Genomic DNA, 127113 nt, shown 5'->3' with positions numbered 1-127113 from the left:
TGGAGGTCCAGTGAGACTTGGCGATCCAGGTATACAGATCATTAAAATGTGAAAACATGTACAGAATAATCAAAGTGTCGAATGGAATGCTGGCCTTAATATCAAGAGGACTAGAAAACAAGGAGGTATAAAGTCGTACTTCAGCTATACAAAGCTCTGGTTGGACTGCACCTGCAGCACTGTGAGCAGTTCTGGGCACCACGCCATGAAACCATTGTTGATTGTTGTAAAAACCCATCCGGTTCACTCATGTCCTTTAGGCAAGGAAATCTGCTGTCCTTACCTGGTCTGGCCTACAGGTTACTCCAGACACAAAGCAATGTGGTTGACTCTTAACTGCCCTGTGAAATGGCCTAGCAAGCCACTCAGTTCAAGGGACATTAAGGATGGACAGTAAATGCTGGCCAGATCAGTGATGCCCACATCCCACGAATGAATACAAAAAGTAAAAAAAAACCTCACCTCTGGGTCAGAGGTTGCTCAGTGCTCCACTGTGGTGCAATACTGAGGGAGATAGTTCCTGAGGAGGAAAACAACATCCTAAATTACCCTGGAGCATCAAGTTGTGCAAAGTTGGCAACATAGTGTGGGACTGGAGTCGTGTGTTGGTCATTCTGGGTAAGGACCACCGATTCCCTTCCCTGGAGGATATCAGTGGCCCTTTGCCTCGTGGCTTCTTGCACCTTAAATCGCCTGACCACCATGAATGGTCAGAGCTGTGTTTATACTGTGGCTTTGGGAAATGCTGAGGTTTTGTAAAATGGAGTTTGTACCCACTCTGACTGCCAACACAAAGCAGAGTGAATTTCAGCACCAGTAAGAAGCCAAGCCGCTTTATATGGGGGCTGAAAGGGGAATGGAATTTTGGATGTGTGAGATTTAAAAGGATTGAAGACTTCAGAGAAGGGTTAGATTTTGGTTTTCCTACATACAGCCTCTGGGCTGGAATCTGGACCTCCAAGGGTTTCAATCCAGCTGTGGGTGTAAACTGTCAGACACCTTGGCGGGCAGCTATAGTTTGGTTAGGACCCCGCTCCCACACAACACGGCTGTGCCCAGGGGAGAGGTGAATTCACAGCCTGCCTCCAATATCCGCATTAATGGTGAGAGCACAGACAGGGAGCAGGAAGCGGGAGACACACAGAAGGGGAGAGGGCGGAGCGAGGAGGAGGGGGGAGAGGGCGGAGCGAGGAGGAGGGGGGAGAGGGCGGAGCGAGGAGGAGGGGGGAGAGGGCGGAGCGAGGAGGAGGGGGGAGAGGGCGGAGCGAGGAGGAGGGGGGAGAGGGCGGAGCGAGGAGGAGGGGGGAGAGGGCGGAGCGAGGAGGAGGGGGGAGAGGGCGGAGCGAGGAGGAGGGGGGAGAGGGCGGAGCGAGGAGGAGGGGGGAGAGGGCGGAGCGAGGAGGAGGGGGGAGAGGGCGGAGCGAGGAGGAGGGGGGAGAGGGCGGAGCGAGGAGGAGGGGGGAGAGGGCGGAGCGAGGAGGAGGGGGGGAGAGGGCGGAGCGAGGAGGAGGGGGGGAGAGGGCGGAGCGAGGAGGAGGGGGGAGAGGGCGGAGCGAGGAGGAGGGGGGAGAGGGCGGAGCGAGGAGGAGGGGGGAGAGGGCGGAGCGAGGAGGAGGGGGGAGAGGGCGGAGCGAGGAGGAGGGGGGAGAGGGCGGAGCGAGGAGGGAGGGGGGAGAGGGCGGAGCGAGGAGGAGGGGGGAGAGGGCGGAGCGAGGAGGAGGGGGGAGAGGGCGGAGCGAGGAGGAGGGGGGAGAGGGCGGAGCGAGGAGGAGGGGGGAGAGGGCGGAGCGAGGAGGAGGGGGGAGAGGGCGGAGCGAGGAGGAGGGGGGAGAGGGCGGAGCGAGGAGGAGGGGGAGAGGGCGGAGCGAGGAGGAGGGGGGAGAGGGCGGAGCGAGGAGGAGGGGGGAGAGGGCGGAGCGAGGAGGAGGGGGGAGAGGGCGGAGCGAGGAGGAGGGGGGAGAGGGCGGAGCGAGGAGGAGGGGGGAGAGGGCGGAGCGAGGAGGAGGGGGGAGAGGGCGGAGCGAGGAGGAGGGGGGAGAGGGCGGAGCGAGGAGGAGGGGGGAGAGGGCGGAGCGAGGAGGAGGGGGGAGAGGGCGGAGCGAGGAGGAGGGGGGAGAGGGCGGAGCGAGGAGGAGGGGGAGAGGGCGGAGCGAGGAGGAGGGGGGAGAGGGCGGAGCGAGGAGGAGGGGGGAGAGGGCGGAGCGAGGAGGAGGGGGGAGAGGGCGGAGCGAGGAGGAGGGGGGAGAGGGGAGGAGGGCGGAGGAGGGGGGAGAGGGGAGGAGGGCGGAGAGAGGAGGTGGGGGGGAGAGGGCGGAGAGAGGAGATGGGGGGGAGAGGGCGGAGAGAGGAGGAGGGGGGGAGAGGGCGGAGAGAGGAGGAGGGGGGGAGAGGGCGGAGAGAGGAGGAGGGCGGAGAGAGGAGGAGGGCGGAGAGAGGAGGAGAGGGCGGAGAGAGGAGGAGAGGGCGGAGAGAGGAGGAGAGGGCGGAGAGAGGAGGAGAGGGCGGAGAGAGGAGGAGAGGGCGGAGAGAGGAGGAGAGGGCGGAGAGAGGAGGAGGGGGAGAGGGCGGAGAGAGGAGGAGGGGGAGAGGGCGGAGAGAGGAGGAGGGGGAGAGGGCGGAGAGAGGAGGAGGGGGGAGAGGGCGGAGAGAGGAGGGGCGGAGAGAGGAGGAGGGGGAAGAGGGCGGAGAGAGGAGGAGGGGGAGAGGGCGGAGAGAGGAGGAGGGGGAGAGGGCGGAGAGAGGAGGAGGGGGAGTGGGCGGCGAGAGGAGGTGGGGCAGGGGGCGGCGAGAGGAGGTGGGGCAGGGGGCGGCGAGAGGAGGAGGGGGCGGCGAGAAAGGAGGGGGCGGCGAGAGGGGGTGGGGGAGAGGGCGGAGAGTGGAGGAGTGGGGGAGAGGGCGGAGAGTGGAGGAGTGGGGGAGAGGGCGGAGAGTGGAGGAGTGGGGAGAGGGCGGAGAGTGGAGGAGTGGGGGAGAGGGCGGGGAGTGGGGGAGAGGGCGGAGGAGTGGGGGAGAGGGCGGAGAGTGGAGGAGTGGGGGAGAGGGCGGAGAGTGGGGGAGAGGGCGGAGAGTGGGGGAGAGGCGGAGAGTGGGGGAGAGGGCGGAGAGTGGGGGAGAGGGCGGAGAGTGGGGGAGAGGGCGGAGAGTGGGGGAGAGGGCGGAGAGTGGGGGAGAGGGCGGAGAGTGGGGGAGAGGGCGAGAGTGGAGGAGAGAGGGGGAGGGCGGAGAGAGGGGGAGGGGGGAGAGAGGGGGAGGGGGGAGAGAGGGGGAGGGGGGAGAGAGGGGGAGGGGGGAGAGAGGGGGAGGGGGGAGAGAGGCGGAGGGGGGAGAGAGGCGGAGGGGGGGAGAGAGGCGGAGGGGGGAGAGTGGGGGAGAGTGGAGGAGAGTGGGGGAGGGTGGGGAGAGTGGGGGGAGGGTGGGGGAGGGTGGGGGAGGGTGGGGAGGGTGGGGGAGAGGGCGGAGAGTGGGGGGAGAGGGCGGAGAGGGCGGAGGAGTGGGCGGAGAGGGCGGAGGAGTGGGCGGAGAGGGCGGAGGAGTGGGCGGAGGAGTGGGCGGAGAGGGCGGAGGAGTGGGGCGGAGAGGGCGGAGGAGTGGGCGGAGTGGGCGGAGAGGGCGGAGGAGTGGGCGGGAGTAAGGGCGGAGGAGTGGGCGGAGAGGGCGGAGGAGTGGGCGGAGAGGGCGGAGGAGTGGGGGGAGAGGGCGGAGAGTGGAGGAGGGGGGGAGAGGGCGGAGAGTGGAGGAGGGGGGGAGAGGGCGGAGAGTGGAGGAGGGGGGGAGAGGGCGGAGAGTGGAGGAGGGGGGGAGAGGGCGGAGAGTGGAGGAGGGGGGGAGAGGGCGGAGAGTGGAGGAGGGGGGGAGAGGGCGGAGAGTGGAGGAGGGGGGAGAGGGCGGAGAGTGGAGGAGGTGGGGGAGAGGGCGGAGAGAGGAGGTGGGGGAGAGGGCGGAGAGAGGAGGTGGGGGGAGAGGGCGGAGAGAGGAGGAGAGGGCGGAGAGAGGAGGAGGGGGAGAGGGCGGAGAGAGGGGGAGTGAGGGGGAGAGGGCGGAATGAGATGGAGCGAGAGAGAGAGAGTGAGACGGACAGCAGGGGGAGGGAGAGAGTGAGACGGACAGCAGGGGGAGAGAGAGAGAGAGACGGACAGCAGGGGAGGGGGAGAGAGAGAGAGAGAGACGGACAGCAGGGGAGGGAGAGAGAGACGGACAGCAGGGGAGGGAGAGAGAGAGACGGACAGCAGGGGAGGGAGAGAGAGAGACGGACAGCAGGGAGGGAGAGAGAGAGACGGACAGCAGGGGAGGGAGAGAGAGAGACGGACAGCAGGGAGGGAGAGAGAGAGAGACAGACAGCAGGCGGAGGGAGGGAGAGAGAGAGAGACGGACAGCAGGGGGAGGGAGGGAGAGAGAGAGAGACGGACAGCAGGGGGAGGGAGAGAGAGAGACGGACAGCAGGGGGAGGGAGGGAGAGAGAGAGAGACGGACAGCAGGGGGAGGGAGAGAGAGAGACGGACAGCAGGGGGAGGGAGAGAGAGAGACGGACAGCAAGGAGAGGGGGGAGGGAGAGCGATGGACAGACAGCAGGGGAAGGGAAAGAGAGAGAGAGACGGACAGTGGTGAGGGGGAGAGACGGACAGACAGTGGAGAGAGAAAGAGAGAGATGGACAGACAGCAGAGAGAGGGAGGGAGAAAGAGAGACGGACCGCGGAGCGAGAGAGAGACGAACAGCGGTGCGAGAGAGAGAGATACAGACAGTGGGGAGAGAGAGAGAGAGAGAGAGAGAGAGGGAGCCTAGAGAGCGGAGAGCGGCGGAGAGAGAGACGGACAGCGGAGAGAAGGCGAGAGAGATGGACAAGGGAGAGAGGGCGAGAGGCAGCGGCGGGAGGGAGGGATTGAGACGGACAGCGGAGAGAAGGGGAGAAGGACGGCGGAGGGCGAGACGGTTGGAGAGAGAGAGAGAGAGCCGGAGAGAGGGAGACGGGGCGCTAGTCGGGAGAGGCTGATGGGGGGGGAGAGGGAGAGGCGGAGAGAGGAGGGGAGAGGGGGAGAGGGATGGACGGGGGAGGGAAGTGGAGGGGAGGGGGGGGAGACAGAGGGAGAGAGCGAGGGGGTTGAGGGGGACGGTGGGGGGAGAGGGAGGGAGGGACGGTGGGGGGAGAGGGAAAGACGGATGGAGGGAGGGGGTGGCGAGGGTGGGAGGGATGGGCGGAAGGAAGGGGAGAGGGACGGACGGAGGGCCGGGATGGGAGGGGGAGGGGGAGAGGGAGAGGCGGAGGGAGGGACGGACGGAGTGGGAGAGGGAGAAATGGACAGAGGGGGAGGGAGAGGGAGGGATGGATGGACGGGGTAGGGAGAGAGATAGGGATGGATGGAGGGAGAGGGAGGGACGGATGGGGGGAGGGGTGAAGGAGGGAGGGGGAAGGGGAGACTGAAAGTGGGGGATGGAGTGACGGAGAGAGAGCGGGGGAGACGGAGGGGGAGAGTGGGAGAGACGGAGGGGGGGAGGGAGAGATCAAGATCACTCGTGACAGATGGACATCTATCTGGAATACTCCGCATCACTACATCAAGTATGCGGCCAAGTTTGACTACTTATGCAAGCAAAAATAATGCCAGGTATCTCACTAAATCAGTGTCCAACACAGTAACGAGAAAGTAAGTCAATAAATTAGTCTTTACATTTAGAGCTTCGTCACAAAAATGCATGTGTGTTGTTTTCATTAATACTATGATCAATTTTTAATGCCTTTTTCTGAAATTTTCTTGCCAGCTCCCTATGTAGGACAAAAATTGTACTGTGGCCCCCCCATGTGAAAAGGTTGGACAGTCCTGGGATAGATGAAGTAGGGTGCGAGGAGGCTCGTGTGGAGCATAAACGCCAGCATTGACCAGTTGGGCTGATTGGCCTGTTTCTGTGCTGTACATTCTATGTAAAATTGTGTCGGGGTGAAATGTGTAGCTCTGTAATTGTGCTGTCTCAATCATTCCCCAAATTGTTGAGTTGCACTGTTGAGTTATTCTGCTTTAATTTTGAGCCCCCTGTTTTTATATTTCTGCCAGGCAAACAGTGGAAAACAGCGAGACTCCCACCCCAGCAGAACCACAACAGACGCCCAATCCAAGCACCCAACCCGAATGCTCCGCACCAGCCAATCAGATGAGCAAAGGTTCAGCAGCATCATTTCCACTCCCTGAACCTCGAGTGCCTTATCCCCGCTTCTCCTCTCTCAGTGAGAGGGACCAAAGGAACTATGTGCAGTTCATGGAAAAGTACAAGAATGTGCAGCGGACAGGACAGATATCGGGCAAGATGTTTGGATATCTCGCACAGTATTCCGTGAGTAAACTGAATAACACTTGGAATGTAGTTCTGAATTATAAAATGTTGACTTTTTTTTTGAATGTCATCAGAATTCTGAGAGTTGTGGGTTTATTTACAACTATTTTTGGTCCATCAGTCCAGAGATTGTGATGTTCTATCATGGACTCCCTCCCACATGCTTTAGGGGGCTTTGATTTAATTTGACAGCCCCCTCAAAATATAATCGAGCAGTATTGCGAAATAACTGTTACTAATAATTGTAGCTGTTAATGCTTCACATGAGCCTTCTTCCACCCATCATCTCACCCTATCAGCATATCCGTCTATTCCTTTCTCCCTCATGAGCTTATCTAGCTTCCTGTTAAATGCCATGATACATATGAACATAAGAAATAGGACAGGAGACGACCATTTGGCCCTTCGAGCCTGCTCACTGTTAAGTAAGATCATGGCTGATCTACCTCAACTCCTCCTTCCTGTCTGCTGCCAACATTCCCTGGTTCCCTTAATGGCCAAAAGTCTGTCGATGTCTCTTGAATATGCATAATGATGGAGCATCCACAGCTCTCTGGGGTGGGGAATTCCAAAGATTCACAACGCTTTGAGTGAAGAAATTTCTCCTCATCTCAGTCCGAAATGATTGGCCCCTTATCCTGAGACTGCGCCCCCGTGTTCTAGATTCCTCAGCCAGGGGAAACATTTTCTCAGTATTCCACAACAGAGGAAGCTGAGGGGAGATCTAATTGAAGTGTATAAAATTATGGGGGGTTTAGATAGAGTGGATAGGAAGGCACTATTCCCCTTGGCTGAGGGGTTCATAACCAGGGGGCATAGACTTCGGGTAAGAGGTAGGAGGTTTAGAAGGGATTCCAGGGAATTTTTTTCACCCAGGTGGTGGGGATCTGGAACTCACTGCCTGAAAGGGTGATCGAAACGCAAACCCTCATAACGTTTAAAAAGTATGTGGATATGCACTTTTCTTTAAAATTCTTTCATGGGATGTGGGTGTTGCTGGCAAGGCCAGCATTTGTTGCTCATCCCTAATTTCCCTTGACAACTGAGCAGCTCCACTCTCAGCCTCGCCCTCTCTGACCATTCCACTCTGCTCTCGGCCTCGCCCTCTCTGACCATTCCACTCTGCTCTCGGCCTCGCCCTCTCTGACCGCTACCCTCCGCTCTCGGCCTCACCCTCTCTGACCATTCCACTCTGCTCTCGGCCTCGCCCTCTCTGACCGCTACCCTCCGCTCTGCCTCACCCTCTCTGACCTCTACCCTCCGCTCTCGGCCTCACCCTCTCTGACCGCTACCCTCCACTCTCAGCCTCGCCCTCTCTGACCATTCCACTCCGCTCTCGGCTTCGCCCTCTCTGACCGCTACCCTCCGCTCTCGGCTTCGCCCTCTCTGACCGCTACCCTCCGCTCTTGGCCTCACCCTCTCTGACCGCTACCCTCCGCTCTCGGCTTCGCCCTCTCTGACCGCTACCCTCCACTCTCAGCCTCGCCCTCTCTGACCATTCCACTCCGCTCTCGGCTTCGCCCTCTCTGACCGCTACCCTCCGCTCTCGGCTTCGCCCTCTCTGACCGCTACCCTCTGCTCTCGGCCTCGCCCTCTCTGACCGCTACCCTCCGCTCTCAGCCTCACCCTCTCTGACCGCTACCCTCTGCTCTCGGCCTCGCCCTCTCTGACCATTCCACTCTGCTCTCGGCCTCGCCCTCTCTGACCGCTACCCTCTGCTCTCGGCCTCCCCCTCTCTGACCGCTACCCTCCGCTCTCGGCTTCGCCCTCTCTGACCGCTACCCTCCGCTCTCGGCTTCGCCCTCTCTGACCGCTACCCTCCGCTCTCGGCTTCGCCCTCTCTGACCGCTACCCTCCGCTCTCGGCTTCGCCCTCTCTGACTGCTACCCTCCGCTCTCGGCTTCGCCCTCTCTGACTGCTACCCTCCGCTCTCGGCTTCGCCCTCTCTGACTGCTACCCTCCGCTCTCGGCTTCGCCCTCTCTGACTGCTACCCTCCGCTCTCGGCTTCGCCCTCTCTGACCGCTCCATTCAGCTCTCGGCCTGTCTCACCATCTCAGGATATTAAATGCGTGGCCATTACTGGCACCGCAAAATCCAGCCCCATGTATTCTTGATTGAAAAGTAAAATTTACGTTTGGACGTGATTTCCGAATGAGGGAATCATCTGAGTACACTTTGCTACGTCTTATGCAGTGATCAATGAGCCAAAGGCATTCAAAACTAAACCAACAATACCAAGCCTTACTAACTCAGGTGCCTCAGGGATATGGCAGATATGATTGAAGGTGTCTTTTAAACAAGCTTTGCCAACATATTGTTTTGTAATTATATTGACCAGCAATAGACAATGGAAGTAAGTTGATTCTCACGTCATAAAGGAAAATCGCTAATCTGGATAACTACCTTTAACCCCTTCCTTTAACTGTCTTGTAGCCAGCTTGCTGACCATTTTACTACCTGACCTCTGACTTCACACGTTTAGTCATGCGTCTTCTATCTGGTATCTTATCTTTTTGAAAGTCCATTATTTCAAATCCATCTGTTGGGCCAAATGGCTTGTTTCTGTACTGTAAATCCTATGTCGTTCTATGTAATGTCTCACTGCTGTTTTGTCTCTTTGCCAATATTTTTTTCAATTTACCTTTCGAGTTCCATCCTCATCCCCTCATAATTAACTTCTTTTCCAATCTTGCTCTCCTCCCAGTTCATCGTTCACATTATTTACTGAGTCTCCGGTTAGTAATATTTGATATTGTAACTGTGTGGGAATCTGTTACAGACGCTGAAGAACGCGGTCTGGAATGAAATTCCGGACTTCATGAAATATCTACAGAATGTGGCGAGAATATGCGCTGAGGATTACAATGTTATCTGTCCTGATGCTCTCCGCTACACTGAGGTAACGTGTCCGGGTTAACAAACTGGGAGATACTGAACTATCCATCCAGGTTTGTGTATGAGAATGCCTAATATTTGCTTTTTTCTATGTTATAACCCATAGTCCTGGATTAATGTGTGGACTGGAGAATGTGTTTGAATCCAGTCCCTCTGTATGCTGGCTGTGAAGGGTCCTGTGTAAAATCAGTCCAGTAATGATTTGTCATGACAATAATCTCTTTATTTTCTTTGTTTTACTAAACTCTACTCCCTCTATCTGTGGTATTGAAAACTAAAGCAAATTCTTCATTTAGCAGTTCTGCCATGCTTTTACCCTCTATCATTGTCATGCCATGATCTGTTAAAATCCACCTTCTTTTCTAACTCTTGATGTACTGAGGAAACCTTTTGCTATTAACCTTTTGACGCCACCTACAGATTTTTTTCATGCTCGCTCTTTGCCATATCAGTTTCTTGGCCTCCTTTTGTTTTTGATAATGTTCTCACTGCTTATTTTTGTCACTTTTCCTTCATCCTTGGATAACTCTGTCCTCCTTTAGTTTAATATTGGCCATAACTACTCTGATTGTTACATTGTACCAGAAATACCCCTGTTGCCTTTCAGGGCTTTCAAGTGGGTAGCACTTTCACCTTTCAGTCAGAAGGTTGTGAGTTCAAGTCCCACTCCGGGACTCGGCACGTAAATCCAGGCTGACACTCCAGGCGCAGTACCGAAGGAGTGCTGCGCTGTCGGAGGTGCCATCTTTTGGATGATGCATGAAATTAACGTCTGCCTGTTGAGCTGAATGCACTTTTCGGAGAAGCCGTACATTTTCCTGCTGTCCCGGCCACAATTTCTCCATTTACCAGCACCGAAAGCATTTTGATGATTCATTCATTTCCTGATGTTGGGACTTTGCTGTATCCAAATCGGCTGCAGCATTTGCCCACACAACAACAATGAGTGCACTTCAGATGTAATTCATTAGGGGAGTTAGTTAAGGTAAATTGAAATTTAATGTACCTTGTCAATCAGAAGTTGCCAGGCGGTTGGCAGAGCCTCGATGCCAATGACTGGGCCCAACTAACCCCGCCAGTTCCTGGGACTAGGAGCAGCACTGGCCCACAGTGTCTTGCAGCCAGTGTGGGGGGCTGGGTGTGGGAGCAGCCGCAGGCAGGGCCGCCAACTCTGAGTGTGTTCCTGGAGGTTTCATCGCATGTCCTCCAACCGCCCCACCCAGTCAAACAGCCTTCATTATCCTTCTCCAATAGTTTTATAACAAATAAAAATTAAAAATGCACTCATAATTTTTAACGCCCCAGTGATATTTCTCTCGGGTTTGCTCACTTGCAGCAGGGTCCTGGTGATGAATCTTCAATTCCTGGGGGGTTGGTAACCTTAGCCAAGATGGGTGGGAATAGGCAGTGCAGGGACCCTGATTGGGAACTCTGTGTTACTCACGCTAGTCGGAACATGGAGATGGGCAACGACAGTTCAGTGGAGTAGAGGGGAACGGCATCTTAGAGTAAAAATTTTAACATTGTTATTTCTTAATTCTAACAAATTAAAATAAAAACCCAAAATATGCAGATGCTGGAAATCTGAAATGAAAACAGAAAATGCTGGAAATGCTCAGCAGGTCTGGCAGCATCTGTGGAGAGAGAAGCAGAGTTAATGTTAGCTGTGGCTCAGTTGGCAGCATCTCTTGCTTTTGAGTCACAAGGTTTTGGGCTCAAGTCCCACTCCAGGACTCGAGCACAACAATCAAAGCTGACCCTGCAGTGTCGGAGGTGCCGTGTTTCGGATGAGATGTTAAACCAGGCCCTACCTGCCTGCTCAGGGGGGATGTAAAAGATCCCGTGGCAGTATTTTGAAGAAGAGCAGGGGAGTTATTCTCTGTGTCCTGGCCAATATTTATCATTCAGCCATCACGTTTGTGGGATCTTGCTGTGTGCAACTTGGTTGCTGCATTTCCTACATTACAACAGTGACAACACTTCAAAAGTACGTAATTGGCTGAAACGTCCGGTGTGCGTGAAAAGGGCTATATAAATGCAAGTCTTTTCTTATTTCTTTCAGGTCGATGACCTTTCATCAGAACTGGGAAAAGTTAGAGGTTTAATGGATTAACGGCACAGTGGCGCAGTGGTTCGCACCGCAGCCTCACAGCTCCAGGGACCCGGGTTCGATTCCGGGTACTGCCTGTGTGGAGTTTGCAAGTTCTCCCTGTGTCTGCGTGGGTTTTCTCTGGGTGCTCCGGTTTCCTCTCACAAGCCAAAAGACTTGCAGGTTGATAGGTAAATTGGCCATTATAAATTGTCACTAGTATAGGTAGGTGGTAGGGAAATATAGGGACAGGTGGGGATGTTTGGTAGGAATATGGGATTAGTGTAGGATTAGTATAAATGGGTGGTTGATGTTCGGCACAGACTCGGTGGGCCGAAGGGCCTGTTTCAGTGCTGTATCTCTAATCTAATCTAATCTAAACAGCTACAGGGTCAGGGGGAGGGGAGAAAGATCGAAAGGTCTGTGATAGGGTGGAAGGCAGGAGAGATTACATGGCAAAGTAGATAATGCTGCAAGGCAAATGACGATGGTAGTGGCACAAGTGAAGAAACAAAAGATGCGTCTAGAGGAGGTGTAAATGGGAATAGCAGAATCATTCCCGGCTACTGCTGTCTGGGAAAATGGGAGTGGAGGTTATGATCTGAAATGGTTGAATTTAATGTTGAGTGCGGAAGGCTCTAAAGTGCCTCATCAATGGATGAGATGCTGTTCCTTGACCTTGCATTGAGCCTCATTGTCCTCAGCCTCCTACACTTTTCCAGAGAGGTCAGAGTAGGAGTAGGGCAGTGAATCAAAATGACAGGTGACTGGAAGTTCAGGGTCATGCTTGTGGACTGAACGGAGATGTCCTGCAAGGCACTCACCCAATCTGCGTTTGGTCTTGCCAGTGTCGAGCAGACCGCAGAAAAAACCAGGACGAAGTTCCCAACCCAGTGTTGGAGCTCCTGGACTCCACCCAGTGGCCAGAGACTGAAACAGCATGTGGAGTGATCTGTCCCAATCTTGACGGGGCTGGTTTTGGTGGTTGTGGTGATTGTTGCTGCAGCTTTGGCTCGGAAACCTGAATATGGTTTCTGCCCTCACTGTGGTGTTGTAATTGCGCGGCGTACAACATTTTTCTTTGCCAGGATCCCCACCCAGAAGTAAGCCTGAGTGAGAGGCTTGGCTTCCAGAGGAGTGGGGAGGACTCAGGTAGGTAAGGACCCTACAGCTGCTACTGGGGGCGTAGAGGGGGTGGGTGGTTCAATTCCCCCACCTCCAAGGGGTTCTTTGTATGTGTTTGGGAGGTGGGGGGGTGATGGTGGGGGTCCAATCCAAGGGAAGAATGTAAGCTTGGGAGGTCTGGGGGGAAGCACTCCTCCTCTTTGCCCACAAGCAGTGCTGTAAAGACACTCCCCTTCTCCTCGAAGCTGTCCTCACCTCTCTTGAACTGCCATATTTCCTGAGGCCTGGGAAACTTGGTCGGCCAGGGTTAAACCTGCATTGAAATATTTAAATCACCAACCCACTCCCTGGAAGTGTGTTGGTGATTGCCCCTCATCCCGCCTCTATTAGACCCAGAAGTGGGTAGCTTGGCGCTGGATTGGGGTCAGGTTTGAGATTTTTAAAATTTTAACATTTCACCTGACCCTAGCCCACCTTTTTATTGGGATTAAAATTCACCCCAGCGCGTGTTTGTTTAATCATATGCATTGAGCTACAAACTAGCAGCGATTATACCACATGATGTTATAGAATCGTACACAACAGACGGAGGTCAATAAGTTCCACATCTTCGCTTTCTCTCCATAACTCTGCAAATGCATTCTTTTCCAGTTGCCCTTTTAAAGTTGCTGACTTCACGTTTTCCGGTGGCACATTTCAGACCTAGTGAAGAAATTTCTAATTTTTCCTCTAGTTCTCTTTCCAGTTATTTTATGTCAGTGGCCTTTGGTTACCAACCTGTTTTCCTGAGGAAATGGTTTCGCCCTGCTTGCTCTATCGAAATGCTTCCTAATTTTGAACACTTCTCTTAAGTCTCTCCTTCACCTTCTCAGCTCCAGGGAGAACAACCCCGGCTTTTCCGGTCTCTCCACAGAACTGAAATCCCTCATCCCTGGTACCATTGTAGTAAATCTTGTCTGCACCCTCTCCAAGACCTTGACGTCCTTCCTAAAGTGTGGATCCCAGTATTGGACACCATATTCCAGCTGGGGACGAACCGATGATTTATATCGCTTTAGCATTCCTTCCTTGTTTTTGTACTCAGTGTCGCTCTTTACAAAACCAAGTATCCTGTACATTACGTATGGGCAGAGCTGTGACACCATTAACATTGAAAACACAAATCACAGTGCCAGCTACACGCATAACAGGTATTGCAGATAAATGAGAGCACTTTGCAATCAGAGTTTAACAGGGGTTTTCAATGTACGTCCAATGTAGTGAATTTGTATGCCGATGTTGTAGATGTGCGTACGCGTGTTTGTATCAATGTGCCTTTGTGTGTGTATATGTGAAGAGTAGACTCATACAATGGTGTTCAGTGTCCACTTGGATTTGTGGACAGTATAACTAACATTCCTTACACTTTCTTTACAGGAGCTTTTAGTGGCATGGAACGAAAGTGTGAAGAAATATCCAGAACTTTACACAGTCAGTGAAATTACAAGTATCATGGGAGGGAAATTCATCCCAGATCTCACCTTCCAGTTGGAAAAGAAGCTTCTGTGTCTGGTAATCGATATGCTGAATGTCTGATAATGTTCAATATTCTGCACTCGTTCGTTTTTTTTTATTCGTTTTTTTGTGGGATGTGGGTGTCACTGGCTAGACCAGCATTTATTGCCCATCCCTAATTGCCCTTGAACTGAGTGGCTTGCTTGGCCATTTCAGAGGGTATTTTAAGTGTCAATCACATTGCTGTGGGTCTGGAGTCACATATAGGCCAGACCAGGTGAGGATGGCAGATTTCCCTAAAGGACATTAGTGAACCAGATGGGTTTTTACTACAATCGACAATGGTTTGATGGTCACCATTAGACTAGCTTTTAATTCCAGATTTATTAATTGAATTCAAATTTCACCATCTGCCATGGTGGGATTCGAACCATGTCCCCAGAGCCCTGGGTTCTGGATTACTAGTCCAGTGACATTACCATGATGCCACTTCTCCCATCAGTCCCAGCACTGGGGAATCTATAGAAATTGAAAAACAAATTCCTCAATAACATTCTTCCATTCAGATGGGTTGCAGCATAGAACAAGGCAGTCAGTCTACCATACCTCTGCCAGATCTTCAACTGAACCTGGGCTAATCTGATTCCATTTTATGGTAAAGCCCCACCTGTAAACAGACATCCCGCCATCCCCTCAATCTGAGTTGCAGTGTACTGACCTCTGATTCCACTTGTACCTGGAATTGAAAAGGTTGCATTTATTATCTATCCCTACTTGCCTAGAGAGGCTGGAGGTTGGGCTCTTCGCAGTCGTGGCTTGTTGGCCACTTCAATGCAGCATTCAGAGTCAAGCAGATATTTTAAATAGGATTATAATCGCCCCCTAAGTTTCATCTATCCTCAGAAGACTTTCTAGTCAGTTATATTTGCCTGTCTGTGTGCATAGTTTCCAAAGTTCTGCTGGGAAACCCTCCCACATAGTTTTCACTTTTCTACTGACTGAAAGTCCCTAAATACTTTGCACAAATGACTGAATACAAGATTTTTATATCAAGTCAAGGGTATTGGACGATTCTCTTGAGTGATGGAATGGTGGGTGGGTACTTAAATGGATAACAGTAACTCAAGAGGAGGTAGGTGAGTAGATAGTGGAGACCCAATAATTAATTTTCCGAAAAAAGCTCGGAAATTACAAACTTGATAATCTACTTCCATTACTTGTAAACGTCCTAATATGGGATGAATGTTTGTAGCTGTACAGTCTGATTGGGGACAGTCAGGTGGATTTGTAGAGGACAGGTTATACTTTGCTGATTTAGGGAATCACAGGGAATGGCGTATTTGGATTTGATAAGATGGCACATGACAGAATCATTGGAAAAGGAAATGCACATTGTATTATAAGATGTAGCTGCTTGGATAGAGAGATGGTGATTGGGCAAAATCGACATGGGAAAACAGTTTTTTACGTAGCGCGTTGCTGTGGTCTGCAGGCACTGGTTGAAAGGGTGGTGGCAGCTGATTCGATAGTAACTTTCAAAGGATAATTGGATAAATGCTTGAAGGGAAAATATTTACAGGGCTGTGGGGAAAGAGTGGGGGAGGGGAACTAGTTGGATAGCTCTACCAAAGAGCTGGCACAGGCACGATGGGCTGAATGGTTCCCTCTGCTCGATGATTGTATGGACTAAGGTGTTTCCGAACAGTGAGATGTGGGTAGTAGTGTGGCTCACAGATGTGTGCAGGACCTCTCTTCCAAGCTCTGCATGTGAATTGCAGGCACAACAGCAATGTTGCCAATGTTTACTGATGCTGCAAGTAAAAACTGTGGCCCTGTATACATACAGAAAGACTTGTTTTACATAATTCACAACGGACTTTGCCAAGATAGAACATTAACAAATTCGTAGAAACTTTATACAAATTCTAGGTCAATATTGATGAAAAATGCCTGTTGACTCCACTTTCTGGCCCTGTTTCTCTTCCAGGGCAGGGCGTTATTTCTGCGGGTACCGACTTCAGCTTCCTCAAACCAGTTAACAACAGATTATAAAAGCATGGCTGCATTTACTCCACCTACAGTGAAGGCATCTGCCTTTCATTCCGTAAGTTTTCTATACTGGGTGAATGTGCTTTCAGCGTTTTGCAGCTTGAGAACAATTCCACAGATTGGGCCGAGATTTTTAAATGTCATTTAGATACTTGTGCGTCTACGCTGGTGTTGCACAGGGATTAGAAGCAGTTCAGAGAAGGTTCACTTGACTGATTCCTGGGATGAAGAGGTTGTCTTAAAAGGAAAGGTTGAACAGGTTGGGCATATACCCGTTGGGGCTTCGAAGAACAAAGTGATTCCTGACAACGCAGCTGGCAGCGGACATCATCAGACTGCGCCAACCTGCGCGCGTACGCAAAGGGGCTCCTGCTCTCTGCGTGTGCACGGCGTTTCACATTACCAGGACTGGTTGGCACATGCACAGATGACATCATCACGTAATGCGGGGAGAGAGTGGGGTGGGGGAGAGAGTGGGGTGGGGGGGTGCAGAGCGAGACCGGGGTGGGGGAGAGAGTGGGTTGGGGGGTGCGGAGAGAGAGCAGGGTGGGGAGCGTGCGGAGCGAGAGCGGGGTGGGGGAGAGAGTGGGGATTTAGATTAGATTAGAGATACAGCACTGAAACAGGCCCTTCGGCCCACCGAGTCTGTGCCGAACATCAACCACCCATTTATACTAATCCTACACTAATCCCATATTCCTACCAAACATCCCCACCTATTCCTATATTTCCCTACCACCTACCTATACTAGTGACAATTTATAATGGCCAATTTACCTATCAACCTGCAAGTCTTTTGGCTTGTGGGAGGAAACCGGAGCACCCGGAGAAAACCCACGCAGACACAGGGAGAACTTGCAAACTCCACACAGGCAGTACCCAGATTTGAACCCGGGTCGCTGGAGCTGTGAGGCTGCGGTGCTAACCACTGTGGTTAGCACCACATGGGACGGGGTGGGGGAGAGGGTGGGGTGGGGAGGGTGCGGAGCGAGGGGGGGGTGCGGAGCGAGAGCGGGATGGGGGAGAGAGTGGGGTGGGGAGGGTGCAGAGCGAGAGTGGGGTGGGGGAGAGAGTGGGGTGGGGAGGGTGCAGAGCGAGAGTGGGGTGGGGGAGAGAGTGGGATGGGGAGGGTGCGGAACGAGAGCGGGGTGGGGGAGAGAGTGGGGTGGGGAGGGTGCGGAGCGAGAGCGGGGTGGGGGGGAGAGTGGGGATGGGACGGGGTGGGGGAGAGAGTGGGGTGGGGTGGGGAGGGTGCGGAGCGAGAGCGGGGTGGGGGGGAGAGTGGGGATGGGACGGGGTGGGGGAGAGAGTGGGGTGGGGTGGGGAGGGTGCGGAGCGAGGGGGGGTGCGGAGCGAGAGCGGGATGGGGGAGAGAGTGGGGTGGGGAGGGTGCGGAGCGAGAGTGGGGTGGGGGAGAGAGTGGGATGGGAAGGGTGCGGAGCGAGAGCGGGGTGGGGGAGAGAGTGGGGTGGGGAGGGTGCGGAGCGAGAGCGGGGTGGGGAGTGGGGTGGGGAGGGTGCGGAGCGAGAGCGGGGTGGGGAGTGGGGAGAGAGTGGGGTGGGGGGGTGCGGAGCAAGAGCGAGGTGGGGGAGAGAGTGGGGTGGGGAGGGTGCGGAGCGAGAGTGGGGTGGGGGGGAGTGGGGAGAGAGCGGGGTGGGGGGTTGCGGAGCGAGAGCGAGGTGGGGGGGTGCGGAGCGAGAGTGGGGTGGACGGGGAGTGGGGAGAGAGCAACCCTCCCCTCCGGTCATTGACTGCAGGCCCTCCCCCCTCTCCGGCCTCTCGCTCCCCGCTCCCCCGCCCGCTGTCATAGAATCATAGAGTTATGCAGCACAGAAACAGGCCCTTTGGCCCATTGTGTCTGTGCCAGCCATCAAGCACCTAACTATTCTAATCCCATTTTCCAGCACTTGACATCTTGCCAGCCCATCTATATCGTCCTGTAATCTAAGGCTTTCCTCCTCACTATTTATGACATCGTCAATTTTTGTGTCATCTGCGGACTTACTGATCATACCTCCTATATTCACATCTAAATCATTAATCTTAATCATAAAACTCTTCCCTGCTTCCCCCGCCCGCTCTCTTCGGCTGTTGTGTGCTGCAATGGGTTTACGTTGCCTTGCTGTGATTATTTGAGCAGCGACATCTTTAGTCCTGGCAGCTGCCTGAACATCACAGACTGTGACGTTTTGGAGGAACAGGCTACATTTGCGCATGTGCCAGTACAGCGCCACCTAGTGGTTGCATTGTCAGCAAATGCAGCCTTTGAAGAATGAGAGGTGATCTTATTGGAACATCCAAGGTCCTGAAAGATTAGATGATGGAAGGATGTTTCCACTTATGGATGAGAGTAGAACTAGGGGACACAGTTTAAATGTAATTATTTCTATGATATAATGGGTCTGCCATTTAAGATGAAGATGGGAAATTCTTTCTCTCTGAGGGTCGTTAGTCTGTGGAATTTGCTTCCTCAGAGAGCAGTCGAGGCTGGGTCATTGAATATATTCAAGGCTGAGTTAGGTTCTTGACAGGCGAGGGAGCCAAGTGTTATGGGGGACACAGGAAAGTGGAGCTGAGCCCACATTCAGCTGAGCCGTGATCTTATCAAATGGCGGAGCAGGCTCGAAGGGCCGAATGGCCTACCCCTAATTCGTCTGTATGCTTAAGACGAGCAGGTATTGCCTTCAGGTGAAGTAAGGTTAGCGGGCAGGGGGTTATTGACTCGGTGCACAAGTGTAATTCAGTCGCCATTTTCAAGTCATACATTCTGTCCTTATTTTTATCTAATGGTTTGGTTTTACGTTATTTATAGTAAAATAAGAAAACTGACAGCATCAGAGTTGGTTGGAGCGGAGGAGTTTCTCTGAAGTGTAGGCTAGGTAACACTCTCCAGCCAAGTCTGTGACAGGCCAAGCTACAAAGCATTCCTGGGGATAGGGTGGAATTATACTGTGCCAAGTCGGAATTTACAATGGGAAAAGTGAGTACAAAAATGTGGCACCAGGTAGTAAGAGTTTATAAAGAGAATGGACTGACGCATGGTGCTGGCTCGATTTTGAAGAGAATCATACACTTTCTTGTTTCACCTCTTTGAACGTTTGTTAGCAGAAATGCAACTAAAAGCTCTTTGTTGTTCACTTTTTATGTAGACTAGTTGGCCTGTATCGTATAGTAGAATTGATGGTTAAAATTTGCAAACATTTGTTCCCTTTCCTTCAACCCTCCAAGATCTCTGCACTCCTCCAGTTCTGGTCTTTTGTGCATTCCTGATTTCCATCACCTTTCATTGGTGACCCCATGCCTTCAGATATTGAGACTCTAAGCTCTGAAATTCCCTCCCTACCTGCCTGTCTATCTCTCTCCTCCTTTAAGACGCACCTTAAAACCTACCTCTTTGACCAAGCTTTTGGTCACCTTTCCTAATATCTCAAATTTTGTTTGATAACACTCCTGTGAAGTACCTTGGGATGGTTTACTACAATAAGGGTGCTATACAAATGCAAGTTATTGTTCTAACATATGAAATATTTATCTTTTGTGTCTCAGGAAATTAGCAGTGATGTGAATGCGGAGAAACTGAGTGCAAAGTATGGAGCGAAGGTGTCCCTGACCAGCCAGGCATTATTTGCTCTGTTAAATAATTGTGGGCCAAACTATACAGAACCATGGGAGATTCCAGTACATGTGAAAACCATCTGTGGCGAAGGTAAACCTTTTTAATATTTCCTAATTGGACTATGATCTAATTGCATGTTCATTCCTTATGTGAGTGTTTTGTTTTTAACAACTGACATCAGGTAACGTTCAGATACATAAGTTACTAGTGATGTAAGATTGTTGTCCTTGTTTTGAAGCTGTGCATTGGCCATTAACCCTTAGATTACACGAAAATTTAACCTGATGAGCAAAGCACAACAGTGATTGTGCTAGAATTGCTTATGAGCCTTCAGTGTTTGTTTGCTGAAGCTGGTTCTGCCTTTGTCTCAGTCTGTGACTGTTACTTACATTGGGATAAATAACCTTTGTATGTTAATGTGCTTGCAGTTTAGAGTGTACCAATAACAACTTTCATTACGTTAAAAGGTTCTATATAAATATAATGTCCCAAGGCACTTCACAGGAGCATTATAAAACAAAATATGACAGAGCCAGATAGAGGTATTCGGTCAGATGACCAAAAAGTTGGTCAAAGAGGTAGGTTTTAAGGAGTGTCTTAAAGGAGGAAAGTGAGGTGGGGAGGTACAGGGAGAGAACTCCAGAGCGTAGGACCTTGACAGCTGAAGGCATAGCCACCAATGGTGGAGCGATTTAAAATTGGCAATGTTCAAGAGGCCGGAATTAGAGGAGTGCAGTGATCTTGGAGGGTTGTGGGGTTAGAAGAGATTATAGAGGTGGGGAGGGGCAAGGCCGTAAACGGGTTTGAAAATAACGCTGAGAACTTTAAAATTAAGTTTTTGCTTGACCGCAAGCCAGTGTAGGTCAGCGAGCACAGGGTGATAGGTGAAAGGGACTTGATGCAAGTTAAGACATGGACAGCAGAGTACCCCCGTATACTAGATTAGAGGAAGTACACATAAGTAGTTGCTTCATGCAATGAGTGGTGAAATTGCGTGTTTCATCTCTTTGCATTTGCCCACAAGTTGTCCGGGAAAGGGCCTGCGGGAAGTGTGAACCAGCGTATCGTCCATGGAGCGTATCGTCCCTCTGGGAGGTAGATCAGAGAGGGAGGGAGGGGGAAAGACCGGTTCGGTGTTGGAATCGTGTTGCAGAATGGAAATGGCTGAAAACGATCTGGTGAATGCTGTGACTGATGGGGTGGAAGGTGAACTCAAGGGGATCTGGCTACAATTGAGAGGCGTGCTGAGAGCAGAACTCCAAGGAATGGCTAGACCCAGTGCCAAGAACCCGGTGGAAAGATCCTGCTTTCTATTTCTGGATTCATATTACTTTAAAAGGCATTTGACAAAGTGCCATGTGATGAACATTTGAGCAAAATTAAAGCCCATTGGATTAAAGTGGCAGTAACAGCTTGGGTACAAAATCAGTTAAGGGGCAGAAAGCGAAGAGTAGTTAATGGTTGTTTTTCAGACTGGAGGGAAGTGTACAGTGGTGTCCTTCAGGGGTTGGTATTAGGACCCTTGCTCTTTTTGACATATATTAATGACCTTGACTTGTATATACAGAGCATAATTTTAAATTCTGCAGTTGACAGAGACTTGGAAATGTAGTAAAAAGAATGAGAAGGATAGTAACAGACTTCAGGAGACTGGTGAAATGGGCTGACTCAATTTTAAAGGGGTGACAAACAAAGAGACCTGGGGTGTATGTGCACAAACATTGGCAGGACAAGTTGAGAAGGCTTTTAAAAAAGCGGATGGGAGCCTGGGCTTTATAATTAGAGGCATAGAGTACAAAAGCAAGCAAGTTCTCCTAAATCTTGAAAAAGTACGCGTTAGACCCCAACTGGAGTATTGTGTGCTATTCTGGGCACGACACACTTTAGGAAGGAAGTCAAGGCCTTGGAGAGCATACAGAAGAGATTTATTAGAATGGTACCAGGGATGAGGGACTTCAGTTATGTGGAGAGACTAGAGAAGCTGGAATTGTTCTCCTTCGAGCTGAGAGTTACGCGATTTAATACACGTGTTCAAAATTATATGGGGTTTTGCTGGAGTAAATAAGGAGAAACTGCTATCAGTGGCAGAAGAGTCACCAACCAGAGGAAGCAGATTTAACATGAATCAGCAGAGGTGACGTGAGAAATATTTTTACACAGTGAGTTGTTGTGATCTGGAATTCAATAATAACTTTCAAAAGGGAATTGGATAAATACATGAAGGGGAAAAAAAATTACAGGATTATGGGGAAAGAGTGGGAAAGTGGGACTATTGGGTTAAATGTGGCGCAGTGGTTAGCACCGCAGCCTCACAGCTCCAGGGACCTGGGTTCGATTCTGGGCACTGCCTGTGCAGAGTTTGCAAGTTCTCCCTGTGACCGCATGGGTTTTCGCCGGATGCTCCGGTTTCCTCCCACTGCCAAAGACTTGCAGGTGATAGGTAAATTGGCCATTGTAAATTGCCCCTAGTGGCGGTAGGTGGTAGAGAATATGGGATTACTGTAGGGTTAGTATAAATGGGTGGCTGTTGGTTGGCACAGACTCGGTGGGCCGAAGGGCCTGTTTCAGTGCTGTATCTCTAAAAAAAATTTAAAAAAATAGATCAGAGAGCGAGCACAAACACAATGGGCCAAATGGCTTTCTTCTGAGCTGTACGATTCTATTCTATGCTGTTGGCCCCTCTTTGTAATTTCAAGTTTATTTACACAGGTGTACATAGACAAACCCATAAACTGAATTGTTTATTGTGAAGTGGGCATTGAAACTTCATAAAATCATTGGTTACAACACAGAAATTGAAAACTTTTGTGTCATCGTATCTGGAAATCTAAATTAAAGAGGAAAATTTGTAGTTTCTATGTAGTTACACGCAGGAGCAATGCAATATGGCCTAAAAATAGTCAGATCTTCAATTTAGAAAGACCAAAATATTGAGCAAGATCGCTGACTTGTGAGTCAGGTGTCCAACAAAATGTTGTAAGTTTATTTCTGTGATTCACTGTCTACTGGTGCGCATCACACTGAACCCATAAAAATACTGTGCTTGGTATGTCTCTGTGTTTGTATTTGTGTGTGTGTGTGTTCCTCTGTCTCTGTCGATATTTTGGTCTCTATCTCTGTGTATGTGCATCTGTGTGTGTATGTGCCTCTCGCTTGTGTATATGTTTCTGTGCGTCTCTCTATATCTGTGTGTCTCTGTCTCTCTTGCGAATGTATGCTTTTTTCTGTGTGTATATGTACTTGTGTGCATAACTAGTTCCATATTTGTAAAATGTAATTTTAATCGAATTCCAGCTGCCCATGGTGGCGTGACAAGGATTTGTTGTAGCTTTAGGGTGTAGAATAAATAATGGTGCTGCAGCCCTGTGTTTGTGGAGTGTACTGAAATCGCAGGCTCTTGTGCTCATTGTATTAATTTGAGTTCTGTTCCTGAGCTTTCCAAAAAATAAGCCGTAAACTTGGAATCGAAAACCTGAGTGATTGGGAGTTAAAAAAGTAATGATTTTATTGGTTGCTTATAGCCTGCTGGCAGCCCTAACAGTGATTATTCCAATAATAAATTAAAAGCAAAATACTGCGGATGCTGGGAATCTGAAATAAAAACAAGAAACGCTGGAAATACTCAGCAGGTCTGGCAGCATCTGTGGAGAGAGAAGCAAAGTTAACGTTTCAGGTCAGTGACCCTTCTTCAGAACTGGCAGATATAAGAAATGTAAAAGATTTGAAGCAAGTAAAGCGGGGGTGGGGCAAGAGATAACAAAAAAGAAGGTATTGATAGGACAAGGTCACAGAATAGCTGACCAGAAGGTCATGGAGCAAAGGCAAACAATATGTTAATGATGTGCTGAAAGACAAAGCATTAGTACAGATTGGGTGTTAATGGACTGAAAACTGAACAGCCACAAGCACAAACATGAAAAAAAAAAGTGGGTAGGCACAGTAGAAACAAACTGAACAAACTAAAATAAAATAAACACCAAAAAAAAACTAAAAATAAAAGTAAAATGGGGGGCCCGTCATGCTCTGAAATTATTGAACTCAATGTTCATGTTATTATATAGTCATTATTCCCATATGCGCCGAATGGATTCTGGTTACCCCAGAGTGGGTCAGTGGGGCCCCTGAAGACACTGAGTCTGGCCCCTGGAGGCGCCGCAGTGTCCCTCAGACACGGTGAATGGACCCTGGATCCAGTGATGTCTCAGTGCTGGGCGGTTGCAACTGTTATTTCCAGTTGTGTTTCCTACATGTGAAAGATGCTGCTGTTTATTTGGGTTTGTTTATAGTGCCACAAGAGAAACACTTGATACTCATGAAGACATCAAACATTGAGCCAAAGGCTTCAGCTGATTGTCACTTTGTCTGGAATCTCATTCTTCCTGGTGACTTCCTGGTGCGACATCCATCTCCTGTGGGGTTCACTCTCCAATGCAGAAATGTTCTGTAGCAAATGGAAATAAACATGACAAGGCCTTCACTGTGAAATGTTCACAAGTTGAGCTATCACCCATTGGCCATTGAGTGGTGCTGGGTCTGTTTCTCAGCCCTGTGTAATGCTGAGGTTTTTATATTCTCAATATACGGGCTCAGAATGTGTTGTAATCCAGCAGTATCTACTGTCTGTTAGACTCCCCTTTCCATGCTCAAGGGGGGTTTTAAATATTTTATGTGGCAAGTTGTTGAAAGTGCGAGCTGATAATGTTGCACTGGGGGGGGAGCAGGTTGGAAGGAGTGAGCGAGGGGGAGCGGGTTAGAGGGAGTGAGCGAGGGGGAGCGGGTTAGAGGGAGTGAGCGAGGGGGAGCGGGTTAGAGGGAGAGAGCGAGTTGGAGCAGGTTAGAGGGAGTGAGCGAGTTGGAGCAGGTTAGAGGGAGTGAGCGAGGGGGAGCGGGTTAGAGGGAGTGAGCGAGTTGGAGCAGGTTAGAGGGAGTGAGTGAGGGGGAGCGGGTAAGAGGGAGTGAGCGAGTTGGAGCGGGTTAGAGGGAGTGAGCGAGGGGGAGCGGGTTAGAGGGAGTGAGCGAGGGGGAGCGGGTTAGAGGGAGTGAGCGAGGGGGAGCGGGTTAGAGGGAGTGAGCGAGGGGGAGCGGGTTAGAGGGAGTGAGCGAGGGGGAGCGGGTTAGAGGGAGTGAGCGAGGGGGAGCGGGTTAGAGGGAGTGAGCGAGGGGGAGCGGGTTAGAGGGAGTGAGCGAGGGGGAGCGGGTTAGAGGGAGTGAGCGAGGGGGAGCGGGTTAGAGGGAGTGAGCGAGGGGGAGCGGGTTAGAGGGAGTGAGCGAGGGGGAGCGGGTTAGAGGGAGTGAGCGAGGGGGAGCGGGTTAGAGGGAGTGAGCGAGGGGGAGCGGGTTAGAGGGAGTGAGCGAGGGGGAGCGGGTTAGAGGGAGTGAGCGAGGGGGAGCGGGTTAGAGGGAGTGAGCGAATTGGAGCGGGTTGGAGGGAGAGAGCGAGAGGGAGCGGGTTGGAGGGAGTGAGCGAATTGGAGCGGGTTAGAGGGGTAGAGGGAGTGAGCGAGGGGGAGCGGGGTAGAGGGAGAGAGCAAGGGGGAGCGGGTTAGAGGGAATGAGCGAGGGAGAGGGAGTGAGCGGGTAAGAGGGAGTGAGCGAATTGGAGCAGGTTAGAGGGAGTGAGCAAGTTGGAGCGGGGCAGAGGGAGTGAGCGAGGGGGAGTAGGGGCGAGGGAGTGAGCGAGGGGGAGCGGGGCAGAGGGAGTGAGCGAATTGGAGCGGGGCAGAGGGAGTGAGCGAGGGGGAGCGGGGCAGAGGGAGTGAGCGAGGGGGAGCGGGGCAGAGGGAGTGAGCGAGGGGGAGCGGGGCAGAGGGAGTGAGCGAGGGGGAGCGGGGCAGAGGGAGTGAGCGAGGGGGAGCGGGGCAGAGGGAGTGAGCGAGGGGGAGCGGGGCAGAGGGAGTGAGCGAGGGGGAGCGGGGTAGAGGGAGTGAGCGAGGGGGAGCGGGGTAGAGGGAGTGAGCGAGGGGGAGCGGGGTAGAGGGAGTGAGCGGGTTAGAGGGAGTGAGCGAGGGGGAGCGGGGTAGAGGGAGTGAGCGGGGTAGAGGGAGTGAGCGAGGGGGAGCGGGGTAGAGGGAGTGAGTGAGGGGGAGCGGGGTAGGGGGAGTGAGCGAAGGGGAGTGGGTTAGAACATTGGGATGTGGAAGCATGTGCGATGGAAATTGAGGAACGGGCTCCCATCGCTCTTTAAAGAGGAGGACTCAAATCTCCTGATGTTTAGGGCAATTTATCTTCATCAGAGACGTGTTAATTGGTCACTTGCCTCCTTACCGTTTGTTTTATATAATACATTGTTTGGCACTCCTGTTATTGTAATCCAGTGTTCTCTGATCAGACTGAAACCTCATGATGGTTTCACTGTTTTCGAAATCCCTCGTGCACCACTTCAACATTTTTCCCCAGCCTTGAGAACTCTGTATCTCTCACTGTCCTTCATTTCATAAATTTACCCACCGGTGCCTCAGTGTTTGAAACTCCACTTCTTCTTGTTTCGAGCGGCTGTATGTTTCAGTCTGCTTTCTGCATTACTTTTTCTGCTGTTTATCTTTAATTGTGGGGGAATGACCAGTGTGAACTTCTCTAAATGTTATTACAGTTCTGAGGTCAACATCATGATGTGTGGAAAAATGTATATTGTTGGTGTGATGTATATGTACTTCCTGCTCAGGAAGCCATTCATGCAGAATCCACGTTGTCTGACGGTTACAAACATCAGTTGAAATGTCATGTTTTTGTTTTCAAAGGGAATCAGACGGTGAAAGTTGTCTTCATTGACTCGCCCCTCGCAAAGAAAAACCTTACCGTGAGGGAGAAGAACTTACTTTTTTATGAAGTTCCTCTTGATCTGTTGGTATCAAAAAAATACTACACAGCTGTGTCTAGCATGACGCTGGACAAACCAGAAAGAAGTGACATGTGGGAGGAGCATGTAAGATTTTAGAATCGAGCTTTCTGTTTAAAACTGTCTGTCACACAGAAAGGGAAACAGTTGTATGTGATTCTGCCCGAATCGTAAACACTCTGTCTTCCGACACTTTTTGTGCGTGCTCTGACATCGTATTCACATCAACTAATTGCAGGAAAATCATAAAAACTTTCAGCACAGAATGAGTCCACTCAGCCCATCGTGTCTGTGCTGGTTCTTTGATAGAGCTGTCCAATTAGTCCTATTCCCCTGCTCTTTTCCTGTAGCCCTTTTCTCCTCTTCAAGTATTTATCCAATTTCCTTTTGAAAATTATGATTTTTACTGCTTCCTCTGCCCTTACAGGCCGTGAATTCCAGACCGTAATAATCATAAATCTTGCATTGTAATTTCTTGCAGCTCTTGGCTGATATCATTTTATTAATTGTGATTAAAATTGCAATTGAAAGGTATTAATTATTTCAGCCACATTCAAATCTCTTGAAAAGAAGATAGCAAACCAGTCACGATAGTTGAGAATATTTTTGTCCATCATTTTTTGCTCTCTGTCTTTAGGCAGAAGCATGATGAAACCCAAGTTTAAACCTATCTTTTCTTGCCATCATTAAGTTTTTTACAAGACCCTGAGCCTTCTCCAAAACTAAGCCTTGTATTTCTCCCCAGCTACTTCTCTCTGTCATAATCTCCAGGTGTGAGCAGAATTTCCCAACATGTGTCAGAATTTGTCTGTATTTAGGGGCATGGTAGCATAGTGGTTATGTTGTTGGGCTAGTGATCCAGAGATACAAGTTCAAATCCCACCACGACAGCTGGGGAGCTTAATTCAATTAATTAAACATCTGGAATAAAAAGCTAGTATCTGTAATAATGACCATGAAGCTAAGGGACTGTTGTAAAATACCCATCTGGTTCACTAATGTCTTTAGGGAAGGAAATCTGCTGTCCTCACCCGGTCTGGCTTATACATGTCTCCAGCAATACGGTTGGCACTTAATTGTCCTCTGAAATGGCCCAGCAAGCCACACCTAGTGTTCAAGAAGACAGCTCATCGCCACCTTCTCAAGGGCAATTAGGTGGGTAATAAATGCTGGCCTTGCCAGCAATGCCCACATCCCATGAATACATTTTTTTAAAAATGCTTACTTTGTGGCATAACCAGATTTTTGAATTCCTGTTTTGCACTGATTTTTTTTTAAAACGCTAAGAATAAATTTTAATTTTAACGGCTTTATTCAGATAAGTTTCACATTCAAGCTATCATCAAGACCCCTTCTTTACAGAGAGCCTGTGTGTGAGCACTAACTGTTTAAGCTCTATCCCCTTGCAGTAATAACTCCAAAGATCGGGCTCCTCTCTTGTTGCTGACATAGCCCAGGGCCATTCCCCCCGCCCCCGTCCACTTCCACCCCAGGATCCTACCATACTCTTGGACTTATTATTCTCAGATCTGAGGAAACACCCCCCCCCCCCCCCCAATGCTGCCCCCACCTTTTTCCAAACTGGTCCCAATTCCCCAGCTGCAAAGAGATAGCGGTAGGTTAAACGAGTGGGTAAAAATTTGGCAGATGGAGCATAATGTGGGAAAATGAGAGGTTGTCCACTTTGGCAGGAAGAATAGAAAAGCAGAATATCATTTACATGGAGAGAGACTGCAGAATGCTGCGATACAGAGGGATCTGGGTGTTCTTGCACATGAATCACAAAAAGTTAGCATGCAGGTGCAGCAGGTAATTAGAAAAGCAAATGGAATATTGGCCTTTATTGCAACGGGGACTGAGTATAAAAGTAGGGAAGTCTTGCTACAACTATACAGGGCATTGGTGAGACCGCACCTAGAGTACTGTGTACAGTTTTGGTCTCCTTACTTAAGGAAGGATATACTTGCATTAAAAGCAGTTCAGAAAAGGTTCACTAGACTGATTCCAGGGATGAAGGGGTTGTCTTATGAGGGAAGATTGAGCAGGTTGGGTCTGCACTCATTGGAGTTTAGAAGAATGAGAGTTGATCTTATTGAAGCATATAAGATTCTGAGGGCACACAACAGGGTAGATGCTGAGAGGATGTTTCCCCTTGTGAGGGAGTCTAGAACTAGGGGGCAGAGTTTCAAAATAAGGGGGCTCCCATTTACGATGGAAATGAGGAGGAATTTCTTATCTGAGGGTTGTTAATCTTTGGAATTCTTTTCCCCGGAGAGCAGTGGAGGCTGGGTCATTGAATATATTCAAAGCTGAATTGCACAGATTTTTGATCCACAAGGGAGTCAAAGGTTATGGGGGGCAGACAGGAAAGTGGAGATAAGGCCACAATCAGAATCATCTGTAAACTTGGTTATACAGCTCTCTCTTCATCCACATCACAGATCATTATAGTGAAAAGCACAGATTCCTGGGGAACTTGTCACATCTCATCAATCAGAAGTACATTTCCTTTATCCCTATTCTCTGTCTCAACCAACTCTTTATCCCAACCAACTACCAACCCTTGTCACAAGGTTACCTCCAATTCAATTGTTGCCAATGTTCTCAACTCTCAGTCTGAATGCTTGCTTGCAGCCCCTTCTCAATATCCTCATATACCAGTAACCCAAATCCTTGTATTCCTTTCAGTTCTCTCACACACTGTGAGCTCACTTCCAATGCTCCCAGGCATGTAACTCCCCAGTGTGATGACAACCAATGACCTTCCTATACAATTCCAGATACTAACATCCATCTGCTGCTGCTCCATTTCTTCAGTCCCTCACCATGCTCACACAGCAGAGAACCAAAAAATGTTATTTTTTGAAAAGGAAAAGCCATAACACACCAGAAATAGGGCACAGTGGCGCAGTGGTTAGCACCGCAGCCTCACAGCTCCAGCGACCCAGGTTCAGTTCTGGGTGCTGCCTGTGTAGAGTTTGCAAGTTCTCCCTGTGACCGCGTGGGTTTCCGCTGGGTGCTCCGGTTTCCTCCCACAGCCAAAGACTTGCGGGTTGATAAGTAAATTGGCCATTGTAAATTGCCCCTAGTGTAGGTAGGTGGTAGGAGAATGGTAGGGAATATGGGATTAATGTAGGATTAGTATAGATGGGTGATTGTTGGTCGGCACAGACTTGGTGGGCTGAAGGGCCTGTTTCGGTGCTGTATCTCTCTATGACACATTGGATCTTTCTGTTCTTGAAGACTTTGGTGTAAATTTACAGCCCATTTAGAACTGGTGTAAATACAGGAAACTCTCAATCTGACATTGTGCATGGGGTGGTGGAACTATGTTAATGAGTGGCAGAGGAAATTGGAAGATTTTCTGCTGAGTTTGTGCAAAGTTTCAAGGAAATTCAGACACTTACACAGAAATTTCCTTAACTTTTGTGCTGAAAATTGGCGTTGGGCTATATTACGCTATTGTTTTGGTGTAAATATCCGGAAATTCTAGGTCATGCTGCCAGAATTGAACCCCCTAGAATTCAGCTTGACTGGCTCTTTGGAAACATTACAAATATGATCACAACTACACTTGCCAGTATCATTACATGAGATTGTTTTCTTCAGCTGAAGGTTTTTTGCTCTTCACATTCGATCCTGTCACTAGAGTCTGGGGTAGGCACTTGGAGTAATCTTGAGACATTGAGCATTACCATCCAGATTTAATTGCAGCACACCCTAGATTGTTTGCACACTGCAGTGACAAAAATAGCAGGGAATTCAAAGAACAGAAACCGGCCATTCTGCTCAGCTGGTCTTTGTAAGTGTTTATGCTCCACATGAGTCTCCTCCTACCCCTCTTCATCTCACCCGATCAGCATAATCTATTCCTTTCTCCCTAGTGTTTATCTAGCTTCCCCTTCAATGTATACGAACATACGAATTAGGAGCAGGAGTAGGCCTGCTCTGCTATTCAATAAGTTCATGGCTGAACTGATGACTCCACATTTCCACCTACCCCCGATAACCTTCCACCCCTTTGCTTATCAAAAATCTATCTACCTCTGCCTTAAAAATATTCAAAGACTCTGCTTCCACCGCCTTTTGAGGAAGAGAATTTCAAAGACTCACGGCCCTCGGAGAAACAAATTCTCCTCATCTCTGTCTTAAATGGGCGACCTCTTATTTTTAACCAGTGACCCCTAGTTCTAGATTCTCCCACAAGGGGAAACGTCCTTTCCACATCCACCCTGTCAAGATCCCTCAGGATCTTATATGTTTCAATCAAGTCGCCTCTTACTCTTCTAAATTCCAGCGGATACAAGCCTAGCCTGTCCAATCTTTCCTCATAAGACAGTTAACCTCAATTACTCTGTGGTAGTCAGTTCCACCTTTCCACCCCTCTATGGGTAAAGAAGTTTCTCCTGGATTCCTTATTGGGTTTAACAGTGGCTAACTTCTAGTTAATTTGTAGAGTAAGGTAGCATAGTGGTTATGTTACTGGACTAGTAATCCAGAGGCCTGGACTAATGAATCAGAGGCATGACCATGGATGGCAGTTGGGGAATTTAAGTTCAGTTAATTAGATAAATCTGAAATAAGTTGCTAGTCTCAGTAATGGTGACCATGAAACTACCAGATTGTCAATATAAAAAAAAATCCCATTTGGTTCACTAACGTCTGATAGGAAAGGAAATCCTGAATTGGCCTGACCTATACATGACTTCAGACCCAAGGCATTGTGGTTGACTCTTAACTTCCCTTTGAAATGGCTCAGCGAGCCACTCAGTTGTATTTAAGAAGGCAGCTCACCACCACCTTTTCAAGGGCAATTAGGGATGGGCAGTAAATGCTGGGCCCACATCCTGTGAATGAATTTTTTAAAAAATTGACCCCTAATTTTGGACTCACTAAGTAGAAATACCAACCCTTCATAACCTTGAAAACTTGTATTAGGTCACCTGTTAATCTTTTCTGGATAAAGAAGCTCCAGCCTGTTAGGTCTTTGCGCGGTTAAACTGTTTCAGTGGTATTGGTTGAGGGATTAAATATTGGACAGGACACTGTGGAGAACTCCCCTGCTCAAGATATTCAAGTGGCAAAGGGCCACACTCCAATGCAACTGAAGTAACTGTGTCAGGTGGTTGTTTGCAAATGAAAAGATTGCCTGAACCCCTTTTCATGAAGTCAGCGCACTTTCTAGTTGTATAAATTCTTCCTAGTAACGGTACCTGTTTTCCTCCTGTTAAATATAGGCCCCCTATTTCTTTGAGCACCAGAGAAGTATCAGCACATATGAAAGCAGTGACTTCAAACTTGATACTGACTTTAGTGAACTGGAGACATTTGGATCAATTTCCTCAGGTTTGGCAAACCAAAAAAGTGGCACTGCTTGTAAACGTGCCTCGATGACCAGTACTCCACTACCTACTCCTGTAACAGTGGACGATAAGAACAAGAATGCTGCTGAGGAGAAATCAGATGCCCTGGAGATAACCCAAAAAATAATGCAGGAGAAGCGGCGTTACTTCGTGCAGTCCCAACTCAGCCTTAGTGAAGAATCAAACACAGTGGAATTTGTTGATTGTGAGGAGAAGTACAAATCAGACCAGCAGAAGACTGACGCTAAGAAAGAAAAAAGTGAAGGAGGTAGTGATACATTGCCGGGCACAGATTCAGATGAAGTGGCCTTATTTAAGGGGCTGGAATCTGAAAAGGATGGTAGCTTTTCTGACAGTGATTCTGATGGTGAGCGACTGGTCATTGATACAAGTTATATGGAAAGTCATGTGAAAACTGTTCCATGTGATTCGATATCCACTCCAGAGAAGCTGGGTTTTCAGGGTCCCAAAGCAATCATTCCGGATACTCCCCGATCACCATCTCCTGATCAAGATGCACCCAGCCGCAAAATACAGAAGACCACTGGCCCAATGCGAAAAAGAAAGGCATCTAAACCCCTCTCGAAGGAGTTTGATCCAGTTGGGGAGATTATGAGAATGCAGTGTAAACTGTTAAAACCGAGTCCCAAACGTCTGGTGGATCAACCACAAATAACCCAAGAACCAAACTCCCTGCACGTAAACCCAGCTTATAGCCAACTATCACCCGATAGAAATCCTACCACCATCCATGGTTCTGCTGCGTTCGGGAATGTACCTGGCTCTTCGTACAAGGCAGTCCCGCACATGAGGACACGTAAGAATGGCAATATGTTTATGTTTAAACTATTTCTTGGCATCTACCTTAAAGTATTGCATATAATGTAGCATTGAGGAGGAAGATTCCCATGTCGTCATTGATGCTATATGGTATATTCCAGAAGCCAGTTGATGAAGGATAATACTGGAGCCAATCTTTACTCAGTCTTATATTTATTTACGGAGTGAAATATTACAAGCATATACCTCCTAACTCAACCACACAGTGGCGCAGTGGTTAGCACTGCAGCCTCGCAGCTCCAGCGACCCGGGTTCAATTCTGGGTACTGCCTGTGTGGAGTTTGCAAGTTCTCCCTGTGTCTGCGTGGGTTTTCTCCGGGTGCTCCGGTTTCCTCCCACAAGCCAAAAGACTTGCAGGTTGGTAGGTAAATTGGCCATTATAAATTGCCCCTAGTATAGGTAGGTGTTAGGGAAATATAGGGACAGGTGGGGATGTGGTAGGAATATGGGATTAGTGTAGAATTAGTATAAATGGGTGGTTGATGTTCGGCACAGACTCGGTGGGCCGAAGGGCCTGTTTCAGTGCTGTATCTCTAAACTAAACACTGTTTCAGTAAGTGCCTCTCTATATGGGCTCAAATAAAACCCCAATTAATGCCCTCCAACTGCATATAATTAAACACGATTGATATGCAATTAACAGATTCCCTTTTTTCTCTTAAATTTATTTCAAAACAAATCAAAAAAAATTCCATATTCTGTACAAAGCATTACATTGTGGGATGCCCCTCCTTCTAGGACCCTGAACAATTTCTTCATACAAACATTTCTTTTTGTAAAATAGACAGTTGATGACTTGCCACCCCAGATTTACTTTTCGAGATTTCCTTTCTCTCCAGCATTTGTTTCAAGCTAGCAGGTCAATCCATAACCTTTTCTCACACTCACATATTGTAGAGTGTACGTTATCACCCAAGAAACAATTATCTACATGACATTCAATGGGTAAGCTATCTTCAGTATGCCTTTGTATGGAATCTCACTTCAAGTATTTGACAAATGGAATCCCAGATTTACCACCTCCAAAAGAGCCAGTGTTTTGTCAGCTAAAGTACTTTTAACAACCCCCTTTATTTTGGTGGCTTCTCGAGCTCAAGGACATTTCCCATTTTCACCCATCAGAAATATTATGAAACCAGCTGCACTTGAATACCCATCTAGGAGATTAACACATGAAGCATCACTAAAAATGATTAGTTTAATGTTTGGGTCACCTAAGGATGAGAACTTAAATGCACATTTCTCCAGCTTTAATTTTTTTAATGTTTTATTTGCTCTTAAAACATTCTTGACTTTAGACTGTTTCATCCGTAGTACCTAAATTCAACATCAAAACTAGCATCTGGTGTAGTCTCTGAGTGCGCAACCAGCTCAACTGACCAATCAAGCTTCACAATTGCTCTTTCTCTTCTGTAGACATAACATCATCTTTCTGTGATGACCTTGCACAATTAACTGGGATAGGAGTAATACTCTCTAAACAGGATTGTTGACTTAAAGTTATTCCTGACCTACTCTGCTTAATGTCTAAACCAATATATTTCAAAGCCCCACAAGCCTGGCTCCCAATCTTAAATGCTACTCGAATCTGACTATTAACACATTTCTCAAATTCCGCAGTACCACCCCATAAGAAATCATCAACGTGCATCATGACGATGCATGAAAGTTTCCCTTTGATATCAATAAAACATTGCAGGATTTGCTTTTCGTTGAACACCACTTATTTTCAGCAAAACAGATCTCATTGAAAAAAATACCACACCTGGAAATAGTATCTGAATTACCCAGTCGCTCTTCAAAACTCCAAACAACTAGCCCCGTAAGTCCCATCTGCAAAGACTTTTTCAGTACAGCTCTACCTATGTGACAAAACTGATTGCCCCTTATCTGGTACCCAGTATAACCTCCAAACACACTCCTTTTGTTTTGCCTTTCTTCTTGGTTTATCCTCAAGTTTTTTGGCAACCACCAAAACTTCATGGTCATGAGGACTTCTGCTTCGTGTTCTGGTCGGAGACTGTTCTGTAGCCCTCATTTCATTGTCTAATCTATTCAAGCTACCGCCTGTACTTGCACTTTGATGTCTGTCGGGCCTACTACTGTGAGAGCTTCCTCTTGCACTATCAGAGGCTCTTTCTCCAGTACGTGATTTGTTTTCTGCAGCAAGAGTCGCTTTCAAACCCACTATCAGTACTTGCACTGCACTTTCTTACTCTCCACTCTTTCACCCCATTCTGACAGTCCATGGACTTCATTTCTTGGCCATCATCCTGAACGGTCAGCCAATATTTAAACTTGCCATTTCCTGCACATCCCACAGTTGTCGCATCCCTCCGTTCACTAGACTTCTCTGGAATGTATGTCACCCGAGTACCCACTCTGGGTAATTGGCCTTTGGATGTTACAGCTCATGTGTCATGCATCATGGATGTGTCTTGATCACTCAGGTTGCCACTATCCAGCCCTTCATCTACCGTATTCTATTCCTTCGGGCCTTCACCACAAAACACATGAGCATTTGAGGTACAAGGTGCCTCATTTCCTTCTATCAGCTGCTCAGTTTAAGAGTTTGTAATTAATCCCAATTAATGGTGAGGAATGAACCTTAACAGTCTGACTGTCATGTTTGATGATTATTGTCTTAACATCACAACCTATTACCTAAATTCTGTCTCCAATAGTCTTATATAATGCCTCAGTTCCCTCTGAAATTTCTCCAAGATCTCCACCTTGATGAAAGCCCATCTTCCTGCATGTAAAGCATTCAAATATGCAGAAAAAAATTGAACTGATAGTAGTATCTTTGTTTTTATTCATTCATGGGGTGTGGGCATAGCTGTTTAGGCCAGCATTTATTGCCCATCCCTAATTGCCCTTGAGAAGGTGGTGGTGAGCTGCCTTCTTGAACCGCTGCAGTCCATGTTAGGTAGGTACACTCACAGTGCTGTTAGGAAGGGAGTTCCAGGATCTTGACCCAGCAACAGTGGAGGAACGGCGATATAGTTCCAAGTTAGGATGGTGTGTGGCTTGGAGGCGAACTTGCAGGTGCTGATGTTCCCATGCATTTGCTGCCCTTGACCTTCTAGTTGGTAGAGGTCGCGGGTTTGGAAGGTGCTGTCTAAGGAGCCTTGGTGCATTGCTGCAGTGCATCTTATAGATGGTACACACAGCTGCCACTGTGCGTCGGTGGTGGAGGGAGTGAATTCTGAAAGTTGTGGATGGGGTGCCAATCAAGCGGGCTGCTTTGTCCTGGATGGTGTTGAATTTATTGAGTGTTGTTGGAGCTGCAACCATCTAGGCAAGTGGAGAGTATTCCATCACACTCCTGACTTGTGCCTTGTAGATGGTGGACAGGCGTTGGAGAGTCAGGAGGAGAGTAACTCGCCGCAGGATTCCGAGCCTCTGACCTGCCCCTATAGCCATGGTATTTGTATGGCTACTCCAGTTCAGTTTCTGGTCAATGGTAACTCCTAGGATGTTGATGGTGGTGGATTCAGCGATGGTAATGCCATTGAATATCGAGGGGAAATGGTTAGATTCTCTGTTGTTGGAGATGGTCATTGCCTGGCACTTGTGTGGCGCGTATGTTACTTGCCACTTATCAGCCCAAGCCTGGATATTGTCCAGGTCTTTCTTGCTGCATTGCTACACGGACTGCTTCAGTTTCTGAGGAGTCACGAATGGTGCTAAACATTTCGCAATCATCAGCGAATATCCCCACTTCTGACCTTATGATTGAAGGAAGGTCATTGATGAAGCAGCTGAAGATGGTTGGGCCTAGGACACTACCCTGAGTAACTCATGCGCTGTCGTCCTGGAGCTGAGATAATTGACCTCCAACAATGACAACCATCTTCCTTTGTGCTAGATATGACTCCAACCAGCGGACAGTTTTCCCCCGATTCTCATTGACTTCAGTTTTCCGAGGGCTCCTTGATGCCATTCTCAGTCAAATGCTGCCTTGATGTCATAATCATACCTTCCAGACAATGTCCCAGACACTGCCATCACCATCCTGCGTATGTCCTGTCCCACTGGCAGGGCAGACCCAGCAGAGGTGATGTCACAGTGGTATACCGTCGGGAGGAAGTTGCCCTGGGAGTCCTGAACATCGACTCTGGACCCCATGAAGTCTCATGGCATCAGGTCAAACATGGTCAAGGAAACCTTCTGCTGATTACCACCTATCGCCCTCCCTCAGCTGATGAATCAGTACTCCTTCATGTTGATCTCCACATGGAGGAAGCACTGAGGGTGGCAAGGGTGCAGAATGTACTCTGGGTGGGAGATTTCAATGTTCAATCACCTTCTAGAGCAGGAGGACTACTGCACAGCACAGAAAACAGTTTGGGATTTCGCTCATTGACTAATTGACAAGGATTATACCCTCCAACTATCTGAAGCGAATTCTTTGCATGACCCACCCATGCCAGGGCAGTTGTCAACTTGCAGTCTGATTGGTTAGCTAAGATGTTATGCACCATTTCATCGATCACTGCCTGATTCCTTTCACAGAATCCGTTGTTGAAAGGACTGACAGCTGCGGTATTCATGCCCATGATCATGCTTTCACACACTTCTCTGAACTTGTCGTTGACTGATAATGGAGGGGAATTTGCCAAAGACTTTGCTGGTGCCCCATGTCTTGTCCCTATCCATTTCTCCATGACTTTGTCTATAATGACCCTTTTGTCCTTACTAAGTAATATTGTAGAAAGGCTAAATCTGGTCGGCAGGTCTATAAAATGTAGAATGAAAATATTTCTGTCTTTATCCCATACCTTTAGCCCCGTGGCAACTCCCTCATTAAAGGCATGTGCCAATAGGATGCTGCCGCGTCCTCTGGTACTTTTTACAGATATCACACTTCTCACTAATCTCTTCTATTATCCTCGTATACTCTTTATCAACCACAGCTGCATCCCTTATCAGCGTTTTTAACCTTTGACAAGATGGGTGAGCAAATTGTCTATGTAACTTTAAGACAATTTACGTTTTTTTCTCTCTTGCTTCTTATCATCTGATGCTATTAAGATTTCTCTAACACTCTAACAAGAAGCATCAGGTTTTGTTTAGGGGATACTGTAATGTCCTAACTGGGTAAAAGGATCCCCTTTCCAAAAATAATTGCCTTATGTTCGATATAAGGTTTCATTTGTGCCTAATACCCCATGTGATGTCAAGAAATGCTGGATGCAGCAAAGGCTATGGGCCCTGACAACATTCCTGCAATAGCACTGATGATTTGTGCTCTCGAAACCACATGCGCCCCTAGCCAAGCTGTTCCAGTACAGCTACAACATTGGTATCTACCTGACAATGTGAAAAATTGCCCAGGAATGTCCTGTCCCAAAAGGCAGGACAAATCCAATCCAGCCAATTACTGCCCCATCAGTCTACTCTCGATCATCAGCAAACTGATGGAAAGTATCCATGACAGTTGATTATTAAGTGTTAAGATCAAGGTGGGAAGAGTGCACAGTTTTTCGAGTTCCACTTCTCCACAGGTCACAACATATATTTAAATGTTTACCCATTTACTGATACAGTCAATCATATACTCTACTCTTTATTCCAGAATAAAATACACCAACCAGGTTTCTTTAATAAGCAAGAAAACTGTCAGTTTATTATAAAACAAGACTTAGCCAGTAAAAAAGCAAAGTATTAACACACAGATTGAAATATGAAAGTTCCCTTTTTAAATACCCCAGCACAAACGCACACTCAGACACACACTGGTTAAAGAGAAAAAATAAAGAAATTTTCTTTGTAGAGCTCTTTTACAAAAACAGACAGAAAAAAGAATATTTTGGCCAAATACTTGTTAATTCTTGAAGAAAACATCAGATATGTTGTGTCCAAAAATGACCACCTGTCTGGTGTCCGAGAACATGTAGATGGGTCACTGGGATCTTTCTGGAGCAGTTCTTTTCAGGTGGCTTTGAGGATTACTCCTGCAGGTTTTTCCAGCTTCTAAGGAGAAATGCGGCATCAGGGGTTATAGCTCTCGCACACACTTGATACATAGCGTTTCACAGAGACAAGAGGAAGGAGGCAAGCTGGGTGCTTCTCTCTTGGCAGGTTGATCTCCAGCTACTTCCAACAACAGTCCACACCCCCAACAGAACCAAAGCAAAATCACAGAAGCGAAACCCACTCCTGACCTTCATAAAACATAAGATGTCACATCTCACCCAAGTCACCAAGGTTTCTATAGTTTATTTATCTTAAGGCATATGATATCCAGTAAAGGTTGTTTACAAACACATCTCAAGTGTCCTTTCAGTGAGCCTGTAAAAATCATCCATGGAGACTTTTCAGTTTTCCCAACTAAACCAATGTGCATGATTCTAAAAATACGAATCCTCAAAAAAAAAAAAAATTTTTTAATGTAAGCGCTTTCATAAAACAAGCGGCACTTACACAGCAATAACCAGTTCAGACAGGGCCACTTGACTCCTTTGACCTCATTACAGCCTTGGTACAGACATGAACAAAAGAGCTGAATTCCAGAGGTGAGGTGAGAATGACTGCGCTTGATATCAAGGCAGCATTTCATTGAGTGTAGCATCAAGGAGTCCCTGCAAAAGTGGTCAGTGGAAATCGGGGGGGGAAAACGGTCGGAGTCATACCCAGCACAAAGGAAGATGGTTGTGGTTGTTGGAGGCCAAACATCTCAGCCCCAGGACATTGCTGCAGGAATTCTTCAGGGTAGTGTCCTAGGCCCAACGGTCTTCAGCTGCTTCATCAATGACTTTACCTCCATCATAAGGTCAAAAGTGGGGATGCTCGCTAATGAATGCACAATGTTTATTACCATTTGGGACGACTCAGATACTGAAGCAGTCGGTGTGCACGTGAAGCAGGACCCGGACAACATTCCAGGCTTGGGCTGATGAGTGGCAAGTAACTCACGCCACACCAGTGCCAGGCAATGACCATCTCCAATGAAGAGAATCTAGCCATCTCCCCTTGACATTCAATAGCATTGCCACCACTGAATCCCCCATCAACATCCATTGACCAGAAACCTAACTGGAGCAGGTCAGAAGTTGGGAATTCTGCAGTGAGTAACTCACCTCCTGATTCCCCAAAGCCTGTTCACCGTCTGCAGCTCAGGATAGAATACTCTCCACTTGCCTGGATGAGTGCAGCTCCGACAATGCTCAAGAAGCTTGACACCATCCAGGGCAAAGCAGCCCACTTGATCAGCACCACCTTAACCATTTACTCCCTCCACCACTGGCACAAAGTGGCAGCTGTGTCTACCATATGCAAGATGCACTGCAGGAACTTACCAAGCCTCGTTTGACAGCACCTTGCAAACCCACAACTTCTAGCGCCTAGAAGGACAAGGGCAGCAGATGCATGGGAACACCATCACCTGCAAGTTCCCCTGAAAGCCACACGCCATCCTGACGTGGAAGTATATCGCCGTTCCTTCACTGTTGCTGGGTCAAAATCCTGGAACTCCCTTCCTGACAGCACTGTAGGTGTACCTACCCCAAGGACTGCAGTGGTTCAAGGAGGCTGCTCACCACGACCTCCTCAAGGGGAATTAGGGATAGGCAACAAACGTTGGCCTTGCCAGCGATGCTGATATGAAAGAATAAAGAAGTATCTCACTGGAGAGTACACCAGTACTGACAAAGTGGCTTGCGCCATCTATTTTACATAGACCTCAAGGTGTTGTCATCATCAAACCAAAAGAAAACAGTAGTTTTATACTCCATAAGCTCGAGCCGATTCTCACTATTGAGTGAATCTAGATAACATTTTAACCAACCAATCTGTTCCACATACTGCAGAAGTGCAAGCACTATCTAGCACAGCACAATTGAATGAGTCTGCGACTGTTCTTAAGCACAGGAATAAAATTCCTTGTGACCAGTACAATTTGTTCGGATTCATCATGATTTTCACCTGCTTCAGAATCCTGTCATGTGTCATTTTGAGGACACTGCCTCTCTCCTTTGGACAGTTCATCGCATAATGATACTTTGAGTCACATCTGAAGCACCTATTAACTGTTTCTCAGTTCCTGGGATTCATTCGCCGAACATTACTGTTCCAATTCTGTCTGCTGTAATAGCCAGATCTGGTAAAGCTGCTTCATCCTCATTCCGCTTGACTATAACTCTTCCATTGTAATTATGCCTTTGTCCAGTGTCCAGTATCAAAATACAGCAATCATTGCGTCCTCTATTCTTTGTGTCACCGCAGAATGCCCCATTTGTTTCACCAAGGCTGTACAAAATGACAGTGTTCCCAGGAATTCTTTCCAAGGCAGTAGACTTCTGGTCCAACAGCAAGTCTCTTTTAGAGAACTTAACACAGTTAGAAACAGAAGTCTCTTCATATGTGACACCTTAGCACAATACAGCAATTTAAATGCTAGCACTATACCAGGGATCTTTAAATTGAATGTCCTCAGTTTACTGTACTGTCCATGATATATTCCTCTATTGAATCACCATCCGTTTTCTGAAATCTGTCAAAGTCTAATGATACCTCATAGGCATTTAATAGGTCATCGTCCTTGTAAATTTCATCCAAGAACGCGAATAGAAGATCCAAACCTTCATCAGTATCCAGTTCACAAAATATTTTATTTCTGGTTTTACTTCTTGTTGGAAGCGCCAATTTCAAGGCCATACCTTGTTTCCTCTTTGATAGAGTCGTAACCCGTATCCACAAATTCACTTCATTATTCCACTGGTCATATGGTTCAGACTCTGAGAACATCAGAGGATAATTATCAATAAAAACAGAAGGTGCTGGAAATACTCAACAGGTCAGGCAGCATCTGTGGAGAGAGAAGCTGAGTTAACGTTTCAGGTCTGTGCCCTTTCATCAGAACTGGCAACGGTTAGAAAAGAATATGGTTTTAAGCAAATGAGGGGGTTGGGGTTTGGTGGGGAAGAGAACAAAAGAGAAGGTGTGTGATAGGGCAGAGGGCAGGAGAGATTAAATAACAACGCTGTCCTGGGACAAAGGCAAAGAGCGTATTAATGCCTGTGGTGAAAGACAAGGCATTAGTCCAGAGAGAGTGTTAATGGCAGAATAATGAGCAGCTCCGTCCACGTGACGAAACAGGCACATGGTTTTAAAAAAACAAAATAAAAAATATTAAAAAAGGCCAGTCATGCAGTGAAATTGTTGAACTCAGGTGGAGTCCGCGAGACTGTAGAGTGCCTAATTGAAAGATCAGGTGCTCCTTCTTGAGCTTGTGTTAATGTTCACTGGAACACTGCAGCAGGCCAAGGACAGAAATGTGGGCATGAGAGCAGGGGGGTGAGGTGTTGAAATGGCAAGCAACCGGAAGCTCGGGCATGCTTTCAGACTGAGCGGAGGTTTTCCACATAGCGGTCTCCCCAATGTAGAGGCGACCGCATTGTGAGCAGCGAGTACAGTATACTAAATTGAAGGCAGTACAAGTCAATCGCTGCTTTACCTGGAAGGACTGTTTGGGGCCTTGGATGGTGAGGAGAGAGGGAGGTGAAAGGGCAGGTATTACACCTCCTGCGATTGCATGGGAAGGTGCTGTGGGTAGGGGAAGAGGTGTCAGGCATGATGGAGTGGAGCAGGCTGTCGCAGAGAGAATGATCCCTTTGGAATGCTGACATGGGAGGGGAAGGGAAGATGTGTTTGGTGGTGGCATCACACTGGAGCTGGTTGAAATGGCGGAGGATGATCCCTGGCAATTTACACTTGCTTTTAGCCAGTTCTCTCAATGGCTATGAGGATTGTCGTCTTCTGTCTGAATTTATTTTTCTTAGTTTCCAACCTTCACCTTTCGGCAACCATTCCCTGTTACCATGTTATATTCTAGAAAGCCAGTTGGTGAAGGATGATACTGGAGAGAATCTTTACTCAGTCTAATATATATCTGCAGAGTGAAGCATTGTAAGCATATACCTCCTAACCCGACCTCCACACACTTTCAATAAGTGTCTCTTTATACGTGCTCAAGTACGACCCCCAATTCATGCCCTCCACCTGCGTATAAACACAGAATTGTTACAGCGCAGAAGGAGGCCATTCGGCCCATCATGTTCGCAGTGGCTCTCCGAAAGAGCAATTCACTTAGTGCCATTCCCCCGCCTTCTCCCCATAACCCTGCACATTCTTTCTTTTCAGATAACAGTTTAATTCCCTTTTGAATGATTGATTCAATTGAACCTGCCTCCACCACGCTGTCAGGCAGCGCATTCCAAATGTTAACCACTTGCTGCGTGAAAAAAAGTTTCCATATGTCTGCTCCTGCACCCCTTTTTGAATTGTACCCTTTATTTTATATTGTCTCTCCATGTTCTTCTTAAAAAAATGAATCACTTCACATTTCTCTGCATTGAACTTCATCTGCCACCTATCTGCCCATTCCACCAACTTCTCTATGTCCTTTTGCAGTTCTACTCTATCCTGCTGACAGTTCCCAATGCTTTTATATACAATTAAAACTCTATATATGTGTAAGCAAAGTGCACGTGGTGCTGCTTTCTAAGAACAGGTAAAGTAACCTGTGTAAAACCCTCTGTAGAGATCTTGTGAGGTTGTACATGGGGAGTCGAGAGCCTGGAGGTGAATTGGGGTTACAGGGCAGGAAAATGGGATGTGAAATATTCAATCCATATGTTAAAGTTATACATTCTGTCATTTTTATCTATTTCCATTTCCGACCTCAGCTGTACTGTGTTGGTGAGATCTGGGGTAGGTTAAGGTAAGATAGAGTTCAGGGGCGGTATGAATTGTTAGAGGGTGAGTCGGGTGTAGGTAAGGTTAGGTGCCAAGTAGAAATATAGGTGAGGGGAGATTGAGCCACTTCTGTGTGCCTCTGGGTTACCTGTTTGAAGCAGTGCTGCCAGGGGCCTGGTAGAAGACCATTGCCTGCCGACACACTCGGTGATTCCATGTGCTCACGTAGATGAAGAGCAGGATGCAAAAGGCACCGCGTTAATTTGATTTGGGTGAAGGTTTACTCTTGAAGTTTTCAGTGGAGTTCATTTGGCGTATTCTTCTAGCTTTCACTTCTAGCTTGGGGTTGGCTGGTTATTAAGAAACTGAAGCACTTATTTACGCCTACACTGTCTAATTATAATATCAGAAAAATCAACTGAGAGCACCACATACTGCTGTCTCTCAGTCCCCTCTCTTTCAAGGGGATATCTGTACTGTGACTGCTGCCTCTCAGTCCTGTATCTCTTCGAAAGATATCTGTACACTGACTGGTGTCTCTTAGTCCCTCTCTGTCAGGGAGATATCTTTATATTGACTGCTGCCTCTCAGTCCCTTCTCCCTTAGGGAGATATCTGTACTCCTACTGCTTGCTGTCTCTCGGTCCCTCTCTCTCGGGGAGCTATCAGTATACTGATTGGTGTGTCTCAGTCCCCTATCTAACTGTGTCATTACAAATATAAATGAAACTGATGAGTATTTTAATATGTATCATGGTTTTTGCCCTGTTTAGATCTCCTCTCGGAGGAGCTGCTGAACTGTAATGAAGCTGAGTCTGATTACACGGCTCCTCCAACTGGAAACGTCACCTACAAACTCTTCAGCTTGTCTGACCTCCTCTTACTTGTACGTGGCCACGTTCACAAAGCACAGATCAGACCACGCTCGAACAAAGGGGTGACAAAGAAGGTGAGTGCTTCACTTCCCAACATTGCATTCTCAGGGTTCATTTATACAAAACAGTCGGTGCCCTGCCGCCCTCCTGTGCGGTCGGTGCCCTGCCATTTTTTTTCATTTCCAAAATATACTTTATTCATAAAAATCTGTGAAAAATACATTGCCAAACAGTTTCAGACAGCACCAAGTCAAAAATACAAACAGTGGAAAGGCGGTCTGTTTGCTTCATTACGAACATGAGTTGTCTCACAACCCTTCCATTTCATTTGTCATGCCATTAACATTTTTACATCTTACAGCAAATGAAAATTTTCCGATACAGTTCGAGGGGTTTCCCATGGATCAGCTTGATGGGGGGACCTTACACTGTGGTCTTTCCCCATTGAGCCTTTGCTGCGGCTGCCCCAAGCTTTAGTGCATCCCTCAGCGCGTAGTCCTGGACCTTGGAATGTGCCAGTCTGCAACATTCAGTCGTGGAAAGCTCTTTGCGCTGGAAGACCAGCAAGTTTTGGGCAGACCAAAGAGCGTCTTTCACCGAATTGATAGTCCTCCAGCAACAGTTGATGTTTGTCTTGGAGTGCGTCCCTGGGAACAGCCCGTAGAGCACAGACTCCTGTGTTACAGAGCTGCTTGGGATGAACCTCGACAAAAACCACTGCATCTCTTTCCACACCTACTTTGCAAAGACACATTCCAGGAGGAGGTGGGCAACAGTCTCTTCCCCACCACAGCCACCGCGGGGGCATTGCGCGGAGGGGGCGAGACTTCGGGCATGCAGGAAGGATCTGACTGGGAGGGCCCTTCTCACCACCAGCCAAGCTACATCTTGGTGCTTGTTTGAAAGTTCTGGTGATGAGGCATTCCGCCAAATGACTTTGGCGGTCTGCTCGGGGAACCATCCGACAGGATCCGCCGTCTCCTTTTCCCGTAGGGCCTTGAGGATATTCTGTGCAGACCACTGCCTGATGGACCGGTGGTCAAAGGTGTTTTCCCGCAGAAACTGCTCCACGAAGGATAGGTGGTACGGCACGGTCCAACTGCATGGAGCGTTCCACGGCAATGTGACCAGGCCCATCCTTCGCAACACTGGGGACAGGTAGTGACACTTGGAGTTTGCGTACTGGAGGTCTACACAAAGCTTGATGCAGCCGCACACGAAGGTGGTCATCAGGATGAGGGCCACGTTGGGTACATTTTTCCCGCCCTTATCCAGAGATTTGAACATCGTGTCCCTCCTGACCCGGTCCATTTTAGATCCCCAGATGAAGCGGAAAATGGCTCGGGTGACTGCCACAGCGCAGGAGTGGGGTATGGGCCAGACCTGCGCCACGTACAGCAACAACGTGAGCGCTTCGCACCTGATGACCAGGTTCTTACCCACAATGGAGAGAGATCGCTGCCCCCACATGCTCAACTTTTGTTGTACCTTGGCTACTCGCTCCTCCCAGGTTTTGGTGCACGCCCCGGCCCTTCCGAGCCATATCCCCAGCACCTTCAGGTAGTCTGACCTGACGGTGAAGGGGGCAAAGGAACGGTCAGCCCAGTTCCCAAAGAACATGGCCTCGCTCTTGCCGTGGTTAACTTTGGCTCCCGAGGCCAGTTCGAACTGGTCGCAGATGTTCATCAGTCTGCGCACAGACAGCGGATCCGAACAGAAAACTGCGACGTCATCCATGTACAGGGAGGTTTTGACCTGAGTGCCTCCGCTGCCTGGGATTGTCACCCCTCTTATGCTCGCATCCTTCCTAATAGACTCAGCAAAGGGCTCAATACAGCAAACAAACAAGACAGGGGAGAGAGGACAGCCCTGTCTGACTCCAGATTGGATCGGGAAACTATCCGATTCCCACCCATTGATTGAGACTGCGCTACTGATGTTTGTGTAGAGCAGTTTGATCCAATTGCAGATTCCCTCCCCAAACCCCATTTTGGAAAGCACGTCCATCATGTAGGTGTGCAATATCCTGTCAAAAGCCTTCTCCTGGTCCAGGCTGATGAGGCAGGTGTCCACCCTCCTGTCCCGTACGTAGGCGATCGTATCCCTGAGTAGCGAGAGACTATCAGAGATCTTCCTGCCGGGTACAGTACAGGTCTGATCGGGGTGAATCACCAACTCCAGAGCAGACTTGACTCGACTGGCTATGACTTTGGACAGAATCTTGTAGTCAACATTAAGCAGTGAGATGGGCCGCCAATTTCTGATTTCTACCCTCTCCCCCTTCTGCTTGTAAATGAGGGTGATGATGCCTTTCCTCATGGATTCTGACATGCTGCCGGCCAGGAGTATACTCTCATATACTTCCAGCAGGTCCGGGCCGACCCAGTCCCACAGGGCCGAGTACAATTCGACCGGTAAGCCGTCGCTTCCGGGAGTTTTACTTGTCTCGAAGGACTCGACGGCCTTTGTCAGCTCGTCCAGAGTTAGCGGCTTGTCCAATCTCTCCCTCCTGCTGTCATCTAAGACCTCTGTGATAGATGACAGGAAGGACTGGGAGGCTCTGCTGTCTGTGGGCTTCGGGTCATACAGCCCAGCGTAAAAGGATTTGCTGATCCTTAGTATGTCGGACTGCGAAGACGTTACCGAGCCATCTTCTTCCTTCAGGCTGCTGATAGAGCTCTCTCTGTGTACCTTTTGGAAGAAGTAACGCAAGCACGTCTCATCCTGCTCGATGGAGCGGACTCTGGACCGGAAGATGATCTTGGAGGCCTCCTTGGCAAAGAGCAAGGCCTGCTGGCTCTTCACCTCTTGGAGGTCCTCCTTGACCTCGACCCTCATTGACTGCAACCGGAGCAGATTTTGCATACTTTTCTGGAGTCGGGACATTTCCCTCTGTCTCTCTCTCGCCCTCTGAACACCTTTGTGGATGAAGAACCTCTTGATGTTCTCCTTAATCGCTTCCCACCAGCGAACTGGAGACTCAAAGAGGGGTTTCACGGTCCTCCAACCTTTGTAATCCCTTTTGAGTTCCTCAACGTTCTCTGGGGTCAGCAGTGTAGCATTGAGCTTCCACGTCCCTCTGCCAACCCGCTGGTCGTCCTGTAAGTGACAGTCGGCCAGTAAGAGGCAGTGGTCAGAGAAGAACACCGGCTTGACGTCGGTGGATCCGACCGGGACGGGACACAAACAGGAAGTCAATCCTGGAACGGGCAGACCCGTCCGATCTTGACCATGTGTATCTGCGCTGCGCTCCGTCTGCAGGTTTGCTGAAGACGTCGTGCAGTTTGGCATCTTTTACTGTTTCTATTAGGAATCTGGACGTAGCGTCCAGTTTGCTGTCGTCACTGCCGGATCGTCCAGCCGCATTGATGATGCAGTTGAAGTCACCGCCTAGGATGACCGGCCTGGACGTCGCCAGCAGCAGTGGGAGCTGCTGGAAGACGGTCAGCCGCTCGCTGCGTTGTACCGGAGCGTACACGTTGATCAACCGGAGCGGAGCGTTGTTGTACATCACGTCTGCTACGAGGAGGCGACCGCCCACCACCTCCTTAACTTGGGAGATGGTGAAGTTACCTCCTCGCAGCAGAATACCCAGGCCGGAGGAACGGCAATCATTACCCCCCGACCAGATCATTGGCCCGTGGGACCACCATCACGACCACTGCCTGTAGGTGCTGAGGTGTGGTATTCCACACTCCTGCAGAAACAGTAGGTCGGCTTTGACCTTGGCGAGGTAATCCAAGGTTGAAACACATTGCGTGGTAGATTTAATGCTACGCACATTAATGGAAGCAATCCGTACACCCATTTTTTAAAAGTTAGTTGTTGCTTCCCATACCATTTGTCCTTGCTAGTCCCAGTCCTTCGGGATGTTCCTGCATACCCATCGTGTGTGCAAGCTGTTTCACATTAGTTGGGCTCAGAAACCTCTCCTGGTTTTTCATGCAGGGTTTGTTCCGCTGGGGTGACATCGGGGGGCCGTCTTGTAGGCAGAAAGGATTGGGTTGTCCTCTGCTGCTTCCCTCTGTTCCTCCTCGAAAACATCACTGCTCCCGCCTTCCCGGAGCTGAGGTGCGCCAGACGTGTCTTTGCTCTCGGTGTCACGGAGCTGGGATGCGCTGGCCACGTCGTTACGTGTGGCGCTTTGGGGTTGGGGCACGCCGGGCCCATCACAGCTTCCAGTGCCCGGGGGCTGGGAAGCTTTATCTTCCATCTCCTTGGAGTTCTGCCGCCTCTTTTGAAGGGGCCGTCGTTCCAGCATTTTCCCGTCCAGTGAAGAGGAGCTGCTGTAGTCAGTTTCAGAAGGTAGCCTCCTCTTGCCACTGGTTTGGGTGGTGGCCTGTTCCGCTTTTGGAGGTCTTTTCTTTGTGGTTTTCCTCTGGACCACTTGCCACTGACCTGTTTGTCCATCTGCTGCCTCTTCCTCCATTGATTCTGTCTGTGGAGGAGAGGTTTCCGGGTGCAGGGTAGGTGCTGGGTCGCTGGTTTCAGCTGCCTCCCCTTCTCCTTCTCAGGTTGAAGTTCCTCACTGTGGAGAAGGTTGCTTGTCTCCTTTCGAACACTGGTCGCCTTCATCGAACCTTCTCCCGGCCTTTCCTTGGACCTTGCCGCCTGAGCATAACTGAGGCAGCGTTTGGGGCAGGATATGTAGAGGTGGCCTGCCGCACCGCACAAGTTGTAACACTTAGTCTGCTTACAGTCCTTGGTCTGATGGCCTTCCTCCTTGCAGTTCTTGCAAACAACCGTGCTGCAGTTGGCTGCCACGTGACCAGATTTGCCACAGGTGCGACAAACTCTGGTCTGCCCAGCGTAGACCAAGAAGCCTCGACTTCCCCCGATAGCGAAGCTGGAGGGAGGGTGGATGATGGCTCCACTGGCATCGACCTTCAAGGTCACCTTGACCTGCCGCTTGCTGGTCCAAATCCCAAAGGGGTCCTTGACATCAGTGCTGCTGCCGGCCACCTCGACGTACCTGGCAAGAAAGGTGAGTACATCCACCACCGGAACATGGGGGTTGTAGAGGTCAATCGTCACCACCCGGTCCCGTTGTGACGGGAGCGTGCCATGCTGCCATATATCCTCTGTAAACTTAAGGTCATCCAAAACACATCCTTGTTTTTGAAATCCCTCCATGGCCTCGCCCCCTCCTTACCTTTGTAGTGACCTCATCCCCAAAATCCTCGGAGACACCGGCACTCATCCAATTTTGATAGCTTGAGCATCCCTGATTTTAATCGCTCCACCATTGGTGGCTGTGCCTTCAGCTGCCTAGCCCTAAGCTCTGGAATTCCCTCCCTGCATCTCTACCTCTCTCTCTTTCATTAAGCCACTCCTTAAAACCTACCTCTTTGATTATCTTGCTTAATATAGCCTTATGTGGTTCGGTGTCAATTGTTGCTTTAAAAAACTCCTGTGAAGTGCCTCGGGATGTTTTCTTACGTTAAAGTCTGTAGGTAATTACAAGTTATTGTTGTACTGTCTGTGCCATGCTCTTATTTACCGGAAACTGTTGTATTATGCATCTTGTGTCCGATCCACACTTGATTTTGAGACTGTTTGCGAGCAGTGTTTTTCTGCTGTTGTTTCGATCCCCATCAGTAACTGAGGATTGTTACAACAATGTCAACAGTATGTTAAACCTTTGTGAACTGAGAGATCTGCCAGCTTTCTGATTGGCCAGGTGTCCAATTCTAGAGTACAATATTTGTAGACTTTTTTTTTAAAAAGTGTTGGAATAGAAAATCGGAGCACTTCTGCAATATTCTATGAATTCAGTCAAATTTGGAACCTTATATATTAATTTTGGTCCATGAAAATTGCTGGACGGCTTAAATGTTAATACTGCTGTGATAATTAAAATGTAAAAGCAATAATTATACGACAGTAGAAGTAGTAAATTAATGCACCAACCCCCCCCACCCCCTGCCAACAGCAGTTTGGGGAATTAATCCCACAATGGCATGTTGATCAATCTGTGAACTGTTAATGATTTCAGTCAACGTGATTGGGTCAAATCTGTATGCAGTTCTCAAACCACCATTCAGACACAGCTGCCTGGGCTACTGACAGGTATTTGCGACCTTTAGCCTTTCAGAGAAGCTTAAAGAAATCGTTGCGATTATCTGATAAATTGCTGGTCCCCATTAATACTCTTTTGTCTCTTTAGTGTGTATTGGTAGCATTGTCTCTACAGATTTTCTGCTCCCTGTTTATGGGCGGCGCAGTGGTTAGCACCGCAGCCTCACAGCTCCAGCGACCCGGGTTCAGTTCTGGGTACTGCCTGTGCAGAGTTTGCAAGTTCTCCCTGTGTCTGCATGGGTTTCCGCCGGGTGCTCCGGTTTCCTCCCACCTCCAAAAGACTTGCAGGTTGATAGGTAAATTGGCCATTGTAAATTGCCTACCTAGGTGGTAGGAGAATGGTGGGGATGTGGTAGAGAATATGGGATAAATGTAGGATTAGTATAAATGGGTGGTTGTTGGTCGGCACAGACTCGGTGGGCCGAAGGGCCTGTTTCAGTGCTGTATCTCTAAATAAAAATAAATAAATTTTAAAAAAAGGAGGAGGAATCCGTTCAAGAAGGAAGAAGCTATAAATCGGTTCCATGGCATATTTTTAACAAGTTCATAGCATTATATACTGATTTAATTTGTCCAACAGTGAAAATTGCAGAAAATAAATGGCATCCTGTACCATGTAGGGCAATGCTTATTCTGGCTTTCTAAACTTAGATCTTGAAACTGCAAGTGAGGGGAGGGCTCGAAATTGATTTTCAGTTTCAGATAATGACATGCAAGTAGTGAAATTTACTGAGGTAGCGAAGTGTTATAGAATCATACAGCACAGAGAGAGGCCATTCAGCCCATTGGGCCTGTTTGGGTTCTGAAGGAATGATCCAATTCATCCCACTCCCCTGCTCTTTCTTCATAGCGCTGCAGATTTTTCATTTTTAAACCTTTATCTATTTTCCCTTTGAAAATTACTATTGAATCTGCTTCCACCACCCTTTCAGGCAGTGCATTTCCGATCACAACTTGCTGAGGGGGGCAGGGGGATAGAATCTCCTCATCTGCCCCCTCCTTATTGAATTATCTTCAATCTGTGTCCTCTGGTTAACAACCCTGCCGCCAGTGGAAGCAATAGGGGGCGGGAGTTTCTGCTAGGTTGCACTAGTTTCATCCAAAATCAGTGCAAAAGACTGAGGAATTTCAAGCACAAATTATGTTCAGCGCAATTCGAATTTCTGAAGCCTCTAGTACTAGTTTTAAAAAGAAACTAACCAAACCCCAGGGTGAAATAATCACTGTCGGGAGTATCTGCTCATTACACTCGTTTGTGGGCCTTTCTGGAAGCTCCGGAAATTACTAATAGGCACATTTTTAAAAAGCTTTTTTTTTTAATTTCAAGAAACTGACTACTGTACTCCAATATAACTAGCAACTGCTTTTGTATAGTTTTATAAAGTCATTTTCAGTATTTTAATCAGGTTATTCACAGATGGTGGACTAAACACTCGAAAAGAAATTGTCTATATTTTGTGATGAACCCATTTTCAGCAGTATTAATAAAACTGCACCAAGTTACCACTTTTAAATAGATCAAGGAATATTTTTAAATACCTTACATTTTAAAATGCTGCCTGATTGCACAGGTTCATGGGAGGTTTTACATTTGGTGATATGCGAGTGCGTTTGAGCAAAAACTTGAATAAATAAAACACATTAAAATTTATTGTTGAACGTGCCCAAAGTGGAACTGCTTGCCCAGTTTCTCCCCATTTACTCCATCAACCATAGCTTCTCTGGTTTCTCCACATAACAGAAGTCTCTTATTCCTGGCTTCATGCCATGTGCATGTAAACTGATGAAATGTTAAGAGCAATTACAGTACAACCTGTCTGGATGAGAATTGATCTCATCTTACTTGTTTTACTCCTCCGTTGCAGCTGTTTCTAAGCAATGTTAGATTTTTTTTTTGGATTACTTCAACAGATGCATACAATTAGTTGGTGTTGCTGAGTATTTTCTGTTTTAAGTGACTCAAAGCATGACCAGGGTCGCAATTTCTTCTGTCTTAGTGACAATTTGTAGGAGGTGATATAATTTTGCATCTGCCTGTAATTTGAATTGATGCTATACTTTCCCAGCTTCTTTATCAGTGGTTCTTTGTACACACTCTGGTAGGACAGTAAGAGTACAAGAACAGTCTCAATTAACAGCAATATGCACATATAGTCATGTAAGACATGTCTGTTAAGCAGCTGTGAAGTGGGATTTAAAAGCTCAGCAAAAGGGGACTTTTTAATGAAAGGTAGAACAGGGTGATTTCCCTTGGGGAGGAGCCTGGGGGGATGGTTTCTCCCCTGGGGAGGTGGGGGGTGATTTCCCTGGGGGAAGGAGGAATGATTTCTCCCAAGAAGGTGATTTCCCTTGGGGAGGGGGCTGGGGTGATGATTTCCCCCACCTCGCGGGGGGAGCGAAGGGGCTGTTGGAATTTCAGCAGAAACCCCGCCTGTAAGTGTAATGAGGGTTGACACCAAACTTACCGTGGCCAAACTGAGGAATGCGTGGGAGTTTCCCCATTCACATGGCCCACTTAGAAGGCCTTTGTGAGTTTAATTTCTGCATTAAAATAAAGTATTTGTAAACCTACAGTAAATAATCACAAGAAGCAACAGTTGGACCATCACCTCACACATGAGCTCTGTTTGTATTCTAACAGCACGTCCCGATTTATGTGTTGCCCAAACTGGAATATCAGTCGGCGTATGGAATAGAAGCCTTCACTGAAAGTGAAATCTGTCGGTTATGGACTGAAAGTCTCCTCAATTCAAATGCCTGGTTTTATATTGGTGAGTGCTACTTGTACTGAACCAGTAAGAGTGTGTTTGTGCATCTGTGTAAGCAGACTTCGGTTGTGGATTGATGTGAGGGCGGCTGCATAACTTCTGAGTCAGGTTGTAGTGTGATTCTGCAGTGGTGTGAGCTTTTATCAGGGAGCCAACTCTCGCCACTTGGCTTGATACCATGTGCAATGTAACTGTTGCAGTGTAATGCCAAGTTTCACTTGCGCCCAACTGTCTATTGACCTCCTGGTCACTTTGTAAATTTACTGCTGAACAAGGGATACACATGAACATTTCCTGGTCAGACTTGTATTGGACTGCTGACATAGCTAACAACAATAGGACTACTTTGATCTGTGCTCTGCGTGACAGAATAGGAATTGTGCCTTTAGTTTAATGTGTTGGCCTTACTCAGTGGTAACGCTCTTCCTTCTGAATCAGAAGGTTTTGGGCTGCAGCCCTATGCCATGGCTTGAGCACATAATCTCGGCTGATTCTGAGGGAGTGCATTGTTGGAGGTGCTGTCTTTTGGTTAAAATGTTAAACTGAGGCTCCTTCAGCCTGTTCAAACAATGTAAAAGATTCCATGGCAGTAGTCAAAGACAATCAGGATTGTTGCAGGGCTTTCAGAGCAGCTCCAGGACGTTGCTGGAGGATTTCCTTGATCTGGTCAACTTCAATGCCCTTCACTCTGTCACAGGGTCAGGAATAGGAGTTTTGTTGATGATTCTCCAGTGTTCAGCTCCGTTCACAACTCCTCTAACAATGAAACAGCTCCTGCTAGCCTACAGCAGTCTTGGACAATGTTCAATCTGGGGCTGGCTTGTGGCAGATAATATTCACACCAGATTAGTGATAGGCAATGACCATCTCCAATGAGAAAAGACCTAACCATCTTCCCCTGACCTTTAACCCAGTGCCATTGCTGAGCACCCCACCATTCACATCCTGGTTAACATTGACCAGAAGCTGAACTGGACCAGCTACATCAACCTAATATAAAAGCAAAATACTGCGGATGCTGGAAATCTGAAATAAAAACAAGAAATGCTGGAACCACTCAGCAGGTCTGGCAGCATCTGTGGAAAGAGAAGCAGAGTTAACGTTTCAGGTCAGTGACCCTTCTTCGGAACCCTTCCGCAGAAGGGTCACTGACCCGAAACGTTAACTCTGCTTCTCTTTCCACAGATGCTGCCAGACCTGCTGAGTGGTTCCAGCATTTCTTGTTTTCATTTCAGCTACATCAACCCCTTGGTTACAACAGCAGGTCAGAGACTTTGTACCCTGTGACCACCAAAGCCCTATCAAAGCCCCAGTCAGTGGTGTGATGGAATGCGTGCTGTGCCATCAGCCTCAATGGACGTTTATGCACGAAGTTCAACATCATCCAGGTCAGTGTAATTTGCTTCATGGGCACCCTGGAACCTTCACCTTGCCGCTTACAGGATACACTGCAGCCATTCACCAAGATTGCAGTGAGAACCCCTTTCAGCTCCATGACCCTTAAGCAGCAAGATCATGGGAATATCACCAACTTAAAAGACTGACACGTTCAAAGACAATGCCCAGCATCATAACCTCAGGGCATCTAGTGATGGGAATAAACGGAACCTTGCCAGGATTGTCCACCTTCTGAGAACAAAGGATTAGTATAAATGGGTAGTTGTTGGTCGGCACAGACTCGGTGGGCCGAAGGGCCTGTTTCAGTGCTGTATCGCTAAATAAAATAAAATAAATTAAGAAGAACAATTTGTGCCTTATCATTATCCCAAAGCAGTTTACAACCAATGAATGACTTCTGAAGTATCGTCACCATTGCTAAGAAGTCAAAGCATAGCAGAAGCCATTTAGCACAGAGCAAGATCCCACATACGGCATGTCAGATGAATGGCCAGTTAAGTTGTGTTGATGGTGGTTGGAATATTGGCCAGGACACTGGGAGAACTTCCTGCTTTCCCTGCTGTTTGGATAGTGCCATGGGATCTTTTTTGTCTGGCTGAATAGGTTTGCTGGAGCATCTGGTGTCAGGCGTGGCTCAGTGGGTAGCACTCTAACCTCTGAGTCAAAAGGTTGTGGGTTCAAGTCCCACTCAAGGCTGACACTTGGATGCAGTACTGAGGGAGTGCTGAGCTGTCAGAGATGCCATTTTTCAGATGAGATTTTAAAACTGAGGCCCTATCTGCCCTCTCAAGTGAACATAAAAGATTCCATGACACTATTTCGAAGAAGGGTAGCGGAGTTATCCCTGATGTCCTGGCCAATATTTATAAGATTCATAAAATAGTTGCAGTACAGAAGCAGGCCATTCGGCCCTTCAGGTCATACCAGTCCTCGGCAAAAGCAATTTAGCGACTCCCACTCCCTTACCCTTTCCCTGAGCCCTGATGCTTATCCAGTTCTCTTTTGAAAGCTACAGCTGAATCTGCCTCCACTACACTCTCAGGCATTCCAGATCCTAACCACTGGCTGTGTAAATACAAACCTTTCCTCATGTCACCTTTGGGTGTTTTGCCAGTCATCTTAAATCTGTGTTTTCTGGTTCTCGACCCTTCTGCCAATGGGAAAATTTTCTCTCTCTCTACTCTGTCTAGACCTCTTAATCAACATTACAGAAACTGATTCATTGGTTGCTGTGTTTCCCACATTACAACAGTGACTACACTTCAAAGAAAAAAGTACTTCATTGGCTGTAAAGCACTTAGAAACATCAGATGGTCATGCAGAGCGCTATATAAATGCAAGTTTTTTTATCTGAAAGACAGTGCCTCTGCTAACGCAGCACTCCCTCAGAACTGTATGTGTCAGCCTAAACCATGTGGTCAAGTGCTGGAGTGTGGGCAGAGTAACAGTTTATTCTTTCTTACACATAAATTTGTGAATTGCTTCAATCCTTTTTCTCCAACTTGTGATTGTTAGTTGTCCTGTTTGACAGAAAGCAAAGTTTTTTGAAAATATATAGATAAAAAGAAAGAGGAGGACAGCCGGTCATCGTCAGCTGGCTTCCTCAAAGGTATTTTAACCTCTCTCTAAGGGAGGAGCTGGGATTTACAAGAACTTCCCAGTCTGGAGCAACAGGAGACAAAATAACTTTGACTTAGCTTTTGTAAAGGAACTATGCATATTTTCCCAAGAAACATCAATCAGCCTCATTTGACCTTGGGCTGTGCCTGTTGAGAGAACTACCCCACCCATAGCAAGAGAAGATCGGATTTCTGCTCTGACCTGTTGAGACTTTTTCAATCTGAGACAGGCTAAGTTTAAACACAGCTCCACGGTAACACGCAACAGAGGAGCAAGTCACCGTTGAGGCAGTGACGACACGCATTGGAAAATGTCTAGCAAGGTGTAAAGACTGAACTCGTCAGCAGAGGATGCTGTTACGGTTGTGGTTCAGTCGTCTATTCAGTTTAGCCTTTGTAATCCAAGCACTCAGTTACTGTTCTATCGGTTCCTAGGGTGATCTCAGTACAAGTGTCTTTGTTTGCTCATGGTCTCCCATTTTTGAAGGATTTGACAGATTTCTTTCAGGAAAAACAAAGTGACGACGATCGGCCCCATGCCTGTGTTGTGCCTCCTTCTCCCGTTTTTCAACTCTCTCCATATGTTGGCTGGAGTTTTCTGCTTTTCCACTCGTGAGTCAGTGTTTTTTCTACCCAGTAAAGAAAATGGGCAGAAAATAGTGAGCTGGTGAGTGTAAAAGCAGAAAAACCCAGCCCGTTGAGTGACGCCACAATGAACAGAGCCATTAAAAAGGAGCAAACCTTCACCACAGATGTCAATTATTTTTATGAGTCAGTTGCTAGTTTAGCTGTTTTTCGCCTTGGCTAGACCACAGTTGGATACTGTGCACAGTTCACTTCTCCATATTATGAAAAGGATGTAGAAGCACTGGAGAAAGTGCCAAAAAGACCTACGAGAATGATACCAGAACTGAGAGGTTACAACTATCAGGAAAGGCTGAACAGGCTTAGATTAGAGATACAGCACTGAAACAGGCCCTTCAGCCCACCGAGTCTGTGCCGACCATCAACCACCCATTTATACTAATCCTGCACTAATCCCATATTCCTACCAAACATCCCCACCTGTCCCTATATTTCCCTACCACCTACCTATACTAGTGACAATTTATAATGGCCAATTTACCTACCAACCTGCAAGTCTTTTGGCTTGTGGGAGGAAACCGGAGCACCCGGAGCAAACCCACGCAGACACAGGGAGAACTTGCAAACTCCACACAGGCAGTACCCAGAATCGAACCCGGGTCCCTGCAGCTGTGAGGCTGCAGTGCTAACCACTGTGCCGCCTGTGGCTCATTTCTCTGAAGACTGAGGGGGTGACCCAATAGAGGTCTTTAAAATTATGAAAGGGTTTGATAGAGAAAATGTTTCCACTTGTGGGGGCAGTCCAAAACTAACAACAGCTACTTTGTATTTATATAGTGCCCTGAACATATAACATCCCCATGGCACTTCACAGAAACATTACAAAGCAAAATTGGACACTGAGCCACATACAGCAATTTTAGGGCAGATGGTCAAAAGGTTGGTCAGAGGTAGGTTTTAAAGGAAGACAGAGAGGTGGAGAGTCAGAGGTTTAGGGAAGAAATTCCAGAGCTTAGGGCCTTGGCAGCTGAAGGCACGGCCGTCAATGGTGGGGCAATTCAAATCAGGGATGCTCAAAGGGCCAGAATTAGATGAGCGCAGATATCTGGGAGGGTTGTAGGGTTGGAGGAGATTACAGAGATAGGAAGGGGAAAGACCATGGTGGGATTTCAAAACAAGGATGAGAATGTTAAAATCAAGATGTTGTTTGACCGGGAGCCAGTGTAGGTCAGCGAGCACAGGGGGTGATGGGTGAACGGGACTTAGTGTAAGTAAGGACACAGCTAGCAGAGTTTTGGACGACCCCAAGTTTACCGAGAGTAAAATGTGAGAGGCCGCCAGCAGTGTGTTGAAATAGTCATGTCCGGAGGTAACAAAGGCATGGATGAGGGTTTCAGCAGCAGATGAACTAAGGCAAGGGCGAAGCGTTACAAGGGTGGAAATAGGCTGTCATAGCGATGGCATGGATATGTGGTCGGATCCTCATAAATACAAGATCACCACTAATAAATCTAATAGGCAATTGAGGAGAAACGTCTTTACCCAGAGAGTGGTGAGAATGTGGAACTTGCTACCACATGGAGTGGTTGAGGCAAATACCAAAAAAGCACTTAAAGGGAACCTACACAAGTACATGAGGGAGAAAGATTAAAAGGATATGTTGATAGAGTGAGATGAAGAGGGGTGGGAGGAGGCTCATATAGAGCATAAACGCCAGCGTAGACTGGTTGGGCTGAATGAACTATTCGTGTGTTGTAAATTCTATGTACTTTCTGCTATTTTCCTGCATGGTATCAGATAGATGGAGACCATAACTTTGCATGCTCCTTCTTTATCAGACCGTCGTCAATTCTGTGTATTGTGGAAGGAGGATGAAAATTATGCAGGTATGCGGGAAAAGAACATGTTGGAAACTGTCTCAAAGTGGAGTAGTGATATAAAGAAATAAATAATTAAACAGCATCTTTTCACAACCTTAGGATGGTAAAGTCTTCCCTTTTGAATTGTCGTCACTGTTGTAGTGTAGGAATATAAGCTGATGCTTGGACTATACAAGGTTTGGATGTTATGCTGGTCTCCTGCAATTTTGTCTGGGTTGTGGGCGTCTCGGGAGAGACCAAGGCGAAGGGAGTAAACCCTAACAGAAAATCCGGAGCGGAACCCCTAAGGCAGTCATGTGTCACCTTTGGCATGTTTCTGGCAGTTCCTGCAGCCATACTAGGAAGGCCGAGAGGGGGGTTTTGACGCTTGGGCAACTCACAACCTCCATACATCCGCCCAGGCAAGCGCCATGGAGAGGTCACTCCATAGTCGCTTCACAGCGACCAAAACAACACGGAAGGCAGCAATCACGGGTTATAAGTCCAGCTCAATTGGCGTAGAGATTGGGCGCCGCAGGTTGCCTTTGTTGTGGGAGAGGTCATCTCATCTCACTGGACAGCTACCGCCTGCCTCAAACCGGGCAGCTCCCGGTCAGTAAGGTTCTGTCCCGCCACAGTCCACCTGCTTCAATGGGTGCTTGGAGCTCAGGGTCATTGCCTGACAAGTGGACTGTAACACCACACCAAACAGCACGACAGAAAAAGGAAAGAAGGTACCAGCCCTTCGTTTTGCAAGCTGGAACGTCAGAATTATGTGTCCTGGCCTGTCGGAAGACCTTACACAAATCAACGATTCTCGGAAGACTGCCATCATTAACAACGAGCTCAGTAGACTCAATGTGGACATTGCAGCACTTCAGGAGACATGCCTCCTTGCGAGCGGATCTCCAAGAGAGCAAGACTGCACCTTCTACTGGCAGGGTAGGGATCCTGAAGAACCAAGACAGCATGGAATGGGCTTCGCCATCAGAAACTCTTTGCTCAGCATGATAGAACCACTTTTAAATGGCTAGGAACGCATACTGTCCATCTGACTACTCACTGCCTCTGGCCCAGTACACCTACTCAGCATCTATGCTCCAACACTCTGCTCCCCACCTGAAGTTAAAGACCAGTTCTACGAGGAACTCCATAATATCATTAGTAGCATTCCTAATACCGAACATTTGTTCCTGCTGGGGGACTTGAACACCAGGGTTGGGGCCGACCATGACTCATGGCCCTCCTGCCTTGGGCGCTATGGCATTGGAAGGATGAATGAGAATGGACAGAGACTGCTTGAGTTGTGTACCTATCACAACCTCTGCATCACCGACTCATTCTTTCATACTAAACCCTGTCACCAGGTTTCATGGAGACACCCAAGATCACATCGTTGGCACCAGCTGGACCTCATCGCCACAAGGCGAGCCTCTATAAACAGTGTTCAAATCACACGCAGCTTCCACAGTGTGGACTGTGACACCGACCACTCCCTGGTGTGCAGCAAAAGTTAGACTCAAACCAAAGAAGCTACATCACTCCAAGCAGAAGGGCCGCCCGCGAATCAACACGAGCAGAACTTCTTATCCACAGTTGTTACATAAGTTTCTAAATTCACTTGAAAAAGCCCTTCAAAACACTCCTACAGGGGATGCAGAGACTAAGTGGGCCCACATCAGAGACGCCATTGATGACTCAGCACTGACCACGTTTGGCAAACATGAGAAGCAGAATGCAGACTGGTTTCATTCTTGCTTTGAAGAGCTGGAACCTGTCATAGCCGCTAAGTGCACTGCACTGTTGAACTACAAGAAAGCCCCCAGCGAGTTAACATCCATAGCACTTAAAGTAGCCAGAAGTGCTGCACAAAGAACAGCCAGGCGCTGTGCAAATGACTACTGGCAACACCTATGCAGTCATATTCAGCTGGCCTCCAACACCGGAAACATCAGAGGAATGTATGATGGCATTAAGAGAGCTTTTGGGCCAACCATCAAGATGATCGCCCACCTCGAGTCTAAATCAGGGGAAACGATCACTGACTAATGCAAACAAATGGACCGCTGGATGGAACACTACCTAGAGCTGTACTCCAAGGAAAATGTCATTGAGACCGCCCTCAATGCAGCCCAGCCTCTGCCAGTCATGGATGAGCTGGATGAACAGCCAACAAAATCGGAACTCCGTGATGCCATTGATTAACCAGTGGAAAAGCCCCTAAATAGGATGGCATTACCCCTGAAATAATCAAGAGTGCCAAGCCTGCTATACTCTCTGCACTCCATGAACTGCTTTGCCTGTGCTGGGATGAGGGAGCAGTACCACAGGATATGCGTGATGCCAATATCATCACCCTCTATAAGTACAAGGGTGACCGTGGTGACTGCAACCACTACCGTGGAATCTCCCTGCTCAGCATAGTGGGGAAAGTCTTTGCTCGAGTCATTTTAAACAGACTCCAGAATCCGGCTGAGCATGTCTACCCTGAGGCACAGTGTGGCTTTCGAGCAGAAAAATCCACCATTGACATGCTGATCTCCCTTCGCCAGCTACAGGAGAAATGCTGTGAACAACAGATGCCCCTCTACATTGCTTTCATTGATCTCACCAAAGCCTTTGACCTCATCAGCAGACGTGGTCTCTTCAGACTACTAGCAAAGATCGGATGTCCACCAAAGCTACTAAGTATCATCACCTCATTCCATGACCATATGAAGGCACAATTCAGCATAGCGGCGCCTCATCAACCCCCTGTCCTATCCTGAGTGGCGTGAAACAGGGCTGTGTTCTGGTACCTACACTGTTTGGGACCTTCTCGCTGCTGCTCTCACATGCGTTCAAGTCTTCAGAAGAAGGAATTTTCCTCCACACGAGATCAGATGGCAGATTGTTCAACCTTACCCGTCTTAGAGCGAAGACCAAAGTACGGAAAGTCCTCATCAGGGAACTCCTCTTTGCTGACGATGCTGCATTAACATCCCACACAGAGGAGTGTCTGCAGAGACTCATCGACAGGATTGCGGCTGCCTGCAACAAATTTGACCTAACCATCAGCCTCAAGAAAACGAACATCATGGGACAGGACGTCAACAATGCTCCATCCATCATTATCGGTGACCACGCTCTGGAAGTGGTTCAAGAGTTCACCTACCTAGGCTCAACTATCACCAGTAATCTGTCTCTTGATGCAGAAATCAACAAGTGCATGGGAAAGGCTTCCCCTGCTATGTTCGGTCTGGCCAAGAGGGTGTGGGAAAATGGCGCACTGACACAGAACACAAAAGTTCGAGTGTTTCAAGTCTGTGTCCTCAGCACCTTGCTCTACGGCAGCAAGGCCTGGACAACTCGAGAATCCTTGGCATCAGGTGGCAGGACCATATCTCCAACGCAGAAGTCCTCGAGGCCAACATCCCCAGCATATACACCCCACTGAGCCAGCGGCACTTGAGATGGCTTGGCCATGTGAGCCGTATGGAAGATGGCAGGATCCCCAAGGACGCATTGTACAGCGAGCTTGTCACTGGTATCAGACCTACCGGCCGTCCATGTCTCCGCTTTAAAGACATCTGCAAATGCGACATGAAGTCCTGTGACATTGACCACAAGTCGTGGGAGTCAGTTGCCCGTGTTCGCCAGAGCTCGCGGACAGCCATAAAGGCAGAGCTAAAGAATGGCGAGTTGAAGACATAGCAGTTGGCAGGAAAAAAGACAGAAGCGCAAGGAGAGAGCCAACTGTGTAACAGCCCCGACAACCAGTTTTATCTGCAGCGTCTGTGGAAGAGTCTGTCACTCTTGAATTGGACTTTATAGCCACTCCAGGTGCTGCTCCACAAACCACTGACCACCTCCAGGCGCTTACCCATTGTCTCTCGAAACAAGGAGGCCAAAGAAAGATTGGTCTTCTGCAGTTCTCGTTGAACCATTTGTCCAAATTCCACACCAGCCACCTGACACTAGAATACAGATTTGGAACGTCCCAGGTCCAGCATGTGGCAGACTTGGGGCACCCTTCAGCTCCTGCCCCACTGTGCTATCCTGTGGATGGGCGTGTTCTTTATGCTTTCCTTTAATAATTGAATGGTGACGATTGTTATTTTCTCTAATTGACAGTCTTAATTCATGAATTTTAAAGAACAGAGATTTGTGGACTGATGTGTTTTTAGCATCTCCAGAACGTTGTGTTCTGAAGTATATCCACTTTGCTCAAACTGGGTTTGAAGCTCAGTTCCATTTATGTGTATGTTGCTACAAGCTCTGCCTTTGATTTCATGGCTGCTGCTGTCTCACCTCTTGTGAACTATATGTATGTTGCATCCAGACAGACCTTCCCTCGTTCTAACCTGACCTCATTGGTCCCAATAAATGACTGAAACCCTCTGCTTGGATCACTTTAAACAAGTCATTTTGTTTTCACTTGACGAACAGGTTTTAAGTCAGCAATTATTTTGGCTCAGCATTACTGATTGAAGGCCTTAGTTTGATTTGGCATGAAGGTAGAGCAGTGTTTTGGACTCACTCTGGTTCTCTACCTAAGGTAGTGTCCTCGCTATTTATGCCACCGCGATAATCTGTCAGGGACCACAGGCTATGCTGCATGGATTCATGCAGACCTGAGGTTTGTACACTCACTCATTCAAAAATTGGGAAATAAAGCAGTGGTATCTGTCAAGTGACTATGAAACTTCCAGATTGTCGTAAAAACTCAACTGATTCACACGTGTTCTTTTAGGGAAGGAAATCTGCAACCTTACGCAGTCTGGCCTATACATGAGTCCAGATCCACAATAATGTGGTTGACTGTTAAGTGCCCGAGCAAGTCCCTCGGTTCTATCAAACCACCACATTCTGAGGGAAACTTGGGATGAGCATGAAATGTCAGCATCACTCATATCCGCGAATGAATGAATTGGAGCAGTTAGGGGCTTTGCAGTTGAGACAGTTATTGTGTAAGAAGACCCTCAGAAGCACAGTGTGTAGTTGGTGTGGTGTGCTTCACTCTTACCATCTGAGGGTTTGGGTCAAGGATGCTCTGCTGCGTCCTGAGAGACAAAAATCAACAGGCACTTGGAGAGGTTTGATTTAATTAAGGAGAGCCAGCACAGATATTGAAGACGCAAGTTGCATTTGACAGATTGAAGTTTTTAATGAAGGGAATGCAGTGGATGTTGTCCATATGGATTTTGAAAAAACATGACAAAGTACTACATAAAAGGCTGGAAAACAAAATTGAGGGTCAGTGTCAGCCTGGTTAAAAAATTGACTAAAGGGCAGAAAACAGCGAGTTGTAGTAAATGGTTGTTTTTCAGACTGGAGGATGGTAGACAATGGTGTTCCTCAAGGGTCAGTGCTAGGACCACTGCTTGTGATTGATAAATATATATATATATATATATATATATATATGACTTTGATATTGGAATACAGAGTAAAATTTCAAAATTTGCCCTGAAACCTAATTTGGGAGTGTGGTAAACAAATCGACTGCAACGGGACAGAGATAAACTAGCAGAATGGGCAAACAAGTGGCAGATGGTATTTAATACAAGGAAGCGTGAGGTGATGGATTTTGGCAGAACGGCTAGGAAGAGGCACTATGTACTTAATGGCACAGTTCTAAAGAGTGTGCAGAACAGAGGGACCTGGGGGTTCAGGTGCATAGATCTTTGAAGGTAGTAGGATGTATTGAGAGAGTGGTGAGCAAAGTCAATGGGATCTTGGGTTCATAAATAGAGGTATTGAGTACAAAAACAGGAAAGTTATGCTGACCCTTTTTAAAGCTGTGGTTTGGTCTCAACTAGAGTATTGCGTTCAGTTCTGGTCATCAGGGCGGCGCAGTGGTTAGCACCGCAGCCTCACAGCTCCAGCGACCCGGGTTCGATTCTGGGTACTGCCTGTGCGGAGTTTGCAAGCTCTCCCTGTGACCGCGTGGGTTTTCACTGGGTGCTCCGGTTTCCTCCCACAGCCAAAGACTTGCAGGTTGATAGGTAAATTGGCCATTGTAAATTGCCCCTAGTGGAGGTAGGTGGTAGGGATTATGGGATTACTGCAGGGTTAGTATAAATGGGTGGTTGTTGGTCGGCACAGACTCGGTGGGCCAAAGGGCCTGTTTAAGTGCTGTATCTCTAAATAAATAAAAATAAATAAATAAATCACACTTTAGGAAGGATGGTGAGGGTCCTTGAGAGAGTGCAGAGGCGCTTTACCAGAATGGTTCCAGGAATGAGGGAATTTAGCTGGGATTGTTCTCAGAGCAAAGGAGTTTGAGGGGAGATCTGATAGAGGTGTACAAGATGATGTCAGGGGCGGCACAGTGGTTAGCACCGCAGCCTCACAGCTCCAGGGACCCGGGTTCGATTCCGGGTACTGCCTGTGTGGAGTTTGCAAGTTCTCCCTGTGTCTGCGTGGGTTTTCTCCGGGTGCTCCGGTTTCCTCCCACAAGCCAAAAGACTTGCAGGTTGATAGGTAAATTGGCCATTATAAATTGTCATTAGTATAGCTAGGTGGTAGGGAAATATAGGAATAGGTGGGTATGTTTGTTGGGAATATGGGATTAGTGTAGGATTATTATAAAATGGGTGGTTGATGTTCGGCACAGACTCGGTGGGCCGAAGGGCCTGTTTCAGTGCTGTATCTCTAATCTAATCAAGGTAAGGTAGACAAAGAAAAGCTGTTCCCATGTGAGGAAGAACCTTTTTGACGCAGCGGGTGGTATAATGACCTGGAACTCACTGCCCATGAGGATGGTAGAAGTGGCGATGATCAATGATTTTAAAAGGAAATTGGATGGGCACTTGAGGGAGATTAACTTGGAGAACTGTGGGGTTAGGGCAGGGGGGTGGGGCTGACTGGATTGCTCTACACAGAGCCACATGGCTCGATGGGTCAATTAACCTCATTCTTTGACGTAATGAGTCTATGACATCCCTTCTGTGGTTCTTATGGCCTGTACCAGTAGTCAGCTATATGGAATACTCCTAGTACATTTATCTAACCGCATTTTGCTGAGAAGCAATATTTTTTGAAGAATTGTCTTGACAGTGGAGTTTGGAGTAACTCAGCCAGGGTCTTTCTCAGCGATATTTTGTGTTGCTCTTAGTGTGTGTGAAGAACATCAGAATGATCAAGTGACAGACATCCTTCACCTACCACAAGCCAATCCAGGCTTCCCCTCAGATTGTGCTAGGTTTGTTTTGGTTGAAAATGTTGGGAAGAATTCTGTAAGGAATATCGTCAAGGCTAAATAGATTTTTTTGAATGCAGGTCTTGAGGATTTATTGTAAGTCGGGAGATCATATGGATTGCTGCCAAACAGTAGGTGTTAATACAAATTTTTGTCCAGAGCCCCCTGAGGGTCACCCAATCTCTGCGATGTGTGAAGGAGATAGACCATTGGAAGAATGATCAAAACCCTACAGGATAGGTGATCTCGATCCATTCCCGTTGGTACACCTGCAGTTTCTCCCAACTTGCCTTGAATACATTAGTCTGTTTCTAAGTCCTCAGTTCTAACAGGCCTAGTGAGAAGCCATCAGAATCTCACAGAAACCTAAAGTTAATAATGCCTTTAACATTTTAAGACATCGCAAGGCACTTCACAGGAGTGTTACCAAACAAAATTTGGCGCATAAGGAGCGATTAGGACAGTGATTAAAAGATTGGCCATGGAGGTAAGAGTCATAGAGTTAAACAGCACAGAAACAGGCCATTTGGCCCATTGTGTCTGTGCCAGCCATCCAGCACCTAACACTTCTGATCCCATTTTCCAGCGATTGGCCCGTAGCCTTGTATGCTATGGCGTTTCAAGTGCTCATCTAAATAATTCTTAAATGTTGTGACGGTTCCTGCCTCTACCACCTCATCAAGGGTTCCAGATTCCAACCACCCTCTGAGTGAAAAATGTTTTCCTCAAATCACCTCTAAACCTCCTGCCCCTTACCTTAAATCTATGCCTCCTGGTTATTGACCCCTCCGCTAAGGGAAAAAGTTTCTTCCTATCTAACCTATCAATGCCCCTGATAATTTTGTCTCCCTCAATCACGTTCCCCCTCAGCCTTCTCTGCTCTAAGGAAAACAACCCTAGCCTTTTCATTCTCTTCATAGCTGAAATGCTCCAGCCCAGGTAGGTTTTAAGGAGCAATGGCTGCCAATGGTGGAGCGATTAAAATCGGGGATGCGCAAGAGGCCAGAATTGGAGGAGCGCAGAGAACTCGGCGGGTTGTGGGGCTGGAGGAGGTTACAAAGGTAGGGCAGGGAAAGAAGAGATAAAATAGATTGGTCATTTCAACATTTAAACTGTACCGGCTGTCGCTGACTGCCTTGCTAATGCAGCATAACCCACGGTGATGTGATAGGAGTGGCTAGAACCTGGGATTGAATCAACTGGGAAAGATTATGATCAGGCAATTATATCCAATCTTAATACGGGCAGTTAAGATACGCATTTGGATCGACTTTGACTTCTGCTTAAATGGGCAGCTACGGAGTTATGTTGTTCTGGTAGATAGTGGAAAAGTAATTACAAAGGAAATGTAATATATTACAAGCTAACAGAATACTGTTTAACCTCCTGTGGCATTGTACACAACAACTACTTAGATTTATATAGCACCGTTAACATAGTAAAATGTCCCAAGGTGCTTTACAGGAGCATTGTAAAACAAAGTATAACACTGAGCCACACAAGGAGATATCAAGTCAGATGATTTAGGGCAGAGATTTAAGGTGAGAGGGAGGAGGTTTAAAGGGGATCAAAGGGGTAAATTTTTCACACAAAGAATAGTGGGTATCTGGAATGAGCTGCCTGAGGAGGTGGTGGAGGCAGGAACAGTAGCGACATTTAAGAGGCATCTGGACAGCTACTTGAATGAGAAAGGCATAGAGGGATATGGAATTAATGCAGGCAGGTGGGATTAGTATAGATAGGCATTATGGTCGGCATGGGTGCGGTGGGCCGAAGGGCCGGTTTCTATGCTGCACGACTCTATGACCAGAAGCTTGGTCAAAGAGGTAGGCTTTAGGGAGTGCCTTAAAGGAGGAAAGCGAGGCAGAGAGGTGTAGGGAGGGTATTCGAGCATGGGGCCTACGCGACTGAAGGCACAGCCACTAGTGGTGGAGCAATTAAAATCAGGGATGCACAAGAGGCCAGAATTAGAGGAGTGCAGATATGTTGGATGGTTGTGGGCTGGAGGAGATCACCGATAGGGAGTCGAGGGCAAGGCCAAGAGCAGGAAGGAGGTCAAGCTGAGAGGGCAGGGGGAATAACTGGACTCCGATTGAGGAGGAGAAGGTCAGGAGGGAGTAGGTAGATAGGACAAAGCGGGTGTACAGATTGTTTGGGGGGGGGGGTGGAGGGGATGGGAAGGAGGATGGGGTCCAGGTGGTAGTTGAAGGAGGGCGAAGACAAGGGACGGCATTTGAAGGGAGAGGAATGTGGCAGCAGAAACAAGTGGTGGGGAAGGGAGATGGACAGGGAGAAAGAGAGTAAAGGAGAGGTGAACAAGGGGCAAAGGGGAGAGGGATGGGGAGGGCAAGGGAAGAACAGCGTGGAAGAAGCAGATAACTGAGGAGGCAAGAGAGGGAAAGGAGGGATGGTGGGGGGGGGGGGTGGGTTGAAGATGAACAGGGAGGGGCAGGGATGAAAGAGGAGGAGGAAAACAGGTGGAAGATGATTGGTAGTGGGGGAGAATCTTTTCAGGGCATGCTTTGATGCTCTGGCAGAAGGAGGCAGTTGGCCCGGCATTGAAAGTATTTTAATTTACTGTTGGGTTATCCCCACGCTGGAATTTTCTTGCTTGTTAAAACATCGTTGAGGATGCCAGACTAACAGTCATGCACTGAAGAGTATTTTTTGATTATGGCCCATAGCTTAAGGTTGTGCGCACAAGCGCTTAATGGATGCACAAATGTAATATGTGTTATCTACAGAAATTCATTAATGGGCGGAGTTGCTTAACGAATTGAGCAACCAAGTCTATGCAGGTAATTTAGTGGATTGCTGTAAATCAGCACTAATGGATGCTGAGTATTAAGTAAAGCAGTAACTAGAGGCTGAGGTTGTAAACTGGTGTGATTATTTTGTGTAATTCTTTAGATAGCTGGCAGGTTAGCAGCTTTGATCAACCCATCTATCAAATTACTCACATCTCTGTGTGCGATTAACAACGTTCAGAGCTTCCCCAACTTCATCCTCAAGCAATGTGGTTGGATAAACCTTCCCTGAGACACAGGCATTAGTTTCTGGAGTGCTGTGTGGATGAACTGGGGATTGGGGGTTATCTGTTAGACTTGGATCTTTGGTTCTGACTGAACCTGCCTTACACACGAATGACGATATCTGATCTAGCTTCCCTCTTGCCTTTCTCCATCTCAGACTACTCATAGTTAGCTGACTACTCTTACTCTACCTGTAACAGGATGCCATAGCTGTAAGTCAGCTTCTAACCTCTGACACACTGTAAAGGCACCTTGTACCAGTGTCTCTTGCACCTGCTAGTGAGTGCAAATTCTTACAGAAGAATAGTGTAGATAATTTCTTTCTTTTGGGCCTCCTTATCTCGAGAGACAATGGATACGCGCCTGGAGGTGGTCAGTGGTTTGTGAAGCAGCGCCTGGAGTGGCTATAAAGGCCAATTCTAGAGTGACAGGCTCTTCCACAGGTGCTGCAGAGAAATTTGTTTGTTGGGGCTGTTGCACAGTTGGCTCTGACACACTAAAGGCACCTTGTACCAGTGTCTCTTGCACCTGCTAGTGAGTGCAAATTCTTACAGAAGAATAGTGCAGATAAGTGAGCGGATTAACACAGAAACCAAGAAAGACTGCTACTCCTACAAAAGGCAAAGGAAGTTCTGCTTCTTAGTGATCCATGTGTCAGCAGGGCTCACCTGTTCAGGATCTCCAGACAGGTCACCTCCACTTTAAACCATCCTCACACCCCCACCCCACCCCCCACAGTCTTGCATTTAACAAAAAGACCCAGACAAATGGGAGGACGTGTGACCTATTTGCAACTCACTAAGTGCTTCTGTCCTGGACCTGAGCCAGGATAATTAATGCCTTTATGATTTAATTGCTTAAAAGCTTGCCATGAATGTTTACTTTTCAGCAGTCCCATTCAACAGCTGGACCCCCTATTGGGTGAGCTTCCTCAGGTAGTTTACAGGGTATTTCCCTTACGAATCTCAAACCCTTTAAGGGAATTTTATGGTCACTGTTTCTGCAGTTTTCCAGGTTGGGGGAGGATGGGGGAATAGTGGGTGGGTTAATGTACCCTTGTCAGTTTCTCGGAGGGGTCAACAGTGGGTTCTGGTCAGCTGTTTGGAAGGGAGTGTGTTTAATGCGCCCAGGTCCGTTTCCCAGCTTGGAAGAGGGTTAACAGTGGGACCCAGTCAGTTTACCATGTCGGGGAGAGGGGTTAATAGCGCACCTGGTCAGTTTCTTGGTGCGAGTAGGGGGAGAAATGGTGAGTGGGGGTGGGGCGAGATGTCAACAGTGGGACCCAGTCAGTTTCCCAGGTTGGGGAAGGGGTTAAAGGGAGGAGGTATAATTGTGGGCATGGTTAGTTTCCCTGGTCAGGAGTGGGGGTTAAGCATGGGCGCCTCTGGGAACCTTGCACTGTCGAGTTGGAATGGCGGGGCAACATTGCTGATCATTGGGGCAGAGGGTTTGTGCGAGAGAAATCTGATTTCGGGGGTCGGGGGGGATGAGGAGAGGGAACATGGGCCTGTGGCCAAGGTCTAAAGAGCTGCAGAAGTGAGTGGGTTTCAGAGGGTGAGCTGCCCTGCCTCGATCCTTCCAATCTTGAGCACTTTCTGGGTGATTTACTGGCTGTATGGAAAAGTGGTCCTTTTGTTTGTATTTGGACGTGAGTGTAAATCTACGTGTGTTACCCATGCCTAGTTACCCCACAGAGGCCTAATGAGAAGCTGTTGTGATTGTCTATGTGGCTTTAGAGACCATTTCAGAATGCATTGCACCAACCACATACTTTGGGACTGGAGTCATGTGTAGACCAGACTGGGTCAGGATTGCAGTTTACCTTTCCTGAAGGACATTGGTGAACCATATGGCTTTTTATGGTCATTTTCCTGGCCCAGACTCACATTAAACTAGCCTTTTTGGCCTGGCTGTTTTTTGTTTGAGTGCAGTTTCTCTGCTAATGGTGGAAGTTGTAAAGTGACACCACCTTTATACCAAAAATAGAAAAAAATGCGCCACTCTAACAATATGAAGTGCACATCATTCCCCTGAAATTATTTTGGGATTGTGAGAAACGTAGCCCACTTGATAATAATTTACACCAAGTCAAACTCTGAAGAAGTAAGTTTATTTAACGGTCTTGCAAGATCGGGTGTCCTACAAGCAGGCACACCGATCAACATATTCAGTTCATGTTTATACAATACAAATCCATTTGTCCACGCCTTTATTTTACATTATTGGTTATAACGTATTATGACACTAACCTATCCTATGGTTGCTACAGTCTCCTCCTCTGTTTACTTCTCCCCCTACTCTAACTTTCTAGCCCCTAACTCTTATTTTTGTTTTACCTTATTTGGCTCTCTATTATGTGTTTTAACTTGCAGCTGTCAGCCTTTATCTTAGTGGGGCAGTTTCTTATTCACTACATCCTTTGTTCTAACTCTTGCTGTTTCTCTTTTATCTGCCTAAGCACAATTTTTAAGTGATGTACTGTCCCAAGGTCTGTACTTACATACCCCCTTATCAGTTCTCTTTGTCAGTGATGTACTGTCTTAAGGTCTTTACTTACATACCCCCTTATTCTTTTGGGCCTCCTTATCTCGAGAGACAATGGATACGCGCCTGGAGGTGGTCAGTGGTTTGTGAAGCAGCGCCTGGAGTGGCTATAAAGGCCAATTCTGGAGTGACAGGCTCTTCCACAGGTGCTGCAGAGAAATTTGTTTGTTGGGGCTGTTGCACAGTTGGCTCTCCCCTTGCGCCTCTGTCTTTTTTCCTGCCAACTACTAAGTCTCTTCGACTCGCCACAATTTAGCCCTGTCTTTATGGCTGCCCGCCAGCTCTGGCGAATGCTGGCAACTGACTCCCACGACTTGTGATCAATGTCACACGATTTCATGTCGCGTTTGCAGACGTCTTTATAACGGAGACATGGACGGCCGGTGGGTCTGATACCAGTGGCGAGCTCGCTGTACAATGTGTCTTTGGGGATCCTGCCATCTTCCATGCGGCTCACATGGCCAAGCCATCTCAAGCGCCGCTGACTCAGTAGTGTGTATAAGCTGGGGATGTTGGCCGCTTCAAGGACTTCTGTGTTGGAGATATAGTCCTGCCACCTGATGCCAAGTATTCTCCGAAGGCAGCGAAGATGGAATGAATTGAGACGTCGCTCTTGGCTGGCATACGTTGTCCAGGCCTCGCTGCCGTAGAGCAAGGTACTGAGGACACAGGCCTGATACACTCGGACTTTTGTGTTCCGTGTCAGTGCGCCATTTTCCCACACTCTCTTGGCCAGTCTGAACATAGCAGTGGAAGCCTTACCCATGCGCTTGTTGATTTCTGCATCTAGAGACAGGTTACTGGTGATAGTTGAGCCTAGGTAGGTGAACTCTTGAACCACTTCCAGAGCGTGGTCGCCAATATTGATGGATGGAGCATTTCTGACATCCTGCCCCATGATGTTCGTTTTCTTGAGGCTGATGGTTAGGCCAAATTCATTGCAGGCAGACGCAAACCTGTCGATGAGACTCTGCAGGCATTCTTCAGTGTGAGATGTTAAAGCAGCATCGTCAGCAAAGAGGAGTTCTCTGATGAGGACTTTCCGTACTTTGGACTTCGCTCTTAGACGGGCAAGGTTGAACAACCTGCCCCCTGATCTTGTGTGGAGGAAAATTCCTTCTTCAGAGGATTTGAACGCATGTGAAAGCAGCAGGGAGAAGAAAATCCCAAAAAGTGTGGGTGCGAGAACACAGCCCTGTTTCACACCACTCAGGATAGGAAAGGGCTCTGATGAGGAGCCACCATGTTGAATTGTGCCTTTCATATTGTCATGGAATGAGGTGATGATACTTAGTAGCTTTGGTGGACATCCGATCTTTTCTAGTAGTCTGAAGAGACCACGTCTGCTGACGAGGTCAAAGGCTTTGGTGAGATCAATGAAAGCAATGTAGAGGGGCATCTGTTGTTCATGGCATTTCTCCTGTATCTGACGAAGGGAGAACAGCATGTCAATAGTCGATCTCTCTGCACGAAAGCCACACTGTGCCTCAGGGTAGACGCGCTCGGCCAGCTTCTGGAGCCTGTTCAGAGCGACTCGAGCAAAGACTTTCTTTGCTCGAGTCGCTCTGAACCCCCTTATCAGTTCTCTTTTTCAGTGATTTCATTATGTTGAGTACAAATGACTTCTTGGTAACTTTCCACAAGCTGTAGAAACAACATTTCAGTATTTCTTATTCTCACAATTCCCCCTTTTCTTTTACTTAATCCTTGTTGTTTTCTACATACTGCGGAGGGTTCTCATATGTCCTCTCAAATCCTCTGAGCATTATTTCAGCCGCCTTTTCAATGTCTGTATTCCCGTGGATACTATCCACTTTGTCATTACCTAACAGGTACATACTTTCTTCCTGGCCTCTTTGTATTGACATCTGCTTTGTCAAAGCTGTCTCAATCAATCGCTGTGTCAGCCCTCTTACACAAGGAATAATACAACACCCGATGGCTATTAGTATTCCGACAACCATGATCAGGGAGGTAAAAACCGAGATTATCATGCCTTTCCATTTTCCAAACCAGGATTCAAGCCACCCCGTCAGGGAAGTGTCTGCTCCTGAATTTTCGGCCATCTCCTCTGCTAAAGTTGTTAACCCTTGCAGTGCTCGGGTGATTGAACCATCGGGTGCTGTGTTATTTGGGATAAATGTGCAACATTTCCCTCCTAACATTATACACACACCTCCTTTTTCTGCTAAGATCATATCTAGAGCCAGTCTATTTTCCCAAGCCATTCTACTAGTGGCATCTAATTGTTCAGCTATACCTTTTACCGCATCTCTAGTATAATTTATAAATCTTTGTTGGTTGTAATAAATATAATTTATCCAATCTACATTTTTGTTAATAGTGACCCACCAAAACAAAGACTCGAAACCGGCTGGTTTCGGGCCTTGAATTCATCAGGTACCCCTCTTGGGACCCCTATGAAATCCATGTATACCTGGTCGTCAAAAGAGTTCGCTATCGCTTCCCTTTTACCCCTTTCCCTCGTTATTATCTTTTGTTTCTCAAATGCCAAGGTGAATGGTATTGCCAATTGAACAATTGCGCACGTCCCCTTCCACTGGGAGGGTAGGGTCTGTCTCAGGATTTTTCCTCCGCAATACCACCATAAATCCGCTCTGGGAACATTCAATGATGAGTAGTTCCCTCCCCTGACTCTTCCAGTTACGTCCTCAGTCTCTATGCATGACTTCAACTCTCCCATATTTCTGGTTAGCTCCGCACCGTGTCGACATACGCATGATGTGTGATTCACACTGGTGGCTAAAAATGAAGGGGGAGTCCTTGAATCCTTTTTCTCTAGGGGAGGGAACATTATTGACAAGGATATGCAAGTTTGAATACCCCAAGCCGTCTTATCCTGATATAGGGCTAACATGCATTCCATGCCCTTTCGGTCACGCTCCCACCCCAGCGGGAAAGGTACTACTTGAGCTATCGGTCTACCAGATGCACAAGCATAGCAATTGTTTTTGTTCAAACTTTTTGCAGGTAATTTTATCCATTCTACCCAGACATTTGTGTCCCCGTAACCGGTTTCTATCTCAATTGTCTTTCTCAGGTCCTTTACCTCTATTATTTTTACTATGTTAGGATCGTTATGAGAGGTCCCTTTTAGTTTGTTAGATGGTTTACCAATCTTATCTATTGTTACCTGAAAACAACATTTTAATTCACCTTTCTTTTTCCCTTCTCTAACTGTTACTCCAAACACCTTGTTGTCTAATTGGAAGTGGGTAATACAAAAACATCCAACCCATTTTATTTCCTGGCTACTTTTGAAAAGAAAGAGAGAAGGCACACAATATTACAGACAGTATTTCCGCGCTCGCGCCGTTATATTAAAACAAAAGTTCGTTACTCATAGTCTTTTTAGCTTTATTTTCAATGGTTCTTCTGTTAATTCGGTTGTCCAAGTTCCTTCCTCGGCCGGGGTTGTACCGGCCCCTTGATTCTTGTGTAGTGGGTCCAACCTCTTTCTGCCGTTCTTATGGCTGTTTCAGTGGTTAGGAGAGTCTGGTATGGTCTTTCCCAGTTCAGTTGTAGTTTAGTCTCTTTCCACGATTTCACCAGAACCCAATCTCCTGGTTGGATCTTGTGCACTGCAAATTCGAGAGGTGGTGTCTGTGCTAACAGGCCTTGCTTCCTGAGGAATGACAATGAGGAAGACAACGCCAGTATATAGTTCTTTAGAAACGAATCTTTAGTTTCTAAGGTTGGCATCTCGCCCCTGGTTCCCATATAGGGTACTCCGAATAGCATTTCATAGGGGGACAGTCCCACATCTTTTCTAGGGGCTGTCCGAATTCTGAGTATCGCTATAGGTAAACATTTTGTCCAGGGTAGCCTTGTTTCAAGTATCAGTTTGGACAGGTGTTTCTTTAAGGTCTGATTCATTCTTTCCACCCGCCCTGAAGAGGGAGGGTGCCAAGGGGTATGGAAGTCCCATTGGATTCCCAATCCCCTAACTATTTCTTGTAATAGCTTCGAGGTAAAATGACTTCCTTGGTCTGAAGTGCTGTGGCTCCCACAGCTTGCACACACTCTGGCCATCCCTTTTAGCTATTTCATTGTGGTTTCTGCCACTTAAAATCAAAGCTCAGCAAAGCTACTATTCCTAACTTTGCTATATTTCCCATTAAGCATTGTACCATGCCTAAAAGCAAATATAAAAAAACTCAGCAACTGCTGAATCAGAAGGGTAGGCTGAGCCACCCTCTAACAAGGGGGCGTGTATTAGCCTGGTCGGTATGTTTTTCATTCTAACTTTGTCATGTCTGGGTGATAAGAAGAGTGCTGTTGAAGTATAATGTCTCTCTCTCTCTCTCTCTCTCGCTGTACCAGCTGCAAGGCCAAGCTGCCTCTGCAGCCCTGAAGTTATGAAGTCATTTCTGATAAGCTGTCCCTCCCTCCAGCACTGAAGCTAGCTTGTTAGCAGTACATGACTGATTAATTGTTTCAGGGTAGGCTGAGCCACCCTCTAACAAGGGGGTGTGTATTAGCCTGGTCGGTATGTTTTTCATTCTAACTTTTCCCTAGGATTGTCATGTCTGGGTGATAAGAAGAGTGCTGTTGAAGTACAATGTCTCGCTCTCTCTCTCTCTCGCTGTACCAGCTGCAAGGCCAAGTTGCCTCTGCAGCCCTGAAGTTATGAAGTCATTTCTGATAAGCTGTCCCTCCCTACAGCACTGAAGCTAGCTTGTTAGCAATACATGACTGATTAATTGTTTCATCTTAAATGTTCCCATGTAATTCTGTTCTTAAAAATTCTAAAATCTAAATTCTGTTCTCACAGTCCCCCCTTTTGATTCTTCAAAACATTTTTTAAAAATCAATCCTTTGATCCCACCTAGGTGCCTTTAATGGTCTCTATTTGTCTAGAAACAGCCTTCAACACCCAGAGGGGTCGCACTCAATACACCACCTGCTTGTGCCATAAGAGGGGCCTGCGGTAACTCTGTAAAGGCATAAGTTTTGCAGGGGCTTCAACTACTTGTTTACAACAATGCCTTTTACTATCAGATTTCTAAGGTCTTTCATCTGGCCCCTATGGCCGATATTATTGTTCTGCCACTGTGGGTCTTGATTAGGATATTTTTGTTCAGCTGGTTCGTTTCCCCCTACCCCGGGAGGGTTTTCTCTTTCCCAAATTTTCAGGGGTCTTCTACGAGGACTTTCATTTCCTTTTTAAACACTCTTACCTCTCCTGACGTTAATGGTGCACTAACAAATCCAATTTCATTATTTCCTATTGGTACCTCTCTCAAGGGCATCATTGTCTTAGGAGACTCTCTGTCTCTATCGTCGTCGTTATCGTCGGGTTTAGGGGTGGTCCTTCTTGCTGTCCTTAGATCATATTTGGGTCTTTTTCTCCTTGGTTTTTGACTCTAAATCCCAATACTCCAACATCCGTCCCAATGGACTTTCTGGAGGGATGTTGCCGGCAGACTTTCCTTGTCTCCCATCGTCTTCCTTTTTAGACGATTTATTTCCCATGGTTAACTGAAGGGTCTTATACCCGGCAGTATTCACCTCCTAACTGAAGGGTCTTGTACCCTACGGTATTCACCTCCTAACTGAAGGGTCTTATACCCGACAGTATTCACCTCCTAACTGAAGGGTCTTGTACCCTACGGTATTCACCTCCTAGCTGAAGGGTCTTATACCTTACGGTATTCACCTCCTAACTGAAGGGTCTTATACCATACAGTACTCACCTCCTAGCTGAAGGGTCTTATACTGCCCCACAGTATTCACCTCCTAACTGAAGGGTCTTGTACCCTACGGTATTCACCTCCTAACTGAAGGGTCTTATACCCTACGGTACTCACCTCCTAGCTGAAGGGTCTTATACTGCCCCACAGTATTCACCTCCTAACTGAAGGGTCTTGTACCCTACGGTACTCACCTCCTAGCTGAAGGGTCTTATACTGCAGTACTGAGAAGGTCTTATCCTACAGTTAACCAGTATTCACCTCCTAACTGAAGGGTCTTATACCTTATGGTATTCACCTCCTAGCTGAAGGGTCTTATACTGCCCCACAGTATTCACCTCCTAACTGAAGGGTCTTGTACCATACAGTACTCACCTCCTAGCTGAAGGGTCTTATACTGCCCCACAGTATTCACCTCCTAACTGAAGGGTCTTGTACCCTACGGTATTCACCTCCTAGCTGAAGGGTCTTATACCTTACGGTATTCACCTCCTAACTGAAGGGTCTTATACCACACAGTACTCACCTCCTAGCTGAAGGGTCTTATACTGCAGGACTGTAAAATTCACTCCTCAAGGACTTTTGGTACTTAGAAGGTCTTATCCTACAGTTAACCATAAGTCACCAAGATAATACTTAAAAGTCGTTTTTCTTACCTTGGTCCGTGCACGGAGTTGCCTGACTTCACATGTGTACCTGCCGCACTAAATACTCATTCAGAGTGACTTCCCTAGCATCGTTTTCAGTCAATTACTCGGGTCCGCTACCAACGAGAGAAACGAGACCGTTTTTAAATTAACGGGACGCGTCTTCTCGTCTGTCGTCGGCCGCGGTCCCGGCAATGATGAAGAGATCCCGGACGAGCCCCCAATTGTGAGAAACGTAGCCCACTTGATAATAATTTACACCAAGTCAAACTCTGAAGAAGTAAGTTTATTTAACGTTCTTGCAAGATCGGGTGTCCTACAAGCAGGCACACCGATCAACATATTCAGTTCATGTTTATACAATACAAATCCATTTGTCCACGCCTTTATTTTACATTATTGGTTATAACGTATTATGACACTAACCTATCCTATGGTTGCTACAGTCTCCTCCTCTGTTTACTTCTCCCCCTACTCTAACTTTCTAGCCCCTAACTCTTGTTTTTGTTTTACCTTATTTGGCTCTCTATTATGTGTTTTAACTTGCAGCTGTCAGCCTTTATCTTAGTGGGGCAGTTTCTTATTCACTACATCCTTTGTTCTAACTCTTGCTGTTTCTCTTTTATCTGCCTAAGCACAATTTTTAAGTGATATACTGTCCCAAGGTCTGTACTTACATACCCCCTTATCAGTTCTCTTTTTCAGTGATTTCATTATGTTGAGTGCAAATGACTTCTTGGTAACTTTCCACAAGCTGTAGAAACAACATTTCAGTATTTCTTATTCTCACAGGATGACCGTGTCACCCTGTGTGGTGCTGTACTGTACAAACAGATTATCGGCTCATTATCACATTGCTGTTTGTGGGATCTTGCTCTGCAGAAATTGCCTGCCACATTACAACAATGACTGCATTTCAAAAACTATTTCACGAGCTGTAAAATGCTTTGAGATGTCCTGAGAGGCCATGAAAAGTGTGATTGCAAATCCAGGTCTGTCTGCTTTCTTGCAGAAAGTCCCAGGGTGGATTACTGGTTTGTGCTGATGTCAGCTAGGGCAGTAGGCGGGGTGCTGGAGAGCTCAGGCAGTCATCTCACTCCTGAACCGCTGACCAGGGATTGCCCTCCTCCATCCCACGTGGGGGGGATGTCTTGGCCATGTAATCAGCTGCCCTGCCAACACTCTGTGTCGAGGCTCAGATATGATCATTGGCGATTTGTGAGGGTTGCTGAAGGATTGCGATGCAGCCAAAACCCAGGATGAATCAGTATGTTTAGGGGGGAGGAATAAAATAGTGCCTGCTGGGACAGATTCGTGATTTATGAACGGGAGGCTAACCCAGCGTCTGCGTTGAAGAGATTTCAACAGTGTACCATCAATTGCAGTTTCTTCTTAATATTTGCCTGTTTTGTTTGAAACACTCTTTAGAACGTTATTTTTGATCACAGGATCATCTCGAAGTTTACTGTTTGCAGATGGCTATTTATTGCCACTTAGTGCTCAGATCTAAAGGGAGACTGGAGGCAATGCTTGGAACAGTGACCCATTGTTGTGCTCCGAACACTAACTTCTTTCTGTCATCACAGAAAATGGAGGTTCAAAATTAGCATTTTCCACTTTGTGAGAGTGCCTTTGGAGAGACAACATTTCACTGTTGGCTAAACTGATCTGTGTGGTGATAAATATTTACATAGCAACCACTTAAGTAGATTTAATAAGAAATAATTACTTTTTTTTAAACAGGAGAGGATTTTAATTATTGTTAATGGTTGTGAACTTAAACGAGACTCATGCTTGCGTTTCCATGTAATTTACACAGACGCTCAACAGTGGCATCCAGCTTGAGGGCACTTAGCTGATTATCTGCATAGAATTGTGATTTGTTTCGCTTGCTCTCAGGATGTGATCACAGCAATAATGTGGGTAGGGACGAGAATGGGCACTGCCCTGGGGCAGGAATCGTTGGGGATTGGAATGGGAAATGCCCTGGTATGGGTTTTATTAGGAATGGGTAGAGCCCGGGGGCAGGGATGGGAATGGGCACTGCCCTGGGGCAGGAATGGTCGGTGGGAATGGGCACTTCCCTGGTTTGCGTATTACTGGGAATGGGTAGAGCTCGGGACAGGGACGGGAGTGGACAATGCCCTGGTATGGGTATTAATGGAAATGGGTAGAGCCTGGGGACAGGGACAGGAATGGGCGCTGCTCATGCTGTTGCCAAGGAGCAGCGTGTAGATGAGGAAAAGGAGGGGGCCGAGGGTAGGTTCTTGGGGGTTCTCCAAAGTTAACGGTCTGGCAATAGAAACCATTGCTGGAGCTGCCTTAGCTAGGATGAGAAAAGTAAGAGTGGAAATAATGGAGGAGAGGCGGTGGAGGAGGATGTAGAGTGGTCCATGAAGAGTAGGCAGTGCACCACAGTCTTAGGATGTCATTTGTGACTTAGATAAGATCTGTTTCAGTACTGTGGTGGAGGAGGGATTCAGACTTGGAGTTATGTGAAGGTTGGGCACAAATTGTAAAGAGGAAAGGGAGGTTGGAGATGAGGGGTAGTTTAAGGTGATATTTTTAAGGATAATCGTTAATTATGGCAGTTTTAATAAGGACAGCCACTCTCTGTAGGGAGTGAACCATTTACAGTCTCAATTAGCATGTGTGCCAGGAAGAGAAGATGGGTGGTCAGCTGTTTATTGGGAATGGGATCCAGGGGACAGGAGGTGGGTTAAACAGGGCAAAGCTGGCTAGGGTTCCTGGTCCTAATTGGTATCTGCAGACCTCTGGTACAACTGCATGCTCATAACTGTTGGACGAGGAGAACACTGGCTGTTAGACTAGCCCAATGTCACTCAGTGCCAACGAGGACTTGTGAAGGCTAGTGACTTGAGCACTAGAAGCTGAGCATCCTTGAGGGAGGGGAAAAACTGATTAGTAAAGCCATATATACTATTAAATACTAACACCGACTGTGGACCATGTGGAGATTGTTTGCATGAGTTATAACATGCAGAAACCTGTTTCTGGCTTGCCTTCACCCTCCTTGCTGGTGTACAATGCCTGCCTTCTGTTGATTGTTATGAGGCGTGAAAGGGTCAAGAGAGAGAGACTAGCCAGGATATTGGGAATAACTTTTTTTCTGCATTTATGAGAGAGTTGGACAACGTATTTGTAATATTTTGAAAGTTTTTGCTCTCTTCTGACCGTGAACTCTTGGGGGTTAAGAGATAGAGACACAGACAGGCAGACAATTGGCATCAGCAAAGGCTGTGAAGTCTGTTTTTAAGCAAACTTTTGGCTGGACTGTGAGAATGCAGGTGCAGAGTTCTGAGTTTTTTTGTTTAAACCAAGATAGATGCTTTGTGTTTTGTCATGTGAAGACCACCTGTTGTTTTAGCAAAGTGAATCTGATCACAACTTGCTTTTGCGTTCACTCACTCTGAAATACAGCAGCTTAAAGATTCGTACCTAGCTGCATCTTTGTCTGCAAAGTGATTGAAAAGACACGTGCGCAAAGGACCGGAATATCCAGTTTCGATCACTGTTTTATTGCATCCATGCATTACAATAATGTACTGTTAAATCGCAGGAATGGGACTGACTGGATTGCTCTACAGAATGCTGGCATGGACTCGATGGGCTGAATGGTGGCCGTCCTGTGTATGGTAGTGACTGCCATGCCTGAGAGAATAACTAAAGTGACCGTTGTCTTTGCAAGTTTAGCATCTGTAACAGTGCTTAGATTTATCATAACCTTAGCCCTTGGCAATTCTGCCAATAAGTTACTTCATCAGGGTGTGACTGGGGTGCTACAGTTGCTCACCAGATAATTGTTTCCTCCTTTGACACAAAAAAAAGGCCTATCATTATGTCTGTCTGTACACTGATTTGAGCAGCTGAGGAACTGACCTTTGGAATCAGTTTACAACAGTCGGGCCAGTTTTTTAAGCATTTCCAAAATGGACCGTGGCACCTCATCAGTGTAGAAATCTCAGGCAGGTGAAATGTTTAAAGCTACTTGTTAAATAGTAAAGGACTTATGGAATAGTTGGAACAGTTGTCATTATATACAAATAAAAAGTAGTAATTAAAATGATCACAGAATGGGGACAGAGATGACAGGAGAAATGTGAAATCCGAGCAAGCTGAATTAAAGTGTTCCTTTTCTGGTGTATCTCGGTCTGTTTGCAAAGTGATTGAAGAGACATATGCTCAAAGGCGAGAACAGGAATTGTGTTAATATTCATGCTGTTACTATATTCATGTTAATGTTCTTACATCTCTCTCTCAGCGTTTTATCTCGTAGTTTCCCGTACTCCAACTTTCATGTCTTATATTAGTGTTAGTGTCAGCGTGATGGTGCTAATGTTAGTGTACATATTCCAACTGTCTCATAGTGGTTTGTATATATTAGCAAACGCAGTATTACTATTTCAATGCTAAAGCTAATCTTGCCACCTGAGTGTGTTTACTGCAATATCAGGTTTGTTGCAGCTTCAGGACAGTTTTACCTAATTGGTAACACTGTCGTCTCTGATTCAGGAAGTTGCGAGCTTTAATCCCACTTTCGGACTTAAACACTCAGACCTGGGGTTTCTGCTCGGTTGCTCTGATTTTTTTTTCCGGCACAGACCAGGGATTCAAAAAGTGCGCCAGGAGATCGGAGACCGGATATAAAGCAGCAGGAGTGAATCAAACATAGGAGATAATCAAAAGGTGATGTTAGAATGACACCATAATCAACACAAAGGGTGTTTGTGAGTATGGAAATAGGACCCAGCAGATAAATGCATGCCTGGAGAGATGGTGCACGAGGGAGGGCTTTCATAGGACATTGGCACTGGCTTTTGGGGAGGTGGGACTTGTACAGGTCAGATGGGCTGCTACTCGACAGGGCTGGGACCAATATCCTTGTGGGGCAGTTGGTTGTGCTGTTGATGGTTTAAACTAACTTAGCAGGGGAATGGGAAATCGGGTATATCATTAGAAAGGAGAAACAAGGTGCACCAAGGATTGGGAGAGACAGATAGTACTAGAGTAAGAAATAGTAAGGTATTAGTTGGGGTCAGACTGAGAGGGAAACAATAAGGTGTAAATTAAGTTTACAGTGTGTGGATGTGAACACACAAAGCAGGGTAAATTAGGTTGGTGAGCTACAGGCACGAGCAGTCACATGGGGATATCATGTTGTAGTGATAACGGAGATCTGGCTCAGAAAAGAGCAGGACTGGGTGCTAAATATCCCTGGATACAAGGTGTTCGGGAAAGATAAGGAAGGAAAGAAAGGAGGAGGGATGGCAGTATTGATTAAGGAGGATATAACAGTGCTGGAGAGAGAGCATGTCCTGGAGGGGTCAAGGACAGAATCTATTTGGTTAGAGTTAAAAAACAGTAGAGGTTCCACTAAACTACTGGGTGTATTCTATAGGCTACCAACCAGTGGGAAAGGTATAGAGGAGCAAATTTGCAGGGAAATTACAGGGAGGTGCAGAACTCTGCAGTAGTGATAATGGATTTCAATTAACCTAATATAAACTGGGAAAGTAATTGTGTAAAAGGCAGAGCGGGAGAAGAATTTCTGAAGGAGAATTTTCTTCAGTACATTTCCGGCCTAATGAGGAAGGAGGCACTGCTGGATCTGGTTCTGAGGAATGAGGTGGGTCAAGTGTCAGTAGGGAAACATTTAGGAGATAGTGATCATAGTATCATAAGGTTTAGCTTAGTTATGGTAAAGGACAAGGAGCAATCTAAAATAAAAATATTTAATTGGAGGAGGTCCATTTTCAGTGGGGTGATAACAGATCTGCCCCCAGTAAACTGGAATCAAAGGTTGGCAGGCAAAACTGTTACCGAACAATGGGCTGCCTTTAAAAAGGAGATGGTTTGGTTGCAGTTGAGGTACATTCCCACAAGGGGGAAAGAAAGGGCAATGCAAGCCAGAACTCCCTGGATGGCGAAAGAGATAGAGGGTAAGATGAAGCAGAAAAAGGGTGCATATGACACATGTCAGGTTGATGATACAATTCAGAACCAGGCTGGATATAGAAAGTTGAGAGAGGATGGGAGAAAGGAAATCTGAGAGGCAAAGATAATGAGAAGAGACTGGAGCTAACATAAAAGGGAATCTAAAAGGCTTCTATAGGCGTATAAATAGTAAAAGGGTAGTAAGAGGAGGGATGGGATTGATTAAGATTCACTGATGTCCTTCGGGAGAGGAAATCTGCTGCCCTTACCAGGTCTGGACTACATGTGACTCCAGGCCCACAACAAAGTGGTTGAATCTTAAGTGCCATCTGAAATAGCCTAGCAAGCCTCTCAGTTGTATCAAACTGCTATAGAAAAGTTAAATAAGAATAAAAACGAACGGACCACCCAGCATTGACCTAGGCACTGGGAGTGACAAAGGCACACATTGCATAGTCAACCCTGGAAAGGCCTCCTCACTTACGTTTGGTGACTTCTGCCAAAATTGGGGGAGCAGTCCCGCAGACTTGTCGAGCAACAGCCTGACAGAGTCATGTTCACAGAATCATACCTTACAGCCAGTGTCCCAGACTCCTCCGTCACCATTTCTGGGCATACCCTGTCCCACCAGCAGGACAGACCCACCAGAGGTGGCAGCACAGTGGTATACAGTCAGGAGGGAGTTGCCCTGGGATTCCTCAATGTTGACTCCAGACCCCATGAAGTCTGAGAGGTCAAACACAGGCAAGGGAACCTGCTGCTGATTACTACCTACAGCCCTCCCTCAGCTGATGAATCAGTACTGCTTCATCTTGAACACCACTCGGAAGAAGCACTGAGGATGGCAAGAACACAAAACATACTCTGAGTGGGGGACTTCAATGGCCATCACCAAGAGTGGCTCAGTAGTCCCACTAGTGACCGAACTGGCCGAGCCCGAAAGGACATATCTGCCAGACTGGACCTGTGACAGGTGGTGAGAGAACCAACAGAAGGAAAAAAACCTACTTGATCTCATCCTCACCAAACTACCTGTCACAGCTGGATCTGTCCATGAGAGTATTGGTAGGAGTGGCCACCGCACAGTTTTTGTGGAGACAAAGTCCGTCCTCACACTGAGGGCACCCTCCATTGTGCTATGTGACATGACTACTGTGCTAAATGGGATAGACGCAGCACAGATCCAGCAGCTCAAAACTGGGCAACCATGAGGTGCTGTGGGTCATCAGCAGCAGCAGAATTGTATTCAGCCATAACTTGTAACCTCATGGCCCAGCGTATTCCTTGCTCGATGATTACCATCAAGCCAGGGGATAAACGCTGATTCAATGAGGAGTGTAGGAGAGCATGCCAGGAGAAGAAGCAGGAATACCTAAAAATGAGGTGCCAACCTCATGGAGCAACAGCACAGGACCACGTGCATGCTAAACAGCTGAAGCAGCATGCGATAGACAGAGCTAAACGATCCCACAACCAACGGATTAGATTAAAGCTCTGCAGTCCTGCCACGTCCAGTGGTGGATAATTAAACAACTAACTGGAGGAGGAGGCGGCTCCAAAACCATCTCCATCCTCAATGATGTGGGAGCCCAGCACGTCGGTGCAAAAGACAAGGCTGAAGCATTTGCGACCACCTTCAGTCTGCTTCTCAGGTCCCCGCCATTGTAGATGCTAGTCTTCAGACAATACGATTCACTCCATATGTTATCAAGAAACGGCTGAATGCACTGGATACAGCAAAGGCTATTGGCTCTGACAACATCACGTCTGTAGTACTGAAGACATATGCTCCAGAACGAGTCTCACCCCTAGCCAGGCTGTTTTTAGATTTTAGATTTAGAGATACAGCACTGAAACAGGCCCTTCGGCCCACCGAGTCTGTGCCTACCATTAACCACCCATTTATACTAATCCTGCACTAATCCCATATTCCTATCACATCCTCACCTGTCCCTATATTCCCCTACCACCTACCTATACTAGTGGCAATTTATAATGGCCAATTTACCTATCAACCTACAAGTCTTTTGGCTGTGGGAGGAAACCGGAGCACCCGGAGGAAACCCACGCAGACACAGGGAGAACTTGCAAACTCCACACAGGCAGTACCCAGATTTGAACCCGGGTCGCTGGAGCTGTGAGGCTGCGGTGCTAACCACTGCGCCACTGTGCCGCCCTGTGTTCTAGTGCAGCTACAACACTGGCATCTACCTGATGATGTGGAAAATTGCCCATGTGGAAAAAGCAGGACAAATCCAACCAGGCTAATTACGACACCATCAGTTTACTCTCAATCATCAGCAAAGTGATGGAAGGTGTCATCTTCAGTGCTATAAAGTGAAACTCACTCAGCAACACCTGCTTACTGATGCTCAGTTTGGGTTCTGCCAAGGCCACTTGGCTCCAGACCTCATTACAGCCTTCGTCCAAACATGGACGAAAGAACTAAACTCCAGAGGTGAGGTGAGAGTGACTGTCCTTGACATCAAGGTAGCATTTGACCAAGTGTGGCATCAAGGAGCCCTAGCAAAATTGAAGTCAGTGGGAATCAGGCGGAAAATTCACCACTGGTTGGAGTCACGCCTAGCACAAAGGAAGATGGTTGTGGTTGTTGGAGGTCAATCATCTGAGTCCCAGGACATTACTGCAGGAGTTCCTCAGGGTAGTGTCCCAGGCCCAACCATCTTTAGCTGTTTGATCAATGACCTTCCCTCCATCATAAGGTCAGAAGGGGATGTTCACTACTGATTGCACAATGTTCAGCACCATTCACAACTACTCAGATACTGAAGCATTCTGTGCCCCCATGCAGCAAGACCTGGACAGCATTCAGGCTTGTGCTGATGAGTGGCAAGAAACATTTGCACCCAACAAGTGCCAGACAATGACTATCTGCAACAAGAGAGAATCCAACCGTCTCCCCTTGACACTCAACGGCACTTCCATCGCTGAATCCCCCACCGTCAGCATCCTGGGGCCACCATTGACCAGAAACTTAACTGGACCAGCTATAAATACTGTGGCTGCAAAAGCAAGTCAGAGGCTGGGAATTCTGCAGCTACTAACTCGTATGACACTGCAAAGCCTGTCCATCGTCAACAGAGCACAAGTCAGGAGTGTGATGGAATACTCTCCACTTGCCTGGATGAGTGCAACTCCAACAACACTCAAGAAGCTTCGGACAAAGCAGCCCACTTGATCTGCACCCCATCCACCACCTTAAATATTAACTCCCTCCACCACCGGTGCACAGTGGCAGCAGTGTGTACCATCTACAAGATGCACTGCAGCAACTTGCCAAGGCTCATGTGATAGCACCTTCCAAACCCGCGACCTCTACCACCAAGAAGAACAAGGGCAGCAGACGCATGGGAACATCACCTCCCAAGTCACACAATATCCTGACTTGGAATTATATCACTGTTCCTTCACTGTGGCTGGGTCAAAATCCTGGCGCTCCCTTCCGAACAGCACTGTGCATGTACCTCCAAAACATGGACTACAGCAGTTCAGGAAGGCAGCTCACCACCATCTTAACAGCAATTAGGGATGGGTCTTGCCAGCAACACTCACATCCCAAGGACAAATAAATAAAAAAAGGGACCTAATGCATAAAGGCAGAGCGCATGACTGAGGAACTAAATGGGTACTTTGCATCTGTTGTTACCAAGGAAGATGCTGCTGCCAACGTCATGGTGAAAGAGGAGGCAGTTGTGACAATGGATGGGCTGAAAATTGATAAAGATGAGTTATGAGAAAGGTTGACTCTACTTGAAGTTGATAGTTCACCAGGACCAGATGAGATCCATCTGAGCATGCTGAGGGAAGTAAAGGTGGAAATTACTGAGGCACTAGCCATAATTTTCCGTTCTGCTTTACATACAGGGGTGGTACCAGAGGACTGGGGAATTGCTCAACAAAAAAGGATGTAAAGAGAAACCCAGTTGAGGGAAAGACAGGATTGGCAGCTAAATGTTCCAGGATTTAGAAGCTTCAGGCGGGATAGAGGGGGATGTAAAAGGGGTGGGGGAGTTGCATTGCTGGTTAAGGAGAATATCACAGCTGTACTGCGGGAGGACACCTCGGAGGGGTCATGCAGCGAGGCAATATGGGTGGAGCTCAGGAATGGGAAGGGTGCAGTCACGATGTTGGGGGTTTACTACAGGCCTCCCAACAGCCAGCGGGAGGTAGAGGAGCAGATATGTAGACAGATTTTGGAAAGATGTAAAGGTAACAGGGTTGTGGTGGTGGGTGATTTTAACTTCCCCTATATTGACTGGGACTCACTTAGTGCTAGGGGCTTGGATGGGGCAGAATTTGTAAGGAGCATCCAGGAGGGCTTCTTGAAGCAATACGTAGATAGTCCAACTAGGGATGGGGCTGTACTGGACCTGGTATTGGAGAATGAGCCTGGCCAAGTGGTCGAAGTTTCAGGAGGGGAGCATTTCGGGAACAGTGACCATAATTCCATAAGCTTTAAGGTACTTGTGGATAAGGATAAGAGTAGTCCTCGGGTGAAGGTGCTAAATTGGGGGAAGGCTAATTATAACAATATTAGGCAGGAACTGAAGAATTTAGATTGGGGACGACTGTTTGAGGGTAAATCAACATCTGACATGTGGGAGTCTTTCAAACGTCAGTTGATTAGCATCCAGGACCAGCATGTTCCTGTGAGGAAGAAGGATAAGTTTGGCAAGTTTCGGGAACCTTGGATAACGCGGGATTTGTGAGCCTAGTCAAAAAGAAAAAGGAAGCATTCGTAAGGGCTGGAAGGCTAGGAACAGACGAAGCACTTGAGGAACAAAAAGACAGTAGGAAGGAACTTAAGCAAGGAGTCAGGAGGGCTAAAAGGGGTTATGAGAAGTCATTGGCAAACAGGATTAAGGAAAATCCCAAGGCTTTTTATACGTATATAAAGAGCAAGAGGGTAACCAGGGAAAGGGTTGGCACACTCAAGGACAGAGAAGGGAATCTATGTGTGGAGCCAGAGGAAATGGGCGAGGTACTAAATGAGTACTTTGCATCAGTATTCACCAAAGAGAAGGACTTGGTGGATGATGAGTCTAGGGAAGGGAGTGCAGATAGTCTCAGTCATCTCATTATCAAAAAGGAGGAGGTGTTGGGTGTCTTGCAAAGCATTAAGGTAGATAAGTCCCCAGGACCTGATGGGATCTACCCCAGAATACTGAGGGAGGCAAGGGAAGAAATTGCAGGGGCCTTGACAGAAATCTTTGCATCCTCATTGGCTACAGGTGAGGTCCCAGAGGACTGGAGAATAGCCAATGTTGTTCCTTTGTTTAAGAAGGGTGGCAAGGATAATCCAGGAAATTATAGGCCGGTGAGCCTTACGTCAGTGGTAGGGAAATTATTAGAGAGGATTCTTCGGGATAGGATTTACTCCCATTTGGAAACAAATGGACTTATTCGCGAGAGGTAGCATGGTTTTGTGAAGAGGAGGTCGTGCCTCACTAATTTGAGTTTTTTGAGGAAGTGACAAAGATGATTGATGAAGGAAGGGCAGTGGATGTTATCTATATGGACTTCAGTAAAGCCTTTGACAAGGTCCCTCATGGCAGACTGATACAAAAGGAGAAGTCACATGGGATCAGAGGGGAGCTGGCAAGATGGATGCAGAGCTGGCTCGGTCATAGAAGACAGAGGGTAGCAGTGGAAGGGTGCTTTTCTGAATGGAGAGATGTGACTAGTGGTGTTCCGCAGGGATCTGCTGGGACCTTTGCTGTTTGTAGTATATATAAATGATTTGGAGGAAAATGTAGCTGGTCTGATTAGTAAGTTTGCGGATGACACAAAGGTTGGTGGAGTTGCGGACAGTGATGAGGATTGTCAGAGGATACAGCAGGATATAGATCGGTTGGAGACTTGGGCGGAGAAATGGCAGATGGAGTTTAATCCGGACAAATGTGAGGTAATGCATTTTGGAAGGTCTAATGCAGGTGGGAAGTATACAGTAAATGGCAGAACCCTTAGGAGTATTGACAGGCAGAGAGATCTGTGCGTACAGGTCCACAGGTCACTGAAAGTGGCAACGCAGGTGGATAAGGTAGTCAAGAAGGCATATGGCATGCTTGCCTTCATCGGTCAGGGCATAGAGTATAAAAATAAGCAAGTCATGCTGCAGCTGTACAGAACTTTAGTTAGGCCACACTTAGAATATTGCATGCAATTCTGGTCGCCACACTACCAGAAGGACGTGGAGGCTTTGGAGAGGGTACAGAAGAGGTTTACCAGGATGTTGCCTGGTCTGGAGGGCATTAGCTATGAGGAGAGGTTGGATAAACTCGGATTGTTTTCACTGGAAAGATGGAGGTGGAGGGGCGACATGATAGAGGTTTACAAAGTTAAAAGTGGCATGGACAGAGTGGATAGTCAGAAGCTTTTTCCCAGGGTGGAAGAGTCAGTTACTAGGGGACATAGGTTTAAGGTGAGAAGGGCAAAGTTTAGAGGGGATGTGCGAGGCAAGTTCTTTACACAGAGGGTGGTGAGTGCATGGAACTTGTTGCCGGGGCAGGTGGTGGAAGCAGGTACCATACAGACGTTTAAGAGGCATCTTGACAAAGACATGAATAGGATGGGAATAGAGGGATACGGACCCCGGAAGTGCAGAAGGTTTTAGTTTAGGCAGGCATCAAGATCGGCGCAGGCTTGGAGGGCCGAATGGTCTGTTCCTGTGCTGTACTGTTCTTTGTTCTTGCAGGCCAGTCAGTTTAACCTCGGTGGTGGGAAAGCTTTTAGAAACGATAATCTGGGAGAAAATTAACAAATCACTTGGACAAGTGTGGCTTAATTAAGAAAAGCTAGCATAGATTTACTAAGGGCAAATTGTGTTTTTTCATGAGGTAACAAAGAGGGTTAGTAAGGGTAATGCAGTTGATGTAGTGTCCAAGGACTTCCAAAAGGCATGGATATAGTGCCACATAATAGGCTTTCTATCAAAGTATAAAGGGACAGTGGCAGTATGGATATGAAGCTGGCTGAGTGACAGGAAACAGTAGGGTTGAATGCTTTTATTCCAGACTGGTGGAAGTTATATAGTGAAGTTCCACAGGGGTCAGTACTGGGTCCACTGCTTTTCTTGATTATATATTAATCATTTAGACATAGATGTGCAGGGCACAATTTCAAAATTTACAGATGACACAAAACCTGGAAATATTGTGAATTGTGAGGAGGATAAGGAGAGATTTCAAGAGGACATAGACAAGCTGGTGGAATGGGCGGGCAAGTGGCAGATGAAATTTAATACAGAGAAGTGTGAAGTGATACATGTTGGTAGGAAGAACGAGGCAAGGCAATATAAAATAAAGGGTGCAATTCTAAAGAGAATGCATGAGCAGAGGGACCTGGGGGTATATGTGCAGAAATCGTTGAAGGTGTCAGGGCAGGTTGATAAAGTGGTTAATGAAGCATATGGGATCCTGGGTTTTATAAGTGGAGGCATAGAGAGGGAATGGGTGACTACCAGAACAAGAAGGACCAGGCAGGCTGGGGAGGGATCCTCTGAGTGCATCTCGCTCTCCAACAGGTATTCATTTCTGAATACTGATTAGAGTGATGGTTTCTCTTGGGAGTTCAGGCAGAGCCAAGTCCACAGCACCATGGGTGGCTCAGCTACACAGTTGGAGAGGAAGAACAGAAGAGTTTTTTTTTATTCATTCATGGCAAGGCCAGCATTTGTTGCCCATCTGGAATTGCCCTTGAGAAAGTGGTGCTGAGCTGCCACCTTGAACCGCTGTAATCCATCTGGTGTAGTTACTCCCACAGTGCTGTTAGGGAGAGTGTTCCAGGATTTTGATTCAGCGAGGTTGATATAGTTCCAAGTCAGGATGGTGTGTGGCTTGAAGGCGAACTTGCAGGTGGTGGTGTTCCCATGTATTTGCTGCCCTTGTCCTTCTCGGTGGAAGAGGTCGCGGGTTTGGAAGGTGCTGTCGAAGGAGGCTTGGTGAGTTGCTGCAGTGCATCTTGTAGATGGTACACACTGCTGCCACTGTGCGCCGGTGGTGGAGGGAGTGAATGTTTAAGGTGTGGGATGGGGCGCAGATCAAGCGGGCTGCTTTGTACTGGATGGTGTCGAGCTTCTTGAGTGTTACTGGAGCCACTCTCATCCAGTGATGACTCTTAAAAATATCAAAAAAAATTAAAGCAGTTTTTTAAATTATGTTTTAAGCCCGCAATTGCTCTGGTTCATGGCAAATTGCGTTTGGTAATATGCAAATGAGTTTGAGCAGAAACATGCGCAGAAAGGCACTTCTCAAAATGGACTCAATGTGTGCCTGAATCGCAGGTTGTACCTAAAGCAAAAACTCTGTCCATATGCTAGACGGAGAGTTCAGTGTAGGGCTGTGTGACTGCATTCCAGGAGCATTGTTAAACCAAGCACGAGCCTGCCTGGTGAAGTGGACATGACATATCCCATGGAATTATTTTAAGAAAAAGCATGGGATTCTCATTGTCCTGGTCAACATTCCCACCTTCACCAACATCACCAAAAAACAGATTTTTTGGTCATCCAGTTGCTGTTTGTGGGTCTTTGCTGTGTGCAAAATGGTTGCTATAGTTACCTACATAACAGCAACTGTACTTCCAAATCCATTGGCTGTTGTGCACTGGGACATCCCATTTTCCCCCTTGATTCCAGTTAATGTCTTGATTCAGATTTGGTTTAAGAAACTACGTTTTGATGAGCCTAGACAGAATCAGTTCTGGGAAAAACTGTAAAACCCAGTTGATATCTTGTTGCGTTTACGTTTTCTGACGTTTAACCATCCTTTTTTATTGGCAGGTCACATTGATGTCTTCACATCGAAGCTGATTTCGATAGACCAGTTTCCAGCAATATCAATAGCAGAAAAATTTGGATCTTTCAAGTGAGTGGCTGGATGGTGTTCCAGATGTTTGTGTTACTTGCTGCCTCCCAAATCTGCATTCATCTTTCCCGCCGTTCCCTATTTGTATCTCAAGTCAGGTTTCAGCCCCTCACTGCACTGAAACAGCTCTAACCTAAGTCACATGACATTCTCTGAGACCATGTGTCGGATACTTTTTACTCTGTTAAAGACATTATATAAATGCAAGTTATTGCTGTTCTTGGCTTCTTTGTAGCCTTTGACATGGTGGAACCAAGTGTTCTCCTTCAACTTCTCTCAATATGTCTCGTTTCTGCTCCCTAAGCATGCTCCAGCAATTAGATCATGGCTGACCTGTATCTCAACTCCATTTATCCACCTTTGCTCCATATCCCTTGATAGATCTTGGCCTGACCCTTTACTCCTCTAGCACTTTTTCTCCTTCGAGCATCTCACCTCGCTTTCAAAATCATTGTTCTCTGCCACTCTCCCAAGTGCAATAAAAGTTTTCTCACCGAGATATTTTCACTGCTTTCCTCCTTCAGCCTCTGCACCGAATGACTTCTCATCCTCGGTGATTTCGAGCTCAATCTCAACCCATCATGTTCTCTCCTCTGAATTCACTGCTGCCTTATCCTTCATAAATCTCTCCCTCTATGTAAACTCCCCAACCCATATTCACGGCCACCCCCTCAACCTTGCCATCTTGAGTGGTCTTGCTAGTCCCATTGTAAGGCCATTTCTGATCACTTCCTTGTATCACTCTCCACCCATGTCCCCTTCCCACTCTCCAACTCTGTATCTGTTCCCAGAAAAAACTATCCCCCTATTCACTGACAACTGCACTTCCAAAATCTTAATTGTCTGGCCTTTGGCCCTCTGTCCGCCACAGCATTTCTGCAGCTATTGATTTGCTCAACTGCACCCTTACCTTCACCTTTGATGCCCTAGTCTCCAATAAAACCATTACTCTCTTTCACCCTGTTCGTTCCCCTCGTATGGCCCCCATCTCCACATCTTAAGTCCTAGGGAACCTCCAATCAGGTTTCCACACCTGTCACAGTACCAAAACCGCAATTATCAAACCCACAAATGACATTCTTTGTGACTGACAAAGGTACACTATCCCTTCTTGACCTGTCTGTAGCCTTTGACATAGTTGACCACACCATCCTCCCCCAATGCCTCTCCACTGTTGTCCAGCTGGGTAGGATTGATCTCACCTGGTTCAATCCTTACTTATCAAACCAAAGCCAGAGAATCACTTGCAATGGCTTCTGCACTGTTACCTCTGGTGTCTCCCAAGGAGCTATCCTTGGCTTCCTCCTATTTTTCATCTATGTGCTGCCCCTCAGCGACATCATCAGAAAGCACACTGTTAATTTTCACACGTATGCTGACTACACTCAGCTCTACCTCACCGCCACCTCTCTCGACTCCTCCACAGTTGCTAAATTATCAGACTGCTTATCCGACATCCAGTACTGGATGAGCAAAAATTTCCTCCAATTAAATTTTGGGAAGACTGACGCCATTTTTTTTGATCCGCGCTTCAAACTCTGTTCCTTAGATATCGTCTCCATTCCTCTCCCTAGCAACAGTCTGAGATTAAGTCAGTCTGTTTGCTACCTTGGTGTCACACTGGATCCCGCGATCAGCTTCTGACCTCATATTCGCGCCATCACTGAGACTGCCTATTTCCGCCTCCATAACATAATCCGGCTCAGCCCCTGTTTCAGCTGCTGAAACCCTCATTCATGCCTTTGTTACCTCTAGACTTGACGTACTCCTGGTTGGTCTCCCACATTCTACCTCTCTAAACTTGAGGTCATCCCTTGTCTTAACTGGCATCAAGTCCTCATCATTCATGTGCTCACTGACCTATATTGGCTCTCGGTCAAGCAGCGCCTTGATTTTAAAATTTTCATCCTTGTTTTCAAATCCTTCCATGGCCTCGTTCCTCCCTCTCTCTCTAATTCCCTCCAGCCCCACAACCCTGCGCTCCTCTAATTCTGGACTTCAGTGCATACCTAATTTTAATTGTGTCACCATTGGTGGCCATGCCTTCAATTGTCTTGGCACCAAGCTCTGGAATATCCTACCTAACCCTCACCCCCTCGCTTTCCTCCTTTAAGATACCCCCTAAAATCTACCTCTTTGACCAAGCTTTTGGTCATCTGACTTAATATCTCCTTTTGTGGCTTGGAGTCATACTGTTTTATAATGCTCTTGTAAAGTGCCTTTGGATGTTTTATTGCGTTAAAGGTGCTATATAAATGTAATTGTTGTTATACCCTTACCCAAGGAAAAAACCTATTGATCTCGGTCTTGAAAGCTTCAGTTGCCCCAAAGAGAATTGCAGATTTCCACTCCCCTTTGTGTGATTAGAATTCCTGATTTCACTCCTGAACAGTCAAGTTCTAATTTTAAAACTGTGACCCCTCATTTTTGATTCAGCACCCGATGAAATCATTTCTCAGTGTCCGATCCTTTTAAAATCTTAAACACCTTGATCCGATCACCCCTTAATCTTCAAAACTCAAGGGAACGCACGTACGTTATTGCAAACACTCTTCGTACTTTAACCCTCTAAGCCTTGGTATCAGTTTGGTGAATCCAGAGATAGAACATTGTAGCCATAGCACTTAACAATGTCTGCACCATCACCTTTACACTTAACCAGCAATCCATCCTGTGTCCCCTGTCATGAAGACCCCCACCTGCCAAGAATGAGGCATATTAATTTTGTCACATGAACATTTATTTTAAACTGTTGCTGGAGTGGAGAGATGACTTGTTTAAAGAGATCAGCAGTGGCTGAAACAAGATTTGTATTCTAAGAAACAGTCACCTAGGAAAAGACAATGGGAACTGCTCACTGATTCAATTAACAGAGATTGGTCTGGGTAATGGTGATCCACATCTTGTCAGTGTAAGAGACAGCACTACACCCCCCGCACCGGCACCGACAGCTTTGGAATCTACAAACGCAGGAGTTTGTTAAAAAAGCAAAGTCACATGACTAACCTGCTGACCCAGGTCTGGTTTTGAACTGCTCACAGGACTGTTTGAAGACAGAGACTACAGATTGCAATTGAACTTGGAAGTGAGCCTCTCTCCTGTCTGGCTTTTTCTTTCACTGATCTCCGGATCCACTGAAGTCACTTAAACCTCAAGAGAGAAAAGACTCCTTACATCGAAACAAGTTTTAAAGCGTGCAGTGGGCCCCAATGAAACGGCAAGACTTGGCGGCAACCAAGGACTCTACATCGAGCTCAAAGGACCGCAAATAGAAACGCAGCTATTGCCTCAAACCTTTCCCCTTTATTCTTTCTACTGTCATGCTAGGCCCCCACCTGCCAAGAATGAGGCACATTAATTTTGTCATGGACATTGATTTTAAATTGTTGCTGGAGCGAGGAAATGACTTGTTAAACAGATCAGCCATGGCTGGAAAAGACATTTGCATATTAACAGACAGTGCTTGAAAGGACAAAGGACCATTCCCTGACATATTCAACCCACAAAATGGACCTTGATCGCCAGGTATTGTGGGAAAGAGGAGCATTCCAGAGACTGCTAAGGTGATACAATCCAGGACTAGTTAGACCAGCTGGCTATTCCAGTGTCTTTTGAACTAGCCACAGAGAGTTTGAATGCAGAAAGACTATTTGCTCCTGGACTGAGAGAGTCATAGAGAGATACAGCACTGAAACAGGCCCTTTGGCCCACTGAGCCGACCAACAACCACCCATTTATACTAATCCTACATTAATCCTATATTCCCTACCACGTCCCCACCATTCTCGTACCACCTACCTACACTAGGGGCAATTTACAATGGCCAATTTACCTATCAACCTGCAAGTCTTTGGCTGTGGGAGGAAACCGGAGCACCCGGCGGAAACCCACGCAGTCACTGGGGGAACTTGCAAACTCCACACAGAGGCTGCGGTGCTAAGCACTGTGCCACCCCTGTCTTCTCCTATCTCTTTCTCACAAGCCTCTGAATCCACTGAAGACACATGAACCCCAAGGGAGAAAAGTCTCCTACAGCAAACAAGGTTTAAGAAGAATACTGGGCCTCAACGAAAAGCAAGATCTACCTACAATCAAGGACTCTACAGTGAGCTCAAAGAACTGTAACAAAAACTCTTCAGATATTGCCTCAAACCTTTCCATTTTATTTTTCTTCTCTTTTCTGTCTCTCTCTGCATGCTTGTATCGCGTAGTTTAAGTTCAAGTTTAATAAATTTCAACTTTTGTTCTTTAAACCTAAGAAAACCTGTTTGTGCTGGTTTCTTTGCCTTATAATTGGAAAGCGCTGAACAAGGATTCACCAAGGGGGAGCTAAAAACAGTGTTTTAAAAATTAAAGCCTGTTACAGTTAAACCAGGCAAAGGCTGAGAGGGAACCCCTAGACCTCTTTCTCACCTGTTTCTAACCCTGCTGCTCTTCTTCCATGTGCAGCCTGTTGTGCCATTTTTGCCAGACACTGGTTCAGTTTCTATATGTTCGCTAGTCCCGCCCAGCTTTATCTCTTGCCCTCTCCACTGCCTCTTTGCTGTCAGAATGCTGGTCTGACATCCAGTTTTGGGTTTGCTGCAGTTTCCTCGAGCCAAACATTGAGAAAAATGAAGCTGTCATCGAAGCAACCCTCCCACCACAAACTTTGTACCCATGCTGTCAACTCCATCTCCTGGCCTGGCCACTGTCTCGGGCTAAACCAGACTGCTTGCAACCTCTGCTGACCTGGACTTTCAATCCCATATCCTCTCTATCAGAGGCTTCCTACCTCCACCTCTGTCAGATAGTTGTGCCTTCGCCCCTGCCTTAGCTCATCTGCTGCTGGCTGTCCTATCCATGCTTTTGTCATCTTCATATTGAACTTTTCCAGTGCTCTCCTAGCTGGCCTCTCATCCTCCATCCACTGAAAATGGTGCTTCCTGTATCCACACACAGCCCCTTGTGGTTGTTGACTTAAATTGGATCCCAACCTCTAATGAGTCAAATTTAAAATTCTCATCAGTGTATTTAAATCTGTCCCTGGCCTCACCTCTCCCTGTCTCTGTAACCTTCTCCCATCTCAGAGGGTTGGAGGAGGTTCCAGACATAGGGAAGGAGGTGAGGCCATGGCAGTATTTGAACAGGAGGATAAGAATTTTAAATTTTCCCTGTTCCTTTCACTGCGTTATTAGTGCCCTTTCCTTCAAACAACATGGTCCCATGCTCTGGCGCTCCCTCCCTAAACCTCCAGTCTCATTTTGTGGTTTAACGTTGATTTTCTCTATTACTGTGAAGGAGTTTGAGGTATTAAATGTTAAAAAGTGGGGATATATACGAAGGTTGTTACTGTAGTTCTTTGATTTGTTTAATCTACTAGTTTGTTTGTGATGCTACGCTATTTGGTACAGTAAACTGCAAAGAATCCCAGCTAACGTAGCAAATATATTGGACCAAGGGGAGTAGAACATGTATCCCCATATAATCCAGTTTATTTAGAACTGTTCATGTTTAGAGATTTGAATTCAGAAAGGCACTAACAGACCATTGGAATACATGAGAAAATGAGGGGTGGGAACCCATAAAATTGAACAGGTAAACTTTTTGGAATAATACGCACCTATGATGGGAGAGAGGACTACAGTAGACTCAGAAGAGACAAGCAAGATCTTCCAAAGACCAGTTTCACAATTGGGTTAAATGAAATTGAGTGTAGGAAAATGCAAAGTATTGCTTATTGAAAGTAAAATAGTGACATTGATGGAACTGGAAAAGTCCTGGTGGTAATTAACCCGTTACTTACCATGTCTGGGTATGGTAGCGTAGTGGCTATATCACTGGTCTAGTAATCCAGAGGCACAGACTCTGAAGTGTCTTAGCTTAGCACTGTCACACTGTTATAAAGAATCTCTTCAGTTCCTTGTAACACTTGGTTGTGCTTGGAGACTGTTTACATATGTCTGTCAGTAATTGTATTGTCCTGGCTGACATTTTCCCTTGCGTCATACTGTGGCAGAAGAGTATGTACTGTGCTGCCAGTATGTAGATGCAAGAGCCATTCTGAGGCTAGCAGTTGATTGAACCGGACCCTAGAGTTTGGTGGAGCTCTCCTGGTGTCTCGCCGTAAACCTGGTTTAACACCTCGAGTCCTGTTGCAGAATTGCAGAGGAAAAGCAAAAATGCTCAATTTTTATTGCAAAGATCTTTTAAAGTTGTGCAGAATGGTGAATAGCAAAGGTAAACTCAGAGCACTGCTTCAGTCAAATCAAAGTGCGTCAGTGGGACAATGAACTAGTTTGGGCTGGTTCAAACTGGTGAAGGGCAAACTTAAGAATGATGTCAGGAAGATCCAGGTTAGAGCAACAGGGAAAACCACCTGGAGCCATTTTAAGGCTGTGAGTGGGGAACTGCAGATGTTCTGGATGGATGGCCTAGGCTGTACTTATTTTCTGAGCCTGCTGGTGTAAGGTTAATGGCTTAGTGTTAAGTGATCTTGAGTCATTCCTGGCTGGCTTTGCGATGGATTCTCTGCTAACAGTAAAAGTGAGTGATAGTAACTCCTTCAAACGCAGAACTGTTGCTTCCGTCTTAGTGTCGACAACATTAAACTGTTTAATAAATGTACAGAATAAAATTGATCACATACGTATGCACATACACCTGCGCAAGCTCACTTTCCCTCCCCATTTTTTGTCTTGTAACTGCTACAATGTGCTGTGATTGTACTTTCAAAATTTGTTGAGCCTAGATCTTTTCCTTTGCTCACTTTTTTTGTATTGATGCCCTTCATTGTCAGCTTTATTTGCCTTTTATGCTTCATCTTATGCAGCTGGTGATGTTGCCTCCTGAGAGTGAAATGTCACCTTGTACATAGGTGTTGAAAGTAGGGGCAGTGCTGTCTTGTGCTTTGTGTTACTCTGTCTCATCAGTAATGCTGTTTGACTACAGGATGTTTGTTTCCAATTTCCTATCTCCAGTCGAATTGTGTTTTTGACAGTATTCCTTTTCCTTTTATTCACAGGCCTGTAAATTCATTGAATATCCTTCGTCATGTACTGAAAAAAGTTTCAAGGTGAGTACTTTGTGTATAATATCCATCTCTTTGTGTGATTTGTCATTGAAACTATTGGCGGCCGTGCCTTCAGTTGCCTTGGCACCAAGCTCTGGAATGCCCTTCCCACATCTCTCCGCCTCTCTCTCTTCCTTTAAGGCACTCTTTAGTACCTACCTCTTTGACCACATTTTTGGTCATCTGACTTGATACCTCCTTATGTGGCTCCATGTCATTTTTTGTTTTATAATGCTCCTGTGAGGTGCCTTGGGATGTTTTATTATAAATATAAATTGTTGTTGGGAATCTTTTGAAATCCTGGGTGTTTACAACAGTGATCAACAGAACAACTTACTTTTCTCTCTACACTTTGATAAAATGATCACTAATACTTCCAAGCAATCCTTAGAGTGGCTGTGTATCTACAAACTGATAAGCAAAAACAACTTATAGAGCAGCTTTAATATAATAAAATGTCCCAAGGCGCTCTACAGGAGTGTTATAAAACAAAATATGACACCAAGCCAAAAAAGGACATATTAGGTAGGTGTCCAAAAGCTTGTTCAAAGAGGTAGCATTTAATGAGTGTCTTAAAGGAGGAAAGCGAGGTGGAGAGGTATAGTGTGTATTCCAGAGCTTGCGGCCTAGGCAACTGAAGGCACGGCCACCAATGGTAGAGTAATTAAAATCAGGGATGCTCAAGAGGCCAGAATTCGAGGAGCGCAGGTATCTTGGAAGGTTATGGGGCTGGAGGAGATTACAGAGATAGGGAGGGGGCGAGATCATAGAAGGATTTGAAAACAAGCATGCGAATTTTTAACTCAAGGCGTTGCTTGACTCACTAGTTTTGTTCCACTCATAATGAGGGGTGGTCAGTTTCGTGCTTTGAAGTTACTATCTTATGGAAATGACCAAGGGCAGGAATGCCATCGAACCCAATGCTGTCCTGAGAGAGATTGTGAGTTCTCTGTGCATTCTCAGTTATTTTATCCTTAAAGATGTTTTTGCTGATTTTACAGTAATATGGATGTTGCTACGGTAACATGTCACAATGATGATTAAACGCATCCATATTGTTCAGAGCACATAAAGCCAACAGGAGGAAAGTAGGGAGATATATTTGCAGTGAGGAATTATTAATTACATTCAGAAACGTTGAACCAAAGGTGAGCAGCGATAAAAGTTGGCCAATAAAAGAATCAAATCACGGACAACTGGTTTGTGAAATTTCATACATCAAACTGGTGGTAATCCTAGAATCCCGTGTTGCTGTGAATCAGTGGCCCTGATCACATGTTTTCATTGTTATAACACCCTGTTATTCTAAGACTGTGTAGCCTCTTCCTCACTGAACAACACCATGCGAGTGGGAGCCCTGGATTATGTGTGTGTTATTTGCAAACAATAAATAGTTTGTATGGAGACATTTGAGTGGTCACAGTAAAAGTCTATTTCTGAAAATATAAATTGATCCACGTTTTCGCAATTCGCCTGAGCAGACGCGCTTATTATGGGTTTGTGCAGCCTCTAGCCCAATGCAGGTAATCCAGGAATTTGTTACTGACCAATCATTAGGAACATTGGAACCTGAGGTGCTCAGAGAGGATTTTCCCAATGTATTTTTTCCCTTATTGGCCCAATCTTCAACACCTCAATTGATCATCCTTAAATATTTCTATATTCAAGGGATTACAGCCTTGTCTGTGTAACTTCCCTCCTAATTTAATCCTTTTAGCCCTGTTATCATTATGGTAAATCTGCACTGCACCTTCTCCAAGACCAGTATATTCTCCCTGAGGTGCAGTGCCCAGAACTGAATGCAGTTCTTCAGAGCTTTATACAACTGCAGTATCATTTCCACCCATTTGATCCATCCCTTGAGATAAAGGTTAACTTTCCATTTGCCTTTTGAATTATTTTTTGAGCTTGTCTGCTAGCTTTACATAAATAGTACTCCTCTCCCTTTACTGCACACAGTAGGAAAAGTCCAGCTGTTTCATTCTACAGTATGATTTATTTTAAACTCCGATAAATGTGTTATTTTGCTCTGAACAGTTTCCAGACTTTGATTTCTTCATTCCAGTTGCCTTTTGCAAAGTATTAATCCAGTGGTAGATCCTCATTCAATACTTGCAAATTTCTGCTTACCAATTATTTGGAAACTCTCCTGTACATGGGTTCTAAGGTTGTTTTTTTTCATGGTGTAAAATATTTATTTCGAAAAACATTGATACATACTTATGTGTTTAAATATTTAATGTGTGATTCGTGGTGGTGTGCATGATCGACACTCTTGTGCATGTTTGTGCATTAGATTTTCAGAGTCAGAGTAGCACAAGGAGTTATTCTTGAGCATGGGAACAGATCTTTTCTAGGACATTGTTGGGTCCCTTATCCAGCTTCTCCCTGTGCAAGAATGAATGGTGAAGATTGTGAGGGGGTATTTGTACGGATCTCCAGGTCGTAGGGAGTCCAGACTTGACCCCTCCAGCAGTTCAAGGTGTAGGGCATTCATCATGTGACATCTGTCTGATAGGTGTTGAATCCATGTTTGTGATGCAGAAGCAGGTATTGAGCTTTAATGGACCCATCTTCCTGCCACTAGCAGTGAGAGTTTCGCTAGTAGGAGCCTCTCAACCTTGTGTCCCTGTGGACAGGCCCAGCAGATGCAGTAGGTTTGAAGAAATCTTGTTCTTGATCATTGGCTTTGTGGCCTCCAGGATCACTCCCAGAAAGGTTGGCCTTGTGTGTGGGTCCAGTGGGTGTGCAAGAGTGTACCATGCTGGGCAGGATCTTCCATGGGATATGGTATTCTGTGTTTTGAGTTGATCCTTGCACATTGCATTGCAAGAAGTAGTTGCGATTCTGTTCCCAAGTTTAATGGTCTATCATTGTTTGGCGGTCTAAGTTTCAATCCCAGACTCACTTCAGGCTGTTTGTCATCAGTTGAGGCAGAGATGCTTGTCGTGCTCAGAGCTGCCTTTAGTGCTGAACGGGCATACCTCTGGGGTTCGTCTTTGTGGGGCATCGCTAACTCCCAGCAGGTGTGATTTCGGTACTTGTGTATCAGGAGGTTCAAAATGATTGCTCGCTGCTGGGTAGAAGCTGACTCAGTCATCTATCACCTGCCAGGCCTTGAATTCCCTGGTGGGAAGTTTGTGAGACAGCTGACAGTCCTGGGGGCATCTCTTTAATAGAACTCAGATCTCTGTTCAAATTGATAATGTTAGCTGGACTTTGAGACTCATTTAAGGGGAAGCGAGATACATATATGAGGGAAGAAGGAATGGAAGGTTATGCTGTTAGGATAGGAAGAGGCTAAAGAGGAGCATCAACATGGGAGACTAGGAACCAGTGTAGATCAGCAAGGACAGATGTGATCGGAAAACAGGATGTGGTGCTGATAGGATATGGAAAGCAGGAGGATGGCATTCAGGAGAGGGAACCATTTACAATGTCAGTTAGCATGGGGGAGAGGAAGGTGTGTTGGTTGGTCCCAGGTTCGCTTTCCACCCCTCAACCCCTCAACCCCACTCACTCTCTAGCCCCGCTCTGTCTCTCTCTCCCCGGCCCCGCTCTGTCTCTCTCTCCCCGGCCCCGCTTAGTCTCTCTCTCCCCGGCCCCGCTCTGTCTCTCTCTCCCCGTCCCCGCTCTGTCTCTCTCTCCCCGTCCCCGCTCTGTCTCTCTCTCCCCGGCCCCGCTCTGTCTCTCTCTCCCCGGCGCCGCTCTGTCTCTCTCTCCCCGGCGCCGCTCTGTCTCTCTCTCCCCGGCCCCGCTCTGTCTCTCTCTCCCCGGCCCCGCTCTGTCTCTCTCTCCCCGGCCCCGCTCTGTCTCTCTCTCCCCGGCCCCGCTCTGTCTCTCTCTCCCCGGCCCCGCCCTCTCTCTCTCTCCCCGGCCCCGCCCTCTCTCTCTCTCCCCGGCCCCGCCCTCTCTCTCTCTCCCCGGCCCCGCCCTCTCTCTCTCTCCCCGGCCCCGCCCTCTCTCTCTCTCTCCCCGGCCCCGCCCTCTCTCTCTCTCCCCGGCCCCGCCCTCTCTCTCTCCCCCCGGCCCCTCTCTCTCTCCCCCCGGCCCCGCCCTCTCTCTCTCCCCCCGGCCCCGCCCTCTCTCTCTCCCCCCGGCCCCGCCCTCTCTCTCTCCCCCCGGCCCCGCCCTCTCTCTCTCCCCCCGGCCCCGCCCTCTCTCTCTCCCCCCGGCCCCGCCCTCTCTCTCTCCCCCCGGCCCCGCCCTCTCTCTCTCCCCCCGGCCCCGCCCTCTCTCTCTCCCCCCGGCCCCGCCCTCTCTCTCTCCCCCCGGCCCCGCCCTCTCTCCCCCCGGCCCCGCCCTCTCTCTCTCCCCCCGGCCCCGCCCTCTCTCTCTCTCCCCGGCCCCGCCCTCTCTCTCTCTCCCCGGCCCCGCCCTCTCTCTCTCTCCCCGGCCCCGCCCTCTCTCTCTCTCCCCGGCCCCGCCCTCTCTCTCTCTCCCCGGCCCCGCCCTCTCTCTCTCTCCCCGGCCCCGCCCTCTCTCTCTCTCCCCGGCCTCGCCCTCTCTCTCTCTCCCCGGCCCCGCCCTCTCTCTCTCTCCCCGGCCCCGCCCTCTCTCTCTCTCCCCGGCCCCGCCCTCTCTCTCTCTCTCCCCGGCCCCTCTCTCTCTCTCTCCCCGGCCCCGCCCTCTCTCTCTCCCCGGCCCCGCCCTCTCTCTCTCCCCGGCCCCGCCCTCTCTCTCTCTCCCCCGCCCTCTCTCTCTCTCCCCCGCCCTCTCTCTCTCTCCCCCGCCCTCTCTCTCTCTCCCCGGCCCCGCCCTCTCTCTCTCTCCCCGGCCCCGCCCCCTCTCTCTCTCCCCGGCCCCGCCCCCTCTCTCTCTCCCCGGCCCCGCCCTCTCTCTCTCTCTCCCCGGCCCCGCCCTCTCTCTCTCTCTCCCGGCCCCGCCCTCTCTCTCTCTCTCCCCGGCCCCGCCCTCTCTCTCTCTCCCCGGCCCCGCCCTCTCTCTCTCTCCCCGGCCCCGCCCTCCCTCTCTCTCTCCCCGGCCCCGCCCTCCCTCCCTCTCTCTCTCCCCGGCCCCGCCCTCCCTCTCTCTCTCCCCAGCCCTGCCCTCTCTCTCTCCCCAGCCCCGCCCTCTCTCTCTTCCCCAGCCCCGCCCGCCCTCTCTCTCTTCCCCGGCCCCGCCCTCTCTCTCTTCCCCGGCCCCGCCCCCTCTCTCTCTTCCCCGGCCCCGCCCCCTCTCTCTCTTCCCCGGCCCCGCCCTCTCTCTCTTCCCCGGCCCCGCCCTCTCTCTCTTCCCCGGCCCCGCCCTCTCTCTCTTCCCTGGCCCCGCCCTCTCTCTCTTCCCCGGCCCCGCCCTCTCTCTCTCTTCCCCGGCCCCGCCCTCTCTCTCTCCCCGGCCCCGCCCTCTCTCTCTCTCTCCCCGGCCCCGCCCTCTCTCTCTCTCTCCCCGGCCCCGCGCTCTCTCTCTCTCTCTCTCCGCGGCCCCGCTCTCTCTTTCTCTCTCTCTCTCTCTCTCTCCGGCCCCGCCCTCTCTCTCTCTCTCCCCGGCCCCGCCCCCTCTCTCTGTCTCTGTCTGTCTGTCTCTCTCTCTCTCTCTCTCTCTCTGTCTCTCTCTCTCTCTCCCTGGCCCCGCTCTCTCTGTCTCTCTCCCTGGCCCCGCTCTCTCTCTCTCCCCGCCCCGCCTTCTCACTCTCACTCTCTCTCTCTCCCTCTCTGTGTCTCTCCCGCTGTCTCTCTCCCGCTGTCTCTCTCCCGCTGTCTCTCTCCCGCTGTCTCTCTCCCGCTGTTTCTCTCCCGCTGTTTCTCTCCCGCTGTTTCTCTCCCGCTGTCTCTCTCCCGCTGTCTCTCTCCCGCTGTCTCTCTCCCGCTGTCTCTCTCCCGCTGTCTCTCTCCCGCTGTCTCTCTCCCGCTGTCTCTCTCCCGCTGTCTCTCTCCCGCTGTCTCTCTCCCGCTGTCTCTCTCCCGCTGTCTCTCTCCCGCTGTCTCTCCCCCGCTGTCTCTCCCCCGCTGTCTCTCTGTCTCTCTCCCCGGCCCCGCCTTCTCACTCTCACTCTCTCTGCCTCTCTCCCGCTGCCTCTCTCCCGCTGCCTCTCTCCCGCTGCCTCTCTCCCGCTGCCTCTCTCCCTGTCTCTCCCTCTTTTTCTTACCATTGGGATCAATGAACTGTCGCTAACAATTGCAGTGGGGTAAAGTTGCACCAAGTGACTATGCCACCCATAAAGGGGTGGAGTTACTGTGACACCAAACAGGGGAAATGCTTTCAGTTAATCGTTGGCCAGAAACTGTAACGTTTAAATGGTAACCAAAATTTTAATTTGATGATCTTGAAGTGAAACATCCAGCCCACTGAGGCTTTGACCAGATCCGGCAGCTAAACACCTCCCCCACGCACACCCGCCATCCCCCCATGCCACAGCTGAGACCAATTTCCAGGCCTGCCAATATGCAGAGGATGCCTGCTGCAATGTGCAAGTGCCCTGGACCCACAGTGTAGGGTGGGGGCCCACTTCATTCTGGGCTCTTCCCCATCCCTGGCCCACTTTGGCTTTTAGTAAATAAATTAATAGTAGATCTGTCTGTGTGATTGGACGTTTTGGAACTTAATGCTGTCCATTGTGTGAAAGACACCATCATAGTAAGTATGATGTCTGAGGTTTGACCCCTGGCGGATCTGCTCATTGCATCACTTTTTAACCGATCTCTCATTTAGACCATGCTCACAGTTGCCAGATCACCCTCGAGTAATGCTGGGGGAGAGCCACTAGTACAGCATGTCAATTTAAACAGTTATTGTTCCAAAGTTGGACGTCATGTAAAGAATTTTACTGATAAAAATGAAACCATAATGACATCCCTTGGACGCCTGCCTGGTGATCTCATCTTGTTATTTGAGTAGAAATAAAGCTTGCAGTTTTACACTTGGCTTTTCAGTGTAAACACAGCGTGGCTACTGTGAGCAGTGCAGTAATATGTTAGGCCTTGGTGATTAAGAATTGATATTACACAGACTTAGCACAGTTTCCTGTACTGAACAGCGAGACTGGCTGGATTTTTGCCATTGTGACTGATGCTTTCTTTCTTTAAACCCTAGTTTGCCAGAGGGCAGATACCTATTGAGTCATTCCTCAGGAGACTCGTCCATAACCATCCATCGCAGCTCGCAAGGAGGGAAGTTCACCAGAGCAGCCTACAACCTTCACGCTGCGCACAGCACGCTCCCTCCGGTCCCGTCTAGTCTCTCAGTGCCCTGGGTACCCCTGGATCCCAATATCTTGCTGCCTTACCATATCCACCACGGCAGAGCTCCCTGTACCTTCCCTCCCAGGTCCTCGGACAATCTTCAAGACCAGAAGGTTTGTTTGTTCATCAGCTTCTCACCATGTTGGCAGAATTCCAGTGTTCACAGCTTGCAAACCTGGGAATTTTTTCCAATGAACCTCTCTGAAGACAGCATTGCTGAGTTTCAGTCTCCCAAGAATGACTGATCCAGCAATTTGAAAGCCAGCAGGCAGCGTGGTTTAGTAGTGCTTTAGGGCAGTTACTACAGGTGGGGGCAATATGACACTGCTTAAAGGGGCAGCAGGGCAGAAAGAAAGATGGTGTGTAGGAACTTGTAGTCACCTCTATCTGTGGTGTTTAGATCGTCAGACCCTAAATCTCTGGTCATGTTGGCAGATGTTATCAGTGGCAGGACTCACCTGCAACTGGAGAGAATAGCAAACGGTTACTGGGATACAGCACTATAGCCCAGCAGCTTTCACACAAGAGCTTCAGTACGTGTTTCTACACGCTCTGGGCACTGCTGATGTATCCTAGCAACATTCTGTTTATTTTAAAGTTGGGTGTTTGAGGAGCAGAAACCCAGCGTTGTCATTTAAGAGTCCCTGTTTAGCCAATTGTGGAGAGTTTGTTATCTCCCCTCGATAGACAGCCCAAGTCTACAGCCCGTGTTTATGCTCCACTCCAGCCTCATCCCAGGGCGGCACAGTGGCGCAGTGGTTAGCACCGCAGCCTCACAGCTCCAGGGACCCGGGTTCGATTCCAGGTACTGCCTGTGTGGAGTTTGCAAGTTCTCCCTGTGTCTGCGTGGGTTTTCTCCGGGTGCTCCGGTTTCCTCCCACAAGCCAAAAGACTTGCAGGTTGATAGGTAAATTGGCCATTATAAATTGTCACTAGTATAGGTAGGTGGTAGGGAAATATAGGAACAGGTGGGGATGTTTGGTAGGAATATGGGATTAGTGTAGGATTAGTATAAATGGGTGGTTGATGTTCGGCACAGACTCGGTGGGCCGAAGGGCCTGTTTCAGTGCTGTATCTCTAATCTAATCTAATCTAATCTAAAAAAATTACCTCTTCCCCCGATATCTCTGTATTTCCTTCTCCCTCATCTTTGTATCAAGCATCCCCTTAATGTGTCAGTGCCATCCCTTGTGGTAGCAAGTTTCACATTCTCACTGCTCTGTGGAAAGCGGTTTCTCTGAAATTCTTTATCTGATTGGTTAATAGCTGGGTTTTTTTTTGTCCTTCGTTCTGTAATTGTTCTCCATGTTACAGCTTTTCCTGATTCTAAACTGCCCCCTGCCACCCTCACAACGAGTTGTAGCAGTGCTCAATAACTTTCCATGGCCTGAGCCTCTTGGTGCCTGGCATATTGAGGTACCCGCTCCCCCTGTGCCAACGCTCTCTCCAAATGTAAACTCAGTTATCAACAGACTTGGTTTTGTTTCCCTGGCGTCATTCAGCGAGAATTGATAGTCGCTATCCCGAGCTCTCCGAAACACCAGTCAGAGACTTACCAACTGCAGGGGAGCTGGCAATGGTGGATCAGGCACCTGTCACCCTCCCTGCCCAATTTTTATTCCCATTGGCTGAATGTCTCCATTATCTTCCACTGTCGCCATCTCTCTCTGCTCTCCTGACACTTTGATCTAAATATTTCACCCCTACCACAGGTGCAGTGTCCCTGCTCTGCTCAACCCCATCTGTTTACAGTCCCTCTAATCGATAATCCCAATTCAATGACGAACAGAAACTGACAGAGCCCCTCAATCTACGCCCCGTCCCCTGAGATCAGCTCCCCCTTCCTCCCCCCTCCCCCGATGATACAGGGGAAACCTAGATGGCGGGTTGTGTCAGGCTATTTGGCCATTCAGGGTTTCGAGGTGTCACAGATGCACTCCTCAAGTTGGGTCACTGAATACTGATAACAGTATGACTCTGGCTGAGTTTAGTCTCCTTCACTGTCCCAGCCTGCATCCTCCCACGTCCACTCGGCACACGCAGGTACGGAATTTATGGATTGTCTCCTGAGCCATCCCTGGCAACTCACTGACCCTGGGTTTGGTACTGCAGGCTTCCCTCCAACTCTGCCTGCACACCCCCACACCTGACCGCTTCTAACCATCCCATAATGCTTCTTACAGGGAGATGTGTCCAAGCTATTTAAAGGGCAGTGGGCACCAAGTGGCAGAAGATGTAAAACAGGAGGCTCTCGAAGAGGGACCAGGCAGACAGAAGTAGGCCAGTGTTGTATGTACAGGGACTCTGGCTGGGTTTGAAGGGATAAGAGACCACAGAGTGGTGGGGGGGATAAGGGGTCTGAGCCCTGGAGTTGAGTTGTGGGGCAGGGGAGAGGCCAGAGGCCACGGTTGTAGTGGGGGGGGGGGGGGGGGGGGGTGTGCGCTAGCAAGGCTATAGAGGGATTTGAAGACAAGGACCAGAATCATGCATTGGTTATGTGGCAATGAGGTGATCAGGATGTGAACCTCAGTGAGGTGTGGGGGTGCGGTCTGGGTAGCCAATAGTTTACTGATGTTGGATTGCAGCAAGGAGGACCGCAGATGTCTGCCCTTCACTATCAAAGTGTGGATCGGGATTATCGGCAGAGCTGGGAGCCGGTGATAAAGGAAGGATGTGGTGTTGATGGACGTGATGTGAAGGGAGGAACCTGTACTAGCTGGTGGTGAGGTGTGGGGAAGAGAAGTACTGAGTTTGGTACGAGGCAGGAGGTGGAGAGTGGATGGAGTAGTGTTGGAGGTATGTAGATTTGGATTTTTCAGAAGGCTTTTGATAAGGTCCCACATAGGTTAGTAAAGAAAATTAGAGCACACGGGATTGGGGGTAATATACTGGTATGGATTGAGAATTGGTTAACAGACAGAAAACAGAGAGTAGGGATAAATGGGTCATTCTTAGGATGGCAGGCTGTTACTAGTGGGGTACCGCAAGGATCAGTGCTGTGGTCACAGCTGTTTACAATCTATATAAATGATTTGGATGTGGGGACCGAATATAATAATTCCACATTTGCTGATGGCACAAAATGAGGTGGGAAGGTAAGTTGTGGGGAGTGGACTTGAACAGTGAATGGGCAAGAACATGGCAAATGGAATATAATGTGAATAAGTGTAAAGTTATCCACTTTGGTGGTAAAAAAAACCGAAAGACAGAATATTTCTTAAATGGTGAGAGATTGTTAATGTCCAAAGGGACCTGGGTGTCCTTGTTTATGAGTCACTAAAAGCTAGTATGCAAGTGCAGCAATCAATTAAGAAGGCAAATGGTACGTTAACCTTCATCTCAAGGGGTTTTGAGTACAGGAGTAAAGAGGTCTTGCTGCAATTGTACAGAGCTTTGGTGACACCGCACCTGGAGTATTGTGTAAACTTTTAGAGTCATAGAGTTATACAGCACAGAAACAGGCCCTTTGGCCCATTGTGTCTGTGCCGGCCATCAAGCACCTATTCTAATCCCATTTTCCAGCACTTGGACTGTAGCCCTGTATGCTATGGTGTTTCAAGTGCTCATCTAAATACTTCTTAAATGTTGTGAGGGTTCCTGCCTCTACTACCTCTTCAGGCAGTGCGTTCCAGATTCCAACCACCCTCTGGGTGAAAAGGTTTTCCTCAAATCCCCTCTAAACCTCCTGCCCCTTACCTTTAAATCTGGCTATTGACCCCTCTACTAAGGGAAAAAGTTTCTTCCTATCTATGCCCCTCATAATCTTGTACACGTCAATCATGTCCCCCCTCAGCCTTCTCTGCTCCAAGGAAAACAACCCTCGCCTTTTCAGTCTCTCTTCATAGCTGAAATGCTCCAGCCCAGGCAACATCCTGGTGAATCTCCTCTGCACCCTCTCCAGTGCAATCACATCCCTCCGATAGTGTGGTGCCCAGAACTGTACACAGTACTCCAGCTGTGGCCTAACAAGCATTTTATACAGCTCTATCATAACCTCCCTGCTCTTATATTCTATGCCTCAGCCAATAAAGGCAAGTATCCCATATGCTTTCCTAGCCACCTTATCTACCTGTGCTGCTGCCTTCAGTGATCTATGTACAAGTACACCAAGGTCCCTCTATACTTCCTAGGGCCCTACCATCCATTGTACATTTGGTCTCCTTATCTAAGGGAGGATATACTTGCCATAGAGGAAGTGCAAAGGAGGTTCACCAGTCTAATCCCTGGGATAAGGAGAGATTGAGGAAACTGGGCCTGTATTCTCTCGAGTTTCGAAGAATGAGATTTCATTGAAAGTTACAAAATTCTTACAGGGCATGACAGGGTGGATGTGGATAGGATGTTTCCTTTAGAACTAGGAGATATAATCTCAGAATAAGGGCATTTAAAACTGAGATGGGGAGGAATTTTTTGACTCAGGGTGGTGAATCTTTGGAATTCTGTGCCCCAGAGAGCTGTGGAAGCTCAATCATTGAGCATGTTCAAGAGAGAAATCAATTGATTCTGGATAATAATGATATCAAGGGATATGGGGATAGTTCAGGAAAGTGGCGTCGAGGTAGATGATCAGTCATGATCTAATTGAATGGCGGAGCAGGCTTGATGGGCTGAATGACCGACTTCCTGCTCCTCATGGATCTGCCTTTGTCCTTTTCAGACCTCTCTGAACTAATTATTTTCTGCTTTTATTTTGGATTTCCAGTTTAAATTGGTTACTATAACTGCTTTGTGTTGTCGGAAAACATCAACCTGATTGTTGCATTGTTAACTCTCGACTCATTTTATGAGTCAGGACGGAAATCATGAAGAGCCAAAATGATTTTAACTCTAACTCGACCCCAGTTGCTTAATTTCTCTTCCCATTATTTTCAAAGCCTTTGGGATTAATTAATTCCTTTGTTGTTCTGGTGTCTGCAAACTGCCTAATAAATCTCTGTGGCAGTGGGAGCCCTGTACTACTAATGGGCTGGAGTTATGTTCACTCCTTCTCACTCAATACATATATAGAATCATAGACAAGTCCAGCGCTGAAACTGTCCATTCAGTCCATCCAGCCAGCCAGCTTCAGGATTGTCCAGATCACCACCTCTCTGTCTAAATCCACTCTCCCACTGGTCCTGATGCCTGTAAATGACAATCCTGCTATAATCCCATGGAATGGATTGCAGCTTGTTCCATTGAAGCAAATCTTCTGGTTGTTGATAGTGCATTTCAAACTCTGTGTGCATCATTTTAGTCACCGAACCCCTTTAATAACTGGAACAAACATCCATCTATATTAGAGTGTGCTGGAAACAGTACAACTGTGGAAAGGGTTTGCACTTCCTTTCAGCACGATTTCTCGTTGTGCTTTTAACGTTGACAATTATAAGTTCCCCGCCTACATCCTTTTATCTTCCTGTTTCAAGCTACTCTCAAATCCCCTTTTCAAAGAATTGATGGGCTCTGTTTCAGCTGCGTGTTGTGACAGAGTTGTGCTTTCTAAGCCTGTACTAGCTGAATTTGTGCTGACGGAGGTGTAAAATTAATGATGCAGGAATATCCCAGCTGGAGTTTGGATCAACCAAAACCAAGTCTTCAACAACACCTCGATTTTTTTTTTTAAATTCTCATCCTCATGTTCAAATCCCTCCATAGTCTCATCCCTCCCTATCTCTGACCTCCCCAGCCCTACAACCCTCCAAGATCTCTGTGCTCCTCCAGTTGGCCTCTTGTATATTTCTGTTTTTCCAGCCCTCGGTTACCTAGGCTCTGGAATTCCCTTTCTGGCCCTCTCTTTCCTTCTTGAAGATGGTGCTTAAAAGCTACCCCTTTGACCAAGCTTTTAATCACTGTTTTGTTGGATAATGCTCCCGTGAAGCACCTTGGGAGGACATTTCACAATGTTAACGGTGCTATATAAATGCAAGTTATTGCTAAGGATTCGGAAATGGAATAGTAAACTCTGATGCTGCACACTCTGTCTCGATTGGGAAAGCAAGCTGGTTGACTGCCGAAACACACAGAACGGGATAGTGAGTTGTGAGATTGTGCTTCACTGTGCACTGCCACCGTTCCCCACCCATCCCAATCCCGGCCTTCCGACAATTCCGTCATTCATGAGACGCCGCTGTTGGATGCCCCTGCTGTGGCCCTGACCATTCATCCATGTCGTACATGACATGCTTGCCTACTCCCAGACTGTAAAAGTAGGGCCTTCCAATTGGTATGTATCGGAACTTTCATGTGTGACACATGTAATGTTAAAGTAGTTAAATATGTCCTGGAATAAATGTTGATAGTTCTCTGTGTTAGACTGACTGGAAGGGAGGGGGGCGGGGGAGAAAGGTCTGCCTATGATATGATGTAATGTCAGAACAGCAGACTGCATTGTGATAATGAGTCACATCAAAATCTATCTGGTTTTACATTTCCAGATAGGCAAAGCCAAAGCGAACAGGGGCATTCCTGCACAAGGAAAGGCGGTTACCATGGAAACGAGGAGTCATCCCCCGCCAGCCCAGCAAAATGGAAACGCAGGGATAGTACCAAAGAAAAAAAAGAATAAAGGGAAGAGAGCAAAGCGACAAAAGTGGTGGAGAGCCAAGAAGAAACTGAAGAAGGCACAGTGCATACAGGGGCAGTGAGATTGGGATGTGGGGCGGTGCCAGTGCTGTTTATTAATCACCCTGCACTCTCAGTGAGGAAAGGCAGCCCACAGCCCTTCCTCTTTGTAAAGGCATGTAGCAGCGGCCCTGTCTAAATCAGCCTTCTATTGGAAAGACAGTGATCTGAGGGATTTGTCAGCGGGCCAGTCTTTGAGCAGTCGCAGCACCAAGACCCTTCTGTGAATGTGCAGTCCACACCTTGGCACCAGGTTCTTCTTCCCCTTGGGAGAACCAAACACTGATTTGAGAGCACAGCCTTGTGTTGGTTCTGGCAGCTGTTTGTAAGAGGCTGGCATTGTATATACGTTAGAAAGAATGGGCACAGATTCAGTGAGGATTGCCATTTTTTTCCAACAGAAAAATAAAAAGGCAAAGAGCTTGTCACCCTCGCAAGGTTTAACATTTTTTGAATGGGACATGATCGAAGTGTCTCCTTTTGCGAAATGCTTTCCAGTTCAAAAGGGAATAACTTTGCAGTGTGGTTTTAATGAGCAGAGTTCCAAGAATGACTCCGAGATTGGTCATTCAGGGTGCAGCCTCTAGATTCATTTCAGAAACAAAAAGCTTTGTTCAAGTCACTGCTTATCTCAACATTGCAAAGCAGAGGCTGCTCAGCTCCTCTTTAATACATTTTTGTGAAAGTTTTAATAAAAGCCATAAATTGGGGAAAAGGCCATTTGATTGTGTTTTTGTGTTCCCGTTACCCACTGCTTGTTCTGCTGGTGCACTTGTTCAATCTGAAGCCCAGCAGAGTGGAGCCTTCCCAGCGAGCCGATGAACAGCCTCAGTAACAGAGACTCCTTCGTCAATTGCATTCCAAAGGATTGAACCCACACTCCTCATTTCAGTCAGTGGGCAGATTATTTAACAGTGAAATGATGTCAGGGATTTCAAAGGGACAATGTCAATGGCATTAGTGAAAAGGGTGCAAAAAGATTTCACTTAAAGCGAGCAGCCCTAACGCAGTCCCCCGACCATCCCCGGCCCTAACACAGCCCCCCGACCATCCCCGGCCCTAACGCAGCCCCCCGACCATCCCCGGCCCTAACACAGCCCCTCTACCATCCCCGGCCCTAACGCAGCCCCCCGACCATCCCCGGCCCTAACGCAGCTCCCCCATCATCCCTGGCCCTAACGCAGCCCCTCTACCATCCCCGGTCCTAACGCAGCTCCCCCACCATCCTCGACCCTGAAGAAGCCCCCCTACCATCCCCGGCCCTGACGCAGTCCCCCCACCATACCCGGCCCTGACACAGCTCCCCCACCATCCCCATCCCTAACGCAGTCCCCCACCATCCCCGGCCCTAACGCAGCTCCCCCACCATTCCCGGCCCTAACGCAGCCCCCCTACCATCCCCGGCCCTGACACAGCTCCCCCACCATCCCCAGCCCTAACGCAGCCCCCCTACCATCCCCGGTCCTAACGCAGTCCCCCACCATCCCCGGCCCTAACGCAGCTCCCCCACCATCCCCGGCCCTAACGCAGCTCCCCCACCATCCCCGGCCCTAACGCAGCCCCCCCACCATCCTCGGCCCTGAAGAAGCCCCCCTACCATCCCCGGCCCTGACGCAGTCCCCCCACCATACCCGGCCTTAACGCAGCCCCCCCCCCCCACCGTCCCCGGCCCTAACGCAGCCCCCCCCCCACCATCCCCCGCCCGAAAGCAGCCCCCCCACCATCCTCGGCCCTGAAGAAGCCCCCCTACCATCCCCGGCCCTGACGCAGTCCCCCCACCATACCCGGCCCTGACACAGCTCCCCCACCATCCCCAGCCCTAACGCAGCCCCCCCTACCATCCCCGGTCCTAACGCAGTCCCCCACCATCCCCGGCCCTAACGCAGCTCCCCCACCATCCCCGGCCCTAACGCAGCTCCCCCACCATCCCCGGCCCTAACGCAGCCCCCCCACCATCCTCGGCCCTGAAGAAGCCCCCCTACCATCCCCGGCCCTGACGCAGTCCCCCCACCATACCCGGCCTTAACGCAGCCCCCCCCCCCCACCGTCCCCGGCCCTGACACAGTCCCCCACCATCCCCGGTCCTAACGCAGTCCCCCACCATCCCCGGTCCTAACGCAGTCCCCCACCATCCCCGGTCCTAACGCAGTCCCCCACCATCCCCGGCCCTAACGCAGCTCCCCCACCATCCCCGGCCCTAACGCAGCCCCTCTACCATCCCCGGCCCTAACGCAGCCCCCCCCCCCACCATCCCCCGCCCGAAAGCAGCCCCCCCACCATTCCCGGCCCTAACGCAGCCCCCCCACCATCCCCGGCCCTAACGCAGCCCCCCCACCATCCCCGGCCCTAACGCAGCCCACCGACCATCCCCGGCCCTAACGCAGCCCACCGACCATCCCCGGCCCTAACGCAGCCCACCGACCATCCCCGGCCCTAACGCAGCCCACCGACCATCCCCGGCCCTAACGCAGCCCACCGACCATCCCCGGCCCTAACGCAGCCCACCGACCATCCCCGGCCCTAACGCAGCCCACCGACCATCCCCGGCCCTAACGCAGCCCACCGACCATCCCCGGCCCTAACGCAGCCCCCCCACCATCCCCGGCCCTAACGCAGCCCACCGACCATCCCCGGCCCTAACGCAGCCCACCGACCATCCCCGGCCCTAACGCAGCCCACCGACCATCCCCGGCCCTAACGCAGCCCACCGACCATCCCCGGCCCTAACGCAGCCCACCGACCATCCCCGGCCCTAACGCAGCCCACCGACCATCCCCGGCCCTAACGCAGCCCACCCACCATCCCCGGCCCTAACGCAGCCCACCGACCATCCCCGGCCCTAACGCAGCCCCCCCACCATCCCCGGCCCTAACGCAGCCCACCGACCATCCCCGGCCCTAACGCAGCCCACCGACCATCCCCGGCCCTAACGCAGCCCACCGACCATCCCCGGCCCTAACGCAGCCCACCGACCATCCCCGGCCCTAACGCAGCCCACCGACCATCCCCGGCCCTAACGCAGCCCACCGACCATCCCCGGCCCTAACGCAGCCCACCGACCATCCCCGGCCCTAACGCAGCCCACCGACCATCCCCGGCCCTAACGCAGCCCACCGACCATCCCCGGCCCTAACGCAGCCCACCGACCATCCCCGGCCCTAACGCAGCCCACCGACCATCCCCTGCCCTAACGCAGCCCCCCCACCATCCTCGGCCCTAACGCAGTCCCCCCACCATCCCCGGCCCTAACGCAGCCCCCGACGATCCCCTGCCCTAATGCAGCCCCCCCCCCACCATCCCCGGCCGTAACGCAGCCCCCCCACCATCCCCGGCCCGAAAGCAGCCCCCCCACCATCCCCAGCTTTAACGCAGCCCCCCCCCCCCCCACCATCCCCGGCCCTAATGCAGTCCCCCACCATCCTCGGCCCTAACTCAGCCCCCCCACCATCCCCAGCTTTAACGCAGCCCCCCCCCCCCCACCATCCCCAGCCCTAACGCAGCCCCCCGGCCATCCTCGGCCCGAAAGCAGCCCCCCTACCATCCACTGCCCTAACGCAGCCCCCCCCGCCCCCACCATCCCCAGCCATAATGCAGTCCCCCCATCATCCCCGGCCCTAACGCAGTCCCCCTACCATCCCTGGCCCTAACGCAGCCCCCCTACCATCCCCGGCCCTCACGCTGCTCCCCTACCATCCCTGGCCCTAACGCAACCCCCCCGCCCCCCCACCATCCTTGACCCTAAGGCAACCCCCTCACCATCCTCAGCCCTAACGCAGCCCCGCCCACCATCCTCGGCCCTCACGCAGCCCCACTACCATCCCCGGCCCTAACGCAGCCCCCCGACCATCCTCGGCCCTAAGGCAACCCTCCCCCCATCCTCGGCCCTAACGCACCCCCTCTACCATCCCCAGCCCTAAGGCAACCCCCCCACCATCCTCGGCCCTAAGGCAACCCCCCCACCATCCTCCGCCCTAACACAGCCCCCCACCATCCCCGACCCTAACGCAGTCCCCCTACCATCCCTGGCCCTAACACAGCCCCCCACCATCCCCGGCCCTCACGCTGCTCCCCTACCATCCCTGGCCCTAACGCAACCCCCCCCCCCCACCATCCTTGACCCTAAGGCAACCCCCTCACCATCCTCGGCCCTCGCGCAGCACCCCAACATCCTCGGCCCTGGCGCAGCCCCCTCCACCATCCTCAGCCCTAACGCAGCCCCGCCCACCATCCTCGGCCCTCACGCAGCCCCCCGGCCATCCCCGGCCCTAACGCAGCCCACCGACCATCCCCGGCCCTAACGCAGCCCACCGACCATCCCCGGCCCTAACGCAGCCCACCGACCATCCCCGGCCCTAACGCAGCCCACCGACCATCCCCGGCCCTAACGCAGCCCACCGACCATCCCCGGCCCTAACGCAGCCCACCGACCATCCCCGGCCCTAACGCAGCCCACCGACCATCCCCTGCCCTAACGCAGCCCCCCCACCATCCTCGGCCCTAACGCAGTCCCCCTACCATCCCCGGCCCTAACGCAGCCCCCGACGATCCCCTGCCCTAACGCAGCCCCCCCCCCCACCATCCCCGGCCGTAACGCAGCCCCCCCACCATCCCCGGCCCGAAAGCAGCCCCCCCACCATCCCCAGCTTTAACGCAGCCCCCCCCCCCCCACCATCCCCGGCCCTAATGCAGTCCCCCACCATCCTCGGCCCTAACTCAGCCCCCCCACCATCCCCAGCTTTAACGCAGCCCCCCCCCCCCCACCATCCCCAGCCCTAACGCAGCCCCCCGGCCATCCTCGGCCCGAAAGCAGCCCCCCTACCATCCACTGCCCTAACGCAGCCCCCCCCGCCCCCACCATCCCCAGCCATAATGCAGTCCCCCCATCATCCCCGGCCCTAACGCAGTCCCCCTACCATCCCTGGCCCTAACGCAGCCCCCCTACCATCCCCGGCCCTCACGCTGCTCCCCTACCATCCCTGGCCCTAACGCAACCCCCCCCCCCCCCCACCATCCTTGACCCTAAGGCAACCCCCTCACCATCCTCAGCCCTAACGTAGCCCCGCCCACCATCCTCGGCCCTCACGCAGCCCCACTACCATCCCCGGCCCTAACGCAGCCCCCCGACCATCCTCGGCCCTAAGGCAACCCTCCCCCCATCCTCGGCCCTAACGCACCCCCTCTACCATCCCCAGCCCTAAGGCAACCCCCCCACCATCCTCGGCCCTAAGGCAACCCCCCCACCATCCTCCGCCCTAACACAGCCCCCCACCATCCCCGACCCTAACGCAGTCCCCCTACCATCCCTGGCCCTAACACAGCCCCCCACCATCCCCGGCCCTCACGCTGCTCCCCTACCATCCCTGGCCCTAACGCAACCCCCCCCCCCCACCATCCTTGACCCTAAGGCAACCCCCTCACCATCCTCAGCCCTCGCGCAGCACCCCAACATCCTCGGCCCTGGCGCAGCCCCCTCCACCATCCTCAGCCCTAACGCAGCCCCGCCCACCATCCTCGGCCCTCACGCAGCCCCCCGACCATCCTCGGCCCTAAGGCAACCCCCCCACCATCCTCCGCCCTAACACAGCCCCCCACCATCCCCGACCCTAACGCAGTCCCCCTACCATCCCTGGCCCTAACGCAGCCCCCCTACCATCCCTGGCCCTAACGCAACCCCCCCCCCCCACCATCCTTGACCCTAAGGCAACCCCCTCACCATCCTCGGCCCTCGCGCAGCACCCCAACATCCTCGGCCCTGGCGCAGCCCCCTCCACCATCCTCAGCCCTAACGCAGCCCCGCCCACCATCCTCGGCCCTCACGCAGCCCCCCACCATCCCCGACCCTAACGCAACCCCCCCCACCATCCTCGCCCCTAAGGCAACCCCCCCACCATCCACGGCCCGAAGGCAACCCCGCCACCATCCTCGGCCCTAACGCAGCCCCCCTACCATCCCCGGCCCTAACGCAGCCCCCCCCCACCATCCTCGGCCCTAAGGCAACCCCCCCACCATCCTCGGCCCGAAGGCAACCCCGCCACCATCCTCGGCCCTAACGCAGCCCCCCTACCATCCTCTGCCCTAACGCAGCCCCCCTACCATCCCCGGCCCTATCGCAGCCCCCCCCCACCATCCTCGGCCCTAGCGCAGCCCCCCCCACCATCCTCGGCCCTAAGGCAACCCCGCCACCATCCTCGGCCCTAACGCAGCCCCCTTACCATCTCCGGCCCTCGCGCAACCCCTCTGCTGCTTAAATGCTCATCCAGTTCTGAAAATATTTTAAAAGGGGATCTAATCAGTTGCCAGATAGAGCCCTGAATGGTGGTAAATTATCAGCCTGGGAGAATGTTTCCAGCAGGGTTCCCCATGGATTCTGTTTTGAGACCACCTTTGTTCAATATCTTTATTAATGATCTGGAGCTCAGAGTTACAAGCACAATGGCTAAACATGCAAATGATACGAAACTAATGAAGGAGGCAGACTCGAAAGTCACGAGGGGAAAGTACAGGAATGTGTTTGAGAATTGGGGAGACGGGTGGCAGATGAAATTCAAAGAGAGATGGAAAGTGCTTCACATGGGGACAAAAATTGCAGGAACGGACAATTACTTCATAAGACGACAATAATGTATGGAAACTGAGAGATCAGGGGGTGTCTGATTGACAAATTGAAGCTGTCACAGCAATATTCAGTGACAGTGAGTAAAGCAAGTCAGGTTTTGGGATGTATTAAACAGTTAATATTGATAGGAAATAGTGAGGTTTTCCCACCACTTTATAAATCATTGGTGTGACCATACTAAGATTTACTAAATTGGCTCCTGGGATGAGGGAGTTGTCCTATGATAGGCTGAGTAAATTGGGCCTATATTCTCTGGAGTTTAGAAGAATGAGAGGCAATCTAATGTAGACATACAAGATTCTGAAAGGGCTTGATTGGGTAGAAGCTGAGAGATTGTTCCCACTGGTCGGGGAATCTGGAACACGGGGGCACAGTCTCAGGATAAGGGGCCAATCATTCAGGACTGAGATGAGGAGAAGCTACTTCACTAAAACGGTTGTGAATCTTTGGAATTCTCTACCCCAGAGGGTTGTGGATGCTCCGTCGTTGAATTTAAGGCTGGGATAGACAAGAGGTTTTGATTTGCAAGTGGGTGGGAAAGTGGAGTTGAAGCCCAAGATTAGCCACGATCATATTTGTGAGAATAAGAAATACTGAAATGTTGTTTCTACAGCTTGTGGAAAGTTACCAAGAAGTCATTTGTGCACAACATAATGAAATCACTGAAAAAGTGAACTGATGAGGGTCTGTAAGTGGAGACCTTAAGACAGTACATCACTGACAAAGTGAACTGATAAGGGTCTGTAAGTGGAGACCTTAAGACAGTACATCACTGAAAAAGAGAATTGATAAGGGTATGTAAGTACAGACCTTGGGACAGTACATCACTTAAAAATTGTGCTTAGGCAAATAAAAGAGAAACAGCAAGAGTTAGAACAAAGGATGTAGTGAATAAGAAACTGCCCCACTAAGATAAAGGCTGACAGCTGCAAGTTAAAACACATAATGGAGAGCCAAATAAGGTAAAACAAAAACAAGAGTTAGGGGCTAGAAAGTTAGAGTAGGGGGAGAAGTAAACAGAGGAGGAGACTGTAGCAACCATAGGATAGGTTAGTGTCATAATACGTTATAACCAATAATGTAAAATAAAGGCGTGGACAAATGGATTTGTATTGTCTCAACATGAACTGAATATGTTGATGGGTGTGCCTGCTTGTAGGACACCCGATCTTGCAAGACCGTTAAATAAACTTACTTCTTCAGAGTTTGACTTGGTGTAAATTATTATCAAGTGGGCTACGTTTCTCACATATTGAATGGCAGAGCAGGCTCGATGGGCGAGATGGTCTACTCCTGCTCCTATTTCTTGTGCTCTTGTGACGAGTTGTTTCACCTTTTCCAGAACAGTAGAGCCAGAGGACACGGCCTGCGCTTGAAGAGGGTAAATTGAAAACTAATCCGCAGAAACAATATTTCAGGAAGTGAGTGGTCAATGTATAGATCAGGTTCCTGAGGGAGATGGTGGAAGCAGATAGTGTGGCTTCATTCGAAATGCAAACTAGAGAGACTTCTTTCAGAAAATAATATTTTGGGAGACAGTATATAAGTCTTCTTCTTCTTTCTTCTTTGGCCTCCTTGTCTCGATATAATGTTGTTTCTGCAGATTAAATTGTCCTTCTAGCGTGCTTGGGAGGCATAGGTAACTTTGGGCCTATGATTACCAAAGCTCTCTGTCATTGGAGGTGAGTAGGGGGAGGGGCAGGGTTCCTTACCTCATGTCTGGGTCTGTTGTAACCTCGTTGATCGAAATTGATTGCTGTGATTGGTCAGCAATTGTATCAGGTGACTGCCAGAATGATGGCAGGTGAACTAGTTGGACCTTGGCCGTTCATTGCTTTGTTGTGTCACCTCCAGTATTGATTATTCCGCTGCTCTCCTTGTTGAGTGCCTTCCATTCCCAGAAATTACAACTTGTCCAGAATGCAGCTGCCTGTATTCTAGCTCACTCGTTCATCACTCATTCCTACTGACCTTCTCCAGCACGTGAAATTTATATCTTCATCCTTGTCTTCAAACCACCCCATGGCCTCACCACCCTATCCCTGCCACCACCTCCAGATTTACTGAATATTTGATCTTCCTGACTATTTTGATTTTCCAATTCAAGCTGCCTGAGCATCCCATCTTCCCTCTGCCCGTCATCAGGTCATGAAGACGGGCTCTGCTCTCTGGAGCTACATCCTCAAACTTTTTCTAACTTCTCTCCCTTAAAAGTCTCCTCAAAACCCAGCATTTCTTCCAATCCTTCAATCGTCTCCCTGAATTCCTCTCCCCAGTTGGTGTTTCTACTTGTCTTCACTGTACAGTGCTTTGGGTCCCTCTAACTTTAAGGCACTATATAAATGCAGTTTGTTGTTCATTGGTGGCAGGGTTATGAATCCTAGGAATACTGCGGAAGGTTTTAAGCATGGAGGGCTGTATCCAGGATTCTGTCAGTTCTAGCGTGAGATTTTAATGCTAAAGCTTATTTTGACATCCCCCACTGAGGCAAGATACCTTGGCAATTGTGAAATTCACTCTTTCCACAATCAAATTGCTTTGAAGTTTAAGTCCAGATATCTCAATCGTTGGAATATTTTCTGGTATACTCCCTGAAGTTTAAAATGTGAAACTTCACCTCAAACTGCTTCAAAAATTCATCTTCCTCTGAGCAAAACAGAGAATCTTTTGGGAACCAATTGTTGTGGAATTTTATCGTGGAGAAAGAGATCACAGGTCTACGATCAACACCTTCCTGTCTTCTTACAGAGCCTCCCTGATTCAAATATAAAAAACAATCTGATTATGAAAAAAATTACCTGTAAAATGGTTTTGAATATTTGTTACAGCATCAGAAAGCACAGAAGGAGGCCATTTGGCCCATCGTGTCTGTGCCAGGTCTTTGAAAGAGTTATTCGATTTAGTCCCATGCCTCAGATTTTTCTCCGCAGCCCTGCAAATTGGTTTTCTTCAAGTACATTAACAATGGATTTTTGAAAGCTGCTATAGAATCTGATTGCATCACTTTGTCAGGTTGTGTATTTCAGATCTTGAGCCTCTGAGAATAAATTTCTCCTAATTTTCCCTCTAGTGTATCGGCCAGTTATTTTAAATCTCTGACCTCTGGTTATCGACCCACTTGCCAAAGGAAGCAGGTTCTCCCGACTTGCTCTATCAAAATATCTCATGATTTTGAATAACTCTGCTAAATCTCTGCATAACCTTCGCTGCTGTAAGGAGAACGATCCAAGCTTCTCCACTCTCTTCACATAACTGAAGCCCTTCATCCCCAGTATTATCCTGATTAACCTCTTGCGCTGTCTCCAGAGCCTTCACATCCTTCCTAAAGTGTGGTGCCCAGCTGAGGTGTAATGATTAACTCCCTTCAGCTCACAGTGACAGCTCTGGGGGGAGAGGGAGGAATATCAAATCCAGGGGCAGGCTTTCGTGAAAGGCTTCAGCCGATAAGCAACAGGATCTTGACCCAGCGACTGTGAAGGAACAGTGACATAGTTCCAAGTCAGGATGGTGTGTGACTTGGAGGCGAACTTGCAGGTGGTGGTGTTCCCATGGATCTGCTGCCCTTGTCCTTCCAGGTGGTAGAGGTCGTGGGTTTGGAAGATGCTGTTGAAGGAGCCTTGTTGAGTTGCTGCAGTGCATCTTGTAATGGTACATACTGCTGTCACTGTGTGTCGGTGGTGGAGGGAGTGAATGTTGAAAGTGGTGGATGGGGTGCCAATCAAGTGGGCTGCTTTGGCTTGGATGGTGTCGAGCTTCTTGAGTGTTGTTGGAGGCACGCATCCAGGCACGTGGAGAGTATTTCATCACACTCCTGACTTGTGCCTTGTAGATGGTGAACAGGCTTTGGGGAGACAGGAGATGAGTTACTCCCCACAGAATTCCCAGCCTATGACCTGCTCTTGTAGCCACGGCATTTATGTGGCTAGTCCAGTTCAGTTTCTGGTCAATGGTAGCCCCTAGGATGTTGATAGTGGGGGATTCAGTGACGGTGATGCCATTGAATGTCAAGGGGAGATGATTCGATTCTCTCTTGTTGGAGATGGTCATTACCTGGCACTTGTGAGGTGCGAATGTATTTTGCCGCTTATCAGCCCAAGCCTGGATGTTGTCCAGGTCTTGCTGCTTCTGAGCATGGGCTGCTTCAGTATCTGAGGAGTCGTAAATGGTGCTGAACATTGTGCAATCATCAATGAACATCCCCACTTCTGACCTTATTATGGAGGGAAGGTCATTGATGAAGCAGCTGAAGATGGTTGGGTCTAGGACACTATCCTGTGGAACTCCTGCAGTGATGCCCTGGGGATGAAATGATTGACCTCCAACAACCACAGCCATCTTCCTTTGTGCTAGGCATGACTCCAATCAGTGGAGAATTTTCCTCCTGATTTCCATTGACTTCAATTTTGCTAGGGCTCCTTGATGCCATACTCGGTCAAATACTGCCTTGAGGTCAGGGGCAGTCACTCTCATCTCATCTCTGGAGTTCCGCAGTTTTGTCACTGTTTGGACAAAGGCTGTAATGAGGTCAGAAGCTGTGTGGCCTTGGCGGAACCCAAACAGAGTGTCAGTGAGCAGGTTATTGCTGAGTAAGTGCCGCTTGATGGCACTGTCAACGACCCCTTCGACGATCCCTCACTGGATTCCTGCCACTCACCACTGAGAAAAGCAAGTCTTACAGCTTCAGCAATGGCTACTCTGTGGTACTGGTTAAGCAGCTTTATTCTGGGCTTCGGCAATATGTTAAACAGCCCTTCCAATAGCTCCTCAATGAGCTCCACAGCCAATTAATTGGAGACGCGTGTGCTTCCCAATTCTTTCATCTTGGTATCCCTTTCAAAATTGCTTCGTATTCCAGAGGCAGCAGGTTCCAGTGCCAATTTCTGAGAATGCGATTTTCAAATCACGCACGCACTTGCGCTCACACCCACCGGCGTTTCAAAATTCAGACCCAAGCCTGCAGTCATGGCTAATGACACTCTTGGGCTATACACAGACTGAAGTTCAGTACAGATAAAATGAGACTCATACTACCACATGGTTGATTACACAGCATAACATTGGAATGCTAAAGTAGCGTGACAGATTAGTAAACGCATTTCTGTATCGCCCTAAGTCTCAAGAATCATTGGCACCTGCTTCATTGAACTGTTGCAAGCTTTGCAGCCACAACTTCGAAACACTAGCAGATATTCAACCATGACAGCCACATCACCCAAATCTATTGCAGACACTCACTAACGCACTTCCCTCTTTCTCGCAGGAGAAGGGGACTCATAACAAGAGGTCAAGAGGTAGGAGGAAAGAACTGGAGGAGGCCAAGTGAGCCTAATACCCCTGGAGGAGACAGTGCTGGCCTTCATGGGAAGAGGCATTACTGAAACCATTACTATTGATGGGGCTGGAAGGATCAATGATGAGAGTATCTGCATACCTAATCCTCCTACGCTCATCCAACTTCTCCTCATGCTGCAACATCTTCTGATTCACAAGCTTCAGATAATGTAAGCATGCACTTCCTACTTTCTCTTCTCTTTCTCCCTCACTGCAACACCCAACCCTTGTTCCTTTAGATTTCAGATGCCCAAGAACTGGAACCTTTCCAGTTCGTGGAAGAAGAGAAAGAAGACTGTAAGATGAAGACGTACTACTTGATCTTACACTCACAGTCACCAGCTCAGAGACTGGCATTGTGAGTATTTTAGAATCTGGGATGGAGGAGGGATCAGCACGAGGTGAGACACTGGGCACAAGTTTGCAGAAGCCAGGGCGGGGAAAAGAACTGTGCAGGGGCCAGTTTGCTACATGCGAGGTTGCACATTAGTTCTGCTGTCGATGAGTTAGATGAAGACTTTAATGCTCCAGGTTGCAGAAGAAGGTTGCTGGGTGTACATATCCAAATGCTTTTTGTAGTGAGAAGCCTGCCAGAAAGCCTGTACACAATGTCAAGGAGCATAAAGGAATCCAGCACCAACTTGGCACAGGGTTTTGTGCAGACCTTGGAGGCCATCCTTTCCAATATGGATCAGTGGTCACCTCCAATATCACTCCAGTGGAACCCACATGATGCTGCGTCTGATGGCCAATGTCACAGCTTCACTTACAGCACCAACAATGTCCATTACAGCACAAACAGCTTCTATCAAAGGCCTGAGTGCTGCAGTGGAATCTCAGACTGCTGCATCGCAAGCTCAAACTGCTACCATCATGGCTCTGAACACCACAGTTCAAAGTGGCTTCCAAGGTATCACAGCAGTCAATCAATCTGTGCTCCAACAGATTATGAGCTTTGCTGAGGCACACCCCAGAAGGGTGGCAGTGGATCTATGGAACATGAACCTGCTGTCTTATCTTCGGTTGACAGCATTCCTGCTCCTATCACTGTCACTCCAGCAGTGCCCTCACTGTTGCCTGTCAGCCAGTCAGCCTGGAATGCTGCCGCCCATGTTGAAATGGTGCAGTCTGAAGGTGGGCTTTCGAGGCCCAGAGCTGCTGGAGGTTGCCCTCCAAGATCAGCTGCAGTTACCATCTCTTTTGTCTCTTGCTTTGGTCTGCACTGCAGTTGAGTTAAGAAAGTTGCTCTCTATAGAAACGCAGCAGATATGGCCTCCTGCTGAGAGTTCTTCTCTCCCTTCTCCTCCTCCCTCTTCAAACAGCTTGTCTGCTCTGTGTGGCCTCTCTTCATTCACCCAGTTATGTCCAATTCCCAGAGGAAGGCCTACCAAGCCACCCCATGAAACATGTTTCAGCACAAGTTTTTAAATGAGCAGAAAAGTGCTCCATCACCAGCCAGATCACTCCCTGTAGACTATTCAAACCTTAGACAAGTGCAGGAAAGCTCCATAAAACATGTACATTTGCACCAGCAGCCAGCAGAAAAAATCCAGCAACTAACCTATAAGTAGTTCATAATGCCTTTAAATAGCACTGGTGGTGGTGAGAGGAGGGGTTCTTCATTTTGTTTAACTTCGTGTTTATCTGTGCAAGGTTAAGGCAGGGTGCTGAGTGGAGTTCACAGTTAGAAAATGGTGTCTGCTTTTTTATATTTCCAAAATATACTTTATTCATAAAAATCTGTAAAAATTACATTCCCAAACAGTTTAAAACAGCATCAAGTCAAAAAATACAAACAGTGCAAAGGTGATCAGTTTCCTTCTATACAATCATGAGTTGCCTCACAACCCTTCCATTTCA

The 127113-nt window shown here is 48.3% G+C and overlaps 1 protein-coding gene across 1 annotated transcript; it reads left to right on the top strand.

The window, feature by feature from the left end:
* The first annotated feature begins 5557 nt into the window (after window positions 1-5557).
* On the top strand, window positions 5558-114021 carry ice2 (interactor of little elongator complex ELL subunit 2). Its single transcript, XM_068015183.1, has 14 exons — window positions 5558-5640; window positions 6046-6322; window positions 9103-9222; window positions 13849-13983; window positions 15914-16030; window positions 19522-19681; window positions 26329-26513; window positions 31664-32606; window positions 44103-44278; window positions 52924-53053; window positions 92387-92471; window positions 99475-99525; window positions 106555-106816; window positions 113120-114021. The coding sequence occupies exons 1-14, from the start codon at window positions 5558-5560 to the stop codon at window positions 113327-113329; spliced, it is 2934 nt and encodes a 977-aa protein (XP_067871284.1). The 3' UTR covers window positions 113330-114021.
* The last annotated feature ends 13092 nt before the right edge of the window (window positions 114022-127113 follow it).

The sequence above is a fragment of the Heterodontus francisci genome, chromosome 35, assembly GCF_036365525.1.
Source record: "Heterodontus francisci isolate sHetFra1 chromosome 35, sHetFra1.hap1, whole genome shotgun sequence".
NCBI classification, from domain to species: domain Eukaryota; kingdom Metazoa; phylum Chordata; class Chondrichthyes; order Heterodontiformes; family Heterodontidae; genus Heterodontus; species Heterodontus francisci.
This window is presented reverse-complemented; position numbering and strand designations above follow the sequence as displayed.

Coding starts and splice junctions, on each gene's coding strand:
- ice2 (XM_068015183.1), top strand. CDS start 5,558: ATGCGGCCAAGTTTGACTACTTATGCAAGCAAAAATAATGCCAGGTAT. Junction 16,031..19,521: donor AGGCATCTGCCTTTCATTCC/GTAAGTTTTCTA, acceptor TTTGTGTCTCAG/GAAATTAGCAGTGATGTGAA. Junction 53,054..92,386: donor AAATGCCTGGTTTTATATTG/GTGAGTGCTACT, acceptor TTTTATTGGCAG/GTCACATTGATGTCTTCACA.